General features: G+C 41.9%; 1 protein-coding gene across 3 annotated transcripts; it reads left to right on the top strand.

The window, feature by feature from the left end:
- Positions 1-38,443: 38,443 nt before the first annotated feature.
- Positions 38,444-125,166, top strand: PIK3R1 (phosphoinositide-3-kinase regulatory subunit 1). 3 transcript variants are annotated; one of them, XM_060635643.3, is made up of 16 exons: positions 38,444-38,557; positions 48,534-49,254; positions 95,297-95,389; positions 95,831-95,905; positions 102,459-102,590; positions 103,407-103,608; positions 103,815-103,894; positions 116,187-116,289; positions 116,982-117,080; positions 117,183-117,363; positions 117,574-117,699; positions 118,430-118,572; positions 118,776-118,952; positions 119,051-119,119; positions 119,757-119,927; positions 120,853-125,166. In XM_060635643.3, the coding sequence occupies exons 2-16, from the start codon at positions 48,918-48,920 to the stop codon at positions 121,040-121,042; spliced, it is 2,178 nt and encodes a 725-aa protein (XP_060491626.1). In that variant the 5' UTR covers positions 38,444-38,557; positions 48,534-48,917; the 3' UTR covers positions 121,043-125,166. The 3 variants fall into 3 exon arrangements, with proteins under 3 accessions (XP_060491626.1, XP_060491627.2, XP_060491628.1); XM_060635644.3 differs by lacking the exons at positions 38,444-38,557; positions 48,534-49,254; positions 95,297-95,389; ... (2 more) ...; positions 103,407-103,608; positions 103,815-103,894 and adding an exon at positions 112,009-112,699; XM_060635645.3 differs by lacking the exons at positions 38,444-38,557; positions 48,534-49,254; positions 95,297-95,389; ... (2 more) ...; positions 103,407-103,608; positions 103,815-103,894 and adding an exon at positions 114,305-114,798.
- Positions 125,167-144,179: the final 19,013 nt, after the last annotated feature.

Genomic DNA, 144,179 nt, shown 5'->3' with positions numbered 1-144,179 from the left:
TTTTGCTCATTGTTTTTGAGAATTAGTTATGTTATACAAGTAGCAATAGTTGGTTCTTTCCTATCACTCTATAGCGTTCAGTTGTCTCAATACACTATGAGTTACTTCTAGTTTTCTGTTGTGGATTGACATAACAGGTTGTCATTAATTTTAAATAACAGCCAGTACTGCTGTAAACTTTTATATACCTGTCTCTTGATGCATATGTATAATACTTTTTCTAGGGCAGTGGTTCTCACAGTATAATTCCTGAACCAGTAGAATCAGCACCACTTGGAAACTCACTAGAAATACAAATTCTGGGGCCCTACCGCAGACCTACTAAATCAGAAACAAAAGGTAGACCCAGGAATCTGCATTTTAACATGCCCACCAAGTGATTCTGATGCACACTCAAAGTCAAGAACCACAGATCTAGTGTGTTCATAGACGTGTCAGATTCTCCTTGTAGTTCTATCTGTATTTAGTTAGTGTGTTTTGAAGATGCATTGTTGGGATACCCACAAGTAGTATTCCAGTGTCCTCTAATTTCCATATAGCTGTTTGACAGGTCAACTATTTATTCTTTTGTACTAAACTTGTCTTCTGCTCAAACTGATACTTCTTTTTTTTTTTAAACTTCTGCACTTTCTCCATAATGTGTCTAAATGTAGATTTCTGTCTAACTTGCCTGGAATTTGTTGGGATGCCTGAATCTAAGAATAGGCCTTTTCATGGAGAAATGAATTCCATTCTACATTTTCATGCAACTTAAAACGTGCTACATTTTCCTATTCTCTTTTCTAATAGTCTGATTACATTAGGTTATTCCACCCCATGCCCATTATTTCTAGACTTCTCTTTTATATTTTCATTCCTTTTCAAATCTATTTTTCTTTAACTTCATTTATATCTGATAATTCCCAAATCTCCTGCCTTTGTGGGACTGTTCGTGTATTATATTGTTTGCTGACTCTTACTCATGGTGGCTGGTTTGCCCATGTTACTCTATGTGAGTGTGTGTGTGTGTGTGTGTGTGTGTGTGTGTGTGTGGTGGGGGGATGATGATGATTGTGATGATTGGTGTTCCTTGGACCTTGGCATATAGGAATTCATTCAAAGGCTGGGGTGAAAGAGAATTTGTGTTCACTTCTGCCATGCACCTGGGGATAATATCAATTTGGGATTTTTATGAACACTGTGTAGACATGGGAAATGATGGCCCCAAACCAGTATGGTTAGAAATTCTCCAAGGAGACATTTTAAATTATTTTTCCCGTCTTTATTAGTTTTTAATTTTGCTACTTTAGCTGATAGTGCCATTACTGCAAATCATCTTCCATCCTCTTTGAGAACACTTTTAAATAGAAACGACAAAATGAAACAAATAAATGGAAGAATATTTAAAAGCTAGTTAATTATAACATTGGATTATTTTTAAATAAACCTGCTGGTATCTCAGGCAACACAGTCCAATGTGCTTTGCTTTTAAAGTAAGTTTTAGGGCATTGCCTAAAGCAATGATAGCAGAATTAATTGATTTTAAAGAATGCTTAAACAGTCTCAAAATATGAATGAGGGAAACATACAAGTTCTGAGTCAATATTAAATATTTATAGGGAAGTTAAGATTTAGAGACTTAGAAACTCAGATCTGGGCTTGCTTCTCAATGAGAATGGGCAGGATGGCATAGTGTGGGCTCTGTATAAAAGAAGAGAATAAAGCTCCAAAATAAGAACAGTGTATGTAGTATCCTGCCTCCCGTGTAAAAATAGAGAAAGGATGTGCATTTGCTTGTGTGTGCACAAGATCCGTATGGAAAGACAATCAAGAAACCAGAAATATTGGTTACCTCTGGAAATGGGAATTGGACAGAGGTGATAGAGATTTTTCCATAAGTACCATGTTGAACCTCTTGTGTTTTGAGTCATGAAAACATATTAAGTATTCACATAACTGACTATATAGATGAATGGATTGATAGATATAAAGGTGGGTAAAAAGACAAATCAATCCAAGTGATATATCAACAAGAAAAAGATAAAAATCATGATTATTTCAATAGATGTAGAAAAAGCATTTGGCAAAGTACAGCATCCATTCATGATAAAAATCCTCAAGAAAGGAGATTTAGAGGGAACATACTTTAACATAACAAAAGCCATATATGAAAAACGCACAGCGTTAGTTATACTCAATGGGGAAAAACTGAGGGCTTTTCCCCCTGAGATCAGGAATAAGACATGAATGTCCACTCTCACCACTTTTATTCAACATGGTACTAGAAGTCCTCTCCATAGCAGTCAGACAGCAAAAGAAAAGGCATCCAAATTGGTAAGGAAAAAGTAAAACTTTGTTTACAGATAACATGATATGTAGAAAAACCCTTAAGACTCCATCAAAAATCTACTAGAACTGATCAATGAATTCAATAAGATCGCAGGATACAAAATCCACATACAGAAATCTGTTGCATTTCCATACGCTAATAGTGAAGTAGCAGAAAGAGAAGAAAGTTTCATTTACAGTTGCACCAAAAATAGTCAAATACCTAGGATAAACTTAACCAAAGAAGTGAAAGACCTGTACTATGAAAACTATAAAACATTGATGAAAGAAACTGAAGACAACACAAACAAATGAAAAGACTTCATGCTCCTGGATTTGAAGAGCAAATATTGTTAAAATGCCCAAAGTGCCCAAAGCAATCGACAAATTTAATACAATCCTTCTCAAAATACCAATAGCATTTGTCACCAAACTAGAACACACATTCCAAACATTTGTATGGAACCACAAAAGACCCCAAATAGCCAAAGCAATCTTGAAAAAGACCAACAAACTGCAGGTACCATAATTTCAGATTTCAAGGTATACTACAAAGCTGTAGTAATCAAAACAGTATGGTACTGGCACAGAAATAGACACATAGATCAGTGGAGCAGAATAGAGAGCCCAGAAATAAACCCATGATTACATTGATCCATTAATCTTTGACAAAGGAGGCAAGAATATGAAATTGGAAAAAGTGTCTTCCACAAATGATGTTAGGAAAACAGGACACCAACATGCAAAAGAAGGAAACTGAACCACTTTCTTACATAACAGACAAAAATAAATTCAAAGTGGATTAAAGACCTAAATGTGAAACCTGAAACTATAAAAATCCTAGAAGAGAGCTCATGAAGAGATTTCTCTAACATGAGCCATAGCAACATTTTTCTGGATATGTCTCCTGAGGCAAGAGAAACAAAAGCAAAAATAAACTGTTGAGACTACATCAAAGTAAAAAGCTACTGCAAAGCAAAGGAAACAATCAAAAAACTAAAAGACTACCTGCTGAATGGGAAAAGGTATTTGTAAATGGCATATCTAATAAAGGGTTAGTATCCAAAATATATAAAAATTTATACAACTCAACACCAAAAAAGCAAATAATCTAATTAAAAATGGGCAGCAGACATGAACAGACATGTCTCCAAAGAAGATATACAGATGGCCAGTGGAGACATGAAAAGATGCTTGCTGTCACTCATCATCAGAGAAATGCAAATCAAATGAGATATCACCTGATACTTGTCAGAATGGCTAAAATCAAAAACACAAGAAACAGCAAGTGTTGGCAAGGATGTGGAGAAAAAGGAACCCTCGTGCATTGTTGGTGGGAATGCAAACTGGTGCAGTCGCTTTGGAAAACAGTGTGGAGGTTCCTCAAAAAATTAAAAAAAAAATACTACCCTATAATCCAGTAATTCTGCTAATGGGTAAGAAGTGGTGTATATGTATGTGTATACACACACACACACACACACACGCACACACAATGGAATTGTATTCAGTTATTAAAAAAAAAGAAACCCTGCTATTTGCAGCAACATGGATACATCTACAGAGTATAATGCCAAGTGAAATAAGTCATTCAGAGAAAAACAGGTACCATATGATTTCACTCATACATGGAATTCAAGAAGCAAATGAAGAAAAAAAGAGACAAATTAAAAACGGACTCTTAACTACAGGAAATGAACTGATGGCCACCAGAGGAGAGGTAGGTGGGGAGGATGGGTGCACTTATCATGATAAGCGCTGACTGATGCATACAATTGTTGAAACTCTATGTTATACGACATATACTATGATACTCTATGGTAGCTATACTGGAATTAAAATAAAAATAAATTAAAAAAAAATTTTAAGGTAACAAAGTGAGTAAAGGCATGAGGCAGTGAGTGAAAGTATGTTCAGACGAGATGTACCCTGGACTAGCTCTGTGCCTTCATCTGTAAAATGCAGGTATTGGCTCCTATTTCGTTGGATTGTTTTGAGAACAGTCAGAACAAAGTTTGTCCCGTAGTTACTAACTCACAGAAAAACTGTTAGTATCAGGATTTTTGTTTTGTTTTGTTTTGTTTTAATGTAAACCCTGTGACCTTAAACTCAGGCTTTGTGGTGGTCTTATACCTGAACCTATAAGTGAGTTCTCCTACTTAACTTCTCTTTGGTATTATGCAGGATTTTAAACTCCTCTCACCCTCACTCCCTGTAATTGAAAAATGTGAATAAAGAATAATAATAATATGACAGTACTAATTAATCCGAAAAGTTCTCTGACTTAACAGTTATTAGGAAATTACTAATTTTTTAGGTGTGATAGTGGTGTTAGGTGTGCTAATGGTATTGTTTATTTTTAATGAGTTGTTATATTTTATTAATCCTAAAATATTCATAAATTATCTGAGATTTGCTTCGAAATAATGGAGCAGTGTGTGGCAGTATGGATAGAAGAAGAGTGGCCTTGAATTGATGGCTGTCATAATTGAGCGATAAACACACGGGCTCAGCGGAGTGCTCTGTTTTGTGTGTGTGTTTGAATTTTTCCTCATGAAAGGTTTTTCCTAAGAGACCATCATTAAGTGAACAGATACATCAGACAGTAGCAGGTAGGCAGTGATGACTCAATAAATGACCGCTAGTCGTGAGCTGTAAACTGATGATTTATAGCAATAGTTATTTGACCATCCTATCTATTTTTATTAACCTTGGTAGAATGGTCAGGAACAAAAGCCTAGAGCGAGGCAATGGATTAGTTGCTACATGTGAGGAAAACCAACACTTTTTAGAAAAGATTCTCCTGGTGAAGATCCCATTTTCCTCATATTTGGGGTAACACCAACCCACCCTGCTTCCTCTATGAGAGGTTTGCAGTGGTAACTTTCACAGCTCTCAGCCAATAGAAAACTGGCAGGATTGTTTTTGAATAGTAGGTAGACAGACCCTGGAAAATGGTAGGATTCTCTGTCCACTGTTGAATGGCAGCAGCCATTTTACCTTTCTTTCGAGCTTCTATTTTGAGCTTACAGAGTACCGAATAAGGCAGGTATTTGCTTTTATTCATGCAAACATACCTTAACCATCAGATATGTTATTTTCAGGCACTGAACCTTGAAGAACTGAATGTGAACTTCAGTCAGTAATGTGCGGTCAGTTTTAATTTGGACACTCATAAGTATTGGAGGAGTAGGGATTTGGAAATACTTCCTTCAAAGAAAAGTTTTCCCCTTAACTTATTTTTACCCTTCCCACCTCTGTCTCCATGGAAATGGGGCCAGAGGCCACAGGGAGCTCACAGGGAGCCAGCAGCTGAGAATGAGAATTCTCCCTTACAGTTTTCAACTGAAAGCTATAAACTCCTTTGCAAAGACCAGCTGAGTCTTCTGGCTACTGTAGGCTCTGGTTTTTTACACTGATAAATAAGCTGCATTTTTTTTTTTCCTACATGGAGGAGTAGTAAAAACCATTTTTTCATATATACTTGAATTGTTTTGTGCAATAAATCAGGTGTAGAGACATTCCTTAAGAAATTATTTTCAACTTGAAATTTTTAAATGATAGTGTACATTTGGAATTAGCAGTTATCCCTAGTGGAATCTCTGTCCTTCCAAGCTTATGACAGTACTGGATGTTTGAGGAAACACATGTGTGAACTTACTCATTGCATGTTATCAGCTGTAAATGATTCCATCTAATGGAATAAAACCTTAGCACCGTTCAAAATCATTTGAATAAAAATAAAAATCTCGGGGCGCCTGGGTGGCTCAGTACGTTGAGCGACCGACTTCGGCTCAGGTCATGATCTCATAGCTCGTGAGTTCGAGCCCCACATTGGGCTCTGTGCCAACAGCTCAGAGCCTGGAGCCTGCTTCGGATTCTGTGTGTGTGTGTCTCTCTCTCTGCCCCTTACCCACTCGCATTCTGTCTCTGTCTCTCTCAAAAATAAATAAACATTAAAAAAATTTTTAATAAAAAATAAAAATCTCAAGATTATGGGCATTCAGTACCAATCCACAGAATGTTTTGTGAATTAAAATATAATTTGCCATTGGTTCCTTGTTTTCCTTGAGCTGTTAATATTATTTCATGTTATTTGAACTTGAAGTATTAGGTTTACTTTCTTGAATCTTTTGAAAATGTCTGAGAAGGTTGCATACTCCAGTATGCCAAATATTTTATTTGTATATATTATACATTATTAGTTTATTCATTAGCAGCTGAGTAATTACTGAAATGATGTGAACTGTAAATAAAGGTTCAAAAAGCCCTAGTAGGTCCTTATTAAATTTGGACCTCAGATGCTATTCTTTTTCTTTTTTTTTTTAATATTCTTTTTCTGTCTATGCCATGCATCTTTATATTTCAAAGTTTATAGACTCAGCATTATTCCTGAGCACTTTTGCAAAATTTCATCATTACTGTTACATAAAACATTCAATGATTACTCTTAATCATTAATCACACAACAGCTCTGAATTTTCCAGAATTTAGTTCGAGTAAACATCAGAACCACAGCACCTCTTTTGGGGGCTTTAATAGTTTTTTCTTTCCTTCTCTCTGTTTCTTTCTCTCTCTCTCTCTCTCTTGATTTTGTGGCCAGGAGTCTAACCAAGTTGCATTTATTCCTTAGTGTTGGCTTTGTCTCTTGGCCCCTTGCATGTCTGTGCTGAGCCCTCTCTGTCCTGGGTTGAGCCCTTCTTCCACTTTCCTTTGCTCTCAGAGTGAACCAGAACATCGTGTTCTGAAGCTGCCCCAGCACACATGCTTCATCACGTCTGCCAAGTTTGCAGCTGACCAATTGGCCTACTTTAGAGGACTTGCATTTATAAAATTTACAACCCTTTATTCCCATCTCCCAGTCACCCCTCCCTCCTCCCCCCTCCCCAAAAAGAGTGTGCCAAATGTACTGATAAATCAAGAGTCCTTTAGTTTTGTTGCAACAAAATGGGCAGTCATTTCTTTTCCCTTCCTTGGCTCTCAGCCTTGCCATTCCCTCCTGAATTGATGGAAAATAGCAGTTGATGTGTTGTTTGTTACAAAGACATTCAATAGTGACCGCCTCTGTATTAATAACTAATTTTAAAAGAAACGTATTCACAAAATGATACACTTTGCAGTTTCTGGAATGCCACATTTCTGAAGTAATCACCTTCCAAAAAAATGATCCAGGCCAATTTGCCTTCTTCCAGGTTAGGAAGACAGAATGGAGACTTGCTTTTTCACTGAAGTCAGGTCAGGCAGGTCTTTTGCATTTATACATTTTCAGTAGTCCTTATTGGCATTTGAATCTTCTAAGTTTCTTTAATAGACTCAAGACCAAGTATGAGAGGGTGAGGATTTAATGGAGTGAGGAAAAGCTGTGGGAATTGATTTCTCAAGATATTAGTGATTTTTTTTTCCATGTCCTTTGTCCTACTCATCTCTTAAGGAAAAGGAGTTGGCAGTCTAGATCCAGATTCTTACGAGGTCTGAAGCTTTTCAAATGTGGAGCCCTGTTTATGAAAGAGAATAGGAAAGTAGGTTCAAAAATATATATGTATGTGAAAGGAAAACAAGAAATCGTAACGAATTACACATTTTAAGGAGCATCTAGAAAAATGGCATTATTGTAGTTCTAATGATTTTTGTTACTATTATACCTTCATTGGTTGATCTGCCTATGTAATAAATCTTTTCCTTACTTCTCTGGTTTTATCCTCTCTGATCCTTCTTCACGTGGTAAAAGTTTTATACTACCATTTTGTGAAGAGAGAAAGATAATTTTGTCTTCTGGCATAGTAGATAGAAATATGTTTTTCGTTATGGATGGTTTAGAAAAGGTTCTTTCAGCTTCAGAACTTGTTGGTCATGCCACAGCTGAAATAATTTCTTACTCTGGAGGTGCCTCCTGTCCTAGGAAAAGCCCTTTGAGGCTTCAGACCTTTGATGTCACTGGACCATTGCCTCCACAGCTGGCCCAGCTCAGCCAGGTCCAGCATCCTGTTAGTAGTCCTGGGCAGGGGAAAGGAGTTTTCAGAGCACAAGGGGCTCCTGTTGGAGCCTTTTTCTGGAGGCTGGAGAAGGTGGAGAGGCATCTTAATTAGAATCTTCTCCTGGGTACTGAGGTTGGGCCGCAGATAACTTGCAGAGGCCCCACATAGCATAGGATGTCACTAGGGGCCAGCAAAAGCAGTCAGCTTTCCAGCAGCCCACTGACATCGTCTAGAGATCCAGGATATAGAGGGCACTGCCCTAGTTGGGCAGCCCACCAAGCACCCAGATGAGCCCCAAATTTCAGAGGAAGATAACTATACTTTAGAAGGGGCCCATGAAAGTAAGCAGCTATGAAGCTCAAAGTTCATCAGTTTTACTAAGAATTCATCTCTACATTCCATACCCGGCACATAATGGACATTTCCTGGCCAAAGTGACCTCTACTTAATACACTTAATATTGTGGGCTCCACAGGCAGGTTCACGGCTCTATCTTTATCATTTACAGCAGTACCTAGCACACGGTTGGTTGCTAAATGAATGACAAGGCCCTTTCTCAGAGTATTTTTCCATCTGTAGGAGGGACCAAACTTAGCTACCAATGCGTTTTGTTTTTCTGGGTTAAAACAGGCCGACCAACAGGAAACTACTTGGATATTGTTCACTTTTAATGTCTTCATCTACCCTTGAGATACGCTTTATTACATCATCCAACCTCCCCCTCCCCCACCCCACCACAATGGGTGGCAGGAGGGACTTTAAAGCATAGTTCAAACATCATGTCATTTTCTTTTCCTTTTGAGTGCATGTTTTGTTGCTGCCCAGATAGTCAAATGTCAAGACTTTCAGACTGGAATTCTTCCAGTTACACTATAATGCCTGAGCTTTTTCAGGGTAAAAAAAGCTATTTACTGATTTCTTAAACATTGAGGCGAAGATATTGGGAGATTTTTTAAAAATAAGAACCTGTTTTCTTGTTTCTTGAAGATTTTGAAATGCTAACCCTGGGGAGAAAATAACAGAGTTAATCTGTGGATGATTGTCGCCTGGCCATTTCTTGAGCTTGTAGGTCACAATGTGAACATCTCGTTGTATGGATAGTGAGCAGGGGTGAAGAGAAGACACGAAATCCATAGGCCACCTAGAATCTCATAGCTAGGAGTGACCTAATGTAATCTACTTCTTTATTAGGAAACTGAAACTCAAAGATCAATGAATTGCCCTGAGTTATAGTCAAGAGTGGCATTAATCAGAAGTTCTGTTAGGACAGCATAATAAAGTTCTCCCTCAAAATAAATTTTGGAACTTTTTCTGTCTCTTACTTTCACCCCCCTATCAGTTCTTAACTCTACTAGTGTAATAACCATGATTAATTATGTCTGCATCAGTAATTTTTCAAAGCCCAATATTTTGTAATAAGGCTCCCCGGGAGACCAGGAGAATCAGGGATGTTACCTTGGAGGAACGTGACTTTGGCATGGTGCTAAGCACTTAGTGGGCATTTGAAGAACACTTAATGAAACAAACTGAGTGCAATGAACCCTTTTTTGTAATTCCCTGTACGGTGCTGCAAAATGCAGCACTTGCGATTAATTTATAATTTTGTTTAATAAGCATTTATTAGACCACTGCTCCAAATCAGACATGTTGCTCAGAGGAGCCTATGTTGATAAGAGGTGGTCCCTGCCTTCCAAGAGATCACCATTCAGTGGGGAAGACAGATTCATAATGTATCAGTTTGTATTGCTGTGTAACAAATCATAAATTTGGCAGCTGGAAACAGTACCCTTTTGTTAGCTCACAGTTCTGCAGGCAGAAGTCTGGGTACAGCACAGGTGGGTTCTCTGGACTAACATCGTGGTTTCAAGTGGGCTGCATTCTCATCTAGAGCTGGGATCTTAGGCCAAACTCGTGTGCTTGTGAAAGAATTCATTCCCTTACGGTTATAAGACTGAAAGTCCTTGCAGGTTGTCAGCCAGGGACTGGTCTCCAATCCTACAGGCTGCTTGCATTCCTTGCCACATGGCCCCCTCCATCTCCAGGCTGGCAGTCTCCCAGGCATCAAATCCCTCTCACATGTTGTTTCTTTTCAAAGCTGACCTGATCAGATAGGTCAGTGCAACCAAAGGGTGACATTTTTATTTTAAGGTGAACCAGTTTGGACATCTGTAAAATCCCTTCTGTCAATAGTGTTTTGTAATCAAGGAGTAACACCTCCACACATTTCACAGGTCCTTACAGAGAATGGGAGGGAATCATACACGGGGCTTATTGGTGGTTGTCTTAGAATTCTGTCTACCCCATGTAACAAAAAAGTTACTATCTGCCAGAGTAAATGATGTATTAAATGATATATTAAAGATCCCTACAATGAGCCATGGGAAACCAGAGAACCCAACAAGTAACTCTGCCTTGTGGAATGGATAGAATAGGGTAAGAGAAGAGGTAAAGTTTGAGCTGCTCAGGAAGAAATGAGTAAGAGTGTAACAGGTAGGGGTGCCTGGGTGGCTCAGTGGGTGAAGTGTCTGACTTCGATTCAGGTCCTGATCTCACAGTTGAGGAGTTCGAGCCCCACGTGAGGCTCTGTGCTGACAGGTTAGAGCCTGGAGCCTGCTTTGGATTATGTGTCTCCCTCTCTCTCTCTTGCCCTCCCCTCAAAAATAAATAAACATTTTTTTAAAAATAAAAATTAAAAAAGGGTGCTACAGGTAGAGAAAGGCCAGGCTCTTACATTCAGAAGTGTCTGTTTTATTTCTTCCTTCAGTTCATGGAATATACCCCTTTTGGGGACCCACTCCTTTGAGAAATACTTTGATTCAGTACCTAATTCATGAGCATATTATATAATCTGGAACCTCTCACCCACCTTATTCTTGGCTATTAGAGGTTTTAAAAATATAAAGCTATTTATTAGACAATTAGGGAAACCTGAATGCTGATCTTATAATAAGGAACTATTCATTTTTAGGTGTGATAATGGTGTCATGGATTTTTAAGAAGAGTATATCTTAGAAATACATTGTAGACGTGTTGGTAAATGGAATGATATGTCTTGAAAAAATTAAAATAATAAAATTTGATTTTTTAAAAAAATTTTTAGGTCTTTGAAGATGAGCATGTGCACATGTGTGCACACGCACACACACACACACACACACACACACAGACAGTTGGTATTTTGTAACTGACTTCAGTTAACTTCTCTCATATTTTTCTCTTTTGGTTATTCTACCCTTTTATATTAGGGTTGATCAGAGGCGTATTAATAAAGAGGTTTTTGTTTTAAGCAGCAGAATCTGACTCTTTTTTATTCAAAGAAATACAAATGAAAATTACTGGAAGAGTACTCATTGTCCAATTGCCGTAACTAGTCTCCATAGATGGCCCACAATGAATCATGCCTCCTAGTGTTCATGACCTTATGTAGGTCCACACTGAATATGGGCTGGCCCTGTGACTCTCTTTGTTGTTATTTATGTTCTAGTTTTTGAGATATGGCTGACATAACCTTCTATACATTTAAGGCTCACAAAATACTAATTTGATATATGTATATATTACAAAATGATTATCACAATAGGGTTAAAGTCCATCTCCTCACACAGTTACAATTTTTTTCCTTGCAATAACTTTTAAGCTCTATTATCTTGGCAACTTTCAAACCTACAATACAGTATTGATAATATACTCACCACACTGTACATTATGCTCCTAAAATTTATTTATCCTGTAAGTGGAAGTCTGTACCTTTTGAGCACCTTCACATAATCCCCCAAACCTTCAACTCTGCCTCTGACAACACCAATGCGTTCTGTTTCTCTGCTTTCATTTTTATTTAGATTCCACATAGAAGTGAGATCGTATAGTATTTGTTTCTATGTCTGACTTAACTTCACTTAGCATGATGTTCTCAAAGCCCATCCATGTTGCCACAAAAGGCAGAATATCCTTTTTTATGGCTGAGTAGTATTCCAGTGTATATGTGTATATGTACCAAATCTTTTTCTTCCTTTTTTTTTTTAATATTGAGATATACTTGACATAATAGTTGAGGGTATACAACATGATGGTATAGTATATGTATATATTACAATAGGATCACCACAATGACTCTAATGGACATCCATCACCACACATACTTAGAATTTTTTTTGTTACCATGAAAACTTGGTGAGATACACTCTCCTAGCAACTTTCAAATATACAACACAGTATTACTAACACAGTATTATTAACTGTAGTATTATGCTGTACATTATATGCCATGACTTACTTATTTTAGAGCTGAGAGTTGTACTTCTTAACCCTTTTTATCCATTTCCCCCACTCCCAGCCCCCTGCTATTCATCAGCAATGAATTCTCTGTATCCACGAATTTATTTTAGTTTGGTTTTTTGTCTTTCTCGGTCTGACTTATTTTCATTTAACACGAGGCCTCCAGAGTCTGTCTATGTTGCCACAAGTGGCAAGATTTCCTTCTTTTTTGAGCGTGACTAGTATTCTATTATGTATGTGTGTGTATATATGCACACCACATTTTCTTTGTCATTGATCTGTTGATGGACACTTAGGTTGGTTCCATATTTTGGTTCTCATAAATAATGCCGTAGTGAACATGGGGATGCATAGCTTCTCAGCCTTTTGTCTAAGATCAAGTGTGAACATGGGGATGCTTGTATCTTTTTCGTTTAGCGTTCTTGTTTCTTTTGGGTAAATATCCAGAAGTGGAATTGCTGGATCATCTGGTAGTTCTACTTTTAATTATTGGAGGAACCTCTATACTGGTTTCCACGGGAGTTTTACATTCTCACCAATGGTGCACAGGGGGTCCCTTTTCTCCACATCCTTGCCAACACTTGTTATTTCTTGCTTTTGACGCCAGCTATTCTGACTGGTATGAGGTGATCTCTCACCTGGTTGTGATTTGCATTTCCCTGATGATTGGTCGTGTTGAGCACCTTTTTGTGTATATATTGGCCATCTGTCTTCTTTGGAAACTTTTCTGTTCAGATCCTCTGACCACTTTTTAGTTGGATTGTTTGTTTTGCTGTTGAGTTGTATAAGTTCTTTATGTATTTTGGACATAAACCCCTTATCAGATAAATGAGCTGCAAATATTTTATTCCATTCCATTTTTACTTTGATGGTCTCCTTTGCTGTGTACTAGCTTTTTAGTTTGACGGAGTCCCACTTGTTTATTTTTGCTTCTGTTGCCTTTGCTTTAGGTGTCAAATCCAAAAACTTACTGTCAAGACCATTATCAAGGGGTTTACCACCAATTTTTTCTTCTAGGAGTTTTATGGTTTCAGGTCTTATGGTCAAGTCTTTAATCCACGTTGAGTTGAAGTTTGTGTATGATGTAAGACACCATGTGGTGTCTTTTCATGTGGCTGCCCAGTTTTCCCGGCACCGTTTATTGAAGAGACTGCTTTTTCACCATTGTATTTTCTTGGCTCCCTTGTCAAAAATTAATTGACCATATATGTGTGGGTGTATTTCTGGGCTTCTGTTCCATTCATCTGTTCGTTGGTTTTCATGTTAATACCATACTGTTTTGATTACTGTAACCTTGTAATATAATTGGAATCACAAAGCATGCTTCCTGCTTTGTTCTTCTTTCTCAAGATTACTTTGGCTACTTAGGGTCTTTCATGGTTCCATGCAAATTTTAGGATTTTTTTCATTCTATTTCAGTGAAAAATGCCATTGGAATTTTGATAGGGACTGCATTTAACCTGTCGATTGCTTTGGGTAGTATGAACATTTTAACAACATTAATTCTTCCAATCCTTGAGCATAGAATGTCTTTCCATTTGTTTGTGTCTTCAGTTTATTTCATCACTATCTTATAGTTCTCACTTCAGTGTACAGGTATTTCAGTCCTTGGTTAAATCTCTTCCTAGATATTTTATTCTTTTTGATGTAATGGTAAACAAAATTGTTTTCCTAATTTCTCTTTTTGATAGTTTGTTATTAGTGTATAGAAATACAACTAATTTTTGTATGCCCATTTTGTATTGTAGAACTTACTCATTTATCCTAAGAGCTATTTGGTGGAGATGTTAGGGTTTTCTTTATATGATACCACATCATGTGCAAATAGTGACCTCTTCTTTTCTGACTTGGATCCATTTTATTTCTTTTTCTTACCTAATTGCTGTGGCTAGACCTTCCAATAACTTCCAATACTGTGTTGAACAAAAGTAGCATCCTTGTCCCTGATTTTAGAGGAAAGGCTCTCACCTTTTAATGTGGACTATGGTATTAGCTGTGGACTTGTCATCTATACCCTTTATCATGTCGAGATGCATTCCCTCTATGCCTGCTTTGTTGAGAGTTTTTATCATAAATGGGTGTTGAATGTTTTCAGATGTTTTTTTCTGCATCTGTTGAGATGTTCATATGATTTTTATTTTTTAGTTTATGTGCTGTATCACACTGATTGATTTGCAGATGTTATATACCCTTCTTGTCTTCCTGGAATAAATTCCACTTGATCATGGTGTATGATTTCTTTCATGTATTGTCAAATACAGATTGCTGATATTTTGTTCAGGATTATTGCATCTGTGTTCATCAGGGATATTAGAATTGTAATTTTCTTGTGATTTTCTTACCTGGTTTTAGTATCAGAGAATGCTGGCCTCATAGAATGAGTGTGAAAGTGTTTCCCCCCTTTTCTTTTTTGGAAGGGGTTAAGAAGAATTAGTTAGTGGTTCAAATGTTTGGTAGAATTCACCAGTGAAGCCATCTGGTCCTGAACTTTCTTTTGTTGGGAGGTTTTTGATTACTGATTCAATCTCCTTACTTGTAATTGGTCTGTTTCCATTTTTCATTTTTTCATGATTCATACTTAGTAGTTGGTATGTTTCTAGGAATTTATCCATTTCTTCTAGGTTGTCCAGTTTGGGGTTTGTGGTTCTTATTGTTTTGGTGTATAATTGTTCATAGTAGCCTTTCAGAATCCTTTATATTCTTATGGTATCAGTTGTAACATCTGTCATTTTTGATTTTTGAATCCTCTCTCTTTTTTCTTGGTGAAACTAGGTAAAGGTTTATTTGTTTATGTTATCAGAAAACCTGCTCTTAGTTTCATTGATCTTTTCTTTCACAGTCTCTGTTTCATTTATTTCCAGTCTGATATTTGTAATTACTTTTCTTCTAACTTTGAGCTTAGTTTGTTCTTCTTTTTCTAGTTCCTTAAGGTGTAAAGTTAGGTTGAGATTTTTTCTTGTTTCTCAATGTAGGTGTTTATCATTCTAAACTTTATTTTTAATTTCTCTGTATTATTTTCATTTTTTATTTTTTATTTTTTATTTATTTTTTTACTTTTCACCATGTTCTCAGTACTATCTGATGCCTGAGTGAGCCCTCCCTGAAGCTTATGTTCCTTTGGACTTAACAGATAGACTTAACAGACATTAAGTCAGTATTTTCATTTATTAATTAAACCTTTATAAGTTGTATTTTCTGTTAGTTATATCTGAAATCATTTGTGTATCTTGGATATTTCCCAAGAAGACAAAATTGTTTTGAGCTAGGCGGGTACCTCAAGCTGTCTACACAAAGGAATGTGACTCCCTTTCACCTAAATCAAGAGTTGTCTTAGGTGTGACTGTGTGGCTCAGTAGGTTGAGCGTTGGACTTCAGCTCGAGTCATGATCTCACAGTTTGTATGTTCGAGCCCCACATTGGGCTCTGTGTTGACAACTCAGAGGCTGGAGCCTGCTTCAGATTCTGTGTCTCCCTCTCTCTATGCCCCTCCCCCACTCGCACTCTGTTTCTCTGTCTCTCTTTCTCAAAAATAAATGTTGAAAAAAATTGGAAAAACAAGAGCTGTCTTAGAACACAAAAGTTTAATATAACAGAAGGGGACATGAGATCACATGGCATCGCTGTTGGCATTACAACTCGGAATATTTGTTAGGAAGGGAGAATGATAGAAAAAGTACCTGGAACTAAAACTTACTGAGCGCTTGCTAGGTGCTGGCCTTGGTTCTTCACGTATTTTCCTGAATCCCCATGAAAACCTTTTGTGTAGCTACTCTGACTACAGCAGATGGAGAAGCTGAGTCTCAGAGAAGTTAACTAACTTGGGCAAGATCGTGTTACAAAGCACCAAGCAGGTTTTCATCTGCCTCCGATGCTTCTCCCTCCTCTTCTCCTGTGACAGATCCCAGAAGTACTTCTCACATCAGTTCTGTTATCATCACCATCAACCACCATTATCAGTGAGGATAAGGAAACGAAGGCAGAAAAGCCCCTCTGGGCGCATAAGTCTGTGGGAGTAGGAGTTGGGGGGGTACTGTGAACCCTCAGCCTACTGTATTGGTTGCACAGGCTATCACATCTTATGGCTGTATGTACTCCATGTAGAATCACTGAATGTTGGAGCAGTGGGAGAACATTGTGTCGTCTACTCTGATATATATATATATATATCATATATATATCATATATATATCATATATATATATCATATATATCAATCATATATATCATATATAAATATATATATGTATATATATGATATATACATATATATATATATATTTTTTTTTTTTTTTTGTAGTTGATGGAACTGAGGCCAGAGAGCCGAAATGACCTTCCCTAAAGTCATATAGCAAGAGGCTGTGCTTAAACTAGAACCAGAGTGTGCTTTGGGCTCCACTTCTCTAATCCATAGCATAGTGTTTTTTGAGAGTTCTCATTTTGGAACCACACTACTGGGGTTCAGTGCTTGCCCCTGCCCCAGGGTAGGTCCAGTTGAGCAATCTTTTCAGACCTTGATTTCCTCGTGTGGCAAATGGGGCATAATAATAGCACCTATCTCTTGAATGTAAGTCGCATAAAACAACATCAGAAGCATGCTGGGTGCTCGGTCCTTCCTACCATTGACCAGCTCACAATTTACTATATCAGTGGCTTTGGTTCTTTTTCCATCTTGGCCCCATCTTGACCACCTTTCAGGAGTCTTGTACTCTCTTTATATCCAGTGTGAATTAGTTACAGTCAGTCCAGCATCTACTCTATATCTGCTCTAGAAAAGAACTTCTGCTGACTGTGGTATTAGACAAGAGGGACCCTAATTTTACTCTTAATCTGTGTAAGCTTTGGTTTTTCCTTTTCTGCTTTTCCTGACTGTTGGTCGATATTGAAGGAGCAAGGTTCAGTGTTCTGTCTCCTTTTTCTACCTGATTGCTATTGAGAGTTGCCACCAGGAAAGGATCTGATAAGCTCATTCATTCAGTGGCAACTTGCTGATAAGGCTTAACCAGTGACCTCTGCCCTTAGCTGCATTTTGTACTTTTACCAAAAGTTAAAGCCTAAACCAAAGGATCTGTAATGTTATGGTTTTAGTATCGGTCAAGAATGGGGCAGGTTTGCATTTTTGTTTTGTTTTGCTGGAGTGAGATAAGGGGCAAGGGAAAGGGAGGAAGCCCGTGTCTTTCCTATGAATCCAGGTTCCACACCTCAACCAAGAAGGGAGCTAACTAGGTGAGCAGGTGGGAAAGAGGTGTTGGATTTTCCCCAGGACTTCCTGAGGCAGCAGAGCAGGGGTAGAAAATCAGAAGTGCCTTCAGGGGAGCCAGGGAGTTGAGGGAGAAGGCAGATCTACCAAGAAGCAAAAGCCTTTACTGAGGACAAAAGGTACCTTTACTGAGGTAGCATGCATTGTACCTAAGATGCCAGAATAGGACACTGTGATCCATGAGTGACCTTAGGAGTGAGTCTGAACCCAGAGCTCATACCGTTTTACTTGAGCTTGGTCTGTGCTCTGGGGCACAAACAAACTCAAGGCACCAAGACACAAACGCTCCTTACTCCATACTCGTGGTACTTTTAGAACTGGTAGTGGGAGCTGGGGGATATGTTGGCCAGTGTGGCCAAGAGTTGGCTGGACCCTGGAAGAGCAGCAGAACTCCATCTAGATCAACCCACCAGCCCACACGGAGTTCCCTCTGTGCCTCCTTCTCACAGAGTTCTCTTGAGATATGAGGAGGAAGTGGATCCACAGAAACTGGAAGTCTAGGTGTGATAGCTCATCTGCTAGAAGAGAAGGCCTAGGTCAGGAACCTACCTTTGGGCGGGCAAGGAGGGAGGGGAGAGGAAGCAGAAGACCCTCATACCTTCCTGTTTAGGGGCCCCGGAGGTTATTATAAGGCTTTATGCAGCAAACACTACAGACTCAATAGATCCATGTTTTCACACAGAGATGCTACGGGTTTTCCAGATGTATATGGAAGCCGTAGTGTGGTTATGTGATTAATATCCCTAATTTATAATTCTTTATTTTGTCAATGAACACAACTACTATCATATGGGGACCCATAAAATTTTATTGACTTGCCAAAGAGATTCTTGTTCTTGAAAAGATTGAAAACATTGGGCTGCATCATTGCCTTTGCATTATCACTGCCATGTGCTTCAATCATAAGCTTTTGAATATGATCCCTTTGCCTACCACCAGAGGATATTTATTCAGTGTCCTATTCAGAACGCTGGATAAAATAAATAAGTCTCTTAAAAACTTCCTTGAAAATATCCGTCAGTGTATTTCCACTGAGGAAAATCCTTTCTGTTTTTCCCTGGGGTGAATTCGCCTAACCCATCTTTCTTCATCCATCTTGTTCCTTATGTAGATTTGGGTGCAGATTCTTTTGGATAAAATGGAAGTCCACTTTCTGAATCTTCCTACTCAAAAAAAAAAAAAAAAATGGCATATGTGACCTAAAGGAAGGATATACCTAGGTAATCTAGGACCTTGATAAGATGTTAAAAAGCTTGATACTCAGATTGCTAGTTAAATAACAGTTCAAGGTCAAAGGCACACTGCTGACTTTGTTCATTTTTTTCTCACTAAAGTGAGCTATCAGAATCGGACAATTTTCAGTGACATTTCTAACATAGTAATAAAGTTTCAATTTTTTTAATTAAAAAAGTATAGTGTAAAATATTTAAATAAGGAAGAAGGGAACAGGGGTGCCTGGGTGGCTCAGTCAGTTAAGTGTCCAACTTCGGCTCAGGTCATGATCTCACGGTTTGTGGGTTCGAGCCCCAAATCAGGCTCTGTGATGACAGCCTGGAGTCTGGAGGCTGCTTCAGATTCTGTGTGTCTCTCTCTCTCTGCCCCTCCCCTGCTCACGCTGTCTCTCTCTGTCTTACAAAAATAAAGTGTTAAAAAATATTTTTAAAAAGAAAGAAGTGAACAAAGAAAAAGTACCCTCATTAGTTCAGAGACAAAAGTGATTAAAATTTAAAGTGTCTTCTTAGATAAGAACTGTGCTTTAATCTGCGGTTATTTTATTTATTTTTATTTTGTATATACTGTAGACATCCAAACAAATGTTGTATATACAACACTGGAAAAATGATACTTTATTTTAAACTTCTTTCCTCCTTCATCGTCTTTGTCCTCCTCTTTATCATCATCACAGGATCATTTGCCTTTTGTGGGTTTTTTTTTGGGGGGGGGGAATGATTCTACCTCATCCAAATTTTTCTGTAATTCTCTGTAATGAAGAGTAGATATTGTTGTGTATGTAAATTACTGACTTTTACTACATACTCCCATGGCCAACTCAGCAGTTCCAGGCCAGTCATCTGACACTTTGAATTGAAAATTTGTAAGGCATAAGCTATCTGTTTCCCCAAGAAAGAATAAAAGTTATTTTATAGTCATACCAAGATTGGATTTCTGGCTGTACTATTGATAAGCTGTGTAATAATATCGAACAAGTTACTTAACCTTTCTGACACTCAGTGTCCTCTTCTGTTAAAAAAAAGAAAACACCAAAACCTTGCAGGGTTGTGTGAGCAAGAAAATGAACATAAAGTACCTAATTCAGTACCTGGCACATAAAAGTTGTCAGGAAACGATAGTTACTAATAAACGTGATCATCGGTCCAGATCACGAGACGATAATCTCCTTTGATTGCACCGAAATATAACTTAGAGCTCCTTCTGTCCCTTCCCCTCCCCTCTGTAATCAAGGGTCTCGGCCAGTAACTGTGCTGGCTTGTTATCTGAGCGAGTCTTGGCCATTAAGCAACGTCAGGGTCTTTGTTATTGTTTTCATCACCACTGGCTGCGCAGAGAAAGCCCAAGCCACGGGGTACATCTCTGCCTGCCAAGGTCCTGTATTCCTGAAACAAAAACGCAATAAAAACGGCAGTTAGTGTCAGACACCAAGGCTGGGCTTGGGAGCGGGCGGGGAGGGCCTCCTCCTCCTTACTCCTCAGCACCTGTCGCTGGGTCCGGGATGGCCCCAGGCTGGGCAGTCCTGCTTCCTCCTCCCCCCACCCAGCTCCCCGGCAGCTCCGGACCCTCAGCTCCCAGCAACACGGCCCGCCCTGCGACTAGAAAGCGCCCATTGAGGGCTTGCAGCTGCCAGTGCCGCTTGCCCAAATACTAAATAAAGCCTCAAGTTCAGTTCCAGCGAAGAAGTCACTACTGTGTTCTTCCTGAGCCTCAGTCACGGCTATCAAACATTCAAAGCAAACTGGCCATGGTTAAACACTGCATGTGTTTACACCCCGAATCTTGAATCACAATGGAGCGGCTTGAGTTGCCGAGGCCGGCGAGGCCCGGCTTGATCCTGGACCCTGGAGACTGTTCTCTGACCCACCGGACAGGAGTCAAGTTGAGTAAATACCATATCGCTTTGCTTTTGCTAGATGTTTGCTCCCTGGGACTTCAGTAGGATTGTCTCCGGATGGGGTCGAAGGGCACACGCTTGCAGAATCAGGATGCCCTCTCACATTAGCGGGTCTTCAGAAGCTTTCTGGCCTTGTAAGCCATCCCAAAAGAAAACCCAAGCTACTTAAAAGCAAATATATCCAAATGAAAGGATAACTGGAATCCCTAAAAAACTGCTTTGAAGACAAAGTGGGCACAGGAAAGTGCATGAAAGACGGATAGCAGTGTGGTTATTGGGGAAGCGGAGTGAGAGACGGGTACCCGGGACCTTCCTATGCTGTTCTCTCTTCTGGAGAGTTTAAAGATGGAGTGCAGTGGGACGCCTGGGTGGCTCAGTCCTTTGAGCACCAGACATTGGCTCAGGTCATGATCTCGCCATTAGTGAGTTCCAGCCCTGCTTCCTGTGGGGCACAGAGTCTGCTTGAGATTCTCTGTCTCTCCCTCTCTCTGCCCCTTCCCCACTCGTGTACACGCACACTCTCTCTCTCTCAGAAATAAATGAATAAACTTAAAAAAATAAAAATTGAGTGCATTAAAAAACACAATAACCTTTTTGGTCTCCCCTTCTCTCAGGCTAAAATACAAAATGTGGATTTTTTTTTAAATGTCCGGTGTATTCTGTTTTTAACTTTCACGCTTATTTTTCTTTAACATGTCAGAATTTAGGGTTTTTTTTTTCTAGTTACAGAAAAGTACATTATAATTGTGGTAAATTGAGAAATGTGGAAAAGAAGTATAATGAGGAAAATATAAGCCCCATGTCCTTAAATTAGCACTGATGTTTTTATGTATTTCCTTTCAGTTTTTATATGTGCACGCATACACAGATGAAAAGAAGTTTTCAATGTGCTTAAATGGAATCCGGTTCTATTCAGGTTTATACCATGGTTTTTTCCACCTCTGGTGACCACTGCATATGCCATTAGATATTCTTAAAAGAATGACTTGTAATGACTTTGGAATAGTTTCACCCTAAGTATCTTGATGCCAAGAAAAGGTTCAGAACAGAGTTTTACGTACACCATGCCATACTTGAACAAAATAGGACAGGATTTTTATAACTAGAGATTACAAGAAAATTTATTTTGCACTAGATAACCCCTTTCTTCACAAGGATAGAAGAAGTGTGGCCGGATTCCACATAGTATTCGGGAAGTACAAATGTAAGAGTAAGAAGAAGTTTTCTCACCTTCAGATGTGCTCTGCGAGGGAAATGAGAAGAAGGAGTGAACATACAGCACAAGGATGGGGTGTGGATGAGAAGAGCAAAGCCAGAAACGGGAGGTAGCGACTTGCCTCACGCACACCCCCGACTATGCCTCGCACCAGCCTTACACCGGCTGATGTGATTTCATCGTTTAACTAAGAACCGTGGAATCAAAACCCAAAAGGACTCAGAGGAAAAATCACAAATATTAAGAGGAAAAGATGTGTGACCTACTAGAAATGCAGGGGTAACAAAGTGGTGGCAGACAGATCCAAGGACGGGGCCTTGAGCCTGGCCTAAGCCCCTGCTGCACAGAGAGCCATCTGTGCTGTGGGTATGAAGACAGATGAGTCAGCCCCAGTCTGATGGAGGACACAGGCTATAGGCAAGCCTTTTTCACTCAGCACTAGGGTTGCATATATAGAGAGAAATGAATGAAGTCCCATGGGAGCCCAACAGAAGCGAGGAGAGGGCTCACAGAAGAAGATCAGAAGATCACAGAGATGAAGCGACAGTGGAGGTGAGTTAAGAAAAATGAAACCTCGCAAAAAAAGTATTTTGTAATGTAAGTGTTTCTGTGGTAACCGTGATTTTGGATTAATTATCTCGAGAGTAACTTTGGTGAGGGTAATGTTCTGGTTACTCTCGCTGCATAACAAATTACTCCAAACCAAGAGCAGCAAACACCACTTTATTCTGCTCACCGTCTTGTGGGCTGGAAATTCAGGAAGAGCTCAGTGTGGGCAGGTCAGATACTACCGTCATCGGAGGCTCCCCGGAGCTTTCTCACAGCCCCACAGTTGAAGAGTCCCATGGGACCTCAGCAGTGGTAGGTAACAGAGCACTTCCATTAGCGTGGCGGCCTCAGGGTAGTCAGACTTGCCCCCTGGTAAATGGCTCCTGCCACAATGATTGTCCCAAAAGAACCAGGCAGAAGCCTTTTCCACCCTAGCCTCTGACATAACAGAACATGACTGCTGCAAGACTCCGTTGGTTACAAATGACTTGCTAATATTGACCCCTTTTGTAGAAGGGATAGCACAGACATTCCTAAACTGCCCTACGTGTGGTTTTGTGTTTCTCTTTAAGAGTAACAGTTTAGTGTGTATTATCTTCGACCAGTAATCTGGATCCTCCTTAAGACCCCACAAGTTTGTGAGTTCATTTTGTACATCCAGAAGGTAGCATGGTTCTCTGTTCTAGCAGATACTCCACAGTGTTTGTTAAACTAAACAGAGGGTTGACTAGCTCAGAACCCTGCCATCCAAATGAAGAAGGTACTTTGTGGCCAACAAATTCTTACCTTTGTTAAGTTAAAAGGGTTAGCATGCCAATAACACCACTCTAATATGGAGATAACAGAGAAACGTGGATTTTTAAAGGTCAGGGAGTCTGAGAAATCATGTGGTCCCACCCTCCCCCACACCTTCCCAGCCCTCCTCACCCCACTCCAGTTTTACAGCTGAGGCACTGAGAAGTGACTTAAACTAAACAATAGAGGTAGAGTCTCTATTTGTAAAATTCTAGCCATTGCATCTTTTCCATTATAAAACATTTTTTGCCGGTCAGTGTTCAGTTATGACTGTATCAAAAATTGCAGGGTCAGTGAGGTTCAGGTCTTTTTATATATGAGGCTGAGGTCAGTGAGACACTGTGTCCTTCTTGTCCTTTCCACCCACTCCATTGGGCAGACACGGAAAATCTCAGAAAGATGGCGCCAGCCATAAGACTCCAAAGTGGCTCTCTTCAGATACAGGTCAGAAAAACTAATTTTCTGAACCTTTTCTCATGTCTTCCACTAAAACCTTGTAGTTGTACATCAGGGGCATTGCTGAGTCTGGAAGGCTTCCTGTGGTTTACAAAAGGCCTGTGAGGAAATGGAGATGTCCCTGGGCCTGCCTAAATCTGGGACAGGGTCCTATTGTATGTTCAGGGGGTGACCACATGTGGTACTGTGATGTGCTAAAACAGTCATCCTAGCTGTTGTGGGTCTTGAAGGCTGAATATCAAGCCACCTCTTCTGCATCACAAAGATGCAGTTTGTCAGAAAGAATGGCATTTTTAACACTACCATTCAGTTACTTAACAAGGAAAGAAATCACACCTTCTCCTTTGAAGTTTCTATAGTTTCCTTAAGCAAGAGAAGGCTGTTGCCTTAGCCTGTGTCTGGGCTGTGTAAGAGGCTTTTCCACTTTAGTAAATTCCATATTTATTGGGAAAGACAAATCATAGAACTAATGTCTGGGACCTTTTCTTAAGCTAATTTCTTAGGTCAGTAGATACTGCTTTAATTCATTGAAGTGCTGTTTGTGGAAGCAACTAGCTTATAAGGAGTACTTCATACATGTTAATTCCCCTTTTGTTTCCCACCGCACTGAATAGTGAGTGACTCATGTTCACAATGCTGAGTATTTGTGTTAAATCCTCTGAATATTAGTTAGCAAGAAAAGAAGTCATGCATTTGGCCTCCCAAATTTACTAAGGCAGAAAAGGCTTTCTCCTAAGTTCTTTCTCTTTGGTCAGGGATCTCCAGAGAATAAATAGAATAAACACACACACACACACATACACATATGGAAAAACATTTATTATAAGGAATTTGCTCATGTGATATTGGAGGCTGACAAATCCCAAGATATGCTGTTGACAAGTTGGAGACCCCAGGAGAGCTGATGGTTTAGTTCCAATCTGCGTCCAAAAGCCTGAGAACAGGAGAACCAATAGTCTTGTTCCAGTCCAAAAGCCAGCAGGCTTGAAGACTCAGGAAGGGCCAGCGTTTTTAGTTTGAGTCCAAAGCAGGAAAAAGATAGCATCTCAGCTCAGGGTGGTCAGGCAGGAGGAAATTCCCTTTTACTGGTGGGAGAGTCAGCCTTTTTGTTCTGGTCAGGTCCTCACTGATTGGATGGGACCCCATGGCCCAGTCCAGCTGACACGTAAAATGAACCATCATTCCTCCCAATTCAATGTGACTAGCGTGATTATGGCGTATTGAAAATTCAGAAATCATACGTGTGCCGCCCTTAGATTTTATTCAGAAACCAGTAGCTTTTTCTCACTTGATAGTACAAAGTTGGGCTTGCAGGGTGGAGGCTGTGTGCCACACCGGCTAAGGACATGGAACTACCAGGCCGTCTACTGCACATCTGCCAACAGAAGCAAAAATAGGGAACCTCAGAGAGTTCTTAGAGTAGGAATAAAATTATGAAAACAATGGCTGAAGAAGGGTTGCGAGCTGGAATTTGTGGTTGTATTAGCTAGAATCCATTACATTTGTAACTACCAGGCTAAAGAGATTATAAAATCTTCTATACCTGCTGTGAGGTACGTTCTGTTAGGGTCTCTGTGCTACAGTCTGGACACAGAAGCATAGAGAACATAAGTAACTTGTTCTAAGGTTACACAGCAGAGCTCCCTACAGGAATTTGAAACTGGGGAGTCTGCTTCAAGTCTAACCACCAAACTAGATGTCCAGTTGGGTGATTTCTCTGTCTGCCACCCAAACAAACCTGCAGTCTACTCCAGTGACCCTACAGGACTGCTGGGCATATTTTCTCTTCTGTTTTCAGGCCATGCTGCTTGAGCCCTGGCAGAAGTTTAGAGAAATAAACTGGAAGACCAGACATGGAAGGGTCAGAGGCTTCTCCTCCAGACCTTTCACCTGTCCTGAGACTTTTTCACACCCCACCCTCCCCATGCTCCAACACGTCATCAACCACATGCCCCTTGGCATATAGTCCTGTCCTTTCCACTCAAGACTTGGGTTTCCCTTTGAAGTTGCTGCTACCTTTGTCACAAAAAAAATCTGTGTGTAGAATTTTCATTTCCACAGCCTGCTCTCAGGAACTGTCACCCTTCTCTTCCTTGGTCCTTATGCCCATATAAAGAAGGCCTTCTCTTCCTGGTATAGGCTGGGGACTGCAGACGCAATGGTGAACAAAGCTAACGTGGCCCCTGCCCGCACGGAGTTGATAGTCTACTGGGGGAAACGAACATTATTCACAGAATGACACATCCTATAAAGCTACACTGTGACTGGTGCTGTAAAAGAAGTGTTTGATGAGTCCAGAGCGGGGAGTTGACCTAATCAGGGAGGCCCAGGCAGCCTTCCCTAGGGAGGTGTGGTACAAAGTGCAGGTCTGGAGAAAAAGGAGACTGTGTCCCAAGAACCTGCTCAGAGTCCCTACACCCGGGCAGGAAGGAGCGTGGTGATTTTGAGGAACTGAAAGAAGGCCAGCGTGTCTGGAGGACACAGGACGGGGATGTGGTATAGGAAGAGGGAAGAAGAGTAAGCAGGGACGAGACTGCACCGCCCACATTAAGGATGTCAGCCTGTATACCTACACATTTTTTGCAACGCTGGCTGCTCATCAGAAAAACGTGGGGAGCATTTTAGAAACACTGGTAAGAGAATTCCACTCCAGAAAATTAAATCCGAACTGGAACGGAGACCCAGGCATCAGGTTTTTTTTGTTTTGTGTTTCATTTTTTGTTTTCAAAGCTTCCAGATGATTTGATGGGAAATCATGACCCTCCGGCCCTGGGAAGCCACAAGATGTTTAAAAGAGAAGATGTGTACTCTGTGTGTTTAGGGGGAAGTGAAGGCCATCATCAGATTTACATTGCAGAAAGCATCCTGTGGCCAGAACTCTGGAGTTTGCAAAGCTAGGTCTCCCCTCAGAAGGGAGACTAGTTCAGTGACTGCTGAATGGTGCAAGTTTGGGGCGGGGGTGGGGGGGGTGGGGGGGGTGGGGGGGTGGGGTAGCAACCATGGAGATGAAAAGAGATGGGTAAATATGAGAGATTTCTGTTTGTTTAAACCTCTGGGGTTGGGGAGTGCTGAAATCATGGACTCAGTGTAGGGGAAAAGAGAGAGGCGGGTTAACAGGGTTCTGCCTATACAGCAAGCTGCATAACCGTGCTATTTGTTGGGATAGCAGCAAGGACCAGAACCAGACGTGGTTAGAGTGATGGCCGGGCTTCAGTTTTGGCAGGTGGAGTCGGCCTTCATTTCATCTTGTGCTTTACTTCTCCTTTCTCTAGGCCTTCAAGGTGTCACCCACAAATCCTTGCTATTTATTATGTATTGAAACCAACAATAACAACAACAACAGAAAACTACTAAACACTAAATTCAAGTCATGGGCTTGATTGATCTGCCTTGGATGGTAACTTGAAGAAGCTTACTGACGCGTAAATAAGCCTTCCTAGTAAATACACACATTTTCCTAGCAAAGTTGTCTCCTTTCCATCTTCTCATTAGCATTTTTCATGTTGCAGATCCCTTGAGATGTTTGGTGCTGAATGACAGAAACCTCACTCCAAGAAGCTTAAATTAAAAGAACATTTTATTGTAGGGCTATAAAAGTATCACTTGGAATACAAAGATAAATTTGCAGCCAGGTTCCAAGAAAAATTAAAATCATGAACTCATGACTTTATGGTATCTCTCCTCAGTTCTGGCTCTCTGCCTATCTGCTTTGTCCTTCCTTCTTCTGTCTCTCACAAACCAGCTTCCATCACTTTTGCTGTCAACATACAAGAACTGGCAGCTGATAGCTTCTGATAGGTTTACAGAGCTTCTGAGCTCAGACTTCAAGGGAGGCTATCCTGACTGTCATTACAAACTCCAGAATCCTGAGGAAGGAACTCATTGGCCAAATGCGCCAGGTATCCTGCTTTGGACCAATTACCTGTGGCCAGGAAGTAGGATCTGAAGGAAAGGTTATGATCAGCCCACATTGATTCATTTACCCCACTTAACTCCGGCTGCACTGGAGGCTCTCAGTGATAGTCCTCGGTAAATGTGGTAGGACTAGGGTTGCAAGTCCTGGAAAAGCACAGGTTTGCCATGACATCCCAGTTGAGTATATTAAAATGTGCAAACCACAAGCTCTAACTGAAAACAATTCTAAGCAGGTTGATAATTTTATAAAGTGTCCCGTCTTTCTAGACTGCTGTTACTATGGAATCTGAAGTCTCCAAAATTTCTAAAGCCTTATATTGGATAGGGAGGAATGCTAGGAGACTTGTATATTATTTGGACTAGGAAGTTTTCCAGCTGATTCACCAAAGCCGTGTGCTACTAGCTCTGATTTTACACTGATTTTAAATATCATTTGCATTTCTTCAGGTGGAAAAATTACATAACAAATCCTAGCTCCTTTGATTCTCATTAGTATCTGATTAACATTGAGACTCCCCAAAGCCCAAATAGAAGTAGCATGATTCAGATTTCAGTTGCGTTTGGGAAAATATGTACTTTGTTTCCTAAGAGATGGAGGAGAACTTGCTAGAAGAGAAGTCATGAAGAAGCTGGTTTTGACAGTGTATTCTTTTGAAGCTCCAAGATAAGATGAGGGCTGTGCACATTACTGGTGATGAAAGTGATCATAAATAAAGATCTTCCAGGAGCTATCTCATGGATGGGTATTGAAAACCCACTAGGAAATAATCCGGCTGGTATTTCCATTCTGACTTCGCAGGGTGTGGCCTTCTTTGCAGACTCTATACTTTGTGAGGTCATGACCTTTGGAATTTCCCTCAAGACATAAATGTATAATCTAGTTAGGGCTAAAGAAATAACATGGTTAATAATGTTTATAAACGAATCTAGTGTCCAGTAGACAATCTTTTGCTTTGGGTGCCCTTGTTCTCATCAGCAAGGACTGTGTTTTCCCCCTTTTGGACCCTCTATATTTACCTTTAACTTCCTTCTCTATCTGCTGGACGGTACCTATAATTCTTGTTCTCCACTCATTTTCACCTGATTTCTGGTAAGGGGTTAACTGGTAGTTGAGGTGTTACCTCAAACGCAGCAGAACTGTGTGGTGGGGATTCAGATTGTAGACCTTTTTCTGCTGTTACCGCTCCGTGTAACCTAGGGCTAATTTCGTCATGTCCCAGACTTCCATTTTCTCATCTTTAAAACACATAGGAAAGAATTCGATGCTACACTGTCTTCCAGATATTAAATCGTTAGCCTCTATAACAACAGCCTTCAGATGTATTTGTATCTTTAAAAGGTGTGAGATGGACAGTCTTTTCTTCTTCCCCAGGTATAATTCAGAGCAAAGGTCAGCCCACTTTTTTTTTTTTTATCAAGAGCCAGAGAGTAAATATTTCAGGCCTTGTGGGCCGTATAGTCCCTGTCACAACCACTGACGCTGCCATGGTAGTGTGAAAACAGCCATCGACAAGAGAACTTATTTACAAAAATAGCTGATGGCTGGAATTGGCCTGCAGGTGTAGTTTTCACACCCCTGCTTTAGCAATGCAGTCTGGAACCAAGTTGCTTGAGTTCAAAGCTCAGCTCTGCCACCTACCCAACCTTTTCAGGCCACAGTTACCTCCTCTGTAAAATGAGAGAAATGATACTACAGGTACCTCATAGGGTGGCGGTGGTGACTAAATGCATTCACATGTGTAAACCACTTGAACCAGTGCTCACTTTATACTAAGTGCCGTTAACTATATTATTCTCCCCCTCGTCAGCTTCATTTTGGGTTTCGGCACAGTATTTTCCTGTCAATGAGCTTGGCCCAGCGGCCTCTTCTGCAGGGAGGTGGTAATGGGGCAAGAGCCACTCAGTGCCAGGTGAGTAAAGACATATCCTTGTAAGTAAACTTTCCTGTTCATGGAGTTTCCACTGGTGGACAGTCATAGATCTATTCACAGCTTCTTACCAGAGCAAAAGCACATCAATTTAGCCTGCCTCACACTTGTGGCTCTAGCCCTCACTTGCGTGATAGGCTTTGAATGTAAACAGAAATCGTCCTGTAGCCTTCTGCATGGTAGCCTGTTGGTAAGCCCGGAGGCTTCTGAACCCCCTTCCAGGAAAGAATGAATAAGAAAAAAGCGTGGCATAACCACCTCTGTCAAAGGGCTGAGCCTCGTGTTAGAGAAGAGAGTGAGTTTTTCAGATTTAGTACCACTAGCTTGTTAGTTTCATGCAGGGACTGGTGAGGGAACATTCTCCCAAATGAGAACATTAGGATACAGTTTTAATGGGGTCCAAGGTGGATTGTAGCAAGGAGGTATTGGTGGGCACGGGGGTCGTTGTGTGTGCTGACATTCGTTGTGAGGGAAATGGCTTGGGAACAGACGTGTATTCTTTTCTCCCTTTGCATTCCATGATTAAAAACAAACAAACAAAAATAGCCGGAATCGCCAGCTCCTTCGCCACAGAACTGCACGGTCAATTATTTTTTAGCAATTTCAGGTTGTTTTGCCTCAGATTGCATCATCAGCCTGCATAGTTTCCCCTGTTTTTCAAGTGGCAGGGTGCCTCAATTATGCACGAGTTTAGTAATCTTTTACAAGGGCATTGTTGACAGACCCACAAGCATGCATAAAAGTCGTAAATCTTTTCTTTAGTAACTCCACAGTACCTGTTAACGTTTGGCCAGTATTTACCAGGCCCCAGCTAAACCAGGATGGTGCCACTGAGACCACAAGCTACAACAGTGTGGCCGACTGGAGGAGGCTTAGGTACTTGTCATGATGCTGTCACTCAGCAGCTGGTGACTTGGAGCATCAACTAAATTGGTAACGCAGAGACAGTTATCTAACCTCTCTAGGACTCAGTGTCCTTATCTGAAAATGGGAGAGGTAAGCTAGAGGCATAAGGCACTAGGCAGCTTTCTAATTCAGGATTCCCCAAAGAGAGAGACCAGGGAGGTCCCAAAGGTCTGAAATTCTCTATTGATGAGCCCAAATCATCAGAGTTTCTCTGTGATTGGTGGTCACCAATAGATTAGTTGATAATCACAATGGTTAGGCTGAAAGTTGCCTTGAAGTAGCACATCACAAATTCAGGATAAGGGGCACCGTGACAGGAAAGCAGGAAGGTATCAGCGAACAGTGAGGCAGCAGGGGCTGCCTCGAGGCAAAAGGGCCCCAGTGGAGATTTGGTTCTGGTGCTCATCACGGATGGGACCGGGTCAAATCACAAAGCCTTTCTCAGTCTGTCTGTCCATCTGTAAGATGGCAGTCACGACACGTGCTGTACCCACAACCCAGAGCCAGTGCATTTCACAGAACAGTTCATGTGCAAGCCCTCTTTTTTTTTTTTTTTTTTTTTTTTTGGTGCAAGCCCTCTTGAAACATTGAAATCCAATACAAAAGCCATCGTAAACACAGCTCCCTTAAAGCAGAAAATAGAAGACATGAGTGCTTAAAGAAACTGATACACTGCAAAACATCCTAAATTATGAGTAGTCGTTCCTTCAGGATGCATTTTATTCATAACTGGAGAAAGGAAGTGCTTGTTAGCATTATGATACATCCACCCACCAAGGATTTTGAGTGTTAAAATACGACTCTAACCAATTTTAGAAAAATGGGTACTGTCAGAAGACAGCCTTACCTGATCTAAAGTGTTTCCTTTGCCTACACAGCTTGGCAAGACCCAGAGAAAAGGCTGTGTGATTGGAGCTAGATTGGGGAGGCTGAGGGTAATGTGTTTCCTTTATTCTCCGAGGCTGTCTGAATACTCGGGCTAGGTTCCGTCAGAAGCTCTGACAGTTCTGGATCTCCTCCAGTGGAGGGAACAAAGGCTAGGGTTTCTTTTGAAAAATTCTTTCTGAGCAGCGAGATTGTCCAACACAGTTTCCTTGATAAAGGGCTCATTATCTGTCGGTGTGACTTTGCCCTTAATTTTTATGCTGGCAGGGCCAACACGAGCATATTTAAGCAAATCCTTTTACCCAGACAGCTGTAACAGCACCCTAACAATTTGTGCCAGGGCTCCAAACTTGGGTGTGGAATATAATCAATATGGGTTAAATTTCCAGTTATTTCAATCACCAAGAAATATAGTTTATTTGCTTGCTTCTTATTGTATTTACACTTGGCACTTTTCAAATGCAAGCTCATTTTCAAATAAAAAAATCAATGGTAGAATGTTTCAGAATTGTTTTCTTAGCTCAACTGACACGTGCTTATGGATCTAAGTGGGTTGTTTGTATTGGAGTAAGGTGGCTCCAGAAGGTTGGGAAAAGGTGATCCTCTGAGAAAGAAATCAGACTTAACAATTAACACATGATGTAGCAGTGTGTGTGTGTGTGTGTGTGTGTGTGTGTGTGTGTGTGTGAGAGAGAGAGAGAGAGAGAGAGAGTCTGTAAATGGTGATGCAGAAAATCTTGTATCACCCAAGTCTAAACAAGGTGATTAAGTTTTAGTTTCTAAGAGGCAAACCTGGAATGTGATGTTAGCTCAGAAAGCTGAAGGCTAAGTGTCCTGTAAGCTTGGTAAAAGATTTTTTTTTTAATGTTCTTTTTTGAGAGAGAGGAAGAGAGAGCATGAGCCAGGGAGGGACAGAGAGGGAGGGAGACACAGAATCTGAAGCACGTTCCAGGCTCCAAGTTGTTATGACAGTACAGAGCCTGATGCTGAGCTCGAACCCACAGACCGTGAGATCATGACCTGAGCCAAAGTCAGTTGCTTAAATGACTGAGCCACCCAGGTGCCCCTGGATTTACCATTTTTGTACCTCCGTTCATTAATTGCTGAACACTTGGCTGTTTCCAGCTTTTGGCTATTGTGAACAATTCTGTTGTGAACATTGGCATGCAAGTTTTTATTTGGGTCCCTTCTCACTGTGGTTTTAATTTGTATTTCTCTAATAATTAAAGATGTTTAGCTTCTACACATGAGTTTATTTGCCATGCACATATCTTCTTTGGTAAAGAGTTTAAATCTTTTGTCCATTAAAAAAAATTTTTTTAATGTTTTTCTTTATTTTTGAGAGTGGCAGAGCTGAGTGGGGGAGGGGCAGTGAGAGAGGGAGACACAGAATCTGAAGCAGCTCCAGGCTCTGAGCTGTCAGCACAGAGCCCATTGTGGGGCTCAAACCCACGAACTGTGAGATCATGACCTGAGCTGAAGTCAGATGCTTAACCAACTGAGCCACCCAGGTGCCCCTCTTTTGTCCATTTTTCAAAAATCTTTATTTTATTTATTTTTGAGCGAGAAAGAGAGCATGAGCAGGGGAGGGGCAGACAGAAGGAGGGATGATCCCAAGCAGGCTCTGCACTGTCAGCACAGAGCCTGTTACGGGGATTGAACTCATGAACCCTGAGATCATGACCTGAGCCGAAACTAAGAGTCGGATGCTTAACTGACTGACCCACCCAGGCACCCTGCTTTTGTTCATTTTTAAAAGCTGTTGTTTGTTTGCTTTTTTGTTACCGTCTTGTGAGAGTTCCTAACGTATTCCTTAAATGTTTATTTATTTTACTTTTGAGAGAGAGAGAGAGAGATTGATTGTGAGTGGGGGAGGGGCAGAGTGAGAGGGAGACAGAGAATCCCAAGCAGGCTCCATGCTGTCAGTGCAGAGCCCAACGTGGGGCTTGAACTCACAAACCGTGAGATCATGACCTGAGCCGAAATCAAGAGTTGGACGCTTAACCAACTGAGCCACCGAGGTGCCCCTCCTAATGTATTCTAATACAAGTCCTTTGTTGGATATATGTTTAACAGCAGATGTTTTTCCCAAGATGTGCCTTCTTATTTTCACAACAGTGTCATTTGAAGAGCAAAACTTTGCAGTTTTGATGAAGTTCAGTTTGATTTTGATTTTTTTTTTTCTTTCGTAGCTGTGTCCTAATTTTTAAGAAATCTTTTCTTCTAAACCTATATTTTCTTTTAGGAGTTTTGTAGTGTCTGCTCTTAGATGTTTAGGTCTATGATTCATTTCCAGGCAATTTTTTATATGGTGGGATATCAGCACCCAAGTTCATTTTTCCGTGGACGTGGCTTTCCAGTTGCCCCATGCCTGCTGATGTTTTAGCACCAGTTGTAGACTGGCTTCCTGGTGGCCCTGTTGCTCTGTCCCCGAATCTGGCTTTGACTTCTCCTGACTCTCAGAGGCTCTTTCTGGAGAGTGCTTGCACACTATTGCTCTAAAGGTCACAAATCTAAGAATTTATATTGAGTTTCCTTTCAACTTCCAGGCTTTTCTCCCTTACTGAGTACCCTCTCTGTACCAGTAAGTCCATGAGCTGCTGGAGTTACCCCAAAATAAAACGTGGCCCTTGCATTCAAGAAAATAGCTACACAAACATTTGCTTCTATGTTTCACATTTTATCACCTCAACTGAGGTTTACTGTGTTGTAACTTTTTGAAGTACAGCTTCTTATTTCAAGGGACTTTGAGGGCAGCCATTGGGTAGAATGTGGCTGAAAACTACTGCACAGGTGGCTTATTCACTTGTATCTCATACTGGTTGATTTGTCGAGTCTTATCCTCAACAGTTGATGAGGATTCAGACACTAAAAGATTAGACAGGGATGTCCAGAGAATGGATTGTGAGCAGAGAACTCAGGGTATGTATGAGCGATTATGATCTGACACGTTCTCTGGGGGTACACTCGGAATGTTGTCACTCTTTGTAGGACTTCAACATGGTTAACAGCTTGTTCAGGCTCAGAAACACCAGACTGAGAAGTACAGTATTGGTGGCCTTAAGAATTTTCACTCTGCTAGGAAGCATTCCAGCCATTTTTTTCATGTTTCCCTTAACCTGTGGTTAACCTAGTCATTCACAAAAGTGAAAAATCTTAAGCTAAGTAATAAAGGGACTGATTGCCACCCCCCCCCCCCAGAATTTCCATTATCAGGGCAGGAAAGAGGAAAAATAAAATTATTAGGCAAAACTCCTTAGTGTTTGGTGGTGCTCGTTTCTCACCCGTTACCATCTCTCAGCTATTGAATGCCTGCAGTGTTTGGTGCCATGGAGAACAGAAGATTGGAAATACAGAGGCCTTTAGACCAGCAATTTGAGATTCCAACAAGCTAGTTGTCCTCTTGGGTGTCCTTTTTTTTGTTGTTGAGGTCCACTTAATTTTATGATGTAAGGTATCATAAAACCATCAACCAGTGGTCATCACACTTATGTGGCCTAACCCAGGTTTCAAAAAATGTTGAATTAATTGCCAGCATTTAGTCATTGAGAAATGGCCCATAAAAGTCTGGGTTTCCAGCTCCTCTCTGAAATTTGGAAGGTTTGGTAAATTTGGGCTCACATTCCCATGTGGTGACGATCAGCTAAATGCTAGTACCAGCTGCTTCCTGTAAGACCAGCCATTTGTGCTCCAGTCTCTCCCAGCTGGCCTTCCTGATGGTACCTTTCCTACCTGGATCCCCCAGAGCAGTGGTTCTTAACCCTGGCTTCACAGTGGAGACACGTGAGTAACTATAGAGGCCACGGATCTCTGTTCTACCCACAGAAGTTTTGATATAATCTCTCTGGGCTGCTGACCAGGCACTGGGATTTTTATAAGCTCCCCAGCCAATGACAAGTGCCATAGCCAAAACTGAGGACCCCTGCTAAGACGGTACATTGCAAACTTTAAATTGCACACCAGTCACCTGGGGATTTCGTTAAAACGCAGACTGTGATTCAAGAGGCCTGGGATGGGGCCCGGGACACTGCATATCTAACCAGCTCCTAGATGGTGCCAATGCTGCTGGTCTGTGCACCTCTCTTGGCGAAGTAAGGCTCTAAGGCATTTGTACTTGTGTTGTTGTTTGAACTCTAAACCACATCATTGGGTTTTGAGTCTAAAGGAATTGTGTTCTAGCATTCACATCACTGCAGTAGTTGGAGTGATGGGGGCCAATGAGGATATCTGACCAGTCTTCTTTGGGGAGGACACTTCTTCCCCAAAGTGGCTTGCTGTGGCCACTGAAAGCCTTTCAGGGTCCTGTGGGTCCTTGTCTCTGTTAGGTCTGACTTCCAAACCCCCTTGACCATCACCAGTTGTGCACATCATACCCATCTTCCTTTGGGAAATTGTACATCCTCTGACATTTTGAGCTCCTCAGTAGTGGCACCACCTGGCAGCCAACAGTTTGGCTGCTACTGATTGAACAGTGGTGTTTCTGTGCCCATTTGAGCATTTCAGTGCAGTGGTTTTCCGTCTGTGTTCCCAGCTGCCCTAGGCCTAGGGCAAAGGCTCTCAACCCCTAGTGTGCACGGAAGACTTGGAAGGCTTATTTAAACAGATTGGTAGGCTCCACCCCCCCAGCATTTGTGATGCAGTAAGGACAGAGAATTTGCATTTCCAACCCATCCCCAGGAGATAATAACCTGCCTTGTCCAAAGGCCTAGAGGTTCCCTTGACCTCACCACAAGGCTTCTTGTAACAGTTACATTTCTGGAGTCCAGGTAAGATTTTATTTAGGAAAAAGGTTTATTTTTAAGTTTGATTACTACTGTTTTGTTGCCTTTTGTTATTTCATAGACAGCAATGGAAAATGAAAATATAAAAGCTAATGTTAGTGCTGTGGGGGCAGATATCATTACAGAGGAAACAAAGACTGAAATTATTCAGCTTATCGAAGAAAAGCATAATTTTCCTCCCATGGGACTTAATGCTGTGTGTTCCATAGGATGGAAAAAATGAAAGAATATACAACATAAATTGCTAAAGACCACCTAAAAACGAGGAAGCTCAATTTAAGGATTTCATGCTTTTTTAGGTTTGAGGGAATAGAACCCCATCGTAACAGTTTGTAAGTCCCTTTCCAGGAACTCATCGTGTACAAAAGGAGAGGGTAGCTGGTAAGGTTTCTTCAGACCCAAGCCTAAAGGAAATAGTGCAAATATCACAGCACTTAGAGCTCAGTTTATTGGACTGGGTCAAGGTAATTCTACTCCAGGCTGAGACACCTCATTTCATTTACCAAGCTCAGGCAAACAATAGATGAAGCCCATCATTTCATAGAGTAGGTGGAAAGGATATTGCTTGGTAAAGTTTCGGTAAAGTGGATTCTTAAACATGTAGGTAGTTCTCTACTTCTCTATCTCCACTTTAAGAGACATGTTGGAATAATAGGTCAGTATCTGAAACCTAAAATAGAAGAAACTCTTTCCATTAGAGTGTGAGTCACCTTTCAAAATGATTTTATTTTCTGAGGATACTCAATTTCAGGATGTCCTCTACTTCCAACACCCAAGGAATAAACCACCAAATTCAAAGTTTGACACAAGTCTTAAGTGATGGTAAAAAAAAAAAAAAAAAAAAAAAAAAAAAAAAAAAAAGAAAAGAAAAAAGAAAAGAAAAAAAAAAAAAGGAAAATCCTTGCAAGGGAATTGGCAAAGAGCTGTAAAAGGGCTTTAGGGCAAGCAGGCTGGGCGCGTGCAGATCTCAAAACTGCTGAAAAGAGGGATCTGCGAATAGATGTTTAAAAAGCGGACTCCTCCACGGTTTAATAAGTAAAGAGCAGAACACAAGTTGCTGGCATTCCATCTCACCCGTCCTGGGAAGGTCTGAACCAACATCAGATTTTTCTTCAGCAACTAAGTAATGATTCTTAGTGGAAGAATCTGCATTTGAAAACTAACATTTAAGAGACAGTATAATTTCATGTGAGCCTCCACTCCCTACCCGAGGGGCCGTGGTCCGCCAGAGCGACCTACATTTGCTCCGTCATGGCAAGGCTGGAAGGGATCAGTTAGCGTGCGCCCTCTTCATAAAACTCTCTTCCCCAGTCGCGGGCCCGCCTGGCTCCCAGCGGCGGCGGTGCCAGGCTGCTGGAGCTCGTGGCAGCTTGCGGGCGCTAGCCTCTCCGGCTCACCCCTTCACCCTTCCTTCACCCCGGGACGCCACGCGGATAGCGTGGTTTTTCCGCCCACTCCCGAGGCTGTGCTGGCGAGGCCGGGAATTGCAGGGCCTCCCCGCCTTGGCGAGCCCAGGAATCCGAATCCTCCCCGCCCTTGGCACTCCTCTGGGGCACTGGGGGCTCGAAGGAGGATAGGGGTCGGCTCCAGACCCTCCGATTAGAGACGCAGCCTGTTACGTCTGAAATCATCCCCCACCTCTCCCGGCCCCACCGCCTCTGGTCCCGGAGACACCGGCAGCTGGCTGTGCCGCGGCCTGGCGCAGATCCAGAGCGCTCCGCCGCGGAGCTAGCGCGGGGCCCGGCCGCCCGGGGCATCCCCGCGGCCGGGGGCGGAAGGCCGGCCCGGCGGCAGGAAGGGTCCGCAGAGCCGGAGCTCCGCCCCTCCGGCCGCCCAGCTCCAGGGCCGGCACGGTGAGTGGCGGCGGCCGAGGGCGCGGCGCCAGCGGAGAGGGGCGGAGACGTGCGCGCTGGTTGGCGCGGGCTCGGGGGCGGGGCGCGCTGGGCCGGGCCGGAGGCGGGGCCGGCGCCGGGCGCTGGAGCTGCTGCCTGACGGAGAGGAGTCGCGAGCAGCTGGAGCGGAGTTGGAGGAAGCGGCGTCCGCGACGAGGGCTGCAGGCTAGCGGGTTGGAGGCGCCGCGCTCGAATCGGGAACGGCGGGCGGCTCGAGGCCGGGTCGGAGGCGCGTCGGAGGCCGCCGCTGCAGCCTGGGCCCCGCAGAGGAAGGAAGCCGGCCGGCAGGGGAGGTAGGCGGCGGCAGCGGGTCCGGGTGTGTGTGCCCGGGAGGGGGAGGCAGTGCGTGCGCGCGCGGCTGCCGCCGTTCTCTTCCTGTCACCAGCAGCCGCTTCTCCTGCAGAGCAGAGCCGGGGGAGAGCGGGCTGGCCGCCGGCATCTCCGGCTCATGGCCAGCGTTTTGCGTGCTCCCGGCCGCCTCAGAGCTCCCGTTTCCCCGGTCCTCTTCCGAGCTGGCTCTAGCTGCACGCCGCCGGGCGCATTCGTCCCCTGAGTTGCAGGCGATCTCGGGCTGGTCTCCACCCCTCCGTTACCGCACACTTCTGAGGGTCCTTGCTGTCGCCTTGCAGTTTTCCGGGGTCCTTCACAGAGCGCCCAAACCGTTGCCTTTGAGTTAGCGGGAAGGAGCGAAGCCTTCCCCCGCGTCCTTCGGCTGCAGCCAGGGTAGCTGCTCGGGCCCTTCCCCCGAGCGGGTGGGGCGGCGGTGGTCCCCGGAGCTCGCCCCGAGCCCCCGCCCTCCGAAGTTTGTCTTCCTCCTCTTCCGGGGTGGGGGAAGTGCGCCTCGGGGCGGCTGGTCGCTGGGGCCCTAACGGCGTTTAGTGCCGGCCGGGCCTGGACAGGTTGTTGGAGGCATATTTAACCGGGTCCTCCAACAGCCCGGAAATCCAGCTTTTTGTAGCGCGGAGCGAGAGTGGAGGGACCTGCCCAGCAATATGGAGCCGGCTAGGGAGAGCAAGAGAGTGTGGCAAGCCCGAGCTAAAATATCGTGGGGGAATTATCTGGCAACCGCTGCTCTAACACTCACTTCCCAAGAGCAGAAACTGCCCCGCAGATCGCAAGACAAAGAGAACTGGAAAGCTCAGGCCAGGCACTCCAGTACCGATACATACTTTGGTAACCTGAATTGGAGCATGAACTAGAAGGGTGTGAGTGGAATGGCTGTTACATGTTGAATGCAGAATGTGTGTGAACTGGATTTGGGGAAATTCTTAGGCTTCCCTGAGTGCTGTTAACATGGAAAAGGTCTCCCTTCCACCGTTAATCCCTGGTGGAGCTGCAGCACTGTTGGTGTCTGAGTATGAGTTTACTCTTTATTGGGGGGGGGGGGGGGGGCGGGGGTTGACTTTGGAAGCGGTACGGGGTTGGTTTTTTTCTTTTTTTTCTTTTCCTGTTCTGTTCTTTTTCTCTTTGTCATTCAGTGCGAAGTACGACTGGATAAAACAGTTCCGGGTTTTGAGTGCAGCCTAAGATTGTCATTTCAGCGTAAGGAGGTTCAAGTTTTAGTTGTTAGGCGGGACTTTCACCAAGCTTATTGACCTAGGCATTTATCTGGAATTGCATTTTAATGTTTCATTAGCTTGGGTTGCGTTTTCCACTTTAAAGATGGGTAGGTAAGCTAGAAAAGATCGGAGTAGACATGTTTATTTCTGAGGTATGCTCTCAGAATAAAGGATCTTCAGGGTGCAAATAATTGGGAATTTGGGGAATTCTGCACAGAAGGCCGCAAATATTAATCTTAAAAAAGAAAAATAACCCCCTCCCCCCCACAGTTCCTTAATACATTTCACCTTTCTTGAAATTAACAGTTAAAACTCAGAGGATAGCTTCTTAGAAACAAAAGTTGCTTAAACTTTGGGAAGCAAGTGTTTTTTGGTTGTTACAAAGAAAATACCTTAAGAGTAATTCTTTTTTTTGGGGGGGGGGGGTCCCTGTAAAGTTCTAGAAGGTGTGTTTGGTTCAGAATCAAGGTTTAAACTGGAAAGGTCAGTGGAGGAGACCTACCTGCCTTACAGAATTGTTGGGTTATGTCACTGCTGGCCTCTTCAGCTTTTGTATGCTAGTTGTAGGCAGGTAGTAGATAGTCATACTTTTCCATAACAATGTATGGGTTTTTATGATTGGAAGGAAGTTCTGTGTATCTCAAACTGGCTTTCAAAGTGCTATGTGCATTTGCTTTCTAACTTCCATCTTGTTTTGGGACCTGTTCATGTCAGTTGCATAACAGAACTCTGGTGCACACTGTCTATCTGCTGTTTTATCTGCTTTTGTAAAATGATGTTATCACTGTGTCTTTTCTCACGTATGATGCTGATAGTGTGAAAAAGCACTTCCCTTCCCATTGGTTAATTATATTGTCTTTTCTTAGCTATTTTTTGTTTAATTTATTAAGATCAGGAAATCCGCACAGCATAAAGTTGGTTTGGAGGAATGAAGTGGTACAATAAGTTACAGTTACCACATATTTTGGTTGTTGGTAGTGATTCTGGTAGTATGCGTTTATCTTCTGGAAATGCCAATTGTATCTCAGCTGATTTCTGAAGGGTTTTGTATCTTCAATGCAAAGATACACCACCTACCTACCCAAATCTTGTGTTGTTAAACGTGTGACCATACCTTTAATTAAATTCTTCCGTGAATGCCGTGTGATTTTTAAATTAGTGTGTTGGTCAAAATCTCCTTTTTTTCTTAGATAGTTCAGGGATCAGGTTCTAAAAAGGCATCCAGTCTGAAAGATTGTCCATATGCTCATTAAAACAGGAACAATTTCAGTTCACCTTTTATTGTGTTTGCATTTTGTGATTTTCAAAATGCATTTTATTGCATAAAGCGATGGTGAAGGAGCAGATTCAAAGAAAGTGATTTAATGGTTAGGTTAGATAATAGAAAGCTGAGATAATGGTTGCATTTAGAGTTTTGCTTTTAATTCTCTCACCTGTGGGGCATACACCATGCAGCAGAAAATGAGAAGTGTTTTTTTCTGTACGTTATACATTTTAAATAGGCTCCCCACAGATCTCCCTGTTTTGGAGGACACAGGGATTTGCCAGAGAAGGCAAGAGAATGGAGCCTCTTAGTAAAGCTCTTAGAAAATGAGGTTGCTTATCAGTGGAGGGAATGGCTTATCAATTTAGCTTTTTGCCTTAGAAGGCACAATATAAATTGTGTAACAACTATTAATAAAAGACTTAGGTTGTAAGTAATTTTTAAAATATCGGTATTATTTATTGCTTTTTTTCTCTGTCTCTTCCACCTATATCCTAATGTGATTTCTTGTTATGCTTCTGCCAACGCTCTTATTGGAATTACTTGCCTAAAAGAATGGCAATTAAAGGCCATTTCATGTACATTATGCCAAATGAGCTGAAAAATAGACTACATAATTACTCATAAACTTGTCTGTTTGGCTTATGTTGGTGTTTTTTTTTTGAAAGGGTACAATGAGCTTAGCATAGCTTTTGCTGAAGAAAAAAATCCTGCTATAAAAACATCTTTGGAGATTTTATCTTCCCAGCATTGTCCTCCTTAAAGTAAATAAAATACATACCCACAGGCATCTGTAGTGAAAATAGTTTTCAGGTTAAGGATCACCCCAGAAAGTACTGAAATCACAGGAGTTTGGGCAAAGTGTGAGAAGACCCCAGCACTGTGCAGAGTGAGTTAATAAAGCGAGGTCCCTGGGCAGGCATGCCTTGCCCCTCCCCTCCCTAGCTGGACACCGGTGGTCCAGACCCTGGGAGGAGCGAGGGCTGCAACCTAAGGACGAAGCTCCCTTTAGTCCCTGGAGGACTGTGTTAGTGCCTGTCATCTTTTCTCTTTGAGGGCAGCTAGATCACCATATCCTGTTGGAGAAGTCTTGGCCCCTCCCTGGTCTCTCCAGAGCCACCCTCTCCCTCAGGCGGGGAGAGAACTAGGTGGGCAAAGTCCACCTGCTGCCTTTATGTGTCTGTCTGAAAAGAAGTTAAGGAGACAGCAGACTTTTATTTTGGCTAACTTCAGGATGCATTTACAAGGGTTTGCAAGCATTTAGAGGCAACACACACACACACACACACAAATTCCTAGCAAATTTTCCTGTTTCAGGTAGGAAGTGTATAATTGGAAGTAAGGGATGTTGAATACTAGTAGCCATAATAATAATGATATCAATGATAACATAGCCGCAGTTCACTAGCTATGTAACGTCAGGCAAATTATCTAAGTTTTCTGTGCTTGTTTTCTCATCAGTAAAATGGGGATACAAATTGTATCTAGGAAGTTGTAAGGGTTAAATGAGTTGATATATACGAAACTCTTAAGAGCTGTGCCTGATCCATAGTAAACACTACGTTGGTGTTAATTGTATTAAGCTCTAATTATCCAGCACAGAGCTTAGTACTTTATAGATGTAATTTCATTTAATCGTCCTAGTAACCCTGTAAGGTGCAGGTTTGCTTATTGTATCTGCCTCATAGATGATAAAATTGTGCCATGGAGAGATCTGAGTAACTTGCCCAAGGTTAAAAATCCAGACAGTGATGGGGACAGCTGCCCGCGTCTGAAGCTCAGTGCTTATACTAATCTTCTTGCTAAGACTTTTGCAAAATAGCACTGCATTTTCACAAGAGGAGCCAGTTCAGATCATCTTCCTTAGTCCTCTTCGTTCCATGGCCTTTTCCTCAGTACCTGTTCACCGTGATGAGGCAGAGAACCAGAATAGTCACCCCCCTGGCCTTTCCCGGGTGATGGCATATGTTTCTGAGGCCCCTCAGAGGAGCTGGCATCTTTCTGCCAGCCTCCTGGTGATGACTCCAGCTGGACCTGGGTCTCTGTTCTCTGCCCCTCCTCAGGTGCTCCGGCTCTGTGTCCTCACTTTGTTTTCTGCAGAGTCCTGCCTCCTGGTTATTTCACCTAGTACCCCTGTACTGTCCTGTACCCCTCCTAGCCTCACTGCTCTTGGGGTGCCAAACGGGCTTGCAGGCAGGAGTCTTCATCTAAATACCCTGCTTGCCCACAGTAGGGACTAAGCCCCGAGGGTTGCAACCATCAGCACGTTCTGGTTGGTTTGAAAATGAATGGGGGTGTTTGATGACTGTTGATTTAGGTTCAATTTAACTTTGCTCTGACTTTGATTTTTATAATTTCCAGAACACTATACTTGAAAGGTGGAAAGCTTTGTAAATAATTTCTTAATTTAGGTTGGGAGCTTGCCCTAGACTCAGACCTAGCACCAGGAGGACAGAGAAATGGAATGTAGGGAAGTGGGGGTCGGGGTCCATGAACCCTCCATGGCCTTTGCATCTGAGTCGAAGATCCAATGCGTGCTGGGACCCAGTGCCAAACTGCTAATTCAACCACAGGATAGAATTGTATGATTAGAGTATATTCTTGATTTATTTCAAGTGATTTTAAAATATCTTATATTCCTTCCTCCCATTAAGTTTGGTAAATCCTTGTCCTTTGTAAAAGGGGAGTAAGTCAACACAAAGTCAGAGCACTTTGCAAAGAATTTTGTTTGGTTCTCTGCCAGAATGCCTGCAGGTTAGAGTGTTAAATTGAAAATTTACATTGAGGCATTTGAACATTAAGAAGTCATGGATTGCTGATTGTCAGACATCAGACACAACTTTATTTTGAGGCACAGAATAAGAATAGATCAGTATCTTAGCAAAGAGAGAAAATATACTTCTGATAAATGGTGTGACAGGCAATCTTTGAAAAGATTGAAATACTGGAGCACGATAATTACTGTTAAAGAAATTTTGAACTATTACATGTGATGTTATGTGAGTAAGTTTGTTATTTGTTGATGGGATTTCTTTATACCTTTTACAGTAATTTACATGTACAGTAGCTTAGAGCCTAGATTAGAAAACTGCATTACTTATTTGAAAACATTAATTTATGGATGGTAGATATTTTTCACATATAAAACCTTTACTATGTTAACAATTATGTTAGAGCTAGGTGGAAATAGTTCATTGGACAGGTGAACATAGCCAAGGAGATTAGAGCCATAATCTTGTGAATCTCGGCAACATGTATCCGGTCAATCTGGGTAGTTTGGGCTCCAAATTGATCTTAGGAGGGTTATGTTACACAGGCAATGCCGATGCCTCAGGCTGCTGAGTTTTCTGCAGTCCTGGGGAGAATTTGAGGGTAAGGGAAAAACGAAAAACAAAAAACTTGCCAGTTGTCAAGATATGATAGCTCTTGTGACTATGGTTTAATGTTTCCCATATCCCCCCTCAGGAGGAGCTGAGTTGTTAGAAATTGTGTAGTCAGGGGCCTGGGACAGCGGTAGGGGACATAGATGCCAAGAGGGGTACAGGTGGCAGTAGTTGAAGCTCTTAGAGCAGAAGTGGGCAGGATTCCAGAAGTGGGCAGCCTTCCAGAAGTGATGTGCCCAGTATTCTTTTATTCATAGTTTATAGACTTCTTTGGCAAGGATGCATTTTACTGAAGTCTCTTTGGAAGAAAATTTGCATTGTCTAAGATACTGGGTCCTGAACTTGATGGGACTGCTGCCAGGTTGTAGTGGCTTTTTTTGGCAGGTGTGTTTGTGAAAGAGTCACAGACACTATCAGTAGGGCCACTGTCACAGAGAGTAAATAGAAAGCAGACATTCAAGGTTAATCTGGGGGGCCAGAGTATGCAGGCAAGGAATCTGCATCATTGACCCCATGGACCCACCAGGGCTGTCTTTTGTCATCAAAGCAAGTTGAATTTGGGCAGTAGGTTTTCGTGGTGTTAAAAGTGTCAGACCTGGAGCTAAAGTACTTGAAGGTGACTTGTGATTCCTCCCATCAGTTGATCAGTGTTACCATGGCCAAGGTACTAAATTCTTTGTTATCTCAGTTTCCTCCTCTGCAAAATGAGAATATTGATAGTGCTGCCTCAGAGTTATGCTGAGTATTGACCCAACATGCTGGGCCGTGTATAGATCCCATTAAGCGTTAGATGATTCTGATTGAATGAGTTAATACACACAGAGCTCCCAGTAAGTATTAGATAAGGAGGAAGAGGAAAAAGATTGGATAGATTAGTATACATACAGCTTCCAGTAGTGTTAGATGATACCCATGATGATCAATATGACAGTGACCGTCATTGAAATGGGATGGCCATCGGGAGAAATTGTGTATTGTGCAGCAGGGTAGAAGAGCCTGCCTCTTCTCCCTGGCCAAGACAGGATAGGGACAGGACACTATCCAGTCCCCACCCACATGACTAGTCAGCTCTCCCTCTTCTCTTACAAGGTTGCTCTCCAACCACTTTGTTGGCACTGAATCTTGGCCAACCTTGAATTGTTTTGATTGATCTTCGTGGCCTTGGCATTGTTGAGTCCCAGAAGACAGGAATGGTGTGTTCTTATAATCTTAGCATCATAGAAGATGTGGCTTTTTGTTGTTTTTGTTTTTTTGTTTTTTTGCTTTTTTTTAAAATCCAATGAGAGCCCAGAATTCTGCACAGGATTCTTCTAACAGGGAAAGTCAGGTTCTCCTTACAAACATTGAGGGACGGGAATTTGTAGAGATATATGGGTCTCTGGCACCTGGGTGGGAATTGCTAACTCTCAGGTCTGGCCTTCTTGAGATCATCAAGTTCCTCAGGGTTTTTTTCCTCTTTGCACAGATTTAGCCTCAGGCCAACATTAGTATAATTTTCAGGTTTGTAAAACCTTGACCACACGTGGAGCCTCTTAGTGTGGCCTCCTCTGTTGAGGAACATGCATATCTACAGAGGTGTGCTGTGATGGGGGGCCTGGTGGCTGCTGAGGGCTGTGTGGGGGAGAGAGTGATTAAGAGAGACAGGGCGGGAGGGAGAGAGAAAGGGAGGAAGAGAGGGAGCATAAAATACTCGCCATTCTGTGAAGAATCTCACCAAACTGGCCCACTGGGTTGTTGAAATAGAGGAAGCCATAGGCAGCAGCTGGTGGGAAGATCTCTCCAACCTACTAGTTGAAGATGTTTTTTTTTTTTTTTTTTTCCATAAAGACCTACATTGCCAGGAAAAGCTAACAAAAATTTCAAGGCAGATTTGGAGGAATTAAATTATTCTTAGGCATGTTGCCTGGTTTCCAGGCATTTAGGGATATGTAAATTTTCATGTTCTTTAGAGTTCTGTGTCTCATTTGTACAGAGTACATTAGTACTAAAAACGAAATTTGCTAGTTCTACATTTTTGTGTGAATTTCTGCAGTGAATATTTAATTTGATCCTGGATCTATCAAAAGGAGAGGTTGTCTTCAAACATAATATAGTTTATTTTTCTCCTACACCCTGCTGGTTGCTTTAATTTTTTTTTAATCCGATGACTGAAACACAAAGTAGAATATCTATCTCAAATTAATATTCTTACTCTGCAAAGGTTTCCAGTGTTTGTTTTTTAGTTCTTTTAATTTTAACTCTCCTAAGAGTGTTATTGTACTATGGCTAAGAGGCTCTATAACCGTGTAAAGTTGAATGCTTTATGCTTCTGAATGCCAACATTACTGTCTGCGATTAGATCTTACTTCTTAAGATGCATACGCCGATGAGTTCCTTTAATACTAAACATCTATAGTGGCCCCACTCGTTAAAACGTATCAAGCTGTCTTTGATATAGAACACTGATATTCTGTGGCTGTCGCTGATGGCTTTGTGACTTGGCCAGCTTAACTGAAACCTTTAGGTTGCTTTTACTCTTTGTAATAAAGATAGCATTGAGAAACAACTACGGTGCAAAGCATGTACATGGACACCCTGTTCTATTGGCAGGCAGGCCCCTTGCTGACTTTCCCTCTCGAGAGTCTGGAATCCCTCTGCCTCCACTATGTTAAAAAAAAGCGAAAAGCTTGCAACTGCTCGTTTTCCCCGACACTGGGGCTGTCTTTCCAGGGTGATCTCCCACAACCATCTCTGCTTTCTCTTCAGTTCCTTAACTCCTCAAATTCTAGTTAGTATCCTCAATACCTCTAAACCGGGGTCTGCTTTCCCAAAAGCCAGTGATGATGCGGTGATGGGCAGAGCCCAGGTTACCTGGCCTTGCCTCACTTTCCTCCCTGCTGGAGGCCCCTGTGGGATTTGGTCTCAGGGATTCGCTTTTCCCACCAAAACCCTCTAATTTATTATTTCCCGCACATAGGGTTTGTGTCCAAAGCGTGACTTTGCTTTTTCAGGTGTGTTCAGCGAACCCCAGTGTTTGATCCTTGGATCATTTTTTAACCTTTAATATTTTTCCTTGTGAGTTCCTCCATTCCGCTGAGTTCAGGCTTGCCTTATTTGCAGCTGATCACCAGATCTGTAGTGTGTTCCCTGTCTTAGAGTCCCAGACCAGGTTTTCCCCTGCCTCCCACCGTCCTTGCATCTGTAAGCCTGTCAGTCCTCTTGGCTTCCCTTTGCCTGATACCCGTGGCTAAATTCTTTTAACGAACTCAGGTTTAGGCCTTTTGCTGCTGTCCTGACCCACATTGGAGCATCGCCGCATCCACTCAGGCTTCTTCGGCAGCGTCTGTTATTTCATTCTTCTCCTTTCCATACCTTCTGCTGCCACCTTGGTTCATGCCCTCAGGACCCTTTTGCCCAGACCACTGCAGAACACGGTTGACACCTTTCCTCACCTCTTCTATCCCTATGCCAATCTGTCCTAGTCGCTGTTACTAGATTGAGATTCTTTAAGTGCATCTCTGACCTTGCTGCTCCCCTCTCCACGGATTTTCGGTGGCGCCCTAAATCGGACCACATGACTCACAAACTCAGTGCAGGCATGCATCATGTCATATAACCCCTACCTATCTTCCTAATCCAGATCCAGTGTTCCCTCTTTGGCTTCAGATGGATTGGACTGCCTGTTCTAGCTCTTCCCAGAATATGACATTTGCTTAGTCACATCTGTACCTAAGATCATGCTCCACATTCCATTCTGTCTTCAGATCCCTGCAGTTAGATGTGGTCCCTCCCTCATCGAACCCAATAGCACTTAGTCTCTGCCTGTCTTAGGGTACTGACCTAGTGTTATGGTTCCTTGTTTACCCTTCTTATCTCTGAGACGCTGCCACATGCCAGCACACCTCCCACCCCTGCCTGGTGTTCTTACTAATCTTTGTTGTATGTATCATGTTGAGCAATAGCACACCGGCCTGTGCATGTATGCCAAATTGATTAAATACTTGTTGAATGGAAGTAGAAATTCAAATTCACACAGATGGCAAAGTGTGATGTTCATTCATAAGCTTTGTTTTTCCTTTGCTAGGTGAAGCTCGCGTGTGGAGTGCAACAGTAAAATCAGACGCCAGATGGACAGTGTGACAAGAATGTCAGAAAGGATTGGGCCTCGCTGTGAGAGTCAGCCTGGAGGCCAAGTGTTGACGAGTTGCTGAAAAGGAAGCCAGTGGGAGGACTGCGGGCCGCAGAGGAAGTGGCACTCTGTCTTCAGTCACACCATTGATGGAGGACAGATGGACAGCCGGACATCCAGTCACCTCTCCTCTTAAACCTTTGGAGAGTTGTCCTTTGTCCTCTGCTGGACACATATTAGGAATCTTAACATACTCTCTGAATTCGCTTTCCATAGAAACGTAAAATCAGACTGCAGTGTGTAACGAGACGTCTGTTGCATGGTGACAGGTTTGCAACCATGAGTGCCGAGGGCTACCAGTACCGGGCGCTGTATGATTACAAAAAGGAACGAGAAGAAGATATTGACTTGCACTTGGGCGATGTATTGACTGTGAATAAAGGGTCTTTAGTAGCTCTTGGATTCAGTGACGGACAGGAAGCCAGGCCTGAAGAAATTGGCTGGTTAAATGGTTATAATGAAACCACGGGGGAAAGAGGGGACTTTCCAGGAACTTACGTTGAATATATTGGAAGGAAAAAAATCTCGCCTCCCACACCAAAGCCCCGACCACCTCGACCCCTTCCTGTTGCACCAGGTTCTTCAAAAGCTGAAGCAGACAGTGAGCAACAACAAGGTCAGTGTTAATGAGCGATTGCTTCGTGGTGCACCCCCGCTCCCCCTCCCCCTTTTTTTTTTTTTTTAAGGAAAAGCCTACCATTTGCGTCGGACCGTAGTGAGCTCTGAGCAGAAACTTACTCTGACAGCCTTACCTCAATTTATATATGGTACATAAAAACTGGGTCAACCATTACAAGACTGGAAATTTGTGTTTGTGGGGTAGGGAGTTGTCAAAAGACGGAGATGGTGTATGAGAACTTGGTCAGTGTCTTGAAACCCTGTTTTTATAGTTGCCATTGAATTAAACATCTCTTGCATCCTTATTCTTTAATTGCTCGTAATACATATAAATAATCCTTTAAGGAAAGAAGAGGGTAAGTCTAACGTCAGTAGATGTAACGTTAATTTGATTGGTATGGAGAAGTGTAGAAAGTAATAAAGTGACCCCAGAACTCAGCAGAGAAGAAACCATTGTTTTTATAACCTGGTATCTACCTCTGGGTTTCCTCTCCAGAAACACTGTGGCTGCAGCTGAAACCTAATCCTGTACTCAGTCTAGATGTAGAGGGAGTTCCCTTCTTTCATCAGCAATGTCATTTGTAGCATTAATGCCTCTACGGTGCTTGGCCCTCATGAGAAGAAAAAACTTACTGAATACTTTTCTTAAATGGAAACCACCTTGATTCAAAAACCACTCCTTGATACTGGAGATGGTCCACATTCTAGCTTTGTGCACAGCTGGTCGTTTTAAGATTTTTCTTCTGTTCGTTTTCACACAAAGACCAGCCCTTTGCTCCGTTTTGCTGTTACCACCTTTGTTAAATACTCATTTCTTCATCGGTAAATTTCAAGCTTTTTGTTCTTTCTTTTTTTTTTTTTCCCCCCTACATAATTTTTTTTTTTTTTTCTCAGACTGAGAAAGGTTTGGCAAGGTATGTTTAAAACAGGTGGGCCCATTTGCCGTGGTTGCATGTTGAGTAAAACTGCCTGTGGCATTACAGTGTCTTTCTGGAAGGGATTCTGATACAATCATGCCTTCTTGAACGTTGGCTTATTCTAGAACATATGAATGAGGTAACAAGAATAAAGGAGCAGAATGCAAGGATAAATAGCTGCTTTTTAGCATTGGGTAGCAGTAGGATAGGGTATATTTTTAAAAGTCAAGGGTAACTGCCTAGAGATACCTGAAGGATGTGCTGTTTCCTCCCCTGCCCGACCCAACAGGGATACTTGTTTGATGAACGTTATACCGTACTTTATAAATCATGTCCAGATAATGTCTTCTACTATACAGTTCCAAAGCAAAAGTTAATTTTTTGTGCAACAAAAACATAAAACATTGACTCTGCATATGTATATATGGTTTTGTCAACCATTGTGTTTCATTTAGCAGATAGAAAGTATACATGCAATTGGGTCCCCCCCCCCCACCTCCAAACTACATACTTTTAATTTGTTTACTTTTTGAGTTAAAAAAAATTCAAAAGGAAAAATTACTTAATTTGTCCCAGAATACAAAAGATTACAGAATCCTACAAGTATCTGTGTTGGATTACCAGAGAAGATAATTTAAAAAGTGGAAAAAGGGATACCGTGTTGAGATTAGTGACACAAGATTTTGTAAAAATACTTTCTAAGCAAAATTGCATTTGAAAACTGCCATTAGGTATAACTTTTCATTATAAGCAAAGTGATTTTCTCTTTTTAAGTCCGAACCTATTTTATAATGCTTGCTTTCTCATCTGATGCGGTGACAATAGAGATTTTTAACAGCTTTTTCCTTTTTTCTTTTTACTACATGGAAAGTGGACTAAATGAAATTTTTAGCAGAATTTAAGAAAGAAACCATGACATCGTGCATTCAGATATTAGAAAGAGCTGGCCTAAATAGAAATGAGTCATTAGGAGTAACTGAAAGATTGAATAGGCTGTTGAAATGGGAGATTGTGAGGGGGCTTTGGTACTAAACTGTAGATTTTCCAGAAATGTAACCTTCTAGTCTCATTTACATATGACTGCTATGAAGTGAGAATTCAGTAGCTCCTAGTAATTGCATGTCACATTGACAAGGAAAGTAGTTGTGAGGACAACTATGGGATTCCACTTTCTTTTTGCCCACGTGCATGTTTACTTGGAAGGCTCTGCAGTGACAGATTGTGGGACAGAGAGGATAGTTCTTTTCTTGCTGTCATTGAATTCTTTAGCCCTTTTTTCCTTTTATTCCCCTCTCCTAACTTGATTTAACCTGTTTTTCGTGTTGGACTGTCTTTATTTTATTTTGAAGGTCACCCCTGAGGTCTAAGGATCAAATGCAGGCCTCCTGTTGAGATAGTGTGCCGTGGGGAGTTGGCACACCCCATAATGGGAATGGGATAGATAGAAGGTGCTCACGCCTGCCTGCCTATTAATTGTGTGGTTCTTGTCTCCTGCTCTTGCAACGTACTCTCTTTTTATTTTTTTAATGTTTATTTTTATTTTTATTTCTTTTTCTTTTTTGGGGGTGAGAGAGAGAGAGAGTGCAAGCAGGGGAGGAGCAGAGAGAGAGGGAGTCACAGAACCTGAAGCAGACTCCAAGCTCTGAGCTGTCAGCATAGAACCCAATGTGGGGCTCGAACCCACAAACCCTGAGATGATGACCTTAGCTGAAGTTGGATGCTTACTGACTGAGCCACCCTGGCACCCTTTAAAAATTTTTTTTAAAGTTTATTTTGAGAGGGAGAGTGTGAGCGAGCTTGTGCATGCAAGTGAAGAAGGGACAGAGAGAGAGAGAATCCCAAGAGAGCTCTGTGCTGTCCAGTCAGTGCTCGATCCCATGACCTGAGTCGAGATCAAGAGTCGGATGCCTAACTGACTGAGCCACTCAGGTGCCCTGTCTCTTCTTAAAAGAAAGTCATTGAGCTTCGGCCAAAAGTAGACTTTGTGTGAGGGATTCCTTCTTACATAATAGAACCCACTTTTCCACTTTCCATGAATGTTCCTGGAAGTAAAGGTGTGAAGGTTAGCTTTTGAAATTCCTTTGAAAATCTGATAAACCTTTCACCAGTACATTTTGCGTACAGTGTCTGAGGAAGCCCAACCCGTGGATTGAATTAAATGTGTGAATTGGACATTGTTGTGTTGATTGGCCTTCGAGTCATTCATTCACCATGAATTGCATCCCTGTTTTGTGCCAGAAAGTAGTGATGAAAATCGGCATCTAGATTTGAGAGGGAGAGCATGCCTTCTGATACCCTGGCCTTCCTCCTCCTACCTCAGGACTCTGCTTCCTTCCCTCCGCTTGGGCAGCTCTTGGGTGACCTACTGTCAGCTCTTGGCTCAAATCGCACGGAGGCTGGCTCTGCTCTCCTTACTTCACGTGGCGACATGCCCCTCTGCTTTCACAAAGCATTTACTTACCATGTTGATATTTTATCATCTGTTCCCTCTGGTAGACTGTAGGCTCCATGAGGGCGAGGGTCTTAGTTGTCCCTCCATTATCCCAAGCATCTAGAACAGTGCAGTAGGTTCTCAGTAAGTGGATAAAGGCTTGCTTCCGAGGTTCATCATCTAGCTGTTTCACATCCCAGGTGACTTGAAAGGAGCCATGTGCTTTGTGTGTTCTACACAGGCACACAAGGCGGTGACAGCCCATCCTGTTTTTAGAAATCACAGTTTCTTTGTTCTTTCACACCATTCACGTCTGAGGAACCTTGCAGCCTTGGCCGTGACCGTTGCATGCCATGTCTCCAAAGCTGTTATTTAATACTCCAGGGCTTGGGATAGGTAGTTCTGCTAGTGGGGAAGTGTGTTAAGCTGATAGTGGGTACTGTCAGCCACTTAAGCAAAGTGATGAGAACATGTGTCAAAAGCAGCAAGTGTCTTCAGGCACAGATTTTGTTCCCTCTCCCCTGCTTTCATCTGCTTCCCTTTGCGTGGGGGCTAAAATTGCCAACGAGAGTGTCACATTACACTTGCCCACAACGCAGTCAAGCCCTGTTTGACCTTCAGAGACAACTCCCTTGCGAACAGGTGAAGGGTGTGCAAAATGGGTGTCACGTGGTCCTTGGGGGCGCCATGCTGTTGAAAGACTACACTGGCTCCTTCTGCGTTAGGCTCTTCAGACACTGGCATTCCATTCCTGAACACACAGCCCCATCCAGCCATGGTCCCCACTTCTTGGTACACCAAGAAATGGTGGAGGTGGAGATGTAGGGATAGAGGAATGAAAATGTATTCCTTTCTTACATAAGTAAACCGTGCCGTGGGGCTATTTCTTGAAACCGCATTTTGCGATTCTTTAATTATAAAGTCACGGTCACGTAGAATATTTAGACTAGTGAGATCCCAGGGACAAACTAGAATCTAGTTTACTCTACAAACTAGTGACCGTGTTAGTTTGAATAGAACAAACATTGGAATCTGTTCACTTTCGAGGTCACTTAGGGGTCCGAGTTTGTACCCATCTCTATCCCCCATCTACACACCCCTTACCACCCCCATTGCGGACCCTGACGGTGAGTCCCAGGTGCCAGCTGGTTCCACATATAAAACATAAAGCATACATTTGGTAAGACCGATTTTAAATTTTGATCAAAACTCTTTGTAAACAGAAGAAGCAAAAAGCTTCTAACTTGTCTTTGCTTTCAAGGTTCCCCCAGCCATGTTATTTTTACATTTATCACACTCAGCATTTGAGTGCCCCTCCCTGGTTGTCATTCCCCGTCTAGAAGGCAAGGCTGTAATAAATCACATAAATTGACTATACTGTACGGAGGTCACAGAAGATAGCGACCTGATCCCAAGTTGCACACCTTTGCTGAGACTCGTGGTCATAACTTACTGCTGTTACTCCCCCAGATAGTACCCGTGAAAGCAATCGGCTTTGCTTCACAAAGCCCTGCCTTTATGAATTCTGTTTCAGTTGCGATTAGACCTTGTCGTAACTTTCTGCACCTTTTTTCCTACTTAAGTGAGACTTGGCTGTGAGGTCAGAGCATCGTCCTGCTGATGTCCCCTGAATGGTGGGGTAACACATCCGACTTTTGGTGCTGACTGCCCACCCGGCTTTGTCCATGCTGCTTGTGTGAGAAAGCAAGGCTGGTTAGAGGGTATTTGAAGGTGAAGGCTGTAGAGCTCTGCCTCTGACTTCTGACCAACTGGAAAGTTTAGTCAGCATGCTAGAGATTTTTAGCCGGGTGTAAAAATTTAAGTGTTTGACCTCTGTGTTTTAGTATGAAATGAAATACATTTCCAAAGGATATCATCAATAGAATTGATTGGAGACTAGGTCCGGAGAAAACAAATGTGCTAATTATTTCTGATAAGATCAGATGTGCCTGACCACTTCTCTTACGATCCCAGAATATATTACTCCTGTGTTAAGTTACATATTATAGTTCTCCCCTCTTGAGTGTCAGCACTGCTGTTCTTTTTTGCTAGATTCTTGACTTTTAAGACATTTTTCCTGCGAATTTGAAATTTAGTTATTTGTCTCCCCAGAAATATGAAGAGAAAGGAGAGTAATCCCAATGAACAATTTCCATATCCTTGAGAAGAAAATTGACAGAGAAAAGCTTCTCACCTTGGCTGCTTTTTACCAGAAAAGTTCTGCGGGGAGCTGGCTGGCCATGTTCGGAACTCTAGGCAAACCCTGATGGCAGATGAGTAGGGAGCATCCCTTGGTACCCCCAGGCAGAGAGGAAGACATTCCTCCCTCCTTCCTCCAGTCTCTTATTTGACCAGAAGGGCTCTGTTTTCTCTTTTCCAGGACAGTTAAGTTCAAGGTTACAGATAAGACATTATTTGAGGAAAAGATTCCTGCCGTGTTACCATGACCTGTGTCATGTAGAATCACAGAGCTTTGGTACGGAAGTGATACTTTCTTAGGTGAGATATATGTTCAGATGATTTCCTCAAGGGTTCTGGCTATCGACATTTCATTATGTGCTCTTTTTTCCAACATGGGTAAAACGTCCAGTGTCCCTATCTGTACAACCTAAACAAAGCCTCCACACCTCTGCCTCAAACAGGATCTTTGTCAAGTGGAGTGAGCCTCTCTGTGTCCTAGCCACCCAGCTAATGGTGATGCTCTAATGAAATTTTCTTTATCATAAAAATAGAACTCTGTCTTGTGAAAATGTTTCCTTTTGCATTTAGTCAGTAGATTCTTTGATAACTTTGAGGTCAATCTTTCTGGTTTCTAGGTGAATGCATCTTTGTCGAAGACAGGAGAAATGCTGATTAATAAGTACTTCTTCCCAAAGTCAGGGTTTGAGAAAATAATTGAAATTACTAAGTTTAACAACAAATGGTGCCTTGCATCTGCTAAGTAGCATCCAGAAAGGGGAGAATTTTGTATCTGGCAAGAAAGAATAGCAAATATGTGATGCCATACACATATCCATGTTTTTCTTTGTAAAACAGATGTTAGCAGTACAGCTGACTGTTGTTTGTATGTGTATCTTCGTTGCAAACACATTTCCATGAGGAATGACACAAAATTGGTTTGAAGGCTGAGGTAGGGGGAAAAATAACTTGGTGTGATAGCTGGAAACGAGAAGCATAATAATTGCATGATGGATTATATCTAATGTTTCGAGGTCTTGGTCAGTTTTATAGCATTGAGTACCAAAACAGTTCTTAGGCTTTCATTGAAACTAATCTAAATAGAGAAGGTCAAGGTGCACTAGAAGTTGGCTTTATTTTCATTTCTTGGGTATAATCCCTAAAATGTCAAGTTTAACAAGATAACTGTCAGAATACTTTATAAATGTGTTATTCTTACTAATTTCTATAAACGACCACAGTATTTTGTTTTTACTATGATAATTCCATGCACTCTACATTGTTAAAATGTTCTGATAAAATAGAACTTTGCACTTGAAAACAAAAACAAGCAGCAGATCTTCCTGTTTAATTATGTATGCACAACTTTGTCCCAGTGGCTTTCTGCCATCGAAAGCATGGCTGTCACTTTCAGGAATACCTTTTCTGGATACTTCTTGCTTGGAGGTATTTGCATTCATCTGTTCATCTATTTTCAGTTGATAGCTTGTATTATGCGGTGCCTATGGATTCATCTATCCCGTCACAGTTTGAGGCATACTGAAGTTCTGACTGTGAATTTATTACAGTGTATTGTAGGAGACTGTTGGTAATTTGATGATCAAATGTGATATCCAAGATAGTAAAGATGTTGGTATAAGTGAAATATAAATCTCTATGATACATTATTAGAGTCAGAAATTCCACTCTACTTTGCTTCCTCTAAATTCCTTAATCCTTCTTCCTCCTCCTCCCCTTCTTCTCCTCCTCCCCTTCTTCCTCCTCCCCCTCCCTCCTCCTCCTCTCCCTCCTCCTCCTCCCCCCCTCTCTCTCCCTCCCTCCCTCCCTCCCTTCTTCTTCTTCGTCCTCCTTCCTCCTCCTCCCTCATCTTCCTCCTCCCTCCTCCTCTTCCCCCCTCCTCCCCCCCTCCTCCTCCCCCTCCCTCTCTCTCCCTCCCTCCCTTCTTCTTCTTCTTCCTCCTCCTTTCTCCTGCTCCCTCCTCCTCCTCTCCCTCCTCCTCCTCTCCCTCCTCCTCCTCCCCCTCCCTCTCTCTCCCTCCCTCCCTTCTTCTTCTTCTTCCTCCTCCTTTCTCCTGCTCCCTCCTCCTCCTCTCCCTCCTCCTCCTCTCCCTCCTCCTCCTCCCCCTCCCTCTCTCTCCCTCCCTCCCTCCCTTCTTCTTCTTCTTCTTCATCCTCCTTCCTCCTCCTCCCTCCTCCTCCTCCTCCCTCCTCCTCCTCCTCCCTCCTCCTCCCCCCTCCTCCTCCCCCCTCCTCCCCCCCTTCTCCTCCCCCTCCCTCTCTCTCCCTCCCTCCCTTCTTCTTCTTCTTCCTCCTCCTTCCTCCTCCCCCTCCTCCTCCTCCCCCTCTCTCCCTCCCTCCCTCCCTCCCTTCTTCTTCTTCCTCCTCCTCCTCCTCGCTCTCCTCTCCCTCCTGCTCCTCCCCCTCCCTCCCTCTCTCCCTCCCTCCCTCTCTCTTTCCCTCCCTCCCTCCCTTCTTCTTCTTCCTCCTCCCTCCTCCTCCTCCCCCCTCTCCCTCCCTCACTTTCTTCTTCTTCCTCCTTCTCCTCCTCCTCCTCCTCCTTCCTCCTCCTCCTTCCTCCTCCTCCTTCCTCCTCCTCCTTCCTCCTCCTCCTTCCTCCTCCTCCTCCTCCTCCTCCTCCTCCTCCTCCTGAGCCCCTCCCCATCCTAGTGTTGTCTAGTTGTAAAAATAAGAAGTAGATACTGTCTCTGGGTACCTGGGTGGCTCAGTCAGTTGAGCTTCCAACTTGGCTCAAGTCATGATCTCCCGATCTATGAGTCTGAGCCTCCCGTGGGGCTCTGTGCTGACAGCTCAGAACCTGGACCCTGCTTCGGATTCGGTGCCCATCTCTCTCTCTCTCTCTCTCTCTGCTCCTCCCCCACTCAAACTCTGTCTCTCTGTCTCTCTCTCTCTCTCTCTCTCTCAAAAACAAATAAATGTTAAAAAAAAAAGTAGATACTGTCTCTTCTGAGTTTTGGCTGTATTTTTTGCTTTAACCTCATACTGACACTTGGTCAGTAAAACTTTGTCCATTCCTACTCCTAAGAATTGCTGGAGAAACAAAACCCAGAAAACTTAAGTTGTCACTAGTAGTCGTTCATTAGTACTTCAGCCCAGAATCCAGAAGAAGGGTAAATGGCGAATGGCGAAGGGACTTGGATGGAAACCCAAGCTGGGATGATTGGGCACATGTGCTCGCGTGACCTCCCTGCAAGATCTGATATGGAGGTTGGGCCAGGAAATCAGATGGGATTATTGCTAATGAAAGTGCCACACTGATACCAAGGGTTTTTTTGGTTTTTTTTGTTTGTTTGTTTTTTTGTTTTTTTTGCAAAACTGTGCACTGTATGATCTTAAGATATATTTCACCAATGTGAGAACTTATGCTCTCCCTCTGTTGGTGGTCGCTGAGGAATGGCTGACATCTAAATTAGTTTGTGACTCCCATTGTGACATATTGTAGTTCATGAGTGAATCAAGAGACACTCATGGAATGCCTCCCTTGCGCTGTGTGTGTGTGGTGTAATTCAATGTGTTGACATGATAGGCGCTCAGAGTTCTTAAGTATTTGCTAGTGGGTTTTTTGTTAAGTTTTCCAAGGCAGGTAGAGAGGGTGATGGTGTTAACATTTGTCTATTCCAATTGGAAAGATTTGTTTCTTCAGAGCTCTTCAAATTTATGTGATGGAATTATTAGACTATGTGCCCAAGAGGCAACACGTGAGCATAGGCGTTGGGCAAGGCTGCATTGTAAAGTCAGCCAGATTGTTGGGGTCGTCCTCATCCTACAAGCTTTATCCTGAGGAAGGAAGCTGCCATATGGTGCCACAACTCAGACTCGGCACACAGTACCATTGCCAAAGCGAGGAGCCCTCACACTGGTTCCCACTTGCTGTTGGTTCTTGGAAAATTCGTTTTTCAAAATTACTTAAAGTTGTAAGATCATCTATTGTGAATCCACATTCAACACCCCTGGGTTTATTTTTATCCTATTTTTTAAAATAATTTTTAATGTTTAAGAATGTTGCGTCTTTATCAGTGAACAGTTCATTTGAAATAGATCTTTCCATCCCCATGTCCTAATGGTAGAAACATAGTTGAATATTTGTATCATTACTTTATAATTTGAAAGTATTTCACAACGTTGCTGACTTGCTTTTTTAGGTAGCCAAAAAATAAATTTCCTATTTTTTGAAGGAGAAAGATTCAGAAAGGTTAGAGCAAAAAGACTTTATTGCTAAATAATATTGAGTATCTACTGAGTACCAAGGAGTGAGATTTAGTGCATTTGGTTAGGACATATCAAAAGTATATATTATTGTCATTGTACCACACTTTCCCCATGGTTGTATTTAAATGTGGAAAATGCCTTTTTCAAAATGTACCTTAAATTAACAAATATCATCAAGACTTTGTTATAAAAAAAATTACCTGAAAAGTTTGCAGACTTACTGTTTGCCAGGCGTTTTGCTAGACATGTCAGAGATATTTTTCATTTGATTCTTATATCCACCCTGCACAGATTGCATTATGACCATTATTTTCCCGATTAAGAAAGTAAAGCTCAAGGGACTGTGCAAATATTTAGGAAGGAGGGGGCTCCATAGAAGGAGCATTCAGAGGGTTCAGAAACACTCCAGCAAGCCCTTGTGTGGTTCTGGGTAAGCAGTCCTTTGTGAAGTTATCAGTAACTGAAGAAACCAGATAGTTGCAGCTTTTTGGGTGGTCTTCAATTATGTTTGTTTTATCAGTTAAGTTTCATTGGCTGTTACATTCATACGGCCACACAACAAATTACCTTTGTTTTACATACAACTCACAGCATTTTCTTATGTCTGTTAAATACATTCAAGGGTTGCATCACAAGGAGACTGATGAGGCCAGGGAACCAAGACAAAGTTTTGGGTCTGTGTGTGTGTATGCAGTTTTCATGGGGGAAGAAATAAACCTTGATCAGATAATCCAAAGTTATGTGCCATGGTTAAATGGTTTTACTTCCATATCTGTTATTTTGGAAGAAGTTTATGTCTGTTTCAGGTGTTTACCTGAATTTGAAATTTTCTTCTTTCTCACTTAGAATTATATCATTTTAATTGAAATGGAGCACTGGCTGGTTATTACCTGTTTAAAAGCCAAAAAGCTGAGTGTGTCCAGCATAAGAATTAGGTGTTTTGGCATATGGATGCTGGCTGCTTGAAATCCAGAAGTACAGGAAATTCCAAGTGGACTCAAATGAATCTGAAGTCTTAAACCTAAGTTGTGTCACAGTTAGCAGTAAATGCCATTTTAAAGTCTGGCTAATGACTGAATTCCTTTGAATGTCGAGCTTTATTTCTCCGGAAAGTCAGTCAGTCCCTGGCAAGTTTCTCACATAAACATTGTGTTTCTGTTTCTAGAATCCCAAGGACAGGAAGGTAGGTGAGAGCACATGAAAGGCACAGGTGAATTTTATTTCTGGGTGTTTATTTTTTTTTTATTTTTATTTTTTAACGTTTATTTATTTTTGAGACAGAGAGAGACAGAGCATGAACAGGGGAGGGTCAGAAAGAGGGAGACACAGAATCTGAAAGAGGCTCCAGGCTCTGAGCGGTCAGCACAGAGCCCGACGCGGGGCTCAAACTCACGGACCGCGAGATCATGACCTGAGCCGAAGTCGGACGCTTAACCGACCGAGCCACCCAGGCGCCCCTATTTCTGGGTGTTTAAAAGGACCATGTGATCTTGCATAGAGATAGTCTCTCCGAGGCAATGAGTGCCAGCAAAACTTCTTGCATACTTTTATTTGGACTCATGTCTTTGTACTTGAAAACATTTGCAAGTTTCCTGATTTACAAAGGTGTGTCTGCCGGGTGGTCCGGACACAGCCTCTTGAGACTTCTCTTTAGAGTTCCTAAGAAAAGCACTTGGAGTTTTATAAAAATGAGAAAGAGCTACTGTAAACTAAACAGAATTGGGTTTCAAAGCAGAGAGTAAGTCCTGGCCCCCTGTAAATAGCTGGGTGGGGCTATGTGCTCCCCCCCACCCCCCACCTGTAATTCACAAGGAGCTCATGCATCTGTCCCTAGAGTGCCCTTCCCTTCCTCTTTCTCATGTCACCCGAAGGTGCTTTCTTATGTAGTGGAAGAGGTCCTAGCTCCGCAAAGAATGGGGCGAAGCTGGGATCTTGGGACAGGGGTATTACTGTTACATCCTGCCATTGTCCCTCCACAAAAGTAAAGTGTCCAAGGTGGGGAAGAGTTAGAAAGACCTGCGTTGACTGAGGGTTTGAGCACTCTGATCGAGTTCTCCATCATTCAGCACCTCAGGAAGCCAGGCAGTGAAGGCAGAAAAAGGTTTTCTTTCAGGCCAGGGAAATGACATTGGAACGAAAACCACACTGGGAATTGGCCTGGGAACTGTTCATCTCAACCGGACAGGCGACTCCAGTTCTGAAGCCAGTGCCCAGTGGATCAGGAGTAGCTCAGAGTAAACACCAGGCCTGGGTAGATTTCTCCTTGCTTTGTGATCACAAAACAGGAGAAACATAGCTTAGCCTGATCAACAGGGTTGCTCCATAAAGGAAAGGGGAGATGAAATAGAAGACTGGAAGAAAGAACAGACCTCCACCAATGATTTATTGCTTCAGAATGACACGGCCCTGATGAAAGAGGGGCAGAAAGCAGTTAGATGTTCATGAGTTGGAAAAAAAAAAAAAAAAAAACCAAAAAACGATGGGATGGATGAAATGGAAGTGAAACCATAAAAAGTGATCGTAAAGAAATTAAAAATGTGATAGTACATTAAAATCCATATGGGAGGCCATTAGGAGTAGAATTAACGCAGTTGAAAAGAAATTTAGTGTCGTAAAGAAGAAATGCAGATACAGCTCTTCTGGCATCCAAAGAAAAAGAAAAATGAGGGAGAAAGATGATGGATGCATAGAAAGGAGATATGACATGAGAATTGCAGGTGCTGATAAACAGGAAATCCTATCAAGCGAAAAAGAGCAACATAATAAAAATAACCTTGCATGCATGTGTGCACATTTGAAAGTGTTCTCCACATTGTTGGTATGAAATCAGTGGAAGGCCTCTTCTGGATACATTTTGGCCAAAAAAAAAAAAAAAGTTTTAAGTGTAAAAATATTAAAGCCTCTAGTCAAAATATCTAGTTAAGTACCAGGCTTCCTTCTCCTTTGTAGCTGTACGTGCCAAAAGATTGTAGTTTGCTGTCACTAGAGTTTTGAGGACAAAGACGGTAGCTTGAGAATTTAGGGTGTTGCTTCCTTGTATTTCACATGCAAAGGCAATTGACAGACACTCTTTATGCTGTCAGCAAGAGACCAGAAACATACACGAAACTTCTCGTCTCACTTGGGAGGACCTAAACATTGCTCTTCATTTAAACTTTGTAATGAGAAAGGCAGAGGTTGATTACCTGGAAGAACAGTTACCCAAAGGATAAAACTGTCAGGGGTGTATTTTCCAAATACCTAGAAATAAAGTGCATGTTCTCAAACGCAGCCTACAGAGACAGTGTGAAAATATTATTGCCGTGGGGAAGATACTTACCTTGTGTGAAAATTTAAGGAAATACATATATAAGCATACATAGGTACCTGTGTATACACACACAAATCTAGAAGTGTGGATTTATACGTACCTATATTTGTGTGTTCAGCAAATGCTAGTTCTGCGTCAGGTGCTGTGCTAATAACATTTTACTATGTTAAATTGTTACTTTTCATAGGAATTCTGGGACATTGGCCTTATTATTATACCTGTTGTAAAGGAAAAGAAATTAAAGTTGAATTAAATGATAGCCCAAGCTCACACAGCTAGTGGAGGAGTTGGGATTTGACCCCAGACCGTCCGCCTGGTGCCCCACTGTGCTTAAGCAGCTCTACCATACCGCTGAAAGCCCCTCGGGTGGGATGTCTGTGCTCTGCGACGAGGCTACATTCCTGGACACAGCCCATCGGCCAGGAGGGCACCCCTGAGCCAAAGATGATCCCCTGGCTTGCCAGGGACCTGTGACATGATGACGTGACCTGGTATCAGGCGATGAGTTGAACAACCAGGTTTTTCCACTTGCAGGAAACAGACCCAAGAAAAACTAAAGACAATGAAGCAGTTGTGTGAGTTACTCTCCCTTTCGGCAGAAGAACCTCATCAGAACAGGAGGCTGGGAGGAGGCCATTAAAGTCATGTTGGAATCTGTGGGATGTAAATGGTTAAAATATTAACTTTTAAGTTAGCACTCACTTGACTAGCGCCTCTCAAAATGTTTTTTACATATATATGACATTATATATTTATAAAATGGGGTAACATATATCAAACAGTGTATATAATGCTATATATAAACATGTCTGATGGCACAGTGTATAAGGCAAAACAGACAAGGCGCTGTTGATTCAATCATGCAAATATTCCTTTGTGATTGAGTTTGCTAATTTCACTAAAATCGGCTTGAAAGGATTGAAAGTTAGTTGTAGCCTGCTACTCCCCTAGCCATCAGATGCTTGTAGTTACATGTACGGTTATATTGTAACTGTCATTTGTGGTCTAATCTTCCCCAGAAGGGAAACTTGAGAAACCCGGTCAGCTTTAACATTGAGAGGAAGTTTAAACATTGGAGCATAAAATTCATGGTTGTTTAGGTTGAAACTCCGTTTCCTGTCAGACCACATGGATCCAACTCTTCTGCAAATGGAATCGTCTAACTGTGGCCCGCATTCAGGACAAGTTTCATAAGATGCACCGAATGTTTACTCGTGTTGGCTTCCAGAGCCTGTGTAGCAGACCCCAAGACCTCTGCCTATCCAATGGCAGCGTGGTCGAATAAGGGAATTTGTCTAATCACATAACTATTTTATCCCCTTAGCTGCTTTTGGCGAATTCCAACTTCGCTGTTCCATCCTTTAGTTAGTATTTTGAGTATTTTTAGCTCTAAGAGTGAAAAAACATTTTGGAGGTGCGGGGGTAGTGTTAGTTATGGTCTGGCTGTAGGACTAGTTGCCTTTCATATACTCTGAAAAAGAAAGATGGGGACAGCTTTACAATCATCTTTTTGTCCCAAAATACAAAACACTGTCCCTCCCACCTCGCAGGTATCCCCCATGCAATCCATTTTCTAGAACACGTTTGAAATATAACTAAAGCTTTTGCTTAAGAATCTCTTGATTCAAGTAATCTCTAGGGGACCATCTTTAGCCAGCCTCAGATGTTATGTTTAGTTCACATTTTGAAACGTTTCAAATTTTATATCCCAGCAAATGTAGTTTGTAATCTCCAAATTATGTTGTCTCACATTTAATGTATAATTTGCTAAGAGAAGGAAATGAAGAAGGCTGGGAGTTAATAGTTACAGCAACCAAAGCTTCTTAAAATGAAGGCAAAAATCCTTTGCTTATAGAAGTTGAAGAGATCATTACTGATTGGTTTAGCCTTTTCCCAGAAATCTATCTCACTGAGTTGATATTTAATGTTTTAGGCATATGCATTGTAGGCTCTGATTAATTTCGTTGCCTTATTCAGGACCTTTCATTTACAGGCATGTCACTGAATGATGACATGAATTTTTGATTTGCTAAAAAGGTTGCCTTTGCAATTTTTTCATATTACCCTTTTTAGTTCGTTGCATCTGGTTTCTGCCTTTTTCTTAAACACGTGTAAGATGACATGTTTTACCCCTGAGATGAAAAGTGAAATTTCTTCACCATGATTCTTAAAGTTTGCTGGCATGCGTTGAGCCCTTGCTTTGAGCCAGGCACCCATGCTGTGTGCACTGCCCACATTATCTCACTTATTCCACTTTTCAGGTTGAGGCTTAGAGAAAGAATCATGCCCAGAAGCAAACGCTAGTAAATAGTAGAGAGCTGGGATTTGCATGCCGACTCTGACTTCCGGGTGCTTTCCAACATCACACTGTTTTCCACCCTCAAAGTGGAACGGATAAAGAAAGGAACCTCCAGCAGCATTAACTTACCCAGAGGCTATGTCATATCAAACCTAGCACTGATTCTGGAAGCGAATATTAAGTGAATATTAGGAAGAAGTGGCCTATGTGTTGGACTCTTTAAATAGGGTCTCACATCTCTATAATCCTTGGTCATTTTCAGTTACCCTCAAACTAATTTAAAAATCTTCAAGATATAGGTATTAAAAATGCTTGATTAGTGGCGCCTGGGTGGCTCAGTCGCTTGGGTGTCCAGCTTCGGCTCAGGTCATGGTCTCGCTGTTCGTGAGTTCAAGCCCCACGTCGGGCTCTGTGCTGACAGCTCGGAGCCTGGGGCCTGCTTCGGATGCTGTGTCTCCCTCTCTCTTTGCCCCTCCCCCATTCACGCTGTGTCTGTCTCTCTCTCTCTCAAAAATAAACGTTAAAAAAAAGTCTTTTAAAAAAATGCTTGATTAGCCAGTATCTTGTTTCCATCAAGATCATGTACGTGAACCGTATATCAAACCGGAGACTTAGTTGAGACTCTTCGTACAAAATCATCAATTTCTTTAAAAGTTTTCTTACAATAAAGAGGGAAGACTCTGAAATACTGCAAGTTAAAGCAATGACCTCATTCCATCCAGGTGAAAGTATTGTGCTATTAGAACGTTATCAGTGTTTGAACCTAGACCTGGACTCGTTTATAGCAATACAGTCTAGAAGAATGTTGGTGCTTTAATTACTTGACTTAGTAAAAGTTTAATCTTCAAGAAGAGAGCAGCGCTGACGAAGAGCAGGTGAGGCTGGACAGGGGATCAGGCGTCCGTACTTCTCCACGTGACCCCATGTTGAGTCTTGCTCAGAGAGCACAGCAGTCACATTTGGGTTCCTGTCCCACTCGTGATGTGTGAAGGCAGAAGAAAAGTTTTCGATGCTGGGTGATCCCATTAAACCGTCAAGATGGATTTGAGGCAGGGGCATGCCCAGAAAGAGAAGTCTTCTGTGGGTAGACAGACACGCAGATGCTTTCCCAGGACCGGTCCAGGAGAGAGAGGTTAAGTGGGAGGTGACACAAAGACAAATAATTCCACCCCTCATAGGAGTCAGGGTCTCCTCTCTATACCTGTTTGGGAAAATTCACTGCTGTGAAATGGGAGGGATCTGGGGCTGAGAGGTAGTGTAGGGATAGCCCAAGGCTGAGCTGTGGCCAAGGATTTCTCAATCCTTAAGGCCTTGAGGCCTCCTCCTCAAGCCTGCCATTTTTCAGACTTAACCCTCAGTTTTCTAGGTACGTTGGAGTATGTCTATAGGGAAAGCCCCTGGCTTGGGATTAGTCAAGCTAGCCAGAGAAAAAATGGATCTAAGCAGGAATATAATTTGCTGACCCCCGTCTGAGAGGTTAACATTTTCATTTATGTTTTACATGACTCATTTTAAATTACAGTGCTCTACAGATATAGAAAGAAGCCTTCCTCTTCCCACCCTCCCCCAGACACCACATAATGGAAAAAGCAAGAATTTTCAGCATAAGCATGTTTTTTTTGTTTTTTTTGTTTTTTTTGTTTTTCCTTAAAACAAAAAGCCAGTCTCTGATGGGACTTTTTTCCTGCCAGAATTCCCACTGGTGCACTGTCGCAATTTTTACAAAAGGCCACGATGAAAGAGGAAGGCCCATTTTGAGGCCTTTGCCTCTGTGTTATTTGAAACACACTTGTGTTTCTGTTCTTGGTATCAGAAGAATTGTTATTTTTGAACCTTTCATAGGCATGTAAAACCTGGGCTCTCGGTTAAATTTTGATGAAGAAAAGATTTGTTTGCTGCTATGATTAGACACATAAAACTTAGAAAGGTTTTGATGTTGTGTTTCCTGTTTTAAAAAACGTGTCCTCTCTTACAGTCTCCGACTAGCTGAGAGGATTTCCCTCAGAGAAAATTCACCTCTGGGAAGAATCATCTATGTGGAGGTCATAACCTAGAACATTTTTCAAAGGAAGTTTCAGTGAATTGAAAGAGGGCGGAGTTAGGAAGCTCCAAGTTCTGTTCTCTCACAGCTGTAGCTGAAGAAACCATTTCAGCCTGGATTCCGGAGGCCCCCTAGTTTGTTGCAAACTTGTCTACACACGTCACTGATGTCCCTTCACAGTGGAGGAGAGAGGTAGCCTGGGGGCCCCACTGGGAATTTGTACCAATGGTCCTACCTTTCTTTCCTCCTCAAAATGTTCACTGAAGAGAATATGGGTGAACAGCTGTGGCAGGCACAGGTGTCCAGTCGCAGCCTTTCTTTGTCTTTTGAGGCAGTGTAGTTGGGGACTAGGTCCCGGCCCAGGACTGTAAACATAAAGCATGTGCTTAGTTAACTTCGGTGGCTCAGGGGCAGAGACAAGTTAGCTTTGGGATTCAGATTCCGAGACATCTGCCATTCACCAGTCACGTGGACCAGAGTGACAAGGGACTATTTAATTGAAACTGCATAAAATGGTTCCTTAAGCTTCATGGACAATTGAGTAACTTCAGTTTCCTTTTACTCTTGTTTACTTCCTGCTCCTCTAGAATCGAGCATTAGTTATTCTGGTCTCTTACAATGAGAAGATTAAACAGCTGTAGTTTAAATTAAAGCATTAATTTGGAGTGTTGTGTGGCTGCATTAATTATATCTTTACTAAGATGACATTCCTGCGGATTTGACAGATGCGTATATGCAAACCAAAGCTTTATCAGGAGCAAACCGAAATTCTGTTAATCACTGATCCTTGGTGATCTTTTATTTATACATAGAAACCTTTTAAAATTGAAAGAATTTGACTTGATTTTTTTCTTCCAGTTAGGTACAAGAAAAACAAGAATTTGAGCCTGAAACACAGTCGCAAGGAGTGCATTTGCATTGGATGCAGGACTAAGGGGAGGAGGAAATTCTGTTCTTTCATTCAGTGGGACTTAGCCGAAAGCACGCGTTGAAAGTTTCTTACCTAAATGGGTCTTAATTAAAGACTTGAGGATGTATTTCTTTTCATTGGATTATTAAGCTCACTCAGTGGCCCTTGTGAAAACTTGTCTTTTGACTGCATATTTCATATCGAGCACCAAGTTAAATTTCTGCGGTGGGGTGAAGAGTATTTGCTGTAACCATAATTGTAGGTCAGGCAGAATGTATTAATGCCGCCGTTCACCGAATAGTTGACTGGTCAGATCCATCTTAATTCCAAGTTTTCTCCCTTTGTCTTCTAATACTAGTCGTAAGACAACCTAGGCATTAGAAAAACGTACCTCTTTGAACTCAGATCTCGTGTGGCAGTCAGTGGGACTAGAGGTAAGAAATAACAGCTTTAACTGAACCTCATTTCCAGTTGTGTAATGTTTTGTTGACTAGCACACCCCATGGGTTGTATAGACAATTTCTAAAGAAACCCAAAGCAGTGTATAGTTTAATCAACTTCCCTGCATCCGTTTGGCATGAGGAATTATTTTTGTTATTGAAGGGACAAACCAGGGGTGAAGTGACTCACAGTTAATTGCCGGATTAAATCAGGCATCCAAATCACTCACTTCGGGTTGGTTCTCTGAGTCTCAGCTGCTGTCTTCAAAAGGAAGAAATACATTTCAGCATCCTAAAAGAACATAGCACACAATACGCGATGGGTCTTTCCAACTCTCTTTGTGTCCTATTCAAAAGAGGCTGCCTCCTGTTTTGAGGAAGATTGTGAACTACTTTTGTACATGAGCAAATTCCTATTTCATAATTATTGTACTGTAAGTGGATCTGTTTAACAGTGGTTGCACCTGTGGGAAAGTTTAGGCCTTCTGATAAACATGCTTTCTTTCTTCATTGATTTCAAGCTGGTTGAGTTTGGAATGTCCTGTAAGTTTGGGTGTTTGTGGGCATTTGGAAGATGTATAGGAGAAGGAGTTTGTTACTAATGTTGTAGGCTCACCGAAGCAACCATTGCACTTTTTTGTTCAACGTCATTTTTCATTGTTCTTGCTTATGTTAGAACACTTATGAACAGGCTGGGCTTTGAACAATGCCCTTGGCCAACCGTTAGTCCTAATTACTGAGACTAATTTGCCGTGTGTCGTCAAGATGGTAACATACTTCACTTTGGTTTTCTCATCTGTAAAATAGAATTTAATGACGCTCCGCCAAGCAGAGGATTTTGGTGAGGCATCGTGGTCACAACCAAGCCCCGAAAAATTAGAGTATTAAAAACCTAGTATTTGGCAAAAATCAGCAACTCGTTGATACCATTCAAAAATTTTAAAAACGCGTTTGGCACGCACACAAAAGAAGTTCTTGAAATTAAGTGATGTGTTTAGATCTGAAGGGAATGAGAAGAATTGGAATTGTTTAGCCACAGGAAATAAGGACCTAGAGCCGATTTAAACATCTGGAAATTTATGAAACGATTCTTTTGTATCTTCTTTGTGGCTATCCCAAGAAGAAATGAGGTTAAATGAGAGCAGAAATGACAGAAGCTACACAGCCTTGGCTGTGGCACTGACCAGTTTTCTGAGACTCATTCTTGAACCTTGTCTTTGCTTCCAAGGAAAGGGGCAGCGCTTTCGCCAAACACCTGTGTGCTGGCATAGTGCTCTCTTCCTTACAATAGTGTCTTCATGTGTGCTTACCAAGTCTGATCCCCTAGAAGATGTACTCTGGTCAACTCATGTATTCTTTTTACATTATGCGTCTTCATGACCTATATACCATTTGGGTGTATTCTGTACTTATTATCTGCCTTCCTTTGGTGTAATAACACTGTCAAAAACATACCCAGGAAAAAAGTGTCATTTTGCTCCCTCGTTCGGTATGTTTCTTAATTGAAAAAATCGTCAGGTTGTCGTCTTTTTTTTTTTTTCTTACCAAGCCAAAATTACAGTAATGTAATAAATCACAACTATTTCGCCTTTATGATTAATAATCATTTATTAGATAGCTCATTGGTAAAAGACGTTCTGAGTCTTGACAGGAGGGAGGAAAAACAATCTTTCTACACTGAAGGATTTGCTTAGTCTTGGCAATAAAGATTGCCACCTATTGGTTAAAAAAAGAAGTAAAGCTAAAAGATGTTTGCCCATCTAACAGATAGTGGGTGTGATCAGAACGGAATTACTTTGATGGTGCTTTCAGCTGAGATATTTGAAAACGTGTGATTTGATGAGGAATTCTTACTCTGTGCTTTCTTTTTTTCATACCCTGTCTCATTAAATCATAGTAGATATTGATGGAGAGGAGGTGTGCTGCTCTCATGATCCCTTTCTAAAAGCATAGTTTAGAGATGGTCAGAATTCCACTTTAATGGACTATTAATGGGTACATGCATGTTTAATTAGACAAATGTTGGAGGTTTGATTTTGAAAACATTTTTCTAACTTTATTGTTAATTTGGTCTTTGCTTCACTCCAACCTTTGAAATCCATCATTTCCTGTCCAACCAAAATGGGATGGGCTTGGAGACATTGGCGTTCTGTGCCTTGGTGCCAGGATCTGTTTTTCTAGATCATGAACACTAGACAGAGAGCACTGCCCTGAGTGATGCCATCTCCCCATAGTCTTTGAACATCTTAAAGGTGCATTGATAATAATAATAATAGTAATAATAATAATAATAAAATAATAAAAGGTGATTTTTTTTTAAAAGTCTCAAATGTCTACAAACTTGGAACATTTTTTTTTTTAATGTTTATTCATTTTTGAGAGAGAAAGAGAGAGAAATAGACCATGAGCAGGAGAGGAGCAGAGAGAGAGGGAGGCACAGAACTTGAAGCAGGCTCCAAACTCTGAGCTATCAGCAAAGAGCCCAACGTGGGGCTCAAACTCACAAACCGTGGGACCATGACCTGAGCCGAAGTTGGACGCTTAACCCGTTGAGCTGCCCAGGCGTCTCTGGAAAATGTTTTTAATAAATCATTCCCCACTATTAAGATTGATACATAAATTCAGTTATTAAGAATCCTTGGATACAAATATAAAACGGTAGTGCAGTAGAGTTTTTTTTATTGTTAATGCTGTATTATCTTAAATCCACCTTTCCTCCGTATCCCAAATATCTAAACACGCTTCATTCAAATCTTGAGAAAATTAACACCTACATAAATTAGTGTTTTATTTGTGACTGTGTGTGTGTATGTATGTGTTAGTATATATCCTACCAAACTTAGGAATAAAGCCACCGCTCTCCCTGTATTGTGTCCTTATTTTTTGCTCACATGTCTACTCATATTTGGAATTTTAAGCCTTTTGATGTTAGCTATTTCCCAAATAATTATTTAATACCCTTTGGGGGCATTACATATTCCCCAAATGAATTGTTTCGGCAACCCTCCCCCGATTTTGCCCTGGGAACTTAGTACTCTATCAGCTAAAGGAAGAGGTAATATAAGGAAAATGGGGAGAACCATATGTTATTTGCTTTAATTTTTATATAGTACACCTATATATGTGTGAAAAGAAAATATAGAAACTGGTATAAAGCAACATATTGGTGAATTTAAATGAGTAGGCACGATAAAAGCAAAAACCAAACACAAGAGTGATCGGAGTGAGTCCATAATAAATCAAGAAATGCTTTCTGAGGTAAGTAAAATATATTTCTATTTTCCAGCAGATTTCTGTGGCTGTCTGCAGGAGGCTCGTACCTGGTGCCCGCGGTGTAATTTGAAGAGTTGAGATAGAGGAGGAAAGGTAGCTTTGTGAACGTTGTCAGAAGTTTTAAATCATAAGCATTTTATGTAGGAAAGTTGAAGTGCATTGTTATAATCAGTCTGTGTCATTTCCTTCTGCAAAGACCTGCCCATTTACCAGTAATGATACCTTCTTTCTCTTCTATTTTTGTCCCTTCCTTAGGAAAAGGAATATATGCTTACTCACTATTTAAAATTCGGAGTCATTTTCCTGTTCTGGTTGGTTTTATTCATAACATTAAAGAAGAGTAGAATTAGGTGCATGTGAAACTTGGCTCTCTCTTCAATTTCTGCTTTTTTCAACTACCCAGCTCTTCTCCCCTTTTAAATTCTACTCTCATCCATCAACTGTGTATTGTGGTATCTCTCCTTGGTCTTTTTGTAGTGTGTTTCCATAAAAGCAGACACATTGGGCCTTTTAAATGCTGCCCAGACAGATTATGTACCCTATCACTTCAGAATATTGTACTGGGCAGTTGGATTTCATAACTAAACCTCCCCCCCCCCCCCCTCCAAATGACATCGGTTAGTTCAACAGACCATTCTGGGAATACTGCTGCCCTGTGTAGCTCCTGTTGCTGGGCTAGCACAAGAATGATTTAACCTCCCATAAAGCTACGTTTTAATAGGTGTTTATGGGTGTCACTTACCAAGCATTTCAAGTACTCTGAATGGGAATTCCTAGGAAGAAAAGTTAACACAGATCCTTCCTCAGTTGGGCCATTATTTGAACATTCCACATGGAAGGCAGTCGATAGAGTACTTGTGAGTCAATACATGGGTGAATAGGCCAGTGTCCTGACGTTGTTGCCCTGGAGATTTGGAAGCAGTTCCTTGGGCACCCCTACTCACAGTCATTTGTTACATTCTTACTGTATGCCACTTACTGGGCTGGATGTGGGGGTCAACATAGTGAATAGGGTATGTCCTCTGCTATCTGTGAAGCTCAAACCCTGGTGGAGGGAAGCAGAGTGTGTGAGCTGAGCTCCGGCTGCAGCCGGGTGAGCAACGGTGTGCCTTGGAAACAGGACAAGGCACCTTCCTTCACCCTTACCGCGCCCTCCTCCTTTTGCATCACTGCCCTTTCTCAGGGTGCTGCGGCTGTGTTGCCCCCTCCTCAGATTGTCTGGAGCAGGAGGAGGGAAGTGGGTACCTCCCACAGGGTCTGGGATCTCAGTGACAGGCCCCAGCAGAGGATAGGAAGGCGAGGGGAACCCCCCACCCCCACCCCTTGTTGCTCTCCTTGCATTGCCATACCTCCTGTGTTCCCTTCCTCCTAGCCCTTGTATTTCCCACTGCTCTGCCTGCCCCCTTGGCTCTGACATCATTTGCAAAGGGAGGTGGATTGGGTTACTCCCATGGGTCTTGACATACTTAGATACAGAAATTATCTTAAGTGCCTTAGGTTTCCATATTTACATACTAAAATTTTTATTGCCCATAATGTCACTGAAATAAGCCCATTTGTAGTCATCACCAGTGTAGTTATTCAAAATAACTTCTGTGAAATAGACTTGGGCAGTCTGATCTGGGGACCTGACCACCCTTTATGATATTCCTGCGTTCTGAGTTTTGCACAATCAACTCAGAAATGAGCTTTGGAAACCTAATCCCTATATAAGTTGGAGACTTCCTGTGTTGATATTTAGCCATGCTAGGAAAGTTTTGTTAGATCTTCCATATCCCCAGACTTCTGTGCTGCTCTGGGAGTTTGAATTGACTCTCTTGGAATTTTGGAAGTTAGTCACTCATTTTCAAAATGTGCTTACCAGAGCCACTGAGCTAAAGGAAACCTAATTCATATCCTAAAAGGCCCTTTTAAATCAAAAGTGTATATGTGATTACCTTATATGCATATTACCAAAATTAACCTGGTGCTCCAACAGCTTGTTGCCTTGGGACTCCCCAAGGGAGGAGGGAAGTGAGGGAAATGATTAATTTCCTGACACAATAATCAGCTCTTAGCTATTAAAGATTTATCTTCGGAACCTAGTCACATGCCATGGGTTACCTCTATTGCTTTCAGATAAGGATTCCATTTAAACTACCATTGGATTTACTTTTTATTTTATCTATTTTTTGCCAAAGAGCTTCTTTTAAGTAGGTAATACATTGGTCCTGTTGTCTAACGTTGCCTTTGTCCTTATGGAAGTTAAAATTCCTGCATTCTAGATTTGATTTTAAAATAGCTATTTAATGTAGAGGGGAAATGTATTCTTCATAGAACCTTTGCAACACATCTCTCACTGCCATGCTGTGCATAAGATGACTCAGAGATTCTTGGTTTAGAAGATGAAAGATGTCAACGGTTCCTGAGTCAGTTTTTCAATGTACTGTTATGTTAAAAAAAAAAAAAGTAATAATTTGAATAATGAGCATGTCTTTATGAGGCCCAATGGCCCTCTAGGTTTTTACTTGTTGAGTAGAAGTAAGGGGGCCCGACATTTGTGAGCCACTGATGGACTCCCAAAGGAAGTGCATAAAAAGGGGCTTAAGTCAGTCTCCGGGTTGGGGTTGGGGGATGCAGAAAGGCGGGAGGGGGGGTGGGTGCCTGTAGGCCTGGATTAATCAGCCACTGATTCCTGATGGGGGACCCAGCTGCAGAAAATAGGAAGGTTTTCTTGTGAACTAGAACTCCAGGTCCTTTCTTTCAAATCTTCCAGCCTTTTTGTTAGTCCATTCTTCAGACTTTGTACGTTTTATAATAGAATCTGTCAGTATCGATAGAGGAAAGTGCCCAGTGGACACTGTGGAGAGAGGGAGAAAGGAGTGAACTGGGTGTCCTCCGTGGAAGGACTTAGATTAGATCCGCAGGCCCCGCCCTGGTTGGGAGCTGGTGGAGCCTTGGCTGTGTGCGGAAGGAATGGCCGACCTTGGAGATGTTCTGCTTGGATCATAAGTTTGGGCTTGAAAACACTGCCTCCAGTTCAACTAGCAGGAATGAGGCAGAATTCACGATTTGATGTCTTGAGACCTCACCATTTGCCAAGTGTTGAGCAATCCTTCACATCTCCCCCATTGAACCCAAGGGCTGGGACTTGCCTCACGGTGAGTCCCGCACAGATGAGAAAGGTCGGCTGCTTGCATCTTTCACTCGCGGCTGAGACTCAGATCCAGACTATCTTAGACCACTCTCTACAGCTGTCCTGAGCCCAACGATCAACAGAATTACAGGCCCAATTTCAGGCCGACTTGAGGAGTTGGTGTCTAATGATGGGCAAGTACCTACATGTGTCTTTCATTATCCCGTTGCCGTAGGAGATGCTGTTTAAGTTGGCAGATGTACTTAGTGAAAGCAAAGCTTGTCACTGGTGAGATTACTGATTTCACCAAAAAAAAAAAAAAAAAAAAAAAAAAAAAAGGGATCAAATGCCAAGGGAGAGGGAGGAGAGTGTGTAGCATTTAAAAGTGTGGTGAAGCCATCAAGCTAACAAGAAAAAGTAGAATAAAATGTGGTTTCAATTTGGTGTCCTGGGCTTGGGATGATGATGTTTCAATAGCAAACCGGAGGGAGTGTATGTGTGGAGTGTGTGTTCGTTCTCTGAATTTCAGAATCCTAGATGTTATTTAGAATTAGAATTTAATTTATTTCAGTCCTCCCTGCCATACTCTGACAGTAAATTGGTGTTTTTCAAGGCACTTGGTGATGATCAGAATGAGGGTTTGCAGACCCCGAAGCCAGAAGTCCCCAACCTTGTTTGTGGAGAGGAGCTTCTTTTTATTTCCCTAGGCTTTGAGTTACGGGCGCAGAACCTGGAGTGTTGAGTGACCCATCCCAGCACTTAGCAACCTACCTGTGTGACACCCCACTGCCATCCAGTGGCAGCTGCCTGCACAGCACAGTAGCTGTGAAAGCTGCCTCCTCCTGCCTTCTCTTCCTTTTTGTTGCTCCCAGTTTTGTGTTTTACCCCAGATACTGCCTGACACAGTATTTAATGAGAGCAATGAGCTATATGTCCGGCTTAAGTCAGCGTAAATGTAAATTTATTTACCTTGTCCCTCCTTCCAAGCAATACTAATGATTAATCTGCATTACTGTTCAGCCATTAGTAATAATTTGCATACTTTTTCCTTGAATGTGTTTTATTTTTTGGCTAAAGAATTAACGATTAGTGGTATTTCTGCTTGCTAGAGTTTTAATTTAAAGTGGGTCTTCACTGCTGTCTTTGTGTTTGTGCTTTGAACGGTGGTTTCCCAGTTTCCAAGTATGTTTCTTGACACTTACCCTACATTTCAGTTGAGGATTTACGTGTCCCATAGGATTGGAACTGGACTCGGAGAAAGAGCCAGCTAGCAAATGGAATGATTCTGTCTTGTGAAAGGTTCCAGTCCTTTTACACTAGACTCGGAGAAATAGAAAACAAATATTCTTGGGAAGAAACTGGGTTTGTTAGAACTTGGCTAGAAATTTTAGGAAAGGAAAGAACCATTTCCTCTGGCCTCAGGAGCACATTCAATGTGAAGTATTACTCTTTTTTTAAAAGAGCTAAACTTAAATTTATCTTTGGGTCATACGTTTGACTTGAAAATAAATTGATCTGATCCTTATTTTAAAAAAGGTTCAAAATCCTTTTTCATGAAACGATGGTCTGGAAAGTTCGGCAAGATGCTCTCCACATCAGCTATTAACTAAAAGCAGCTGGGACTTAGAGAGGTGTTTGCAAATATCTACAGGGAGATGGGAGATTGGTGAAATGTGATACAGGTTAATTCCAGCTGCACACATTTGCCTTATTAGAGTCATTTATGGTCAATGAAATGCATGCTTCTTACATACATCACTGTAGTCCTATTCTCTCAGCACTTGACTAAGCAGGTGGAAAGTTTATTTAGTCAGAGGAATTACTGAAAACAATGAACTATAAACCCATCTATATCCATTCCGGGAGCTATTAAATATCTACATTTTATCTTCCCATGAATCCCTTTATTTTTTTCTTTCTTTCTTCTTTTTTTTTTTTTTTTTTTTGGTATTTTTATAACCTTGAGTCATTTTTAAATGTTTGCCATTTGGTCATAATGTGAGCCTGCACGCTTGAATATTCTACAGATCAGTTGCACAGTCCATGTTTGAGCAAACGTCAGCTGGTAGCTCTGTGAACTCTATTCTTCTGCCACTGTTACCAAATGGAAAGTTAAACCAGGAGAAATTTGTTGGGGACTAAAGAATGATTCTGCATCCCAAATCTAAATGTGAACTGTGTAGATGTTTATTCGTTTTGTACAGTCAAGTCCCTTCTCTTGGAGCTGGCCTGAATGGACTAATGAGTTTTCCTTAGTCACCATTGGCAACTTACTTTTGACAATTTCAATGTGGTTGAAGAGAAGCCTTCCTTGGAAGTGCTTAGCTATTGTTCGTACCCATAATCTTGTTTCTTTTTAGGTCTTAAAACTTTATATAATACAGGGAAGTAGATTGCCTGAGTACAGTCTTTTTTTTTTTTTTTCTCCCATTGAGGCAAATTAAGTAGTATTGTAAGTTAAATCAAGGTTTTCTGAGGTTCTGGAATCTTATTCCTAAATTTTCCACTGAGTAGCCTTGAAATCCTTATCTTGCCTTTGTCCCCAGTTGACATGGATCAGGCCACGATTTGTACCATGAATGGACCTGATGCTGCTCCGAAGCTGTAATTGCTGGGGAGAGAAATCTTTCGGGGGACGTAACTCTGGATTGGCCTGCAGCGTTAGTCACTGGGTTGCTCCAGAAGCTTCACAGAGCTTAACTTCTGAGATGTTTAAATGAGTGATAAAATTTAACAGCATCTAATTTTCTAAAGTTACCTAAGGAGAATTGTTTCATCCCCTAATTTGCAAAGTACTCACTTTTTGGTCCTTGCGAAATTTTTGTCAGGTAAAGATTTTTCCATGCCACACAGGTGGAAGAAATAACCCTCTCTTGCTGATAAAGGGAAGTTAGTATTGTACGGGAACAAATGGTGAATTCAGGGCTTCTCTGGGGTCTTTGGCAGGATTCATTCTTGACGAAGCTGTACGTGAATAGCATCTTTATCTCGGTCAGCCTCTCATTCAGCCACACACCATCTACTTCAGCAAGGGGCTGGTAACCAAATGTCACTTGTTAGCTACTTCTTCATGGGCCTGCCTTAGGGACCAAGCGTTGACTGGAAGCCATGCTCTGTAAAATGGTCCTTAGGGAAAATGGGCTAGTAATTTTATGAAGACAGTGGTGTTGGGAAAAACAGTGAACCTTACCTTTATTTTGATTGGTGGCTTCACTTCTTCTGTAGTATTTTTTTAAGATCCTAGTTGACTGCTCTTCTTGGGAGGGGATCAGAGGGCAGAAGTGAAACCCACTGGCTGTCAGTGTGAAACAGTGAAACAATTCGTCTCTGGAACTGGTATCTCTTCCCATTAAAGCTTGTAATAGAGAGATTGTAATATGCACATGCATAAGTGTTGTTATGTCATTTGGAATTTTATTTATGCTTCGCACAATTCCTGAGAAGCAGTGATTGCTTGGGACTTCATTCTGCAAGGCATTTCACATTAAAATGCTGATAACATCTTTAAAAACCACAGAGACATGGGCTTTGCAGGCGTGGTAACCGAGTGCCTTTCTGGTGTGGTTTTTATTCTTTTTTTTTCTGAAGCACCTGGTTGCAAGTGGGGAATAGGGGGGCGGACACAGAATTCATAAGGGCGTATTCACAGAAATCTTTAAAATCAAGTATCTTGTTTATTCAAAATAAGACATGGTTCAAAGCAACTTTGATGACCCCAGGATGTTTTCCTGTTCTTTAATGAAAACAGCCTGAACTTATTTGTTAACCTGTGTCTTTTTCTACCTTGGTCACCACCTCTGCTTTTCTCTTTGACTAGTTGTTGTTTTTTGTGTGTGGTTTTTTTTGGTTTTTTTTCCCCCCTCTATTTTGAGGGTCAGGAAAAAAAAAAGGTATGAAAGCATTTTGTAATCTTTTAAGTGCTACAGACATTTAAGGTATTATTGTAATATTTCTTAATTTTATCGTGGCAGTATGAAGTTGATTGTTGTTGAAGCACAGACAGTGAGCACGGTTGGTGTCCTAAATGATCATCTGGTCTCGGGTTTGCAAAATCTACCACTGAGCAGAGCATTTTAATGAACTTAGTGAGACCTATTCTAATGACTCATTTACAACACAATACTAAGGAACCATATATGTGGGTGTGTGTCTTCAGAGAAGATTACGCCTGGAATTCTACGATTAGAAGAATGTGGCTAGGGACCCTATTAAAATCAACCATATACCTCTGGAATGGTAACACATGAAACGTTGCTGGTTATTCCCATTTCACTGTGATCATTGATCAGACCCTTCTGTAAGAGGCTGGTTTTTGAGCCTGGGGGAGACCAGAGAGGCCATGAGGCGCTGAGCAATCTCATGGATCGGGGAGGAGGATTAGTAAGGGTGTGAGATGATAGAGAAAGAATATTGCCCCATTGGGAAAAAGGTTTGGGAAAGGAAAATGGAGATGCTCAAGAGAAGTCTCCTGTTCTTCACTTGATCCTAGGTCTGGCTCTCTTGAAGGAGGTCCGTGCATTCGCGCGGCCAGTTGTAGCGTGGTGACCCACCAAGCCAGGGTCAGGGTACCCCCTGTGCGGGTCTGTGGTAGAGGGCCTCCTCTTGAGGGCGTGGTCACAAGAGGGAGCGACAGTGTGCTTTATGGGGGCCTCTTTGCCCACTGCTGTGAGGTGTTCCATAAGGGACGTAGGATGCTGCTCGGGCCACAGTCTGAGGTGGGAGAACCAGAAGTGAGAGCTCCATTGCCCAGTCGCTTACCTTTACTTCGGGTTGTTTTCCCGCTTCAGCATTTTGAATAATAGGAACAAGTATAAAGGAGTTCATAACTCAATGAAATATGGCAGCTGGATGAAAGAAGCTGCCTCTTCCCACAAATTTCACCCCCCTTTGTCCAGTCTACCGAACAGCCTGCTGAAAGGCAGATATAACCATGAAGGAGTGACCCTTATTAACATGGGGCTAACCTTTAGTGATTCTCCAGTGGTCCCTTTATGCCTTTGGCTTACTATCTGTCGGAAAGTCTCCACAAGGAGTAATACAGTCATGTGGTTGGGGAAAAGGTACGTACTACACTTGAAATTATTCTGTTCTGCTAATAATTTTTCATCTGTCCTATAAAACGGTGTTCTTTTTACTTTGTTAAACAATTCCTGAACAGATTAATTAACATGTTCAGACATTCAGTGTACATGGTCTGTTATTTGGGGTTTTCATTTTGGTTTTTGATTTTTCCAACCCCCTGATACTTTTTTGTTTGTCAGTAATCCCTGAATTATTCATACACCATATTCAAGTACTGGGTAAGGAAAGGGCTGCCACTTCTGGGTGTTAAAATCTCGATGATACATTTTGTCAGGGCTTATATTCAGTATTGCTGGCAGAAATATATAACGCGGATGCTCAATTATTTTCAGACAGCAATTTCAATTCACAGTATTCATAGAGTACTGGAAAGGATCTTAGAAATGATAACTCAGTCCATATAGCTTATATCCAAGAAAACTAAGGTCCAGAAAGATTCCACTTAGGGGAGTCCCAACCAACATTCATGAAAAAACTTCCCTGTGTCAGGCACGCCACCAAGCACAGGGTGCAGTAATGAACATCCCTGCCCTACATGTGTGCTCTGGAGACACTGAACCACCGAGGGGCAAAGAAACAGCATCTGAATGTAGCATCACTACTTCCAAAGTGATTATTCTTTCATTAAACTTTTTTTTTTTTACATTTATTTATTTATTTTGAGAGAGAGAGAGAGAATCCCCAGGCAAGCTCTGCGCTGCCAGGATGGAGCCCCATGGAGGGATGGAGCCCATGGAGGGCTCGAACCCACAAACCATGAGATCATGACCTGAGCCAAAGTCAGACACTTAACCGACTGAGCCACCCAGGTGCCCCTGTGCTTTCATGTATATTAACTAAACTCAGTAAGAGCTCTTAATTAAGAATCTCACATGGGTCATAGTCTGTCGTAAGTTTCATTCTTCAAATTGTTCTCTTAGACCAAGAATTCTTGAACATTTTGGGAGTAATGGACTCCTTTATCCGTGCATTCAGACAACCTGTATTCACCGATCACATCCTCTGCGTGCTGGTGCAGTGGGTATGCGATGAATTCCATGAGTGAGTTTCCAGAGTTTTCATTCTCATGGCGATCTTGAGCCCCCTTCTTCAAACATTGGTTTGCATCTAAAATTAATCTTTTTTAAGCTGTTCAATGCAGGCAGCGTGGACACACTATACAGACCGCATACTTCCTCCCGAGACCCAATTTCCTGGGTATCATCATCAAGTAGCACATTATACCAAGGTTTGACCTGCATAGTCAAGTGCTAAAACCATTAAAATTGACACCTCAAGAGCCATGTTCACTTGATAAACTCTGTCAAAATGTCAAGTGTCTGATAAGGGCAGACTCTTGTAAACATCGCCTTTGAAATTCAGGCGTGGTAACCCCCACTGCCTTCAGACCGAGGCCTCCTCCTGGAAGAAGCCCCGAGGTCTGAGGAGCACAGTGTCAGTCTCCATTCTTGTTGCCTTTCCTGAATAATGATATTTGATTCAGTGCCTTTATACTTTTTATAATGTTATCATCTAATCTGAGCTGGGAACCGCTTCCCACTTCCAGCTTCTGCCACCTCTAAAACATTTTACATTTGGGGAGAACAATAGCAGCTTTGACTTTTTAAAGGAATGAGTTTCTCTTCTGGGGTCCAAAAGGGAAGCAGATATGTGAGCTGTGAAACTCCTTCCTCCCCGCCCCCCATAGAAGTGTCAGTTATTAGCTGGGTTTAAGCTTCACATTCCATTACTTGGAAGGAGTCAAGTTTTAAGACTGGGAGCAAACAGCACAAGCACCTGTCGCAGGAGAGACAGTATTTGACAGAACGGGATGTCACTTAAGCTGCTCCAACCTTGTCCACAGCCCCATGCCATGCTGCCTTTGTAGCAAGAGTTTGAATCCCAGAACGTGCTTTGTATGGTTAACACAGTCGAGCGATAGTTTCCAAGTTTTTGTAAGAACAGATTGGTTAAATTGCGTGTTTCAGAAAGATGGCTGTATTCAAGGCCTTGAATTTGAAGATGCTGCGCTTTAAAAATAGGCAGGGCACCCTCAGGCACCTCCTTCTGCCTCTGCCTCCAATCCTCAGTAGACATGGCTGCCCTTCCACCCCTTTAATGTTCATTTGTCTGGTAGCTAATATTGGACATGTTAATGATCACTAATCTTATAAATGAAATGATTGAGGATCATACTGTCAAGATGTGAACCTAAGCAGACCTTAGATTGTCTCACTTAATAGCTGGACTCTGGCAGCCTTTCCTTGATAATGGAACCTTTTGTCAGCTGTGGTCAGCAGACGGCAGCACGCTGAGGGAAAACGAAAGGCTGTGTCTTCTAGGGCAGTGCTGTCCAGGAGACATTGACTAGTCACATGCCACAGTCACACTGAGCCATTGAAATGTGGCCAGTCTGAATCGAGATGTGCGAGGAGTGTAAAAGAAGAGGTAAAGAATGTAAAATACCTCGTTAATAACCTTTATATTGATTGTATGTTGAAATGATAATAGTTTGGATAAACAGAGTTAAATAAAAGATTACATTTTCTCTCGTTTATTTTTACCGGTAATGTGGCCCCTAGAAGATATTAAATTACATATATGGCTTATATTTGGACCCCATCATTACAGCGTCCTAAAAATCATTCTTTCTCTGCATTTCAAATTGTACTTGGTGACTGTTCCCATAAATTTCGTTGGATTTCCTTTCATGTATATTTTTGCCTTTTCTTTCAAAATGAACGATCGTCTGATAGAACACAGGACCATGGAAATGGTTGGTATCACTCTGTGGTTTTCACGGGTTTGAGAAGGTCGGTTGTCCCTCTGCCTGGCAAGTTCTGCCCTCATTTAGTAGGTGTAGATCTGATATGCTCAACATCTTGTAGAATGTTCTAGAATTGGAAGAATATAGTAAATACAGAAATGGGTCAGTCAAGGAGCCTGAGTGGCCCTTCTTGAGCTCTCTGCTTTCCACCTGTGTTCTTTACCTAGAGAAGTCTTCTTTTTCTAACTTTGTTGTCTGGCTCTTAGCAGTCCCAGTTGCCAGGGTAGTGCCCTGGGCTGGACCAAAAAAAGATGTAGTCTTTAAGGAAACTATATGCCCTAAAGGAACTCAGTGAGAGGACACTCCACTACTAAATAAAGATCCCTTGGAAGGGAGCAACCTTTATGTCTAAACTAGATAACCCCTGTCAGTTAAGTCCGGCTCTGACTGGTATAGCCATGTGAGCCTGGACAAATCACTTACCATCTCTGAGCCTCAGTTCACCTCTGCAAAATGGAAGTGATGAGACAGCCTGCCCCCAAATGCGATAATTTCATTAAAGCAACTTAGCACAGGACCTGGCACATGTTAAGTGCATCGTAAGTGTTAGCCATTATTATTAGCATGTTGGTAATGAGAGCCTCAAATGTGAAAGGCAGGCCTTGGTGTATTATTTCCGGTCTTGTTTGATTTGAGATTATTTCTTACTACTGCATTTTCGAGAGCATGTCATTTTCCAAGTGACTGAATGCCAGATCCCCTCAGAAGGAAATGGATAAACTTACAGAGATCTAGGTTTTAGGAAATGGAGCACTTTCCCATGAGTATCATTATTTATGATTAACCCCTTTATGTGTTTTATCATGGATATTTGTACTCACTGACTGTGTAGATCATGAGCCACTTTTGCATGGACCCTCCTTGCCATCTCCTAGAGCCCAGCACGCGTTGGTCAGAAATGCCAAAATGTTAAAAGGGGCTGCATTTACAAGCAACTTAATTCAGAAACTCAGGAGAAGGAACACAGGAGAAATACCTCCCTGTAGAACAAAGGTTGAAGTGGAAAGAGCACTGCCCTTAGGTGCAGACAGACGGGGGTTGTTGGTATCTGATCTGCCAAACCCTGACCAAGTGATTTTGTTGCAGTCGCCTAACCTCTCAGTCTTTGCCACATGTGAAACAAGACTGATGTCCTTCACAAGGTTGTTAGCGTGACTGATGGAAATAAGCTAAGTGACTAGAGCGGTATCTAGGCCAGTGACTGTTCACCCTCCGCTCTCCCTCCTTCCTTCTCTTGGCCTGACTTTTATGTTGCTCTGAATTTCTGAGTCTCTACCCCCGTCCCTCCCAATCCTGCTACATAGACACCTAGGTGAAACTGCATGCTCGGATTTGTAGCGGGTCTGGACTTTGGGATGCATTTAAGAGCATGTAGTCCGTTGTCCTTCTGTTAGATCCACATACAAAGAAATGGGAGATATGACCAAGTGAAAGGTTGTATCTCATTCGAAAAGACTGCTTCAAAAAAATTTCCCCCATCGTGTGTCAGAAATTATAGGTTAAGGTAGCCGAATGAAATCTAATTCAATTTTGACATTTTTCCATTCTTTTAATTTAACTCATTTAATTTATTTCCCCTCCCTCCCCTTACTTGAAGTAACTTTTTGCATGAAGTCCAGCCTTCCTCTGGAAGTTTTGCCAGCCATGCAATAACATAACGGCTGAAGAGAATAGAGCTATTATTATTGTTTGGATATTTATTTATTTTTTGAGAGAGCACAAGTGGAGGATGGGCAGAGAGAGGGGGACAGAGGATCCAAAGAGGGCTCTGCTCTGATAAGCTGGCAGTAACGAGCCCAGTGTGGGGCTTGAACTCACAAACTGTGAGATCATGTGACCTGAGCTGACCTTGGACGCTTAACTGACCGAGCCACCCAGATGCCCCAAGAATAGAGTTATTGTTAAAGCAATTCATGTTGAAATGTAATTGAGTGATTTTATGTTGGCCCAATGATTACCTCAACTTTTGTCTTCCAACTACAGAATTTAAGAACCAAAAGTTGTTTTAGAATTCTTTAGCTAAACTTTATCACTTCACTGATATGCAGTTGAAGGCCCAGAGCTATTAAATGTTTTCCTCCGAGTTCCCAACCTATTATTGATAGAGCCATCTAGAACTCATGTCTGTACCCGCTGTCTGCTGCTGCACAGTAGCTTTTCAATTGTTTTGATGTCATCGATTAACAATCCAGCATAGGACCTAATAGTATTTTCTGAGATAGAAGAAGCCACAGAAAGTATGCAGTATGTTTTAAAACCCTTTCTGATTTCTTCAATAGGTTACATGAAATGGCCCCAAAAACTATTTTATGGGCTACACTGAATCTGGGACTTCAAAAGGATAATGCAAAGAGTGACCAACAGGGGGAAACCTAGTACATCCTTTTGGCTTAATTCGCTTAACTTCTAGCCCCTTTTAAAAAAATTACCCAAGCTCCTGTTGAAGCCAGCAAAAAACATCTGTTGTGTTATTTATAGCACCGATTTCTAAGAAGCATATTCTATAGCAGATGAAAAAAAGTTGACAGCTCATAATTCATAAAGTTACTGAGGCCTGATCTGATAGAACAAAATGTACAAAACTTCGTCCCATGGTTCAGGCCCTATCACTTCCCTTCCAACGGAAGATACAAGTGGCTTCCCAGAGAAGCAGAGCACAGGTCGTCACGGTGGTTAGGACAGAGGTGGCTCTGAGACCAGAATGCAGAAAGGAACACCCCTTTGTGGTCAGGGATTGCTAGTCCCTCCAGGGCGTCCATCTTCCAGGGGTACTTTTTCATTAACAACATCACAGTGACTTCCGTTATAGGCAGCCCACATTTTCTTTACCATGCGGACTGTGCCTGAGAAGTTTCAGCAGTGTGAAATCTACAGACTGTTACAGTGTATTTTCTATCAAGAACCTCAGGGGTTCATTAGAATTACTGATGGAATAGTTTCGTATCTGGGGCCAGCCTAATTTTTGATGTCGCTTCTTTTGTTTGACTGTTTTGCTCTTCGTGTATTTGACGTGGTCCCCTTAATCCCCCTGTTTTAAGCAATTATAAAATAGGCCCACTCTTCATACATTACCCATCTATATGTTTTGTTTAGTTTCTGAGAATCTTTGTAGGAACATGGTCCGATTTCTTTCTGTAATTGATAACGCATTTTATATTTTGCTTCTGTCTGTAGGGTCTCCTGTATATCACAGTCTTTAAAACAAGGTAGTTGGGTCTGGCAAAAATAAGTCTCTGTAGCATATAAGACTATGTATTGTCCTGTCTTTTTTGAGAATGTAATGGTATGGTCCAACTGCTGCCCAAATTGAACCATCTAAAATTGTTACCCTTAAAAGGAAAGTCACAGCCAACGTAAGTCCATGAATTTCTGTAGTTGAGAGGTGAATAATAATTTTACAGTGATCATAGTATATTGTGAGATAGGGGAACATATTAGCCCCCCAGAATTAATCACATTTGAGGTAGTGAAAGGATATTGCTTTATTTTATTTTTTTAATTCCAGTTGCTCATGATTATTAAGGGTTGTGTTTACTGTTAAAATTTGTTACCAATTGCTTTATTATAAATGGATAACTTAGTTTTATGTATCAGTGATTTTTAAAAATATGTTTAATTGAACTAGTCTGTCCAAATAGACATGTTCTTATGTAATTTTTCTGCAGTAGCTGATAAGGAATTTTCCGTCCAGTACTTTCTGGCCCCTTTTCTTTTTTGCTTTATTTTCTTTTTCTTCGCAATCCCATGGACGGCTCATCCGTTTCTTTTTGTATCCCCCTGAGACAATGTATGTGTATTTGTAAATTATTTGCTGGGCTCTTTATGGTCCATCTGTACCTTGCCGAAAGTGATATGTTAGCCAACTATATTTAGCTCAATAAAACCCATTACATCCTTGGGGAAGAATGTGCTTAGTTTAGCCTTATGAGAAAATGTTTAATAAATGCTGTCCTCAAAATATTTAGCCTGGCTGAGTGAACTGGCAAGGGTTCAATCCTGATAGAGCAGAGGTGATGGCGAGATGCTGGCCTGCCAGCCCAAGCTCAAGTTGAACCCATGCCACCTCTTGTCACCAGGGGTTGTCACTGTGCGTGTCTTCTCTTGACGAGTGCTTTTCCATCTTTGTTCTCTGCTCAGGGCTTTGTAACCCCCAGAATGGAGTCCTGCAGTGCGTCTGCCTGAGGAGGCACCTGAGATGCCTGGAGTGGTTACTGCTGGCTTTGAAGTCGATTTGGTCTATAAAATCATTCCTTTACCACTTACTCCTGGCACAAAAAAACGTGCTTAATTTTTCTTAGCCTCGCTTTCCTCCTCTGTAAAGTAGGGACGGTTATAATCCTTTACAGGGTTGTGCAGATTAAATGAGATAAACCCCACAAAGCCCTGAGCACAATTTCCAAAACTAAGTGTTAAGTACACAAGTACTATCAGTAGTAGAAGTAGTAGCAGTAGTAGGGCTTATAGTAGTGTTTGTAGGAATACTTCCTATTCCTCTCCTCCAACCAAAATCTGAACACCTGAGTCCTCTTGAACATGACCAGTTAGGAAAAGCTTTCTTGGGGACGTCAGGGGAGGTGGGTACTTCTTAGCTCTTGGCCTGAATTTACTGCGGGACTTTGTCGAGTCGTGACCCACGTGACCCCTCTCCCCACACGAAGCAGTGCCCAGGCGCACAGAGCAGCCGAGCCTCTACTGCTAATCTCTCTTTGGATGTGTAATTAGGTATGATATCAGCTCTAATTAGATTTGACAGCTAGAAGCTCTGAGTTAGTCCTGTCATCTGTCCGACACATGTTTCGATGCTGGGCTCCTGGGATCTGGTATAAAACCAGCCCTTGAAGCCCAGGGCATGTTGGTAATAAGTATCAAGTGTGGAACGTTAGTTGTTGGGATTCGCTGTCCCACTGTGATCTGGAGTTTCTCTCTGGGACTGGTGGGCTCATCCTTGCTGCTCAAAGTGTGTTCCGAGGGCCAGCAGCATGGGCCTTACCTGGGAGCTTGTCGGATATGCAGAATCCTGAAGCCCACGCAGATCTGTCTGAATTGGGCTTTTAGTATGCTCAGTAAAATTTAGGAAGCATGTGCCCTTGTGAATATTCTGACACTCAGAAGATATTTACTAACTCTCTGGAATTAGCCTTTGCCACTGATTTTTTTTTTTTTTTTTCTAGACCTAAGGTTTCCTTGCTTCCTTTGGGTGTAGTGTATTGATGTTTTGGTCAGCTTGGGCCGCTATGACAAAATACCATAGACTGAATGGCTTGAACAAGAGGCCTTTATTTGTTCATCTCCGTCCAGGTGGCTAAAAGTCTGAGTTCTGGGGGCCACCATGGTTGGGTTCTAGTGAGGGCTGTTTCCTGACTTGTAGGCAGTTGGCCTTTCTTCCTACTCTCTCCTAGGGCAGGGAGAGAAAGAGGAAGCTTTTTGGAGTCTTAGAAGGACACTAATCCCATCATGATGGCCCCACCCTCATGACCTCATCTAAACTTAATTCTCAAAAATCCCATCTCCAAATACTGTCTTGATGGTAGTTAAGGCTTTATCACACGGATGAGGGGAGAGGGTGCCCCATGCAGTTCAGTCCACAGCAACTGATTTCTGCCACCTACTTTGAAATGCTTCCCAGAAAGAAAGGTGGATTGATGAATCAATAGGTAATACGACAGATTAGTTAAATGTTGCTTGTAGAATCTAGGAGGAGACTACGTGGGCACTCACCGTACAATTCTTTCAACTTTTTGGTATGTTTTCAAATGTCAGAGAAAAAGCCCACCTCTTTCTGTCGTCATTAGAATGGAGTCTGGTGGTTCTTTCCTCTGGTTTCCATCCAGGCTTTGTGAGGAAGCTGGTGCCACCCGGCTGGACGACTTTGCCTCTGTGGCAGCTCCTCCCTCCTTTGGCACTTACGCCTCGGACCTCCAGCAGCCTGCTTCTGCACAGTTAGTGAGGGGCCAGCCTGGATCAAGAAGCTTCTTTCAGCTCTCTCCTTTCCCCAGGAAAGTAAATCTTTACAGTTTCTCTTTCACTTCTGTTCTCTCCTGATCAGAGGATCTTTAATTCTGGAGAGATGGGGGCTTCTCGGACTACATTGGAAGACCCTGCTTTTTTAACATGGTATTTTTATATGTTTGATTGTGAAATCTATTACCAGACACAAATGAGAGAGAAGTGAGTGCCTCTGCAGGTTCCCTGGAGCCCCTGCCTCTCTCCTCAGGGACTCTCTTTGCTTTCTCTTTCTGGTGTTAATTACCTGCATTTCAAAATATTATCTAGTGAGGGAGAAGGTGCCCCCTAGCTTATTTGGAGGAAGTGCTGAAACAGGTGTTGCTAGGATAAGTTTACTTGAGCACACCAGCAAGTATTGGGGCTCCTCGCCTGCAGGATCGAACATTACATATCTGTGCATTATGCAACACCATTCACGATCGCAGTCTCCTTTTAAATTCAGGAGACTTGCTGGAAATTCTGGAAAACTTCTCACAGGGTTCTGTCCTCAACTGGGACTTGTAGGCTCTGGGGGGAGAAAAACAGGTACAAACTGAACTTCAAGACACTGCTTACGAGCTTGGCGACCTTGACCAAATGACTCAGTTTCTTTAAGGCTCAAGTTCCTTGTCTTTTGAGTGGGGATAATAAGGACCGTTGCGTCTTTGGATGGCTATGAATAAAAAAATGAATGCCATGTCTTGGTGGGAATATGGCTCCTAATTGATGTTCCCTAGTATTCAGCGAATGGTCAGTACCCCTTGTGGTGTGTTATGTGGTTTTGTTTTCTCTCCTTCCCTTTTGGGGCTTTTCAGTCACACTTCACGTGAAATCTTTATAAGCCAACAGACCAAAAGACCAACTTCTTTTATAAGTCATTAGTCCCAGAACTCCCAGGGACTCACCTATAAATTATTTTCAGGGGTATAAAAATGAGTTCCTTTCTTCCTCATTTACCTCCTGACCAGTATTTTAATTTTTTCTATATACTATAAATTGTAATCTTTAAATCAGACTCTAGGGGATGACAATCACAATTAATTAGGCTAGCCTGTCAAAGATTAAGTATAATCTTGCATTTCAGTGATCTCTTACCTCTGAATTTTTAGCTAAGGCCATCCAAAGCAAAACTGTAATGTCTTCTTAGGTTTAATAAGATCTTTGAGTGCTGTTTCCTATATGAGGCTGTGGTCTAGAAATAAAACTAAATGGGCAGAGAACTCCAATCCCTTTCATTTGTTTTTAAGCTGTGGAGCAGAAGGGATAAGTGGGAAAAGATAAAGATATTAAAGACTAATTAGAGTATCTGAAAAGATTTGCAAACTTACTGTTTAAATGTGTTGACAAGTCTTTTAATTCCCCCTGACTAGTTATCTCTGAAAATAATGTAGCTATGGCTGGAGATTTATTTCCACATTGACTTGCTCTTCCTTTTTTCTTTGTCCATCCTTTTTTTTCCTCCCTCCTCAAAAAAAAGTCCCTATTTCCCCCAAGTTCAGTACCATTCCAACTTCATTTTTCCTTTTTGTTCAGAAAACTGAAGTATAACTCAAATAGGGGAGACTTTCTGGGGGGAAAGTGCAACATATTGAAAATAATGTGATATTTTAGATACGACTCCTGAAAAGATACCGTTCATATGCTTCAGTGAAAGAAAGGCAAAATGCAAATATCTACTCTGTCAAAATGTTTCTAGTTTGCCACCTTAAAAAAAGTATTGAAAATTCTGTCTCCGTTATACTAGTGTCTGGTCTTAAAATTTGCCATTACAATAGAAAATCTATTAGTAGTGAAAAAGATTACATAAATAATTCTAAATTAATAACACCTAACCATTAGTTTGTGCTTTCTACATACTAGGCACTGTGCCTGCCATGTTTATTTATATTGTTCATTTAATCCTTATTACCTTCTTAATTATGCCCATTTACACATGAAAAAACTGAGGTTCAAGTTAATTAACATGCCCAAGAATACATTCAGTAAGTGGCATACCCGAGATTAAACCCCAAGTCTCTTTGGCTTTAAACGTGTGCTTTTCATAATTGTATTACTTCTGATTCAACAGGTGCGTTCCAAAGTTGAGGAACCCATGTTGGTTTTTTGCTTTTAGTTTTTTAGCTATACTATCTTAGCCCGTCTTTGTTGTGGTTTCTCCAGTAGGGCTTAAGAAGTTTAAATGTCGGGATATTAACCGTTATGGACATAAAATGTGAATGTGCTTTGCAAAGTTTCAGATTTTGCCCACCAGAATGTACATTTTTCGTTTGAAACAATGAGAGAAGTTCTTTCAGGCCGAAATAAAGTTTTGACTCAACAACAGTTAATCGGCACACATCTTGATTTAATATTGATCCACGCCTAGCACATATACTTTCTTTTCTGCGTATTTGTATGACATTTTAAAAGGTAAGTGGCAGTTTTTCATGTACTTCCAAGCTACTTCCATCAAGTAATGAAATACTTGGCTTGGGCGGTCTCTGGAGTCCCAGAATTTCAGCTTAAACTTTCCATTCGTCCCTGCCAGGCACTGACTCTGAAATATCTTTTTTTATGGAGACCGCCTCCAAAAGGTGCAGCTGTGTGCCGGTTTCATCTTGCACTTTGTAGCCGTGTTGGCACCATTTAATGTGAGGAATGCCACTGTCTCCCACACACCGCTGGTGCCCAAGGACTGTTCAGGCCTGTCCGGGTTAGTGGTTTGGGAAGGGTCTGAGTTTGGAAAGAAGGCTCCCTTCTGTTCCATGTGATTGGCTGTCACCAGGGTTAAGGTAGAAAAATAGAACTAATGGAAAATGCAGCATCTGAGGTGTCATCAAAAAATTCTTTCTACAACCGGGGACACCTAATTCATTGGTATTTGTATCGGTGTTGAAGACTTGATTCCTCTTCTGAAACAATATATGTCTTGCTTCACCACTTCTGGACCCTTCTACTGTTCTTTCTTGTCTCCTTTCTCCTTAAGTAATGCTGATTTCTTTTGATGGAAAATGATTCCACTCAGTCAAAAACTGGTGTTGGACTATCGCAAGGGAATCTGTGAATTCACCCAGATTCTTAAGAGTGGGCTTGGCTCAGACTTAACACACTGGCTACAGCAGGCTTCAGAGCCAAAAAGCATTCCTAATTCAGTTAAAAAAAATTTGTCTGAATGATAAAACCTAATAAAAATGTATATATCACCTTCATGAGGATCATGCTGTGTGATTTTGTGTTTTGTAGATGATCTGTATATTCTGTATTTTTTTCTTTTTTAGTCCCACTATGTTTTAGTCTGTTGTTGTATATAACGTGGTGCTTTATCATGCACCTTTCAGAAAACAACTTGCCAAATTTGGCAATGCCTCGCAATTATAGTTTCCTGTTAGAATTTCTTAAAATGGAATGTAATGGAAAAGGAAATACCGACCTTGTGTACTTAATAAAATTAGAGGAATCATTGATTTTAGGATTGTTGAAATAATTAATAGTTTGCTTTAGAATACTTTTTTAGATTTTTGATGTTGATTGATCCTCTTACCCGTAGGAGAAAATGTGAACTTGAAAAGCTTCTTGGGTAGGACTTCACATTCCCTATGTTTAAATATTTTTAAGGGGAAACGGATTGAATCACAGATATTGTACTAGAGAATAGGAAATCCTTGAATTGTTATTTAAAAAATAGGGTCTCTCCATATGAAATTTATCTTTTAAAACTCCCATTGCAAAGGCTTAATCAGCAATGGATCAGTGATTCAGACATTTGAGTAATACAGCTTTTAGCAATATTAAAAACCCAGTGGGAAATTCACTAGCTCTATTATAAGAAGACTGCCCATACTCCTTATATATGCATCTAGTTTTGTTCTTCATATTGTGGTGTGCTCCTTGAGAAAAGTTCCAGAATTGTTATAGGTCCCCAATGGCTATCACGATGCTTTTCAAAACCTTGAAGTAACAGTTTATGAGCGAAACACATGATATTTTGTAGCTCGGGATACTGATGGCAAACTACCATTTCTTTTTTTTTTTTTTTGCCAAAGAAACCTTGAAAGGACTAAAGAAAGAAGGTTTTTCCTTTTTTTCCTTTTTTCTTCTTCAAGCCAAAGTGAACAAATAGATGGAAACCCTTTTATATGTCGTATTTGCCAACCCAGGAATCTAACAACTGCCGGGTGCATATTTGAATCGCAATTAGGTGAAATCTTTAATTATCAGTTAATTTAACTTTCAAATTTGCCTGCAGAAATGATTGTGTTGATAAGATTCTGGAAGGAGATAAACCTTTATTAAGTAATTCCATTTTCAGGTGCCAACTTTAAAGATTTTTTTTAATTAAAAAAAAAAAAAAAAAGGGGGCCTAAGTAACTTAAGAGGGCGGGGACAGAGCCGGGCGAGTGTTGCATGGCTATGTGGGATTGTGTATTTACTAGTTAATCTTTAGCTTCTTACATCTTGGCGTGTGCTAATAAGTGAGAACTAGAAGTTTGAGAAGGCCAAGGAGAAACACTGCAGTGAATTCTTACTGATATTTCTCTACACCATTTCTACTTTTAGGTTTGCCTCTGTTACATGTGCTGTTGGGATGATACATATCACTTGGTTCAGCATAGAAGGCATTTATGGGGGAGGACATTTTTGTGAGTTGATAATTTTCTGAGGCAAAAGGAAGTAGTTTATAGTTCATCAGAGAGAATGAAATGGTATGCTCTTTTATTTGATGGTGTATCGTTTTTTATTTTACAATACTTTTGATGAAAAAGACCACATGAAACTTGCAAGATTTGTATTCTCGGTACTTCTCAAATATACTGACATTTTAACATTTAGAGATTTGGGGGATGTCACTGATGGGTTTTTTTCAGGGGGTTACCCACATGAATTTGCTTATCATAATAGCATGTCCTAAAACTTAGTACTACTCCAAACTAGATTAGTAGCTCCATTCCTGGATTTTCTGATTCTGGGGGTTTATGGTCGTACCTGGGAATCTTTCTTCTTAGCAGGTTCTCCACGTGATGTATAGGCTCCGGTAGGTACAGGGAACACAGGAGAGGTGAAGTTCCCACTCAGCCCTGTGCCTAGTAACGGTCTAGAAGGTCAGTGGCCTGTCTGTCCTGGCTTTATGAAGTCCATAACATGTTTAAGTGGTGTTGCAGTAGGACGGAGTCACCTGGGAAGCTGTGACAGACTTTTCGTGCTCTGAGTACAGATGTCACTTAGCCCTACGCCCAGATGTCCTGTCCCCAGGCATGTCTTTATGGTGGGGTCTTAGTTGCACAAAGCCAACTCAGGAATCTTTCATTTGCTCTTGACAAATATGTCCGTGCTCAGGACATACAGGACCCTGCTCTCTAATATGGTGGCCGCTAGCACATAGAGCTTTTTAAGTTTAAATCAATTTTTAAAAATTCATTTATTCAGCTGCAGTGGCTACATCTCAAGTGCTCACTCGCCGCATGTGGCTAGTTGGCTGGTCTCTGCTTTTTCGGATAGCGCAGCTAATAGAACATTTCCATCATTCCCAGAAAGTTTGACTGGACAGTGCTGCTGTGGGATTTTCTTCCATAATTTAGCTCTTATCCTTTTATCCTGAGTACTTAAATGGCCAGTAGAGGTTAGTGGCAAGACCACATGTGTCTGACCCAGGGCATATTGGAGTCTAACAGGCTCTTACGCTGCAGGGTTTAGGGTTTGTAAAACGACATAAATCATATGTCCCCCTCTGAGGGCAGCATCGAAAATAATTTTACTTGATTTATGTGTTGTGAGTTTCTTGTTACGTGATGATTCTTGGTATTAGAAAGATGGGCTTCATTAGAAATTTGCTTAGCATAATAAACGACGTATAATAATCATGCCACTAAAATCTCCCTGAAACAAAATTATAAATATTTCATCTTTCTTAAGTTATATAAACGATTTATTCCTAGAAAAGAGGGTGCAGTGATGAACCTTAAGTGTCTAAAAAGTTACATGTTGGAGGCTAACAAAAAGGTTGCACCTGTAGGTATTTTTATATAGACTGTCATTTACGTGTATTTTGCAGTTTGAGAAAAATAAGGTGAGTATATTTAGCTCCCTCTTCTGGTATATTATGAGATGAATATTTTTACTTAAAATGGTTTTGTGTATTTTTGGAGTGAGAATACAGTTATTAATGTAATGTTCAAGGCCATTATTGGTGTGTTATCCAGTTAGTTTCTTCTTGAATCACCAGGAATGGTAAAATACATAAATAAAGCATGGAAAAACAGTTTGTGAAAACATCACATTTCTGAAGATACTAACCGACCAAAATATATGTGAGCAAACCAAGGCTTCGGTAGCAAGTTAAATTAAATCCAGGGGCTTAATTTGGAATTAATGTCATGTGGCCAGTGATCATTTGCAAATGCCCTGTGTCTGAATATTTTAAAGTTCTAAGTCATGTTAATGAACAGTTGAGTAAAAGCTGGTCCATCCTCCTACCTGGATATTATGAAGTTGTTGCTTCATAATGGCCAGGCGGCCAGTTCTCGGGTTTCAGTTCTGCCACGGAGTGTGGTGATCTGGGGAGAGCTGACCACTCACCCAACCTAGTCTTGCCCTGCACTGCGGGGGCTCTGGCACATCCACATTCCATCCTACCCTGAGTCCTGCCCACCCAGCCCCCAACCCAACTGCCTCAGGCCCGGGGGCACACCCCAGCAGGGAAGTCTGCCCCAGGGAGGATGGACCTGGGGAAGAGGCCTTGAGAAGCTAATTGGGCAGGGAATTCCCTGATTCTAGCTAAGTGTTCTGAGTGTGTCCCAGGAGAGAAGTAGGCCTTGCCCTTGGGCCCCCAAAACTCCTTAAACTGCAGGAAGAGGCACAGCTGGAGGAGGCCCAGAGAGGAGCCCTCTGAAGTGCAGGGCCCAGCACAGGGCGCCATCTTGCTCAGGCCTGAGTTTGTTGGTGTCAGGTAGAACTAAACTGTTCTGTATTTCGGTTTTCTTCGTTGTTGTCTAATGCATTTGCTTGCCCCCACCTAAACATAATCTAATTGTAGGATTCTGTTCATTCGCAGCTTTGGCTCTACCAGATCTTGCTGAGCAGTTTGCCCCTCCTGACATCGCTCCGCCTCTTCTTGTGAAGCTAGTGGAAGCCATTGAAAAGAAAGGTAATCGGCTGATAGAGGGAATCAGTTAATTTGTTATGTCCTTATTTCATGGGTATTACAATTTATACTTGTCCGTGGGGCATTCGTTAAATAAGCTTCTCGCCAACTTGTGCTAGACACATAAGCTCTTTGTTGCTGTGTCCTGGGGAAACAGCCTTGGTCTGATTCCTGACTCCATATTAACATGTAGTTACTGTATGGAAACTATTAAATTCTCCACAATTTAATAAATATAATTAACTTGCTCCTTCGTGGCCAGACGACTTCACCAAAAGTATTGACATGCCAGCTACGATTAATAGCAGGAGTTAACTTCCAAGAATATTTGGTGCACGCATCTAGAATAGATAGGAGCTGGAAACTGGAATGTCGTTCTGGCAGCCTGCCCACAGGTTCTCCAGAGAGCTGTGTTTTGCATGCTCAGTCTGTTTTGTGTCTTAGGTCTGGAATGTTCAACTTTATACAGAACACAGAGCTCCAGCAACCCAGCAGAATTACGACAGCTTCTTGATTGTGGTGAGTGTCATGGAGCTAGAAAGACGAATGGGAGACACGGTTCTTACCTTTCTGTTTCAGGTAAAGCACACAAAAACACTTGAACTCTATCATGCAGCGTTCTGAGTTTGAAGGAAGCTCAGAAATCACACACGCTTCCCTCTGCCCTATTATGGTAACAGCCCAAACCAGCGCTGACCTTTGATGTTTGTCTCCTGAGTTGGGGTGTGTGTGCCTGCCTGCAGGCATGTTGGCTGTCATCACAGCTAAGAGCCTCTGGGCCCTGCAGGAATTGCAGAGGAGAGAAACACCCTCTTGGGATTTCTCTGGCTCTGCATATCCACCATCTTTTCTCTGACCATGCATTTGGCTACATCTGATTCATCTGGATCAGCTTAAAAAATATTTATAAGCCTGTGTCATTTAACAAATGTCTCTTCTGACCTTTTCCATTTTCCTCTCCCCCACCCCCCTTTTTTTTTTCTTCTTGGCCTTCCTTCCTTCCTTCCAAATGCTTATTTGCTTTTTCATGCCATGTTTATATTAAGTAACAGCATGATACTGTTATATTCAATGGTGTGCTGGTAAACCCCTCTCAGGGAGGTGGGGGAACCCTGGTTTGTACCAGTTGCCCACTTCCGTGGTGTAAGTATGCCCGCCGTGGTCGGTTTCAGGCTGCCAACATGTTATCACTAAACTCCAACTCGGAAAGAATTGAGTGTAGTTGGTGATGAGCAGGCCAGCTCCTGCACACCACTGGTTAAAGGACATCAATTAATTCAACCAATGGTGGCGTTACTCTTTGTTCCCTCTCTCCTTTGCCAAACCGAATAAAACTATAAATGTGAATACATTCACTGGCCATCATTCTGGCAGATCATCTTCTGTATCAACTTGTAGAATCCCTCCGATCCTTCATTCCCTCCCAGAATTTTTTTTAGAAAAATAATTTTCGGCCTCACATCATTTCACCGAATTTGGATTTAGGAACCCGAAAGAATGAAACCCTGTTGGGGAGGAAGGTCTTTGAGACATACACTTGTGCAGAGCATGTAGTAAATGAAAAACTCTGAAGTTGAGCAGCTTTCAAATGAGGCAGCTCATGAAAGTTTCTAGAAAAGATGTTTCTGGGAAAAACGAAGATTCTATCTCTGTCAGTAAATAGTTTCATTTGAAATGCACCACCCAGATGTTTGAAGTTTGAAAATAATTTTTTCAAACTTTCATTTTTATTTTGTGCATGGAAACCAGAGTCACGCACATGCAGGGCATGTCCCCTGACAGCTGCAAATCCTGCCTCACCCCCAGAATGGGTCAGTACGAGATGACTGGCAGAAAGCTGTAGGTGAAAGACGTACCTTTATTTCTTACAGCCTGACCAGAGTGGGAAAGAAACAGTGAATTTTGTCCTTAGCCGGTTGGAGTTGAGATACATGTTTTGGTCAGAAAATTGGTCAAACTGAACAACAGTCACAGGAAATGTTTAGACATCAGAGACCGATGAAATGAGAGTTATTTGAGAAATAGTGGTTAAGCTTTTCAATGTGACTGAATACAGATGATGCAGGCTAGGCTGAGAAAAAAAACCTTCACCTCACCTCTGAGATGGAATACCTAACCAAAATTACGTCAACAGTATGTTTTCACAGGCAGCTTTTCTGCCCCACTTGAGAGCAAATCACACAGGTAGAAAACTGGTTTCCTTTGGATTCTGTGTGGAAAAAGTGAATTTTGTGAGAAGAGAAAGCGTAAACATTATCTAAATTTAGGAGTAGATCCTCGGACTTTTTATAGCTTGAGGATTTTTCAGTCCATAAAAATATTGTAATACCTTGGAGGAAGCTCAGGGTAATCACTTACACTAAAAAGAGAGAGAGAGAGAGAGAGAGAGAGAGAGAGAAAACATGGCTTTTTTTTTTTTAATGTTTATTTTATTTTTGACAGAGCGAGAGACAGAGCATGAGTGGGGGAGGGCCGAGAGAGAGGGAGACACAGAATCCGAAACAGGCTCCAGGCTCTGAGCTGCCAGCAGAGAGCCGGACGTGGGGCTTGAACTCATGAACTGTAAGATCATGACCTGAGCCAAAGTCGGACGCTCAACCGACTGAGCCAGCCAGGCGCCCCTGGAATTCATGGCTTTTAAACAAACTTGTGAATTACCAATGTCTGAAAAGGATAGATGTGAAGGACAACATCCGACTTTTATTAGTACTTACTAAGTTATTTTATTTCATCTACATATTACCCTTGTGATCTCAGTTATTGCTGATGGCAGAACTCTGATTTACACCCAAATTGTTCCAACTCAGAGGTCCGTACTCTTTTTTTTTTCCTCACTGTATTGACCCCCAGTGAATTGTTTCTTTGTTGTTCTCATTTGAATTTTCTCCTGATTGTTTTGGTTTCTCTTAACCTGAAGCAGGTCTTTTCTTTTTAAAAAAATTTTTATTAGTTTTCTTTATTTTTGAGAGGCAGAGAGAGAGACAGCGCGAGTGGAGGAGGGGCAGAGAGAGAGAGGGAGACACAGAATCCGAAGCAGGCTCCAGGCTCTGAGCTGTCACCACAGAGCCCGATGCAGGGCCCGAACTCATGGACCATGAGATCATGACCTGAGCTGAAGTCGGATGCTCAACTGATTGAGCCACCCAGGCGCCCCTCTTTTCTTTTCTTTTTTTTAATGTTTTTATTTATTTTTGAGAGAGAGGGCGTGCCCTCAAGCTGGGGATGGGGAGAGGAGAGAGAGGGAGACACAGGATCTCAAGCGGGCTCTGTGCTGATAGCAGAATGCCTGATGTGGGGCTGGAATTCAGGAACTAGAAGATCATGACCTGAGCTAAAAGTCAGATGCTGAACTGACTGAACCACCTCGGCAGGTGCCTCATCCTGAAGCACACCTTTTCTTTAAAACTTCTCCTAACAGGGATGCCTGGGTGACTCATTCCGTTAAGCATCCGACTTTGGCTCGTGGGTTCAAGCCCCACAAAGGGCTCTGTGCTGCCAACTCAGAGCCTGGAGCCTGCTTCGGAGTTTGTGTCTTCCTCTCTCTCTGCCCCTCCCCCGCTCACACTCTTTCTCTCTCTCTTCCTCAAAAATAAACACTAAAAAAATTTCTTTTAAATAATAAAAGTTCTCATCATAAAGAAAACCCTGTAACTATGGTGATGGATGTTAATTATACTTCCTGTGAATGATCATTTTGTAACATAAACAAATATCAAATCATTATGTTGTTAATAAGGTTATATGTTAATTATACCGCATCTAAAAAAAAAAAAAATCAGGCTTTTTTAGCCCCAGCACACCTGTCCACTACTCACTAGATGCCGGTAGCGTTGTCCCCAAGTTGTAACAATCAAAAATGTCTCCAGATATGGCCAGATATCTCTTGGGAATTCAGGTGGGGCAACAATTCAAAACCCCAACTGAGAACTACTAAGTTAAGGGAGAGGTGAGCTGGGAAGGGGACTCCATTCCATTGGGAGGGAGGCTGAAGTGCTGGAGAGCTTACTAGTTACCTGTCCTGAGCAGACTCAGTGAAAAGGGAGGTTGCAGAGGGATGTCAACTCTCCCATCCCAGACCCAAAGTGGTGTAGTTCTCGCCTAGCTCACCACAAAAGTCATCACGTGACCGATGCCTGTGGCTGTTAGAAGAGCTTGTTAGGATGGTTATAATGCAGAAAAGGGGATTTGCAGAATCATAGAAGCTCCAAGGAGCCTTAGAAGCTACAGTAACAGAAAATAAAATCTATGTCATCAACTCTAGTGGATTTGACATAAGGTGAGCTTATCCAATGACTATTCCCAAGACTTGAAATAAGATGATTTTGTTCAAAGGCTATAAAATGCTCTTTGGAATACATCTCATGTGTTCAGGAAGGTCTTAGGAGAATTAACATTACTCTAAGGTTTTTTATAGCTCAGTCCACAAACATTGAGCAAGCACGTCCTATGTGCTGGGCCCTGAGGGGAGCAGGAAAGAGCCGCAGCCCATGACCTTGAGGTGCTCTCAGTCTAGCAGGGAGACATTTAATTACCGTACTGTCTGGGAAGTGTCATGGAAGAGACGTGGCCCTCCCTTGAGGGAGGGCCCTGCAGAATCCTGAACATCTTACTATCTTATAGCACATCGCCAAATGGTATTGCATTCTTTATGATGAGCAAATTAAGTAATTTTAATTTTCTGGGCAAAGAGACCTAGTAAATGAAGTGTACAGGGTGTGAAGGGTGTGGGGTCCAGCAGCTTGTGAAGTGGACAGAGGCTGTGGAATGTTCCTCGAGTGATGCGCACACAGTTTCTAGTAGTTGCGTTCCTTCTAATGTGGATCCTTTATGCAAAGACGTAATATTGTCTCTGCCACCCTTTTAGAGATGCGGTAAGTCCGCAGGTGGTTCTCTGTAGGACACTTAGGTGATATAAGCCTTTACCTCTCCACTTCCTGAGATTAATAATTCTTTTCCGCCATTTCCCCTACCACATTTTCTACCAGATGGAATTTTCTTAGCTTCATTGGTGTTGCGTGATTCTTTTGTAAGTTCTGCCTACATAGTGGGGCGCGTTGGGTCTATGATAACGATGTGCCTAAAGACCTTAGGTAACTTCAGTTTCAACCCGGAGTGATTGATAGTATCACACTCCCTTCATGGCTCTCCAGGACACCACCTTCTCCTCCAGCTTGAACACCTTGGACTGAGTGGATTCCTTCTCCTTCTCTCCGAGGCCACAACCTAATCCAGTCAGTCACCAGGTTATGTTAGTTCTTGATCATGTCTCACACATTTCTAACCGTTAAAATTGGAATTACCAGAAGTGTTATTTTCACTTCCAGCAGCGCCCTTTTCCAACTTCTTTTTAACACCACAATTAATAAAGCTGTTGAAAAATGTAGCATTTTGCTCATCAGCTTACCTCTTGCCCATTGAGTACACACATCTCCAGACACTCTTCCTCAAGGTAGCCGTCACATCACTGGGTGTGCAGTCCTTCAGCAGCAGCTAGATGGTTCTCCTCAGATCTAGATGCCTGTGGTCCTTCCTGCCCCAGCATCCCCTCTTTCTGCTGGACATGGTACCTTTTTCTACCCTGAGTACTCAGAGTGGTTTGGGTTAGTATCACCCCGTTATTGAATTGCCTGACCTCTTTTCCAGCTGAGGAATTTACTGGACAGATGTGCTTGTCTTCTCTTTGTTCTGAGCTAGGTCAGTGCCCACAGGTTAGATGAGTCATATCCTCATCAGAATACTCTGTCAGAATTAGGGGGGAGCGTTCTAAAAATGTTATAAATATTTTTATGACTATTCTTGAGATTGACTGTTAAAATTCTGTATATCTTACTGTTTGTTCAGACACTCTGTTGAGCTAAATATATATTAATTGTGAGATGTAGTATTTAGCGACTCGAAATTTAGGAAATTTAATGGATGTGCATTTTATGCTTTCCTGTGGAGGTTTTAGGAAGCATTTACTCTGTGATTAGCCATCCCTAGACAGAACTCTTCTCAGAGCAGAAGCACCCTCCAGAAGGTATTTGGAAATATTTGCAGGGCTACTTTAGTTTGCCAGGGCTTCCATGACAACCTTCCACAGACTGGGTGGCTTTAGACACAAACCTGTCTTCTCACTGTTCTTGAGACTAGAAGTCCCAGATCAAGGCTGGTTTGGTTTCCTCTGAGGCCTCTCTCCCTGGTGTACAGATGGCCACCTTCTCACTGTGTCCTCACACCGCATTCCCTCCATGCGTGTACTCCTGGCATCTCTGTGTGTCCAAATTTGCTCTTCTTACAAGGATACCAGGGGCACCTGGGTGGTTCAGTCAGTTAAGCATCCGACTCCAGCTCAGGACATGATCTCGCAGTTTGAAAGTTCAAGCCCCGCGTCAGGCTCTGTACTGACAGTGTGGAGCCTGTTTGGGATTCTTTCTCTCTCTCTCTCCGCCCCTCCCGGGCTCATCCCTAACGGCTTCATTTCAACAAAACCACCTCTTTAAAGGCCCGTCTGAAGGCACATGGGTGGCTCAGTCGGCTAAGTGTCCAACTTCAGCTCAGGTCATGATCGCAGGGTTTGTGAGTTCAAGCCCCGCATCGGGCTCTGCACTGACATTGTGGAGCCTGCTTGGGATTCTCTCTCTCCCCCTTCTCTGCCCCTCCCCCGCTTGCTCTCTGTCAAAACAAATAAACTTAAAAAAAAAATAAAAAAAATAAAGGCCCTATCGTGAAATACACCTTCTGAGATAGTGGGAGTTAGGGCTTCAGCATATGAATTCAGCTTATAATGGGGACATTGTTTTTCTGTTGTTGTCAACCCAGAGTCTGGGCCTGTGCCCCTGGCATCCTGGGGAGAGGCCATAATGCTAAATGCTTATAACTTAAGGGGCGGACTTCCACAAAGAAAAATTGTTCTGTTTGAAATGCCAGGAGCAACCCCTGTGAGAAACCCTGCTGATAACCACTGAAATCTTTTACATCTGTCCTCATACTGCTTACTTTTCATGTGTCACAGTTTAGTCACACATACAGAAAATTGGCCCTGCCGATGCATACAATGTTTGAAATGCGTTTTAAAATGTTTCTGTCCTAGATGCCGCCTCCGTGGACTTGGAAATGATCGATGTGCAAGTTTTAGGAGACGCTTTCAAACGCTATCTTACGGACTTACCGAATCCTGTCATTCCAGTAGCCGTTTACAATGAGATGCTTTATTTAGCCCAAGGTTTGTTTTCTGTTCTGAAAACCTCATTGAACATACAGTGAGATGTGGATGCACATGTAAACTCTATGAAACGCTGCCTGTAAAGAGAGCTGTTTTGGAAAATATTAGTAGGAATCTGCCGCTTCCCTGACACCCTCTCCTTTGGCACAAATTCCCTCCCTTACCCGGGCGTCCAATGGAAGACCCAGACTCTCGTTTGCTTAGGAAGGCTGTCCACATGTTGAAATGGCTAATTGTTAACCTTTTATCAGTACTAACAAAGTTCACTACGTCACTGAAGGCCACAGTGTTCCAAGTGCCATCTTGGGATTCAGGGAACCAGGGACTAGGACCGTTGACTAGCGATGTTCTTACCATTTTCCTCGAGGGGCCATTACAAAATGTGTTGAGAGAGGAGGGCTCTTAGGCTTAGGAGCCTAATGCTCAGTTCAAGTGCTCTGGGGACAGGAAATTGTGGTTCGGAACCTTCAAAGTTAAACCGTGTGATACTTATCTGATGCTCCTCTGAATTAGCCAATCACACTGAGAGCTGCTCAATAGAGGGCAGATCTCTGCCAGCACACCCTCATCCTCTTGTGGTTTTTTACACCAAAAGTTTCTTGCATTTCCATTTGACTTGAGATTTCTCCTTTCTCACAAAGCCTTTTGTAATGAGAACAAATGTGCTGTCTGCTGCTCCTGATGACTTTGTTTTAAAGGACTTTGTCTTCTGTAGCTAGAGCAGAAGAACGTTCTAGGTGTTGAGCTACTGAGATCTAGAGTCTCTTACCGTTTTTTGCTTCTTTCTTTCTTTTTTTTTCTTTTTAAACTCTGTAGAAGTACAAAGCCCTGAAGAATATATCCAGCTGTTGAAGAAGCTCATTAGGGCACCTAACATACCTCATCAGTATTGGCTTACGCTTCAGTATTTGCTAAAACATTTCTTCAAGCTCTCTCAAATCTCCAGCAAGAATCTTCTGAATGCAAGAGTACTCTCTGAACTTTTCAGCCCTCTGCTTTTCAGATTCCCAGCAGCCAGGTAAGGCGAAAGGAGAGAAGCATGTATTTTGGGGTGATGGGGACAGTTCTGAGGGGATCAATTGATCATTAACCTTATTCTGAAGATACTCGCTCACAGATTCATGGGCACATTTACACCAGACACATTGACTTGAATGTGTAGAAATGAAGATGAGTTCGTTGTTGAGAAAAAAAGGTTTCTAATCAAGCTCTCTGTTTTTGTAGCTCTGAGAATACTGAACACCTCATAAAAGTTATAGAAATTTTAATCTCGACTGAGTGGAATGAACGACAGCCTGCACCAGGTAATGCCTTTCGGACTTCTCAAGTTTTCTCGTGGTTCGTTTTTTAGAGCCTGAAAAATGGTGGCTTTAGAACTCCTGTGGAGTAACAGAAGTTTCTTGTAGAACAAGATCCATAACGTTTTGCCTTGGGATTTAGAGACAGAATGGCTGAGTGGTATCCTACATGGTAAATGTTACCTGGATTTCAGTGTCTGTGGATTTTAGGTGACCTCCGTCTTAGACGAGGGTTGTTGGGAGTGCTCCCCCTTCCCGTCAGCTTTGATGCCTCCCGTTGTTGCATAAATTACGGGGCTCGTTTTAGTTGTTGACATTCTTGTTTTTCTTTCTAATACTTCTAAAGTAGGGGATTTATAATTACTATATAATTTCAAGTATTTTGGAATGTGTGTTTTGGAAGTAGGTATGCTGAGAAATGTCTGTCAAAATAAACATTTTCAATAATGCAAGCAGTATGAAACCAGGGTGTTCACTGCAGCAAGTTTGAGCAAGCCAGACACTTCTTTGAAAGCAGGCTGGCATTCAATTAGCCATTTAACAAAGCAGGAAATGTAGACCATGTTAGCAGTGGATTTAACTTAAACTGATGTATTTTTCTTCTGTGGAAAGTCTAAACAACCTTCCTTTGCCGTATACTGATTAGAAGTTAGCCAACAGAAGCTGGTCATTTAGCATAACGATTCGGGTCCAGTAAGTGAAGTTTCAGGACCAGTCGAAATGTGGCTTGTATCTTAATTTATGCCCAGAGTTAAAATAAAACACCATGCATTTACTCTTCGTTATAGGTAACTCATACAAACTACCAAATTTATCTCTGGATAAACAGGCATAGGGACCCACTGATCAGTGTTAATTAAACAAGGGGAAATTAAGTTGTGCTTTTATAGGTGTTAAATAGCCAGGCTTGGTTGTTCGCAGTGGGATGGTGCAGATTGCGAGAGGCAGGGCTTAGGCTTGAAGGATGGCGTAGGTAACCACTCACGAGGCAAGTATTTGGAAGGGCTGCCGTGGGCAGGCTCAAGATATGGTATCCAAAGGTAAGAGAGGCAGCAGAAATAGTATATAGGGCAAGTGTGGTATGTTCCAAATGTTCCAGATCACAACAAGCAGGATGTTCAGTGGGGATACTCTGAATTGTAGGTGAATGGCATCAGAGCAGTGTGTCAACAATAGCCAAGGACTTTAGCCCAGGGGGTGGCCAGAAGGTTCATCTCATGTAACTACTTGGGGCACTTGTTAATGGATTTGGGAACTCTTTGTTGGTGTTCAGAGGCTGCCTTTTGGCTCAGTATGAAAGAGTCCATGGTCGGTTGTTAAAGGTACCCTGTGATGCGGGGACAGGGGGCAGGTGTGAAACATGGCACTTGAGTCCTTTATTGACTAGGCCCCACCCCAGACTAAACACATGGGCGGGGAATGGAGAAGACTAGTAACAACAAAACAGGACCCTGGGCCAACGGGCAGGGCTGTGCTCTCCCACTCCCTCCTGGCCCATGGTGTACATGTGGAGGTTTGTCTCAGAGGAGGGACAGCTGAGTCCCGCTTGTAGAAAGGGCCAGAGGTGGTGCCGCTCTTCTCAGTGCCCGCCCCTCTGGACACGGGGAGGTAGGAAAGCTAACAGCCAGACAAGGTTTGATAGATACCCACCAGTGAATTTAACCGGAGTATCTTAAGAGTATCTCCTACATACCTGGGAGAGTCACGGGTGGAGTTTAATTAGTCTGGTGTAAGCTGGTTAAACGTCCTTATCCGTTTCAGTTCGATTCCACCAAAGAAAGCATTCACGTTCATCCATTTTCGTTATGCGCGCTTCGGACCGCCTGCTGTGTCATAGACCCTGGTACATTCTTCCAAGAAAGTGGTGTGCCAGTTTCCCAGGCGGGTTCGTTCTGTCAGCGCTGTTGAATGATGAACACTGCACTGAATGTTTCCGAGACCATCCCAAGATTCATGCAGCCTCTTCAAGAAAATTGAACCCGAGTAATCTCTAAACCCTAGTTTGAGCTATTTTTCCCTTTGTGTGGTATCTCTCAGCTATTGTAAGGAATGTGTAGGCCCTTTGGAATGAAATAGAGGCTTCGTCGTCCCTCACTTGTGGAAACACACCACCTACTTCAGGAAGAACGTCGTCCTGAACACCTTTGTATTCAGGGGTGGCTTTGCCGCAAATGATTGGCAGGGCACTCTTGGTTAGAGAAATGATTTCTTAGGCCTGGTGGGAATCCAACATTTTCCTCGAGTCCTTCATCATTGCCCCAGCGTGTGCCATTACCAGAGGGGTCTGGAAACGCAACACCAGTGCATCTCCATTGAACAGTCTTAAATCATTCATTTGAACTGCCTTTATTGTTGTGAATAGAAATAAGTGCTTGGAGGGGAGCCTGGGTGGCTCAGTTGATTAAGCATCCAACATCAGCTTGGGTCATGATCTCGAGGTTCATGAGTTTGAGCCCCGCGTCAGGCTCTCTGCTGACAACTCAGAGTCTGGAGCCTGGTTTGGATTCTGTGTCTCCCTCTCTCTGCCCTCCCTTGCTCACACTCTCTCTCTCAAAAATAAAAATAATCATTAAAAAAAAAAAAAAAGAACGAAGTACTTGAATGATTTTAGGGGGAGACAGGGAAGCAAGGCTATCATGTAATAGATAGGCATCTTTTGTAGTTTTTACCTGGTAAAACTTGAGGTGATAGGCAAAACTGATGATGACTGAGGCAACGTGTCAATTCCTATAAGACCATTAGCACACAGGATCTAAGTGCTAGGCTCTAGGGTGCTTACTCTGAATATAAAAAGAATTTTAGAAATGTGATGGGTACTTGGTAGGATAACTGAGTAGACTGAAAAGGCTTGTAGAAAAAAATAGGACTTGAAACGGGCTTGGAAGAACTGCTAGAGTTCGAAAAGGGAAAGAGGAAATAGTATTCCAGTTCGACGAGGTTCAGAAGTTTAATCAAAATAAGTTGCAAATGGGGCGCCTGGGTGGCGCAGTCGGTTAAGCCTCCGACTTCAGCCAGGTCACGATCTCGCGGTCCGTGAGTTCGAGCCCCGCGTCAGGCTCTGGGCCGATGGCTCGGAGCCTGGAGCCTGTTTCCGATTCTGTGTCTCCCTCTCTCTCTGCCCCTCCCCCGTTCATGCTCTGTCTCTCTCTGTCCCAAAAATAAATAAAAAACGTTGAAAAAAAAAAAAAATAAGTTGCAAAGTACAAAAATAATGGCTGGATACACCAGATTTGAAGAGGTAGTAAATGTTTGGTTTTTTTTTTAATTTTTTTTTTAACGTTTATTTATTCTTTTGAGACAGAGAGAGACAGAGCATGAACGGGGGAGGGTCAGAGAGAGGGAGACACAGAATCTGAAACAGGCTCCAGGCTCTGAGCTGTCAGCACAGAGCCCGACGCGGGGCTTGAACTCACGGACCGCGAGATCATGACCTGAGCAGAAGTCGGCCGCTTAACCGACCGAGCCACCCAGGCGCCCCGAGGTAGTAAATGTTTTCAATGACAGTGTCGTGGAAAGCATCATTTTAGAGCCAAAGGCATAGTCCAACGCTTCATTTGCTCAGTAGGAAACTGAAGCGCCCCCAGAGGTTGAGAGCTCTCCCTGGTGCTACCCAAGCAACGTGTGCCCGAGCTAGGTCTGCAGGGGGGACCTAGTCCTGGACCCCAGCCTGCTGCTTGGTGCTGCACCTGCTTCCTGGGTTTTGAGAAGCTTCATGAGCAATGGGACTGCTTTTAGTGTCTAGTCCCAAGTCCTCTGAGGTTTCCAGTAAGAAAGAAACTAAAGATAGATGATACTGGCTTCTGTGGGTCCCCATATAGTGGGGAGCCCCACGGCAGTTGTTATAGCTTTGGGGGCTAAAACTCAGAATCGCTCTGTCTGCCTTGCACTGGTAAGAACAGTGAGTCAAATAGATCTGCTTTGACTCAGCTCTTGCTACTCATTTGCCAAGTTCCTATCAAGTAAGTTAGCCATTCCAAACTGTTTTCTAGTCTGTGAAATGGGAATAATGCCTCTCTCTTGGGGTGGTTGTGAGATGTAAATGAGGTGATAGGTACTGCTGCTCACCACCCTATAGCCTCTCTCTCCTGTTGCCCAGCTCTGGTTTTTAAGGACCTCTCAGAGCACCTCCCCCCCACCCCCATTCTGCAGCCCCAGCTCCCGAGTCCTGTCATGCCCTTCTGTCCACTGAGCCCCCATTCCCAGCCAGCAGAGCCAGGCCTCCAGGTACCTGCCTGGGCTTCACTGCTAATCTGCAAAAGACACCCTCTCCCTTGGCATTTGCTGCTCCATGGCTGCACTGCTTGGCGGGAGGAAGGTACCTTATTTAGTATGATGCCCTTTCCACTGTGTGCGGCTTGGTGAGTAGAGGGGCCTGGATTTCAGTACCGGCTCCCCCTGCCACATGCCCTTATGCAGTGCACAGAACGCACAACTGAACACAGCCCCCCCGCCCCGCCCCCAGCAGTCCCATCCACTTCATTTCACAAGTAGGTCTCTCCCTGCTGGGTGTGCAGTGTAAACCCATTCAAATAGGTCTTTGCCCTTAACACCTTGTCTTCTTAAACTTCACTTTTCTGTGGTGCTTCCTGTTCTTTTCATCTGCTCAGCTACATTCCTCAAGGGCAAAGGCTGCTTCTCCTGTTGAGCTCCTCCTAGCATAGAACGAAGCACAGCATAATAAAATTTGTAAAAACGTTTTGATAAACTAACCAACTTTCAACACTCTTTGGCACACCCACTCATTGAATGCATCCAGCAAAACTGAAGCAAGGATCTTCCCTATGTTTGGAGGGAAACTAAGGTTTGAAAGGTGGAACAGAGAGTAAGTTCTCACAACTTTGATAGTCTGCTGTTCCCTTTGTTACTAAAAGTCTTAAAAATACCTAAAGCTGAACAGCAGGTTTTCTTGAATCATTACGTGTTATGTTTACCCTACTAATATTTAGGTAGCTAAAGCAGCTTTCTATAGGGCAGCTAGGGTAAAATTGGGACCATTTAACACAGGGTGCCTTTGAATGAAACCCATTATAAGTGTATTTACATATTTCAGATTTCATGGATATATTCAGAAATATTAATGCAGCATAATTGAAGTCTAATATTGCACCCTCAAGCCCGGAGTGGAAAATAAATGACTCTTTTTCCCTCCTGCCCCTTCTACACCTGTCAGAGTTAATGTTTAACCACTGGCGCATTGCAAAACATTCATCCTGAAGAGCCTGATTCATAAATCTTGTTTTAAATGCACTGGGCTTGGTTTTCAACCAAGACTAAAGCAAGCACTAAGGTAGAGGGAAATGACTTTCAAAGAGTTTTACTTTTCTCTGATTTATTTTTTATTGGGTTTAAAATGTGGTCTGACATTAGAGGGTTGTTTCAAAGGTGAGAAATGAAACCTTGAAAAAACTTGATATATTTAGATGGGTTGGAATAAACAGAGAGGCAAGCCATACTAGGTTTTATCATGAAATAGGAAGTTTTGTTTGTGCTCTGAAAAAGAAACCCATTTCAGGGTGTGTATATTGGTGGGGTATAGGTCAACTTTTGTTTTCACAGTGCTGTCTTCTCTTTCTCTGCAAGGACAGCATCTGAGAGGGAGGGAGTACTTTATTCTGCTGAGCAACGGTCCCATCTTTTATACATTTCGTAGAATGTATCGTATGTAAATCTGGATTTATTTAGAAGTTCAAATGGATGTTTTCCTTAGTGCAGGGTCATTAAGAGCACTGGATATGGAGTAAAGAATTTGCATCATACTGAAAGGCTCTTCTGTCCTAATTCGTGTTAAGTTAAAATTATGAAGGGAGGTATTCATTTAACCCTTAAACGAAGATTTGGGTTCGTTTATTTTTTCCTTTTCACTGCATTTTTTTTTTTAAAGAAGTTGTGCAGGGTGCAAGCTGGTTGTGGGATAGTCGCTGTCTCATGGCGATGTGCACATGGGAGATAGTGTTCAGTCTATTCTTTCAAACGTATTTTAATGATTAAGGATATTTTTCCTGACAAGATCACACCTGCTGAGAAATGAAATGTGGCCTCTTTTTGCCTCTGAAATGAGTTTTACAAAACTTTGAGGAAAGGAAAAGTAGTAAGACATAGTGTTTTGAAGACTCCACAAGGTAAAGTTAGTTTTCAGTTACATGTGTAAGTTTTGCAGTGTGGCTGAGTCTTTGGGTCTCCAATAAATGTTGGCATTAAAATACAAGTTTTTTTTAAAAAGGACTTAAGGAAGGGACACCTTGGTGGCTCAGTCAGTTGAGTGTCCGACTTTGGCTCAGGTCATGATCTCACAGTTTGTGGGTTCCAGCCCCACGTGGGGCTCTGTGGTGACAAGTCAGAGGCTGGAGCCTGCTTTGGAATCTGTGTCTCCCTCTTTCTCTGCCCCTCTCTTCCTCTCCCTCCCTCTCTCTCTCTCTTTCTCTCATTAAAAAATAAACGTTAAAAAAAATTTAAAAAGGGCTTAAAGAAAGTGAAAAACATTTCCTAAGCTGTTATAACATCTGTGTGTTCCATTTATTATTTGTAAGTGAATCCTACGTTTGTGTGATACTTTGGACATAGTGGGAGATGAATGAAATACAGTACACAGAAAGTTGATCCTTTTCTCCCAAGGAGAAGTTACTGATTCTGTTCTACCAGCAGAGGGCTCCCTTTTTAAGCTAATAAAGAAGCAGTATGTGTCTCGCCCATGACTTTTCAAAGACTGAAATTGAACCAGGGAAAAAACTCAGCTCACACTTTCAGTAATGTAATAGAACCTCTGTGGTAGAGGATTGGACATATCGTGAGACATTAGAAGCAGAGTTTTCAAATCTCTCCAAGTCGAAGCTGTTAGGCTTTCCAGTGGTCAGTGTTCTGTGACAGAATACTGTTGGACTAGTCAATATTTTAATCTTGGGGAAGTTTTGACATGGAACATCATGTAAATTTAGACAGATGCTTAAGAGACCGGTGTTTCCAAGGTTTCTAGCTTTAGAGAGACTATTTTTAAAAGTAGGCCAAGATTCTGCAGCTCAGGATGCAAAGGTTTTCTCTGAACTCGCCTTACGTCCCTGTGATCAGCAGGCAGGAGCTGCGAGATTCACTTATAGACTCTTTTCTTCCCACTGGCAAGTAGGTTTTTCATGCTTTATCAGTCACACCAAAGGCAAGTTTGTAAAGACCCCTTGCCTACGTGGACTTTATGGTCCCCACCTAGATCTTCCTTTAGCACTCTCTACATATGACCCTGGGGTTCCCTTCCTGTACAGAGTCTGAGGGTCTTACAGACAGATCCTTGTTGCCTCGAAGAGAACTAGAAGGTGTTGTTGTTTTTTTTTTAAACCTTTAAATAAGCTAAAAATAGAGAACAGAAAAAGTCAGTTTTGTTATAGGTGTGAATTTTTTCACATGTGGCCTTTAAGACATTAACTTAAGTTTCACTTGTTAATTTTAACTTTATCTGGCAGAGGGAAGTAAAGACAGGGCCAGTGGGTGGAGAAAAAGGAGTTTAGGACTGAGTGTCAGAAGGCTAGGTTGTGGCCCCGGAGCTTTGATCTTGTGCAAACCCCTTCGATCCCCCTGGATCAGGATCTTGTGTGTGTGTGTGTGTGTGTGTGTGTGTGTGTGTGTGTGTGTGTGTAGCATGAGGGATTTGCTCGAAGTGGTATTTGGATTACTTTCTGGTTTTAAAGTTAGTGATTCTGTGATTTTCCATTGTTAAGGTTCTTGGGATATTAGTAAAGCCATCCATCTATGCTGATGCAGAGCGAAAATTTTCTTAGGTCAAATTTTAGTGTGGTCCATTAGCACTTTCTCAAAGGACACAGATCCTCTGGAAAGGCTCATGGGCTCCTTGCCCTCTCCTTTGCTCCATTTAGCAGTCACATGAACTGCATGCAGACACAACTTTTAATTACCAGACACTTCTAGGGCCAGTTAAACGTGAGTGGAAATTGGCTTCATAAAAGTATCTCGCAGAGTAGGGTTTTTCTGCTCCTCTTCATGAGGTCGTGGAGCGTATGGGATCTATGTCTTCCCCACCAAACTCTCCTCCCAGGATCAAACGTTTTTTTCAACCCTGTACCCTGCTCAGTTCCTCCGTAGGGCTTTCCTCTTACACCTGCGGGGCTGTCTGTGCTGGTGTGTGGGAGGAGGTGGACACGAGCAAGGCACGGTGTTCTGGGCTGTTCGGAGAGGTTCAGGCCTTTACAAGCAAGGCTTTGATTCTATTTTTGCTGAACTAGCTCAGCCACTTCCTGTGTTTGGCCGTGCATAGTGCCTCGCTTCACTGTGGCCACTTGAGCCCCGCGCGCTGCCGCAGCCAGTTAGAGAGACTATTTTAGGTCCCCTCACAATGGCCTTCTCATTTCCTTGGCGAAAATGAGCGAGTTGGGCTGGCAGTGGCCACTTGTTAGCCGATGACAACTTTGACTTTGACTTGGGCTCCCCTCCCCCACCCGAAATCCCTAGCTCAGCAAATATTTGAACCTGCCCAAGTTAATCATGAAGCCGTGATCTTTATCTGCGAGACGTGCGAGCGCCGGGGCTTTCTCCCTCCCGCGTACGGCACCACCGGCAGCCAGTGGCTGTGTCCATGGGGAGCGGGCGGTGAGCGGCGCTGCTGCGGCGGTCCTGTCCCGACGTCCGTGTCGCGCCGCGCGAGCCCGAGGGTCCCGCGCCGCCGCCGCCGCCGCCCCTGCGCTCAGCGGGCGGAAGCGCTGCCGCGGAGTGGGCGCCACCGTGGGGGCGGCGGGGAGAGCCGGGGGCGGCGTTCGCATTGTCGGAGACCAGCCTGGCCGCGGGAAACTGCAGACATGCATAACCTGCAAAGTAAGTTGCCTTTAACTTGTACCCCCTTCGCCACTGCCCTGCTTTTGTGCTTGTGTGCCAGGTTCCCCTCTGTAGTTTGTCTTTGCGGGTGTGTCAGTGAGACGAAGTGCTGTCTGGGGAGGGCAGATAAGAGATTAGCGGAGACACTCCCCCCTTTCCTGGAGGGGCACAGTGTGCGGAAAAGATGGGCTTTAGGCTGGAAACGGGGAAGGAGGTAATTACAAAGTGCTTGGCTGGAAGTTGGTGCCCGGCCAGGCTTTGGAGAGACGTGGAAAATCACCTGTCTCCCTCCCCTCCTCCCCTGGTCCGTTTGCCACATGGGATCCAGCAGCAGGACTGGTTTGCACCAAGTGCTCCCAAAGACATGGGGTAGCCCTCTGGGCTGTTAGCCTGTCCACAGCTGCTGGCGGGACTCCTCCTGGGGGAGAGAAAACACGTTTTTATTAAAGTAAAAAATTTTTTCTGACCCTCAGTCGAGGACATATCCCAACCACTTGGACCATTTTTGTGCGTGTGATTTTGAATTTAGGAATAGAAAAGTGGCCCGGGCTGTCCGAGGGAGGGTATAGGTTGAGACTGCCTTCCTCATCAATGGGACAATAAATCCAGCTAGACAGGATTCAAGCAGAGTGCTCAGTGAAATGACATGCCTTTGCTCTACTATTTTATATGATTCTAAATTTGATAGAGGGTCTAACAATAAATTTTAAGGGGTTCTGTGTTCTTTAAATGGTCACACAAATATATGACATACATAAGTGCATTGATCACAAGCCCACTATAGTTTTTTTCAATCAGCTACTAATTGGGGATGGGGGCTTTTCCTCCTCACCTCTTCATAATAGTGTAAATGTAAAGAGGTGGTTTATAATGGAAATGTACATTAAGCTCTAGTGAGGATGGGAAGACTATATGCAGAATGGCTGTAGAGAACTGAAATTAATAGATTTATAGAGGAATTGATTTCTTTACATTAAATATTGCTAACCAGGAATAATAGTCCCCAGGGTAAGGCATTTGAGATGGGGGGGGGGGGGGGGCGGCGAACAACCAAAAGTGATTACATCACTCTCCCCTCAAGCAGTATTAGCTAGCACAAGAAGTCGGAGGATGGGTTTTTCAGTGACAAATAGTTTGCAAACATAACCCTACCTCTGTTCTGCATTCTTGATATATATGGCCCCTTTCTTTTTGGAAGGCGTAACTTACCTGGACTAGTCTTGTTAGACAGTAACATTAAATGTGTGCTGATAATAGGCAGATCTTCATTCCTGTTGAGATGTTGCATTATTATTCCCTAGTGGCTAGTGTTAACTTTAGTATGTTTGGTAGAAGGAGATTTTTCTTTAAATTGTGCTTTCTAATGTGGTACGTTTGTAACAGTGTTTAAGTTCTGAGTTGTCAGTGAGTTATGCAGGAATGAAATTAAACATCCTGAGTTCTTGATCCCTTCTGCTTTTAATATATACAGGAGGCATTTAAGGACTGTAAAATATACCTTAAATATACTATTGTGATGCATTTGTAAGATTTTTAAACCAAGGCATGACCAGGCTCTCCATAAACCCAGATGCACTAGGGGGAAAAAAAAAAAAAAAAAAGCTCCGGGCTGCAGCATATCAGCTTTTGTCAACCTGCCAATAGCGGAGCGTACCATGCTGCAAGGAGTAATAAAAAAGGAATTAGAGAACTCAGTGCTGGAGGAGAAGAGTCAAATTAAACACCTTTTTGAAACGATGAGCATGTATACATTGCAGTTCTATGAAATGTGGGTTCTTCCTGAGGCTGGGATTGTGTTAAGACTGGATCTAGAAGAGAAATGATGGAGCAGGAGTGGTCTGGTGACATTTTTCTGACTTGATTGGCTGGGGTGTGTGATGTAATAGGTTACAGTGCAGCCCCTTATAGGTTTTAAAATGAATTCCAAGACACCATTACAAAGAAAGCCGGACTCTTTTCTTATAACTGAGCTCAGCCAAGGAAACTCGCACAAATGTACAACACTGTTTGGAATATGGAAGACCTGGATTTAGAATATGCTAAGACAGATATAAATTGTGGCACAGACTTGATGTTTTATATAGAAATGGATCCACCAGGTAACACTGCAGTATTCTTTTAGAAAGCTAGTTAATTTTGCGGATTTTTGGGGAGGGGGGAGGTTGACAACTACTGTAAACCGATCCTCTTGAGTTTTCTATTTTTTATTAATTTGTTGTAACTTAATAAAAATTAGTTTGATCATAGCTTGGACATTAAATCGTTTGCCTGTGGAAGCAAGCAGATCAGGCTGTCTGTTGGTAAATGGTTTTTTTTCTTACTTGAATAGATATGAATTGAATTCCAGTTTTTCACTGGTGTCTTTTGTTAATCGAGGTCCTTTGCTATTTGTGTTGTATTGTTGTGTATCTTTCATACTGTTCCTTTAATTAAAATGATGCGTCCTTTGTGCTGCTTTTCTCTTTTGACAGTGGATGGGAACAGTGGTACTTTGCAGTGATAACACTTGGTACTTTAGAAGGCATGTAGAATGTAGCAGTGATTACAACTCAGTTGTAGGTGACCTGAAACTATTCTAAATCAGACGCTGAGACTTTGCCTACTCTTATATTGAGACACTATATTGAGAAAAGGAGTTGGCTTGCCCTTATTTCATCCTAGTCCTTATACAGTGTTCTTGATAGACTCCTGAAATAATTTTTGCGTGAAATACTGTCCTTTAAAACTTAACGACTTAGAATTAACTTACAAATCCTAGCCTTATTTTGCTTCCCAAATTTTCTTCCCGTATTAGCCCTGCTCCCAATTAAGAAATTCAGAAACACTTGACATTGAGGAAGAGGGATATGGTTTTTAATCAGTCTTGGCATATAGAGCACAATCTATCCACTAGAATATTAACATGAATGCTAAAGAGATTTAGGTCACAGATGAGTTTCTTAAAGTGGCTTTTGGCAAAAGAGGGCCTGAAATACTAAGATTAGAGAAACCCAATTCCTCCTCTTAAAACATATTGCTGTAGATGAGCTTTTTTCTTACAGCAACAGCATTTGTGGAGGACAGAAACCAAATTTGTCTTTTATAATTAAATAAGAGGAGGAAATTAAAGCCAACCCATGTGATTCCTCCTGCTCATATGTTCATGGTTTCCTATTTTAGATGGATTTGATCAGGCCTGAAACTTTAATATAACTAGAGCCTAGAAGCAGAATGCCGGGACTCAGGATTTACTCTGAAATACACTCACATGGCCAGCCGGGTTTATTTGTTCATCTGTAAGCCGTTCTCTTTTTTTCACTTCCTTTTCTTTTTGATCCATGCTCTGAGAGATGCCTTTTTTTTTTTTTTTTTAAAGCAAACGATCATGTTTCATGGAGTTGTGAATTACTGCTGTATTTCATAGTATTGTAAAGAAACTTAGTTCTCATTGCAACCTTCCACCGTAGTTGGGATCGCAAACAACTTTTTGTTTCTCTTTAATCTACAGCATTGCCTCCTAAACCACCCAAACCCACTACTGTAGCCAACAACGGTATGAATAACAATATGTCCTTACAAGATGCTGAATGGTACTGGGGAGATATCTCAAGGTAAGGCTCCACAAACTCTGGAGTTTTCGCTAGAGACAGAGCTCTGGTTTTAGAGAAAGAAACACACCAGCTTGCTGAGTTCCATTTTTAGGATATCCTCCAACATAAGCATGAAGCATAGTTGGTAGTCTTCCAAAGAAGACCAGAGAAGTCCCTGAGCACTGGGGAACTGTTGGGTGCTGGATGCCACAGGAAATTAAATACTCGAGAAGTCTCATTATTGACAGAGAGGTCAGGAAAGCACCAGGGTGAGGTGGCCCACTGCCTTAAGGGAGGGTCCAGGGTCGCTTTCTGTTAGGCAGAAGTATAAGAATTAATGTTAGTATCTTGTACGTATGAAAAAGGCCTGTTTATTCGTAGCTTTTTTTTTTTTTTTCTGAAGGGGAGGAAGGAGTCCTTTTCAGGATCATGACTTTGTGAGCTCATTGGCCAGAGTGATTAGTGTGTTTGGACCACCGATAGACCAGTAATGAAAGGTTTTTTTGTTTTTTTTTTCTTTTAGCTCCCAGTTTGTAATGAGATGAAATTTATTACATTTCTATATAAACAATACATATAATCAGAAAATGCAATTAATAAAGGGGTTGGGGGGATAGAGGCTCTCTACATAGTTGGTGCTTAATTTTGCTGTGAAGCTAAAACTCTAAAAAAATCCTCAAGGTGAGCTTTGTCCTGTGTCCTTTTCATTTCAGGGAAGAAGTGAATGAAAAACTTCGAGATACAGCTGATGGGACCTTTTTGGTACGAGATGCATCTACTAAAATGCACGGTGATTATACTCTTACACTAAGGTGAGTCCGGGAACATAGCAACGCTTGAGGTGTGTAAGTAGACACTGGAACACATTTCTAAAGAAGATTGTAATCATGCCCTTTATTTTATTGTGTTTACAGGAAAGGAGGAAATAACAAGTTAATCAAAATATTTCACCGAGATGGGAAATATGGCTTCTCTGACCCACTAACCTTCAACTCTGTGGTTGAACTAATAAACCACTACCGGAATGAGTCCCTAGCTCAGTATAATCCCAAACTGGACGTGAAATTACTTTATCCAGTATCCAAATACCAACAGGTATTCAAAACTGAAATGCTCACATTACAATGTTTAGACAAGACACTTTCAAATACTTAGAAAACATTGTGAAGCAGGTGAATTGCATGTAATAAAATTTCAAAAACTTTATACCTGTGGTCACAAAATTACAGTTTGAGTATGGCCAGTTACTGGACTGCATAGCTGATGAACTGAAGTTTTCTCTCTTCTCATCTCTCATTCTTCCAGGATCAAGTTGTCAAAGAAGATAATATTGAAGCTGTAGGGAAAAAATTACATGAATATAACACTCAATTTCAAGAAAAAAGTCGGGAATATGATAGATTATATGAAGATTATACCCGTACTTCCCAGGTGAGTTTTTTGCTAAAATCAAATTAAAATCTCAGAACTCTTAGTTACTAGAATCGAACATGTGTCAGTTCGGTTTAGGAAAAAGAAAGTAAAGTTGAGGTTTTGCTCATCAAGTGGGGGGAAAGATCATGTATTTGCAGATCATTGTTTAATATTCATAGCATCTCTAATAAACCTTTTAAATGAAGCTCGTAAGTGTCAGAATGAGAAGTTCTCGTGATGATAATTGCAGAGGTCGCTGGGAGTTTCAAGTGGATTTGACGTAACAACTCAAAGTTCCACAAACTTGTCTGACCTCCAAAATGAAGATTTAACTTTTTGATGCCCTGTAATAAAAAAAAAAAAAAAAAAAAGTATAGAAGCTCCATTTATGGCAGTGTTTTCCTGGAGAGGTAATCTTCTCTAGGCTATGATGTATCTAGAACCACCAGAGGGAGTAGAAGGCAACATGGATTCCTTAAATTGCTGATAAAGGGGAATGGCTTTTAAAATGAAAACTATAGGAAATTGTTAGGCAGTCTGCTTTCATAGACTGGGAAAATTCCCAAAGGAAATGTGTGCTTCTGTGATACTATTTTAATGGGTTTTATGAATTAGAGGCCTTCCTTGCTAACAGAGTCCCTTCCATGCTAGACAGGAATACCATCAAATGTCCCGGCAGTGTCTCACAATAACAAATTATCCGTTCTGTGAAAGGTATGACATTGTCTTATTAAACATTGTGTTGTAGGAAATCCAGATGAAAAGAACAGCTATTGAAGCATTTAATGAAACCATAAAAATATTTGAAGAGCAGTGCCAAAGCCAAGAACGGTACAGCAAAGAATACATAGAAAAATTTAAACGGGAAGGCAATGAGAAAGAAATACAAAGGTTGGTGAACCATGAGGGTTGTCCCTGTGCTCAAGATAATAATGCAAATCCTCCAGAACTGTTGAAAGATGATCTTGCTTTCTGCCCTTTGAATAATTTTTAAAAATGGCAGCATGAGAAAGCATTCTTTCTGACTTTCTATAAGCTGTGGGAAACCATTGTGGTGAAGCAGGTCATGACCGATGCCTTACTCTTGCCTATAGGATTATGCATAATTATGAAAAGTTGAAGTCTCGCATCAGTGAAATTGTGGACAGTAGAAGACGACTGGAGGAGGACTTGAAGAAACAGGCAGCTGAGTATCGGGAGATTGACAAGCGCATGAACAGCATTAAACCAGACCTCATTCAGCTGAGAAAGACAAGAGACCAATACTTGATGTAAGTCCTCGAGGCAGAACCCTGGGAGCAAATGACCGGCAGTTGCCAAAACCAAGGATCCATGATTAATGCATTTTCCTTTTCTAACTGTCTTCCAGGTGGTTGACTCAGAAAGGTGTTCGGCAGAAGAAGCTGAACGAGTGGCTGGGCAATGAGAACACTGAAGAGTGAGTACTCACTGTAGGTGGGAGGCTGGCTGGGGGGGGGGGGGGGGGTCTTCATGGTAAGAGAACTCGTGACTTGCTTTGTTTGCAGACCAAGTGAGGAATTTCACGGAGTTTGGAACATCTTCTGTAAACCACACTGCATTATCCAGAATGTTACAAAAAAGGAAAGTTTAGTGAAGGATGCAGAGTTAGTTTTTACCCACAGTCCAATTGAGTGACTCTGTCTAGAAGGAAGGCCCCAAACCTGTAAAAATCCCCAGTGGGTTTCTGGAACAGTCGGGAGGAAAAAAAGGACACAATTCTGTTCAGTGTATCTTTAAAGCTTAAGGCTAGGTTTTGTTTGAATTACAGGAGAAACTGGCAGTCCTCCTAGTCAGTCGGTTTCCTGATCTGAACTGGACAAACAGGATCGTTTGATACCTTCCCCTCTGCCCAGCTGCCTACATGTAGCTCCTGACTTACAAAGAGGAAGAGTCTTACTACTGGGGCTCTTTGTCCAGGGAGGTCACATGGAAGGCTGAGCTCCACGGCCAAGTGCCGCCTGAGTCAGAGCCGCGGTGGCTGGCCTGACGGGCTCGGTGGGAGAGGTGACCTCTCCCAGGGCTTCATGTCAAACCTTTCTCTCCTGCCTCCTTAGCCAATACTCGCTGGTGGAGGATGATGAGGATTTGCCGCACCACGACGAGAAGACATGGAATGTCGGCAGCAGCAACAGAAACAAGGCTGAAAACCTACTCCGGGGGAAGCGAGATGGCACCTTCCTGGTCCGGGAAAGTAGTAAACAGGGCTGCTATGCCTGCTCGGTAGTGTACGTATCTTTCTCTCCTGTCAGATAGCTGCGGACGTGTTTCATTCATTCAGTCAACCAAGCTTCGAAGAACCTCACAGTGCCATAACCTAGAGTAGGAAGTAGAAAAGATACAACGTTTTTCAGGTCTAGGCAGAAGCATAGAAACCTGCTGTTGAGTTCAAAGACTGGGGTTTGGGTCTCAGTTCACCAACTACTTCATCTCATCATGAGCAGTCTCGATCTTCTCATCTTTAAAATGGAAGTAGCAACACGGGGTGGGGGGGTTTGTTTTACTTCCCAAGGTTAATAGCGTTACAATATGAGGGAATTCACACGAGAGCTCCACCCGCAGGTCAAGTCTGCACCAGGAACAGGGCCCAACAGCCAGAGAGAGAGGTCATTGGCCTTGAGATCAGTGTACCCAAGAGAAGACCTTTCTGGCATGTGGCATGTTTTCCGTTTATGTCCCATGTGTTTGGGGAATACTGTGAACACTAAGTTTCGGATCACTATGAGTTAAGAAAAGCAAGTATCCTCTGGGACGGAAAGGTTCTGAAAATTGCACCCAGCCATCTCCCTCCATTTAACCGGAGAAATATTCCTACTGAACAGGAGGGAGAGAGTTGAGGATAAATGCAACGTGAGAGGCTGGTCTGCAAGAATGCAATTCATGCCTGTGCTAACCGTAGAGCCCTGCTCGCATGGCGGGGCCGTCGGTGATGGTAGTGCGCGTGTCCTCTACCCGATCTCGTTTCTCAAAGTCACCCTGTGACACGTCTGCCACCTTCAAGATGAGAATACAGTGGCTCAGGAAAGCTGAGGTAGCAGCCCAAGCCCGTAGCTCCCCTGGGAGTGTTCCCTTCCTGGAGCAAGGCCCGCAGAGGGTACTTTTTCACGAGGACCCTTTTCTGAAAACCGTGTTCTCTCTCTCTGTCCTCTGCAGGGTGGATGGCGAAGTGAAGCACTGTGTCATCAACAAAACGGCAACTGGCTACGGCTTTGCCGAGCCCTATAACCTGTACAGCTCCCTCAAAGAGCTGGTGCTACATTACCAACACACCTCCCTCGTGCAGCACAACGACTCCCTCAACGTCACACTAGCCTACCCGGTATATGCACAGCAGAGGCGATGAAGCACTTGTCCTCTGATCCTTCTCCTGGAGCTCAACCACCCCGAGGCCTCTGGAAAGCACAGGGCTCCTCTGCAGCCTGACCTGTAATTGAGCTGAGGAAACGCAGCCATCTGCCTTCAGATGGGACTCGAGCTTTCGACAAAAAAGTAGAGGGGAAGATACGCAGCCTAGCACTGTGCCAGGACCACACGTTTCTGGAGTCCTTGTCCTTTTTTTTAAATTTTTTTTTTTTTTTATTTTTTATTTGTTGGTTTAATTTAAAGCCACAAGGACACACAACACAAAGAGAAAAAGAAATGCAAAAATCTCTGCGTGCAGGGACAAAGAGGCCTTTAACCATGGTGCTTGTTAATGCTTTTTGAAGCTTTACCAGCTCAAAGTTGGGAACTTGTAGACCAGAGGGTGGACGGGCTCAAGAGCCCTGGCCTGGGGACGCTCGAGCCGGGCTGCTTCAGCCTGGGTATGGGCTGTGCACGGTGGACCCAGACACATCGCACTGTGGATTATTTCATTTTCTAACAAATGAACGGTATGTAGCAGAAAGGCACTTCGGCTCACCAGAGACGTTTTGGGAGAACGTCCACTCACGTACGTTCAGAGGAAATTCTGTTGTAGCTGAATGCCAGAAAGTGTTTCCTTTAAACTTTAAAAACCACCACACCAACAGAAAAATGGAGCTTGGAAAACCGGACTTTAAAGGACATTCATATATAAAATATGTACATAACAATGGATGACTAACTATCAAATAGATGGATTTGTATCAATACCAAATAGCTTCTGTTTTGTTTTCCTGAAGACTAAATTCACAGTGCTATGCAATTCTTAATTTTCATTGTTCTCGGTTTTAAATGTACCTTCAGAATAAGCTTACCCCATCCCAATTTTTGTTGCCTGAAAATATTATTGTCCCTAATTTTTTTTTGTTAATATTCATTTTGTGATTTTTTTTTTTAAAGAAGAAATGTGTACAGGATGCCAGTAAAAAAAAAACAAAAAAACAAAAAAACAAAAATGGCTTCAGAATTAAAACTATGAATTATTTTACACTTTTTCTTGTACAGAGTACTTGGCTGTTAGCCCAAGGTTAAAAAGTTCATAACAGATTTTTGTGGACTAAATGTTTTGTTGGGCAGTGCCTGATAAGCTTCAAAGCTGCTTTATTCAATAAAAAAAAGAGAAAGATATATGAATATGACAAAGTATTGCTGAGTTCAACAATGTTGTTTCAAAACTCTTAAAATACGGTACCAGGTAATGTGTGCTTCATTAAAAATTGTGAACTTCTTGAATCTGGGGTGGGGGTGGGGGGAGAGGTAGCAAAGGGATGTACAGGTGGGGGGAGGGAGGGCTAGGATGGTTTGCACTTTCTCCTGATTACAGAGAAATGAGTAACTACTTCACTCTTTTCCCACTTGGATCTGCGAGTTATTACACATTAATTACAAGTACAAGACCTACTGGAACGCTAACGCCATGGAGCAGGTCAGAGCATCTAGTTCTTAGGAAGAAAGGGAGCCTCCTGGGGCAGTGTCCGCCTTTGTTTGGACCACTGTTTTCAAGGTATCGTCGCTGCATTTAGACCATGTGTCTCTCCAACGTTAGACTACCCATTGCAACCATAAAGCTTCATTTTGGAAGAAGCATGATCTGAAAAACTATTTTCAATCCGCCCATGTGTTATTTTCCTAGCTTTCCATTCAATTGAGATCATAAAGCAAATAAACAGGATCCTCAACGTTACCGCGTTGGGCTGTGTCGAGCTCGTTAAGGTCCTGGCCGCTTCAGGAATCCTGACAGTGCTTCTCATTCATCAGAGTCACTGTGTGTGTTACACGTCACTGTGGGGAAAGGAAGAGGTTTTAGAGTGTTCTTTCCAATTCTGAGCAAGAGGGAGAGGTCTCTCTCCCTGACTGACATATGCAAAGTCCATTCTGTTCCACGGAAACTGTCCGTTTGCGGGGGGAGCAGCACAGGATCAGTGTGACGGTCCCTCTCCGGGTAGGTTCAAACAGGATCTTAAAAAAATCACAGTTTTCCTTTCCCAGGAGTGGTTCAGCCACGGCTTGCTTTCTGACACTGGGGAGGGGTTTTTGTTTTGGTTTTCAGTGTTGTTCCTTTTAGAAATTCTTCTGAAAATAATCAGTCTAGCCGCTGACTTCATCAACTGTAGAATGTATTTTTTTCTTCTTTACATGATGCTATGATGCTATCCATACCAAGAGCAATAGTCAGTCTTACGGCCAGACTGTCAGCCTTCACACTTGACTGTACTGATCTGACCGCCTCCCTCTCATCACACAACTGAGGATCCCCCTGGGTGTAGTCTGTAAGTGTCAACTTTAAAAACACCCTTCCCCTTCACACAGAAGTCTGACAACTAATTAAGAGTGGTTTATCAACTAGCATTTTGGTGGGGTTTTTTTGATAGCACATCCACGTATGCTGTTAGGTATAATTTTCATTTACTATCTGAAATACAAGATTGAAGATGGAATGTTTCATACCAAGTTTGGTTAATGTTTCTGGTTCAACACTCTGGCAAGGTGGCCTGGTATTCAGGCACCTGCCTTATTTTTGCGTTTCGCAAACATAAATGCAAGAGGAAAGTTTCTCTTTGAACAGCAGAGGCAGGATTCATCATTCCCTGTTATGTCGTAACTCACTAGATCTGTGATGTTACATCTCTGCCAAACGCCTTTTTAATTGCATGTAGCATACCCACCACATTCGTCCTTATAGATGTTTGACCAGAAGGGCTCTTTGCGTTCAATCAGACAGTCTTCTCCTAATAACACTGAGTGGCTCGTGAGTATGAATGGATACAGCAGAGGCATTCCTGATAGCATGCTTTTATGCATGCATTGATTCTCCCCACCCAATGTAACATCCTAAAGATAAAAGCCAGACGCTAAGCTAGCTGCAGAGAGGCTGGGATAGGGCTGTACAAGTGGGAGCACCGGGACCTGATCGTACACACGGAAGAAAAATCAGAACCGTGTGAAAAGGCAAAAAGCATGTGTTTGCAACATCTGACAAGTTCACAGCCCTTGATATATGTATATATGTATATGTGCATGGACTGTTTCCAGTACACCTTTCAGCCACAACAGATCCACAGTCATCGAGTTCAAGTACATAACAAGCAAATGTCTAGTACAATTCTTGTGTATGTGTATGGGTGGTTTGTTTTTTTTTTTTTCCTTTGAAGTTGCTTTGTCTTAAAAAGGTGAAAACTTTGCAAGTGAAGTGAGAAGTTCATAATTCTTTGGCTTTTTTTCTGCTTTTAAAAGTTACTCCTTTGGGGGAGCTGGTCTGGATGACTCACTTAACTTGGAAATCCTCATTTTCGGTGTGTCGAGTCACAATGTGTTTATGTGAGCTGTCACTGTGGGGAATCAATTGCTTTGTCATATAGCTGGTTATGAACTAGTGACGTGTTTGGGAGTCCTACTGATGTTCCTTAATGGGAGAAAAACTCTGCTGGTTTTAACACCTGTGCTTTTGCTATGCATGGTATCCAAGTAGTTGGAGAACAGACCCTGAAATCTGAGTTCGGGGCCTTTTAAGAAAGGGGCAGTTTAAAGCACAATGCCTCACATGGGACAAAGTTTGAAAATACCAAATTCTTATTTTTTAAAAATCTAGTTGTATAAAGTATTAGTATTATGAGTAGCAAGGGAACAGAATTGGGTTCATTGGAAACACTATTCAACTTAAGGTTAAACTTGTCACCATGCGATAGCATTAGCTGCCCGGGATGCTGCTATTAAAAAAAAAGAAAAAAAAAAAAAAAAGAAAAAAAATTTAAAAAAAAAAGCAAAACAAAAAAAACTCATTTATATGTGTGTATTTTTTAAAGCTACGATCTGTTCAATGTTTTTACAAATCTGTTTATATGACATTGTTAAAATAAAGTTGGTCTTTTGACGAGAGGGAGGATGTCATGGTCAGTTGTAATTTTGCCTTTACAAGGCAACGGGGGTGGGGGGGGTGGGGGGAGTGTGCCTCCTTGACATTTTGTTCAAGCTATAGATTCAATGGAGCTATGTCTTGTTGTTTTAAGTTGCTTTGATGCATTGTATTAGGTCTTCAAACAGAATAAAGGTTGTTTTGAAACTGAAGTTATGGTTTGAAGTCTCAGTGATCACCTAAGAAGCGTTTCTAAAATTGCTCTCTTGCTCTTCTGGTTAACAAACATCACTGCTGTTCCCAGGGCTTCCCACCTCCGTTTTCATCCTATTACCACATTATCGCAAGACACCACTTCACAGGAATGATAGGTTAGTGTTACTGGCGTAACTTCACCATATTCTCAGGGATGAAAAGAAGTTACCTCTAGGTGATGTGATATCATTGCAAAGCATGTTCTTGCTATAATGGCCACTGTCCCTCAATTCTTTCCCCATCCATCCATCCCACTTTGTTAAGCCTGCTGGTTTTGTCTCTATTCTGCAGTCCGCATATATTGAACACCCACAGGACAAGGACAGCCTGAGGCACTCTTCAACACGCCTAAGTGTGACACAGGATGTGGCGTGAGGCTTAGGGAGCAAAGCTACACTCCAGAGTGAGGTTTCTCATTGTAGCATCTAGTTAATACATACAAACCTTTCTTAATCTGCAATACCTTTCCTATTTGTTTTTTTTTTAATTTTTTTTTTTTTTTTTACATTTATCTATTTTTGAGAAACAGAGTGAGACAAAGCGTGAGCGGGGGAGGGGCAGAGAGCGGACACACAGAATCTGAAGCAGACTCCAGGCTCTGAGCAAGCGGTCAGCACAGAGCCTGATGCGGGGCTCAAACCCACAGACTGTGAGATCATGACCTGAGCTGAAGTCGGACGCTCAACCGACTGAGCCACCCAGGCGCCCCTCCTATTTGTTTTTATTGCTGAGTGAATTTACAGCGATGCTACTTTGCATGTATATGGCACTCATTCACCATGTAGGCACAGCAAGGGTCCTGGACCTGGAGGCGTGGTCTAGTAATGGAAATGAGAGGGGCACGTAAATACAGTCATGGCAACAATGACTAACAGAGTATGGCAGGAACTCTGATTCCCTTCCTGCTTTTCCCCTGCTCGGTTCCGTATCCCAGAGAACTACATTCCCAGGGTCTCTTGTCATCTGGCTTCTAGGTCCTGAGTCCTCCCGCGGCACTAACTCTTGCCAGATCAACCCTCCCGACCAAGGTTTGAGGGGCCCCAGGATGCTCTGCCTCTCAGAAGAAGCCTCTGGCTTCTGAGCTACATAGAGCCTCAGTGCCTCCTGCCATTTTTAGTCTGGCCCCAGGGGTGGTGGCAGCTATCGGCTATTGCTAATCCTCAGGATTCTCTCACCCCCACCTGTCTGGTTTCTGAGACCTTCCACCATGTGAGTAACCTATTCTCATCATTCAATTCTTCCTATCACAGCTAGATTTTTTTTTTCCTGGCTGACCTTTGATTGATAAACCATGTAAGTTCCATTCAATACTGTATATGCATCATCTCATATAATCCTTCCACAATTGTGAGTTTGAAGACAAGCTTTCCATTCTACGATCAGAAACTGAAGGAGACATGTTACATGATTTACTCCGATCATGCAACAATTAGAAGAGTGGAGCACTAAGCCGTGTGACTCAAGCCAAAGCTCCTCACGCTGTCACAGCCTTCCAATGAGAAATGCTAGGAAGTTCAAAGAAAGGTTTACGGGTCACTCTTCCTGATGAGGCGCTGAAGATGAGGTTTCCACTGGTGGACAGCGCACAAGGGACCAGTAACGAATGGCAGGAAATGGCAAAGGTTTGCTTTCCACCAGAGGTTCCTGACCAACAGCATTATCATCAGCACTACCTGGAAACCTGTCCCAAGTGCAAATTCGAGGTTCTCACCCTCAAACTACTAACGCAGAGTAGGCCCAGCAACATTTTTCCACAAGTTCTCCAGTTTAAAAAAGGTTTTTTTCCAATGTTTATTTTTGAGAAACAGAGAAAGAGTGCGAGTGGGGGAGGGGCAGAGAGCGAAGGAGACACAGAATCCAAAGCGGGCTCCAGGCTTTGAGCTGTCAGCACAGGGCCCAACATACGGCTTGAACTCAGGAACCATGAGATGATGTCCTGAGCCAAAGGCGGGTGCTTAAACGATAGAGCCACCCAGGTGCTCCAGTTCTCTGACTTTAATGCAAACTCAAGTGTGAGAATCACTAGTTAACATCACCCGATTGTCGAAATAGTAGTACCAGTATTTTCATTAGAAGCCACTGCTGGGCGCCTGGGTGGCGCAGTCGGTTAAGCGTCCGACTTCAGCCAGGTCACGATCTCGCGGTCCGTGAGTTCGAGCCCCGCGTCAGGCTCCGGGCTGATGGCTCGGAGCCTGGAGGCTGTTTCCGATTCTGTGTCTCCCTCTCTCTCTGCCCCTCCCCCGTTCATGCGCTGTCTCTCTCTGTCCCAAAAATAAATAAAAAACGTTGAAAAAAAAAAAAAAAAAGAAGCCACTGCTATTATTAATGAGTGACAGAAACATATTTTTACTTTATGATATAATTTACATTCATAGCATAGAGTCTATACAGAAAATAGACTGATTTTCAGTTTAAGAGATCTAGTCTTATCTTCGGTCTTTAATTAGCTGTGGGAACTTGGTCAACTCAGTTCACCTGTGTAGGCCTCTAATTCCTCATCTGTAAAATAAAGTTGTGAGTCTAAATATGCTCTAGAAGGAGTCCCAGAGACTGTGGTGTGATTTAGTAGACTGAGACTATTCAATCCCCTGGTTTTCCGTTAACCCACAACATAAATGGTGACTGCAGATCACTGAAGTTTACTGAGAACTGGCCCCTTGTGTTGCCAGTGACCATGGCCAAGAATGCATTAGCAAAATTTGGGTCCATTTACCTGAAGTCTTAAGGTTACACTTCAGGTGACTCCAAGTAGGAAGTTAAGTTCTCACTAACGTGAAGGTGACCGTACTGGGAAATGACACTGACTATCCAAAGCATGAAGCACTGAGTCAGAGAATGTGGCCTACCAAATCCTCTAGGACGTGCCAAGACTATAGTCATGTTGTAACTGACACCGTCTCAACACATTAAAAACTTTTTTTCTGAACTTCTCCCTTAAAGTCTGCCTAAAAATAAGAATTTTCTAAAGACTTACATGTAAGACTGGAGGCCATGAAACATCTAGAAGAAAACAGGAAAAAGCTGCCTGACATGGGTCTTGGCAATACATTTTTGGATAGGACATCTAAAGCGCAAGCAATGAAGTAAAAAATAAACATGGGACTACGTCAAACTAAAAAGCTTCTTCATAGCAAAGGAAAGTATCAACCAAGTGAAAAGACAATTTCCAGAATAGGAGAAAATGTTTGCAATCTATGTATATGAGAAGGAATGGATTAATGTCCAAAATACGTAAAGAACTCATAAAACTTAATAGCAAAAAGAACCCAAATAATCCAATTTAAAGATAGGAAAAATTTCTATTCAGGTCCTCTGCCTAAGAAGACAAATGAATGACTGAAGGCACATGAAAAGGTGGTCAATATCACCAATCATTAGGGAAATAAGTCAAAATCACAATGAGATTACTATTCTAACAAGTGTGAAATGCTATTATCAGCAAGTGACATAACCAAGATCGGGACATAGGTCATTCCTCATTTTGCTCCCTGTCACAACTAACAACTATTCATGAACAAAACAGCACTGAAAGAATCCTAGAATGCTAAAGCACCCCAAGTACCACAGAGAACAAGATAGACTGCATTACCAGGGTAAGAGGAACAGCTACCTTCTGACCACAGTGCCCTTCCCCTAGGCCAGCACCACAGCATGTCAAGAGATCTCCCCTGAGCCTACAGTTCTTCCAGTGGAAAAAGAGAGCCCAGGGGTGACATCCAGCCCTGCAGCACTGGGGGCAGTTCTTGAGAGCCGCTATTCTGGTTCTGTCCCATAGGGATCACAGGGGATTCTACAGGACATAAACACTGGGAATCTAATCATAACAGAGATAAGGGGAGGGGACTCCATCAACCAGCACTTGGATGTTGGCAGACCAGATTCCTAACAGTAGAGCCCAAGTAGTCATTCCCAACCAGCAGTTTTGCTCATCTGCAAAACCAAGCCGGAGTGTAGTCTGACCAAGGTACTTAACAGGGTGCAAGTCTGCCTGATTAGAGTTCTCAAACAAGAGGTCTCACCAGCTCTGAAGTCTGGTCTGCCTATGCAGAAAGGCTAAGTCATAGCCCCATCCACTGCAGAGCATGGCCCTCAGCCCCTCTGAAAGGAAGAGCTGATGAGAACACCTGGAGGCTGTATAATCCAGCATCATTCAAGCCAGGAGATAGGCAAGTTAAGCTGATCACCCTCAGAGCAAAGTCAGGGTTGTGATTGGGATCAAGGGGCATAGGTCAACTTAAGACCACAAAGAGTTTTAATGGCCTTGGACTTCCTCCTCCCACTGCACTAGGCAGAAAAACTAATTCATATACCATCTTTCTGGTGTATACAGTCTACAGCCTGCCTGACCAGAGAACCTTACCAAAACACATCAGGGGCTGCATAACCCATCCAAGAGCCTTGCTTACAGTTGGACTTGCACAGAGAGCGTAACTCATGGCTTTCTATGTCTATAGAACAACACCAGGGCCCCGCCTGGCCAGGATATTCAGTGTGCATGCTTGCCTAATTTGGATCCCCAAACAATGAGACAAACAGGCCCTGGGACCGATCCTATTGCTCTTCCAGGCCAGGGAAACCAATTCACAGCCCCACCAACTTCTGAGTAGAGTACCCAATCCAACTGTAGAATAAGCCTGACCAAAAAATCCAGGCAACTCTGGGGCCCATCCTGTAGCCTAACTTGGGCACGGAACCAAAACAGCAGTCCTGTACAACTGTTCTCAGTGTCATACCATCCCTCCCACTCCTCCTGATGACCTCAGAGCTTGAACAGTTGCCTCACCCCAAAATAGACCCTAATACCAGACCCCATCTGCCCAAGAACGTTACTGGCAGCCATGTCCCAGAACCCAAACTCAACTGGGTTGTCAAAATCTGTCTTTGCCAAAGGGAACCAGTGAAGTCCGGAAGAGGAAAACACTCACTCAAATATGCAGATACAAATGTAAGAAATCAAAGATCATCAAAAGTTAGGTAAATATGACCCCACCAAAGGAGACTAATAAAACTCTAATAACTCACCCTAAAGAATTGAAGATGTACGAACTGTCAAAGAATTCACAATAATCCTCTTAAAGAAATTTAATGAATTACAAGAATGCGTAGACTACTAAATGAAATTAGGAAAATAATGCATGAACAAAGTGAGAAGTTCAACAAATAAATAGAAACCATCAAAAAAAAAAAAAAAAACCCAACAGAAATCCTACAGTGGAAAAATATAATTACTCAACTGAAGAATTCAACAAAGAGCTTCAAAAGCAGACCCAACTATGAAGAAATAATCAGCAATCTGAAATGTAAGACATTTGAAATTAACCGGTCGGAGGAACCAAGAGAAAAAGGAACCAAGAAGAGTGAAGAAAGCCTACAGAACCTTTAAAAACAAAGCAACATTACTCTCATGGGAATTCCAGAGGGACAAGGCAAATGACAAAAGGGATATTTAAAGGAATAATGGCTGAAAACTCTCCCAAAATAAGGAGAGAAATAAACATTCAGATCCAAGAGGCAAAAATACCACAAAAAGTTTGAAGCCAAATAGGGCTACATTAAGATACATTATAATTAGATTGTCAAAAGTCAAAGACAAAGAATTTTAAAAGCAGGAAAAGAATGACAAGGAAGCCCCCATTAAGTCTATCAGCAGTTCTCTAAACAGAAATTTTTCTAGACAGGATATGATGTGATGACATATTCAAAATATTGAAAGGAAAAACCTGCCAACCAAGAAGACTATACCTAACAAAGTTGTCCTTTAGAAATGGAGGAGGGATAAAGATTTTCCTAAACAAAAGCTGAAGGAATTCATCACCAATAGACTTGCCTTACAAGAAATGCTAGGGGCACCAGGGGGCTCAATCAGTTAAGCATCCAACTTTGGTTCAGGTCATGATCTTGCAGTTTGTGAGTTCAAGCCCTGCATCAGGCTCTGAGCTATAAGCACAAATTCAGAGCCTACTACAGATTCTGGGTCTCCCTCTCTCTCTCTACCCCTGCTGGGCGCTCGCTCTCTCTCTCTCTCTCTCTCTCTCTCTCTCAAAAATAAACATTAAAAAAATCCTAATGGAGTTTTTTGAGTGGAAATAAAGGGATGTTATTTAACACATAAAAATCTAAGAAAGCAGTGTAAAACCTACTGGTAATGGTAAAAACATAGTCAAAGTTAGATTCCATAATATGGTAATGGTTGTGTGTAATTCACTTATAATTCTAATTTAAAAGTTAAAAAACAAATACAATAAAGTAACCCTAAGTACAAAAGTCTGTTATTGCACAAAATTAAAAAAAATATGTAAACTGTAACATCAACTTAAAATGTGAGGGGAAGAAGAACTAACAGTATAAAGCTTAGGAATTCTATTGAAGTTGTTATTAGTTTAAAATAAAGCAGTGTTAATTTTAAGATATTTTATGTAAACCTCAAGGTAACTTGGGAAAAACCTGTAGTAATTTCACAAGAAACTCCCTGGGAAGATGGCAGAGTAGGAAGATCCTTGCTCATATCATCCGATGGATACAAATACATAATGCCCACATCAGTGTAAATAACCTAGAAAAAAAAGTGGACACTGGCAGAACAGACTCTCCACAGCTCCCATGTAGAGATGAGGCCAAATTGAAGTGGGTAGGAAGGGCAGAGACACCATCGGGAGCTAAAAAGAGCCATGAGACTGTCCACAGAAGGAAAGGGCATTGTGGATGCAGGGAAGAGAAACAAAAAAAACACTTGCACCAGGGGGCCTAGGCACGAGGAGCCTGCACAGGGAAAACAAATCCCCGTAACATTTGGCTTTGAAAACTAGAGGGGCCAACATGCAGGATTTCTTACCATCCGCAGACTTAACACAAGGAACTTTAAAATTCTGCGGTCTCGGCTCTAGGACAGCTGAGGGGTGAGAGGAAACTGAGTCCCTGCCCTTCAAGACATAGCACAACAAACAGTCTTGATGAAGTACAACATAGAAACAATAGTTTGACAACTGGGATGTAGGAAAGGAAGGTGTGTTTACTAATCTGAGAACATGTGCTGGAGGGGGCAGGGATCATTGGGAGCCTTCTCCAAAAACAAAAGAGCTTCTTCTACCCCACCTCCCAGCCTAGATACATGGACATCTACAGGAACCAGTGCAACATCAACACTCTTAACCTAGCTTGTTAATAGTGCCCTGCACTGCCATTCTCCTGCAGCCATGACCCCTGCAGCCAGGGTTTTGGTCCAGGTCCCCTCCCATAGCAGACCTGGGAAAACCTTGCTAACACTGCCACCCTGCTCCCAAGTTCTCCTGCAAACCTTCCTCCCTCCAGTGCACCCGTGGCTGGAGCCCATCCAAAGCAGTGTCACAAGCCTGGCGGTGCAAACAACCCCAACTGGGGTCAAAAACACTACAAAGTGACTCCTACTCTGGGGAGAAGGGAATAAAACCACACACACCAGTCCAAATGCAGCCCCAGCAGTGGAATGGTGGCATGCATCTGATGTGACTGCAGGGCCTGCCTACCAACAAAAGCATCTCAAGGGAAAACATGCTACTCCATCTCTGGCAAATGGCTGATTTGACACAACTCAAGGCCAACGTGGCCCCAGACTAGCCCACTAACTACAAAGGAACCAAACCCTGCCCATAACAAAGTGGGCTCTTGCAAATGACTGGAATAAAGGAAAAAGTGGCTCAGCCACATTAGAGTGCATGCAACACAAACAGGAGACACCCCTAAAGCACCAGATTCTGGCGATTAGGGACACTGCATTTCAGGGCTTTACAAGAACTCTTCTTTATAAGGCCACTACTTTCAAAAGTAGGAGATGTAGCTGACTTTTCTAACACATAGAAACAGATAAAGAGAGTTAGACAAAATGAGGAGACAGAGGAATATGCCCCAAATGAAATAGGAAAAAATCACAGCAAGAGAGCTAAATGAGACAGAGATTAGTAATATGCCTGATAGACAATTTATACTGATTGTCATAAAGATATTCACTGGACCTAAGAACAGAGTGGAGGACCTCAGTGAGATCCTTAGCAAAGAGATAGAAAACACAAAGAACCAGTAAGAGATGAAGAATGCAATAACTGAAATTAAAAATACACTAGATGTAATAAAGAGTAAACTAGAGAAAGCCAAAGAATGGATCAGTGACTAGGAGGACACAGTAATGGAAGGCAATCAACTTCCACAGGATAGAGAAAAAAATAGTGAAAAATGAAAATAGACTAAAAGAACTCAGTGACACCACCGAGCATAATAACATTCTTATTATATGGATCCCAGGAGGAAGAAAGAAAGAAGCAGAAAATTTATTTGAAGATGGGGCACGTGGGTGGCTCAGTCACTTAAGCGTCTGGCTTCGGCTCAGGTCATGATCTCATGGTTTGTGGGTTCAAGCCTTGCATTGGGCTCTGTGCTGACAGTTCAGAGCCTGGAGCTTGCTTCAGATTCTACGTCTCCCTCTCTAACCTACCCTGCTTGCGCTCTGTCTCATTCTGTCTCTCAAAAATAAATGTAAAAAAATTTTTTTTTAATTTATTTGAAGAAATAATAGCTAAAAACTTCCCAAATTTGGAGAAGGAAGCAGAAATATGGATTGAGGATGCGCAAAGAGCCCCTAATAAAATCAACCCAGGGAGGTCTACACCAAAACACACAGTAATTAAAATGGCAAAAAGTAGTGATAAAGAGAATTTTTAAAGCAATAAGGGAAAAGAAAATAGTTACATAGAAGGGAAACCCCAGAAGGTGGTAAGCTGATTTTTTAGCAGAAACTTTGTAAGCCAGAAGGAAGTGACATAATATATTCAAACTGATGAAACAAACAAAAAAAAACAAAAACCCTGCAACCATGAATACACTTTACAGCAAGGCTATCATTAAGAATAGAAGGAAAGAAAAAGTTTCCCAGACAAACAAAAGTTAAAGGAATTCATGACCCCTAAACCAGCCCAACAAGAAATGTTACTGGGCAAGTTTTGAGTGGAAAGAAAAGGTCATTAGTAGGATTAAGACAAGTAGGAAGCACAAAAACAGTAAAATTACCTGTATCTACAAAAACAAAATCAATCAAGGGATTCACAAAATAAAAAAATATAAACTATGACACCATATACTTAATATATGGAGCAGACAGAGGAGTAAAAATTTGGTGGGTTTAGAATGGGTTTAAGCTTAAGCAACCATCAATTTAATATAGACTGCTTCAAGTAGATGTTATACATAAATCTAACTGTAACCAATCAAAAAGAGTGATATGCAAAAACAGAAACGAATCCAAGTATATCACTAAAGAAAGAGAGCAAAACATGAGAAAGGAACAGAGAAGAACTACAAAAATAACAATACTAGAAACAAAAAAAACAGTAATTACATACTTATAAATAATTAATTTGAATATAAATGGATTAAATGCTCCAAAAGACATGGAGTAACAGGATGGATTAAAAAAAAAAAAAAAAAAAGATGACTCATCTATAAGCTCCTTTCAAGAGATTCATTTCAGACCTAAAAACGCATACAGATTGAAAGTAAAGGGATGGAAAAGCATTTATCATGCCAATGGAAGAGAAAAAAAAGTAACAGTACTTATAACAAACACAACTGATTTAAAATAGACTGTAACAAGAGACAAAGAAGGACACTATATAATCAGAAAGGGAACAATCCAACAAGAAGATACAACAATTGTAAACATTTATGCACCCAACATGGAAGTACCCAAATACATAAAGCAGCTAATAATAAACATAAAGAAAGTAATTGATAGTGATACAGTAATAGTAGGGAATGTTAACACTCTACATCCATCAAACAGTAAATCCGTTTAGATCATCTAAACAGGAAATCAACAAGGAAACAGTGCCTTTGAATGACCAGATGGATCTAACCAATATTCAGAACATTCCATCCTGAAATGGTACAATGCATATTCTTTTCAAGTACACAATGAACATTCCCCAGAAGAGATTACAAATTAGGCCACAAGACAAGTCTCGACAAAAGCAAAAAAGAATGAAGTCAGACCATGCATCTTTTCTGACCACAATGCTATGAAGCTAGAAATCAACCACAAGAAAAAAACCTGGAAAGAACACCAATATGTAGAGGTTAAATAACATGCTACTAAACCATAAATGGGTCAATCACAAAATCATGGAAGACATCAAAAAATACATGGAGACAAACGAAACTGCAAACCCAATGGTCCACTATTTCTGGGATGCAGTGAAAAAGCTGGTCTAAGAGAACAGTTTAAAGGAGAAATATAGGCCTACTCAAGAAGAATAATCTCAAACAACTTATCCTTATACCTAGAGGATCTAGAAAAGAAAAACAAAACAAAATCCAACACCAGAAGAAAGAAAATAAAATTAGAGCAGAAAAAAAAAACCAGGAACTAAAAAAAAAAAAAAAAAAAAAAAATAGAAATGGTAAATAGTATGTTCTCTGAAAAGATCAACAAAATTGATAAATCTTTACCCATTCTCGTTAAAAAAATAAAGAGTATTCAAAATCAGAAATCAAAGAAGAGAACAACCGACACCACAGAAATGTAAAGGTTATAAGAAAATATTATGAAAAATTATATGCCAACTGACAACCTAGAAGAAATGGATAAATTCCTAGAAACATGCAATCTACCAAAACTGAAGCAGGAGTAAAGAGAAAATCTGAACAGAATGATTACCAGCAATAAAATTGGATCAATAATCAAAAAACTCCCAACACACAAAGTCCAGGACCAGAAGTCTTCACAGGTGTATTCTACCAAATATCTAAAGACGATTAAGTATTGGGGCACCTGGGTGGCTCAGTCAGTTTTGAGTGTCCAACTCTTGATTTCAGCTCAGGTCATGAGCCCAGGGTTGTGGGATCAAGCCCACATCAGGTTCTGCACGGAGCGTGAAATCTAATTGGGATCCTCTTCCTCTCCCTCAGTCCCCTCACCCTTCTAAAAAAGTTAGTAATAATAAATAAAGACAGGTAAATACCTATTCTTCTCAAGCTATTCTAAAAATTGAAGTGGAAGGAGAGCTTCCAAATTCATTGTAGGAGACCACTATTTCATTGAAGCCAAAATGAGATAAAGACACCACAAAAAAAGAGAGAACCAGAAGCCAATAATTCTGATGAACATAGATGCAAAAATCTTCAATAAAATATTAGCAAACCAAATGCAACAATACCTTAAAGAAACTATTCACCACGATCAAGTAGGGTTCATTCCCAGAATGCAAGGGAGGCTAAATATGCTCAAATCAATCAATGTGACAAATCACATCAATAAGGAAAAAACAAAAACCATATGATTGTTTCAATAGATGCAGAAAAAGCATTTGACAAAGTACAACATTCATTCATGATACAAACCCTCAACGAAACAGGTTTAGAGGTTACATACCTCAATATAATAAAGGCCATCTATGAAAAACCCACAGCCATCATTATCCTCAATGGTGAAAAACTGAAAGCTTTTCCCTTAAGGTCAGGAAGAAGACAAGGATGTCCACTCTCACTACTTGTATTCAATATAGTGTTAGAAGTCCTACCCACAGCAAGCTGACAAGAAATAAAAGGCTTCCAAATTGTTAAGGAAGAAATAAAATGTTCACTCTTTGCAGATAGCATGCTACTGTATATAGAAAACCCTAAAGACTTCAACAAAAACTATTAGAACTGATAAACTCAGTAAGATTGCAGGATAGAAAATCAGTAACAGAAATCCACTAAATTTCTATACACTAATAATAAAGTAGCAGAAAAATAAATTAAGAAAACAATCCCATATACAATTGGACAAGAAAGAACACTCATACAGAAAATTAACCAAGGAGGTAAAAGACCTATACTATGAAAACTGAAAAACACTGATAAAAAGAACTGAAGATGCCACAAATAGAAAGATGTTACATGCTCGCAAACTGGAAGAAGAAATATTGTTAAAATGTCCAAACAACCCAAAGCAATCTATAGATTTAATGCAAACCCTATCAAAACACCAACAACATTTTTCACAGAACTAGAACCAACAATCCTAAAATTCGTCTGGAACCATAAAATACCCCAAATAACCAAAACAATCTTGAAAAAGAAGAACAAAACAGGAGGTATCACAATCTCAGATTTCTAGAGGTACTACAAAGATATAATAATACAAACAGTATGGTACTGGCACAAAAGTAGACACAGTGATCAATGGAACAGAATAGAGGCACAGACATAAACCCAAAATTATAAGATTAATCTTTGACAAAGGAGACAAGAATATACAAGGGGAACAAGAACAAGGCAGTCTCTTCAACAGTGGGGTTGGGAAAATTGGACAGCTATATGCAAAAGAATGAAACTGGACCACTTTCTTATACAACACACAAATATAAACTCAAAATGAATTAGGGACCTCAATTTGAGACCTGAAATCATAAAAATTCTCTAAGAGAGCACAGGCAGTAATTTCGCTGACACAGCCACAGCAACGTTTATCTAGGTATGTCTCCTGAGGCAAGGGAAACAAAAGTGAAAATAAACTGTTGGGACCACATCAAATTAAAACCCCCTGCAGGGGCACCTGGGTGGCTCAGTCGGTTAGGCGTCCGACTTCGGCTAAGGTCACGATCTCGCGGTATGTGAGTTCGAGCCCCGCGTCGGGCTCTGTGCTGACTGCTCAGAGCCTGGAGCCTGTTTCAGATTCTGTGTCTCCCTCTCTCTCTGACCCTCCCCCGATCATGCTCTGTCTCTCTCTGTCTCAAAAATAAATAAATGATAAAAAAAAAATTTTTTTTAAATAAAAAAAATAAAACCCCCTGCAAAGGAAACAATCAACAAAACTCAAAGACAACTTACTGAGTGGGAAAAGCTATTTGCAAATGACACATCCAAGCATTAGCATCCAAAATATATAAGAACTGGTACAACTCAACACCAATAAACCAAATAATCCAATTAAAAATGAACAGAAGACCATGCCTCCAAAGAAGACATACAGATGGCCAACAGATACATGAAAAGATGTTCAATATCACTAATCAACAGGGAAATGCAAATCAAAACCACAATAAGCTATCAGCTCACACGTGTCAGAATGACTGAACTAAAAACAAAAAAACAACAAGTATCGGTGAGGATGTGGAGAAAAAGGAACCTCTTACACTTTCATGGGAATGCAAACTGGTGCAGCCACTGTGGAATATGGTCTGGAGGTTCCTCAAAAAATTAAAAATAAAATTACCACATGATTCAACAATTCCACTAATTGATATATACCCAAAGAATACAAAAACACTAATTCAAAAACATATATGCACCCCTCTGTTCATTACAGTATTATTCACAATAGCCAAATTATGCAAGTAGCCCAAGTGCCCACAGATAGATACCCACACAAACACACACACACACACACACACACACACACACACACACACACAGATATACAATGAAACATTAATCATAAAAAAGAAAGAAATCTTGCCATTTGCAACAACATGGAGAGATCTAGATAGTAGAAAGCTAAGTGAAATGAGTCTGAGCAAGATAAAAACTGTATGGTTTCACTCATCTGTGCAATTTAAGAAACAAAACAAATGAAGAAAAAAGAGACTAACCAAAAACAGACTCTTAACTATAGAGATGAAACTGATGTTTACCAAAGGGGAGGTAGGTTGGGGGAGGGGTGATAAAATAAAGGGGATTAACAGTACACACATCATGATAAGCACTGTATAGAAATGTTCAATCACTATAACAAAAACCCCAGTAGTAAGTCCTTACTTATCAATAATTACTTTAAACATAAAAGGATTAAATTTGCCAATAAAAAGACATGAAACAGGTGAATCAATTTTTAAACAATAGATCCAATAAGATGTTGCCTACAAGACACTCATTTTAACTTTAACATAACCTTTAATTTTAACATAAACTGTGAGTGAAGAGACAAAAATATATATTTCAAGAAAATGGTAACCAACAGAAAGCTTGGAATATATATCTTGGAAGGAGTATCTCTCAACATAAAGGGCATAAATGATAAACCCACAGCTAGCATCATACTCAATGATGAAATGTACAAAGTTCTTCCTCTAAGATCAAGAACAAAACAAGGATGCCCAGTCTCACCACTTTCATTCAACATAATACTGGAAGTCCTTGCCAGAGAACTTAGGCAAGAAATAAAAAGCATCAGAATTGGAAAAGAAGTCAGATTGCCTACATTTGCAGATGACAGGATTTTACATGAAGAAAATCCTAAAGACTCCACCAAAAAATTGCTCTATCTCCTCAATGATTTCAGTAAAATTGCAGGATATAAAATTAACATACACAATTCAGCAGCTTTTCTATATACTAACAACAGATTGTCCTTACAAGAAATAAGGAAACCAATTCTATTTACAAAAGTATCAAAAACAATAAAATACTTAGGAATAAACTTAACCAAGGAGGTGAATGAACTCTGTCTGAAAACTACAAGTCATTGATGAAAGAAAGCAAAGAAGATAAAAATAAACGCAAAGGTATCAGTGTTCATGGATTGAAAGAATTAATACTATCAAAAGCTATGTATAGATTCAGTGCAATTCCTACCAACATTCCAAAGGTATTTTTATAGGATTGGAAAAAAACAATCCCAAAATTTATATGGAACCACAAAAGACCCTGAATAGCCAAAGTACTCCTGAAAAAGAACAAAGTGGGAGATGTTACACTTCCTCTTTCAAGTTATGCTATAAAGATACAGTAATCAAAATATGATGGTATTGGCACAAAGGCAAATAGATCAACAGAACAGAAATGAAAGCCCACAAAGAACCCTAAGGGAGCCAAGGACTCTCAATGGAGAAGAGACAGTATCTTCAATAAATGGTGGTGGGAAAATTCGATATTCATGTGTAAAAGAATAAAACCAGACCCCTATCTTACATCACTCAAAAATTAACTCAAAATGGATTCAATATTTAAATTTTAAGACTGAAAACCATCAGAAACCTAGAAGAAAACAGGAAAAAAGCTCCTTGACATGGTCTTGGCAATGGTTTTAGGATTTGACCCCTAAAGCATAAGCAACAAAACCAAAGGTAAACAAGGGGACTATATCAAACTAAAAAGCTTCTGCAGAGCAAAAGAAGGTCAACAAAAGAAAAAAAGAGTATGAAATGGGAAAAAATATTTACAAACTATATACCTGATAAGCAGTTAATATCCAAATATATATTAAAAAAACCCCACACAACTCAATAGCAAAACATCATTAATCTAACTGAAAATGTACAAAAGACCTAATAGACATTTTTTCCAAAAAGAGATCTATGAATGGCCAATAGGTACATGAAAAGATGTTCAACATTTCTAGTCATTAGGGAAATACAAATCAAAACCACAAAATCACCTCACACTTGTTGAAAGGTTATTAGAGAAGGGGGGGGGGGATGACTGGATGAGGTAGTCAAAAGTTACAAACTTTCAGTTATAAAATGAACAAGTACTAGGGATGTAATGTACAATGTGATGGCTAGAGTTAACAAGGTATGGTATATTTCAAAGTTGTTAGAAGAATAAATCTGAAGAACAAATCCTAAGATTAAATCACAAGGAAAAATATATTATCTATATATAATATATTTGAGAGAGAGCACGGGGGAGCGGGAGAGGAAGGGGAAGTGGGAGAGAAACCTACCCAGGCTCCATGCTCAGTGGGGAGCCTCAAGCAAGGCCCCAACCCACCACCGTGGGATCATGACCTGGGCTGAAATCAGGAGTCAGACGCTCAAAGGACTGACCCACCCAGACGCCCCTTTCTTGTATTTTTATCAGATGATGCATGTTAACTAAACTGACTGTGGCAATTGTTTCATAATATATGTAAGTCAAAATATGCTGTAGACCTTAAATTTATACAGTGCCATGTGTCAATTATATCTCAATAAAACTAAAACAGTAAAAGAATCCTGGTGTGTTCGTTTACGTGTAAATAGATACAATTGATAACCATCTAAACTTCAGACAGAAGAACAAGAGAACTTTGTTCTCTCCAGCTTGATACTGCTGTCATAAATCAGCTCCCCAGAAAACTACTAAGAGGCTTTGCAGGGAAGGGGGATACATGAGTAATCACCGACATGCTTACGTGCATTTGCTCTCCAGAAGGAAATTTAGAAATTCTTTCTGCTTTGTGTAGCACTCAATCACAACTGTCTGAAGCACGACCTCAGACTTAGCTTGTTGTTAAATAAAAAAATTCTAAAGCTACACCTAGCTTGACACATGTAGAGGTCTGGCCTATAACACGAGAACAGGACAATCAACCTCCAACTACCAACCGTCATCACCTTAAGAGCAAAGTTACAGGACAGCTCCATTCATCACCAAGACTGCTCATGAGAATTATGGGTTTGACTGGAAAATATACCATACGTTCTATGACTAACCTACTGGAATCAATTTATTTACGAGTTTATTTCAGGGTTCAGTAATTTATAGTCCAAGCCTTTCCAGACCAAAAAGTATGGATAACTTCATCACACTGGAGAAAATGTGTTGGTCACTTTACTTCCGATTTTCTGTCATCTTATGAGAGGCCCAGTAACACGTGGTTTAGGGCTTTAAATAGGTTTTGCTGGCATGGTGATGATCTGTTTCCTTGCACTGCCGAGGATGAGAGGTCTAATGAGGGCTTCCTGATTTATTTGACAAACTTTATTGAGTGCCTATTTTATTCAGGACACTGGGCTTTCTGGAAGCCCAATGACCAAGAAGACAGGTGGCTGCCATCAAAGATCTCAGTCTGCTGCTAGTGAAAGCAAACTCTATCATCATGGTAAGAAACGTAGTGGAGAGGAATGAACAGTAAGTTACAGGAGGCCAGAGAGAGGAGTTAGGCAAAAGTTCAGAAAGGAGATACCTGAAACCTTACCTAGTTTAGGAAAACTCCCTGTCTTCATTCTGTGTCATCACAAAACACCATAGCTGGGGTAGCTTATAAATAAGAGAATAAAGAAATGTATTTCTTACCATTCCAGAGTCTGGGAAATCCAAGATCAAGACGCTGGCAAGGTAGGCTTCCGACGAAGCCTCCTCTCCTGGCTTGCAGGCAGCCTCTGTTACATGCTCTAAGGACCTCTGTTGCACCTGCACGCATGCGTGTGTGCGTGCGTGTGTGCGTGGGTATAGGGAGCAAAAGCTAAGGTGTCTCTCTATATAAAGGACACCTACCTGAGTATCTCCCTACTTCTTCTGACCCTAATTACCTCCCAAAAGTCCATCTCTGTGGGGACATAGGTTCAAGAATTCCTTATACTTACATAAACGGGTTAGAAAAAAGCTTGGGGCAGAAAGCCGCCACCATGGGGCGAAAGCGCCTGAGGTTAGCGAGCGAGATACTATAATGGGATGACGAGTAACTTGTTACATCACCTGCAGGAAATTACCCTCCACCTGGCGCCAATCTACCTTGATCACAAACTCCACTCCCCCCCCGCCCCCCCCGACCCTTTGCTTCTTACACACACAAGTTAATGATTACTGTCTGATTGTTTTTCTCCACGTTCACGTGTGTAAGATCTTGTTTTCCTCAAGTTCACCATGTGGGTAACATCTTGTGAGCTCAATAAATATGGAGATGAAAGCCCGCTTTGGGACTCTTGTCTCCTCCTGGACATTAGGCTCTCTTGTAGCAGGATTCTTACACAGAGAGTCGTGACACCGAGGCTTTTCTTTCCAGGAAGCAACTTTATTCCTGCCAGCTCGGCTCAGCTGGGTTTGTACCCAAAGAAGTGAGCCCTGAACGCCATGTGGCATGGGTTTTTTTTTTTATACATTTTCTATTTCTTTGTCTCCCCTATATGGTAACACACAAACATGCAGTCTGATGAAGTGGTCTCATGTTACAAGGTTGTGAGGGATGTTGTCACCTAAGCATATAGCCAGGTTGCCTTGAGGGTTTGGGGGTTTTTTTCCTCTCCTTAGGGTGGGGACCCTACCGCACTCCCCTATTCAATTCTGTGTCTGCTCTCTTGCTGGACAAGAGAGAACTCGAGACTCAGTCTGCAACACATCTCCAAATATCACAATGGGGGCTAGGGTTTTCAGCCCTTAACACTCCTCTCCAGCCTTCAGGAGAGCTACTATTTTTGTGGCAAGGCCACAGTGCCTCTTAGTACAATCACTTTTAAGGTGAAGTGGTTTTGCTTTTTCCTTAAGTGCTGTCACAGGCATTATCTTCGTTCCCAGTTCTCCTCCAGAATTGAATGTCCCCATCTGGGGTTCCATCAGCTGACCTCATACTTTCCTCTCTCCAGGCAGGCTGCTGTCCTCCATTCATGGGCATATGTCACAGCCTCACTGGCTTCTGCCTGGCATCGGATGTGAAGTGCATGCAGTTACACCTTTTCCTTTTATTCTGGATTAGAAACTCTCAGTTCCACCTGTAGGTAGTGATTTAATAGGAAAACTGACCTACTGAAATAGAATCTCGAGGGTGTAGAGTAAATAAGATAATGTCTAGAATGCACCTGGAACATGGCTGGCATCTAATAATGGAAGCTAATAATTATAATTGTTGGTAAGACTTCCCCATCCAATAAAATTAGATTCTCAGTAAACTGTATCTACAACTTACGATTTACTATCATTCTTAGCATTGGGCTGGACATACGGTAGATCATTGAAAATGAGTTTACTTAGCTTCTAACGTATTTATTTACAACCTTAATGACTTCCAAAAAAATATTTTATTGTTTTACTTTCATTAGATCTTAGGTACCCACATTGGATTACTCATAATCCAACACACTAACTTCACTGATCCATTGGCCGTTCTATTACGTAATTATCCTTTAAAAATATTCTATAACATTTAACATATAACAAATACAAGTATGACAAGATAAAAAAAAAAGGCCAACATAAAATAGACACAAAACAAGTGGTGAAGGAGGAGGAGAAGGGAGAAGTTATTAAGAATAAAAACAAATCATGT

Source organism: Panthera onca, chromosome A1, assembly GCF_046562875.1.
Source record: "Panthera onca isolate mPanOnc1 chromosome A1, mPanOnc1 haplotype 2, whole genome shotgun sequence".
NCBI classification, from domain to species: Eukaryota; Metazoa; Chordata; class Mammalia; order Carnivora; family Felidae; genus Panthera; species Panthera onca.
This window is presented reverse-complemented; position numbering and strand designations above follow the sequence as displayed.

Bases quoted from the DNA above. Each gene is read 5' to 3' on its own strand.
- PIK3R1 (XM_060635643.3), top strand. From the start codon at position 48,918: ATGAGTGCCGAGGGCTACCAGTACCGGGCGCTGTATGATTACAAAAAG. The intron at 117,364-117,573 runs GTATTCAAAACT...TCATTCTTCCAG, and splicing joins CAGTATCCAAATACCAACAG to GATCAAGTTGTCAAAGAAGA. The intron at 118,953-119,050 runs GTAAGTCCTCGA...ACTGTCTTCCAG, and splicing joins ACAAGAGACCAATACTTGAT to GTGGTTGACTCAGAAAGGTG.